At 42.9% G+C, this 144179-nt stretch overlaps 8 protein-coding genes across 11 annotated transcripts; 6 read left to right on the forward strand and 2 right to left on the reverse strand.

Moving 5' to 3' along the window:
* The first annotated feature begins 397 nt into the window (after nt 1-397).
* cep162 (centrosomal protein 162) lies at nt 398-26455 on the forward strand. 3 transcript variants are annotated; one of them, XM_056434135.1, is made up of 29 exons: nt 398-594; nt 2301-2402; nt 3874-3991; nt 7495-7635; nt 8492-8639; nt 9291-9430; nt 9524-9585; nt 9857-9887; nt 10386-10460; nt 10874-11086; nt 12046-12127; nt 13180-13453; nt 13615-13840; nt 14123-14268; nt 14997-15137; nt 16645-16761; nt 18436-18548; nt 19212-19311; nt 19500-19626; nt 20170-20333; nt 20474-20578; nt 20669-20911; nt 22047-22271; nt 22383-22683; nt 24026-24158; nt 24244-24385; nt 24475-24573; nt 25033-25167; nt 25877-26455. In XM_056434135.1, exons 2-29 carry the CDS (start codon nt 2343-2345, stop codon nt 26054-26056), a joined length of 4041 nt encoding a protein of 1346 aa, XP_056290110.1. In that variant the 5' UTR covers nt 398-594; nt 2301-2342; the 3' UTR covers nt 26057-26455. The 3 variants fall into 3 exon arrangements, with proteins under 3 accessions (XP_056290110.1, XP_056290108.1, XP_056290109.1); XM_056434133.1 differs by having other exon boundaries at nt 513-594; nt 14126-14268; XM_056434134.1 differs by having other exon boundaries at nt 513-594; nt 9327-9430.
* A 3068-nt stretch (nt 26456-29523) lies between these two features.
* On the forward strand, nt 29524-39301 carry laptm4b (lysosomal protein transmembrane 4 beta). The gene is made up of 7 exons (XM_056434140.1): nt 29524-29825; nt 30523-30634; nt 32927-33000; nt 33970-34092; nt 34209-34307; nt 36218-36313; nt 38141-39301. Exons 1-7 carry the CDS (start codon nt 29727-29729, stop codon nt 38219-38221), a joined length of 684 nt encoding a protein of 227 aa, XP_056290115.1. The 5' UTR covers nt 29524-29726; the 3' UTR covers nt 38222-39301.
* Nucleotides 39302-45813: 6512 nt separating this feature from the next.
* On the forward strand, nt 45814-52699 carry LOC130206682 (matrilin-2-like). The gene is made up of 9 exons (XM_056434754.1): nt 45814-46069; nt 46211-46783; nt 47624-47746; nt 47844-47966; nt 49267-49389; nt 50075-50197; nt 50984-51394; nt 51492-51568; nt 52643-52699. Exons 1-9 carry the CDS (start codon nt 45943-45945, stop codon nt 52697-52699), a joined length of 1737 nt encoding a protein of 578 aa, XP_056290729.1. The 5' UTR covers nt 45814-45942.
* A 2154-nt stretch (nt 52700-54853) lies between these two features.
* LOC130206258 (neurofilament heavy polypeptide-like) lies at nt 54854-62185 on the forward strand. The gene is made up of 4 exons (XM_056434139.1): nt 54854-55123; nt 57929-58909; nt 60338-60391; nt 60497-62185. Exons 1-3 carry the CDS (start codon nt 55036-55038, stop codon nt 60385-60387), a joined length of 1119 nt encoding a protein of 372 aa, XP_056290114.1. The 5' UTR covers nt 54854-55035; the 3' UTR covers nt 60388-60391; nt 60497-62185.
* Nucleotides 62186-62328: 143 nt separating this feature from the next.
* rida (reactive intermediate imine deaminase A homolog) lies at nt 62329-68326 on the reverse strand. Its single transcript, XM_056434141.1, has 6 exons — nt 68195-68326; nt 66804-66909; nt 66279-66333; nt 66123-66191; nt 63385-63440; nt 62329-63270 (listed from the first exon to the last, which is right to left on the reverse strand). The coding sequence occupies exons 1-6, from the start codon at nt 68257-68259 to the stop codon at nt 63211-63213; spliced, it is 411 nt and encodes a 136-aa protein (XP_056290116.1). The 5' UTR covers nt 68260-68326; the 3' UTR covers nt 62329-63210.
* Nucleotides 68327-68572: 246 nt separating this feature from the next.
* pop1 (POP1 homolog, ribonuclease P/MRP subunit) lies at nt 68573-78962 on the forward strand. 2 transcript variants are annotated; one of them, XM_056434136.1, is made up of 16 exons: nt 68573-68654; nt 68868-69004; nt 69540-69707; nt 70021-70196; nt 70280-70543; nt 70646-70733; nt 71231-71409; nt 71545-71810; nt 71916-72009; nt 72084-72192; nt 72323-72442; nt 74745-74866; nt 75015-75206; nt 76164-76318; nt 77136-77351; nt 77989-78962. In XM_056434136.1, exons 2-16 carry the CDS (start codon nt 68875-68877, stop codon nt 78659-78661), a joined length of 2952 nt encoding a protein of 983 aa, XP_056290111.1. In that variant the 5' UTR covers nt 68573-68654; nt 68868-68874; the 3' UTR covers nt 78662-78962. The 2 variants fall into 2 exon arrangements, with proteins under 2 accessions (XP_056290111.1, XP_056290112.1); XM_056434137.1 differs by having other exon boundaries at nt 69543-69707.
* A 406-nt stretch (nt 78963-79368) lies between these two features.
* Nucleotides 79369-117955, reverse strand: LOC130206257 (NIPA-like protein 2). The gene is made up of 11 exons (XM_056434138.1): nt 117762-117955; nt 100242-100310; nt 98541-98709; nt 87350-87409; nt 86715-86836; nt 83944-84040; nt 83560-83695; nt 83258-83346; nt 80474-80537; nt 80275-80369; nt 79369-79800 (listed from the first exon to the last, which is right to left on the reverse strand). The coding sequence occupies exons 1-11, from the start codon at nt 117924-117926 to the stop codon at nt 79691-79693; spliced, it is 1176 nt and encodes a 391-aa protein (XP_056290113.1). The 5' UTR covers nt 117927-117955; the 3' UTR covers nt 79369-79690.
* A 10351-nt stretch (nt 117956-128306) lies between these two features.
* On the forward strand, nt 128307-129746 carry LOC130206445 (potassium voltage-gated channel subfamily S member 2-like). The gene has a single exon (XM_056434425.1). It carries the CDS (start codon nt 128307-128309, stop codon nt 129735-129737), a length of 1431 nt encoding a protein of 476 aa, XP_056290400.1. The 3' UTR covers nt 129738-129746.
* Nucleotides 129747-144179: the final 14433 nt, after the last annotated feature.

Raw genomic sequence — 144179 nt, forward strand, 5'->3', positions numbered from 1 at the left:
AAGGAGACAGGATGCACTGTGAATCCTCTCATTTCAAAAGATAAATATGCATTTGTTTGTTAAGTTAAATAACTTAGCTCAAGTTGTTTATTAACTATCGCTCATATTATTAACTATCGTCTTCTTTTTAACTTTTGTCTTTCAGAGAGAGGAGAGGAAACGAAAGCAGACCAGGAGAGAGAAGAGGAAAGCAGACAAAGGCAAAAGGAGGCAAATGTTTAATTTTTGAGAATGGGCTATACAAAATGAACTGAATTGAACTGACCAATTAAATATGAGAGTTCATTTTACTTTTATTTTTTGTTTGTTTGTTTTTCGTTTGTTTTTTAAGAATAAGTTATTTACTTTCATTCAGAATACACTCCGATTAGAGAGTGGCGGTAATGCACCCGAAAGATATTTGCCACCCGCCATAAAAAGCAACAGAAGAAGAAGAAGCCGGCAGTCCATTGGGTATTATTTCCCGTGACGTCATTTTTCCTAGCCAATCAGGTTGGTTCTGTCACCCGGGAGCTGTTGCGGGAAGTAACAGACTCAAACGAGCAACAAGTGTCCTGTTGGGAGGAGAGAAAGCGGCCAAAGTATTTCTGTAATGTGAGTTCTGTCGGCGAAAGCCTGCTACATGCACGAATGGACGCGTATTCCGCATGCGGAGGCAAATGTTAGCGTGAGCTTACTTCTCTCGCCAGCTAAAGACACGAGCTAACACCAGGAGATAAACTGCTTGGTTAGCTACTGCTGGCTATATAACGTTAGGTTTGTTTTGAAAAACACCGGAAGTAAGGTAAACCTCTCTTCAAAATAAACTCCAGCCCCCACGTCACTGCGCATTGTGTGCTGCTTCTTTATTATTTTATTCTGACAGTTTGGACGGGAAGTGCTAACGTCACCGTGTGTACGTCCCGTTAGCTCTTACATGAATTTGAAGAAGCTGGTGTAACGGTTAAACCGGCGACCCTTTTAACTGCCGACTTTTCACGTATAGCTGTCCTCTTGAATGCCGCTTGGTTTAATTTTGTAATGAAGTGTCAACCCCTCTCGTATACTTAATAATATATACTATACAAATTAAACAATGTGATGTTCACGAGCGCAGCTACGTGTTTTCTTCCTATTTTCAACAGCTGTCTAACTACGAAAACAACGGGCGCGTTGGTTCAAAGTCGACAGTTGGCTCGGTCGCTTCTTAAACCGTAACACCTGTCACTCCTAGTAGATCTGGCAACGTTATAGTGCACTCGGGCTTTATAACAACTTTCTAAATGTATTCATCCCTCAAGTTCATCCCTGAATGAATAGAAGAAAACACTTTCTCTTATTAATGCATTTGAATGAGTTTTAACTGTTTTCACTAACACTTCTGGTGGATTTCTGTTTTCTAGATTATAAACCTAAATCTTTTTAGAAAGTTTCGGCGATATTTCGGGGATACATGTTGGTGCCTTTTATACAGTATTTCATCTTCACTTAGCATGAGTTGGGAGAAGAAGGTGTTCACCATTCACTTCACTTGACTACATCAGTCATCCCTCCCCCCAAAATATATATATAAAAATAATAATAATATTAATATATCTTCACTAAATAGGCCTCCTGATTATCTGTCTCATTGCTCACCAGTATGTTTTGTTGGTATTCACAAAGCAAAGAACACAACAATACACATGATAACATTCAGCCAGTTAGTGCTTCAAGCATGCCAAAACCTTTGTTTATACACTACCGTTCAAAAGTTTGGGATCACCCAGACAATTTCGTGTCTTCCATGAAAAATCACACTTTTATTTATCAAATGAATATAAAATATAGTCAAGACATTGACAAGGTTAGAAATAATGATTAATATTTGAAATATTAATTTTGTTCTACAAACTTCAAGCTCAAAGGATGGCCAGTTGTATAGCTTATATCACCAGCATAACTGTTTTCAGCTGTGCTAACATAATTGCACGGGTTTTCTAATCAGACATTAGTCTTCTAAGGCGATTAGCAAACACAATGTACCATTAGAACACTGGAGTGATAGTTGATGGAAATGAGCCTCTATACACCTATGGAGATATTTCATTAGAAACCAGACACTTCCACCTAGAATAGTCATTTACCACATTAACAATGTAGAGAGTGTATTTCTGATTAATTTAATGTTATCTTTATTGAAAAAACAGTGCTTTTCTTTGAAAAATAAAGTCATTTCTAAGTGATCCCAAACTTTTGAACGGTAGTGTATATATGTCATATATAAGCTTTATACACATGAGGGGTCATTTCTTTCCCTAAATGCTTTTTCTCTCTGTCAGTCGTCTGGGTTCCCATTGGCTGATGGGGTGGACAGTATCCCTATGTCTCACAGACTGACCAAGCAGGAGCTGGATGAACAGTTTGAGCTGTTCTTGAAGGAGGTAACGTAACACAATGTCCATGCTGCTATGGGACTATGCAAAGATTATCATCATACATTTAGGGTTGCCTGGATCACACTCGCAGAGACATGGATACGGCAACGCTGCTGGCTTCATCTACACGTGATGCCTTCCTTTCATTATATCTTTGAATGTTTGTTGAGCAGAATCTCCTCAACAATGTAAAATTGGCACTTCCGCAGATTGAATATCTTTAAATTTAATTAAATACATGTTTACAGTGATTTTAGAAGGCTGTACAAGATGACATTGCATCTGTCTCTGCATTTACTGCTGTGGTCTTTTTGTTAAAGTGTCCAAAATATGTTACATGAGTCCTAGGGCGTTTACGACTGCTGCAATTCAGATGTATCATGTTGTCTTTCGCCCGATAACTACGATGAATCCTGAGCGAACATTGTGATTGACAGGTCGCCACCACCGTATTGACCGGTCTGGCATTCGTCCGTGTTTTGGTCGTTGAACTTTAACCCTTTCACAGTGTGTTTTTACTTCATAACAGTTAATTACCTTTGCATTGAAAATGCGGAAGGTTATGTTTTGATCGCCGTGTATTTATTTATTTATTTATTTGTATGCGCGTTACTCGCATAACTCAAAAAGTATTAAACAGAATCGCATGAAATTAGGTGGGATGATTGGTTATTATCCGGGGACCATTTGATTAGATTTTGGGATTGATCGTGTCAAAGGTCAATGTCAAGGTCATGAAAAGGTCAACATCTTCTTTTTACCATTTTGGCATGCAACTAATGCCAAAATGTTCATAATTCAATGCCCAGTCGTGTGATATGCGAAGGTATGCGCTCTACCGAGTGCCCATTCTAGTTGTAAGATTGCTTAAACTTGTTTGTTTTTTAATAACTGCATTATGCTAAAACCACAGATGAGCGAGTAGTCTACGACAATACACAGAGTGAAATAGTCAGCTATTCTGTTAAAAACCTCCTAGGTCTAAATCCAGAAACACAAAGTGGCCCGACGAAAATGAGTGACCCTGAATTGTCACCAATAGCAACATGGCAGCGGCCTGAAGTGACTGATCTGTCCGATCCACTCCAACTCCAATTCTCTTCTAAATTAAAAGACTTACTGATTGTTAAGTGCTCTTCTTTAAAATTGCTATAATCCTGAGAGATGAATAAGTGTCTTTAATTTTGTATTTAAACCTTTATTTAACCAGGTGAGTCCCATTGAGATAACAAATCTCTTTTTCGAGGGTGACCTGGACAAGACAGGCAGCAACATAAGAAAAAAACACAGAACAAGACGAGTTAAAAGAAACTAAAAGTTAAGAGACAAGTGACATAACAGAGTTGATTTAAGAAACATTAACATTTTTGGGAACCTGCTTCCATTTCTTTCCTTTTATATTTAAAAGCATTACGTGGTATCAGTGTCTGGCTCATGGTGAAGCCATCTCTCTGACTTAAACCGGATTTCCTGTCAGTCCGTTTCAGATGACTCTGAGAAGCAGCACGGTGCTAAAAGCAGCCAGAGATCCGCCCAGAAAGCCGCAGCGCCCTGGTGGCAAGATGAGGAACACAGCGGTGGAGGAACCGGGAGAGGTAATAAACGGGGAGAGGATTCTCCATAAAAACAATAATAACGGCCATCACGTGGACGTGTTCGCCTGGCAGTTTTCCAGAAGGAGAATGTGTCGGTGGCTGCAATAAGCTCTGCAGTCCATGGAGGAAGCAAGAGAAGATTTGGGGGGGATGTTGTGGAATTCCCAAGATGGTCAAATCATCAATCAGCATTATGGATTTTCACCAAGCACAGCTGTTCTCAAATACCTGAATGGTTGTCGTCTTAACTCTACTGCCACACAGCTCCGTTCTTCCTTGGGCTGACTTACGTTATTGTTACCTTCGCATTGAAAATGCGGAAGGTTATGTTTTGATCGCCGTGTATTTATTTATGTATTTATTTATTTATTTGTATGCGTGTTACTCGCATAACAAAAAAAGTTTTAAACCGAATCGCATGAAATTTGGTGGGATGATTGGTTATTATCCGGGGACCATTTGATTAGATTTTGGGTTCGATCGGATCAAGGTCATGAAAAGGTCAACATCTTCTTGAATCGCATGACATTTGGTGGGATGATTGGTTATTATCCGGGGAGCATTTGATTAGATTTTGGGATCAATCAGGTCAAAGGTCAAGGTCATGAAAAGGTCAAAATCTTCTTTTTACCATAGCACGGTCAATTTGTATCCAATTGGCATGCAACTAATGCCAAAATGTTCATAATTCAATGCCCAATCTTGTGATATGCGAAGGTATGCGCTCTACCGAGTGCCCATTCTAGTTTTGTAATAGTTCAGTCTTCTTTATGAACTCAACGTCATTAACTAGCACCGTGGAGATGGTTTGGTTTTAGATGAGAAGAATGCTGGCTCAATGTGCACTAAGAGAATATTGCAGGAGGCATGACGGGGAACATAGCAGGAAGCATCAAAGGGAATATACAAGGGAACATAGCAGGAAGCATCAAAGGGAATATACAAGGGAACATAGCAGGAAGCATCAAAGGGAACATAGTAGGAAGAATGACAGGGAACATAGCAGGAAGCATGACAGGGAACAAAGCAGGAGCATGACATGATCATAGCAGGAATCATTTAAAGGGAATATACAAGGGAACATAGCAGGAAGTATGACAGGGAGCATAACAGGGAACATAGCAGGAAGCATCAAAGGGAATATACAAGGGAACATAGAAGGAAGCATGACGGGGAACATAGCAGGAAGTATGAAATGATCATAGCAGGAATCATTTAAAGGGAATATACAAGGGAACATAGCAGGAAGCATGACGGAACATATCAGGAAGTATGACAGGGAGCATAACAGGAAGCATTAAAGGGAATATACAAGGGAACATAGAAGGAAGCATCAATGGGAACATAGTAGGAAGAATGACAGGGAACATAGCAGGAAGAATGACAGGGAACATAGCAGGAAGCATCAAAGGGAATATACAAGGGAACATAGCAGGAAGCATGACAGGAAACAAAGCAGGAAGTATGACAGGGAGCATAACAGGGAACATTAGACACAGTATTGATTATTTCCTCTTAAACTATCTTTCTAAATAAGTAATATTGTTCTACCTTCCTGCACCTAAAAGAGGGCCAGTGTGTACATGCATGAAAACAAAGCCTGGTGTAGATTATGTAGTTTTATTCTGACAGCTATTCCAGATTTAATCCGACAGTCCACCAACATTATTTGCTCTTATGTTTCTTCCCGCTGTCTGAAGCCGCGGAGCCTCGTTATAAGCCGGTCCCCAAACCTCGCTGCAAAGCTTCTGATACGGCGGTTCAATTGGACACCCCCCACAGAGATACAGTCTCGACGGATTCCCAAACCGTGGGAAGACGCAGAACTCCGTCCGACGGCTCTGACGGTGTGAGCGGTGAACACCTCCAGTGTGTGTCGGCAGAGAGGAGCCCCGGTGAGACTCTCTCTGATGACACTCCACCAGCCAGCAGTGGTAGTCATTCCCAGGGGGACGGAGAAGATGGTAACTTCCACTCAAGCCCCCCAAACGCTCCGGTTGTCTAGCACTATAGTCCCTCAGCAGTAGAGTGATAGACAACACGAGCACCACGAGTTCTCCTCAGTCTTTCTCTTCATTCAGCTTTTAGTTTTTAGTTTATTTTGTTCATGTTTTATTGCCTGGACCTGAAGGCTTACTGTCTTGTATGTTTGCTTACTGCTACAGTCCATGTATATTTATTAATATATTTATATATATATATATGTGTGTATATATATATGTATGTGTATATATATATGAGTATGTGGTGTGTGTGGATATATATATATATATAATATATATTACATAGAAGGTAATTGGTTGTCATTGTGATGCACCGCCTAATAGAGTTGTTTTTGTAAAATAATTTTAATGAACTGGTAATTTCATTTAACTTCCTATGTAACTTTGTAAATTTATTATTTTTTATTATCATGAGGACTGAACAGGTAGTGGACAGTGGGTAGCAGTGTGAGGATATGAGTAGTAGTAGTAGTTGTAGTAATAGTAGTAAAGAAGTAAAGTGTATTTATATATTGCACTTATCACAGACAAAGTGTCACAAAGTTCAGTACGGTAGTCAATTAAAAACAATTTGTCAATAACCGGGGCCAAAACATTTGAACAGGTAAAAGAGTAAAGTACAATACACAGTAAAAGATGATGCAGTAAAAAACACAATAAAGCAAATAAGAAGAAAAAAGAAGGAGAAAAAAAGCAGGCCATATATTATTGAATTTAACCAAATGCCAGTGTAAACAGGTATATTTTGAGATGTTTAAATGTTACTATTGAGTACTACTAGTAGTAGTACACAGTCTGTGTGTGTCCTCCATCCATCTTAAAATACAAGTAAACACTTAAATCTTGAAATCCTTCACTTATTTAATTTATTAAGGAAGACCAAATAAATGCCTCAAGCATAGTCGAGATACAAGTCACTGCACCGACAGGTGAAGAGGAGGAGTGGTTGCAGAAAGGAGAGGAAGGACATTTATTCTGAGTCCCTACGCAGATTCATCCAGGTTCCATCAACCGGTCCTCACCTGCTGCTGATGCTCCTCCGTGTTGAATGACACAAGAGGAACTAGAACGGGCACTCGGTAGAGCGCATACCTTCGCATATCACAAGATTGGGCATTGAATTATGAACATTTTGGCATTAGTTGCATGCCAATTGGATACAAATTGACGTGAGCTATGGTAAAAAGACGATTTTTACCTTTTCATGACTTTGACCCGATCGATCCCAAAATCTAATCAAATGGTCCCCGGATAATAACCAATCATCCCACCACATTTCATGCGATTCGGTTTAATACTTTTTGAGTTATGCGAGTAACACGCATACAAATAAATAAATACACGGCGATGAAAACATAACCTTCCGCATTTTCAATGCAAAGGTAATGAGTGCTCTAGAAGTACCCCACGTATAATAAAGAGCTGATCTGCTTCCAGCTCATAGCCGTCATCTCTGAACAAGGTTCACTCGAGCTTTCTCCCCATGACACTTTCCTCCAGGACTGCTGGGCTCCGGGAAGACTTTCAGGAAGTCTTTGAGGAGGTCTGTTGCACTGGAGGACGAGGATCCAGGAGATGCTGGTTTGAAGGGAGACGAGCTGAAGGCAGCTGCATTCGACGGAGACGGCACGGAGCTCGAGGGTGAGTCACGCCCTACAGGGGGGAGCAGGGGAAGTTATGGTTAGGCCTCCCCGTCAGTGATGGCTGTGGATGACGTGAGCGATCTTTTGATGTCAAACGGCCATGGTCGTCACATACGACACTACACTCAGGAGTGGACAATTATTATTAAACGTATTGTATTTTATGTATATTATTTGTATTTAATTTTTTGCAATCTATTCATCATTACCCTTTCTTTTCTTTTTTTTCTTCTCTTGGAGTGAGCACCATTTGATGTTTGTTGTGTTCTTTGTGTGTTGTGTAAACTGTATACCTGAATATCACGTGTACCAGGACATACAACTGAAAAATTGACAAAGCAAGTGACTGTATGGAAATTCATATTGTTATGTTGTAGAAAACTACATTAAAAAAAGTGAGTTTAAAAAAAAAAAAGGGGGGAAAACCGTCACTGTGAGATTTCTCGTCAACATTTCGAGGGAATTTCCTCAAATTTGGCAAAAAACTTCTTCCCGGATGAGCTCATTAGAACTCAAAAATTCACTGTGACTCGACAAAACCCGGGTTTGGCAATAACTCATGAACTCATATGCTAATTATATAACTTTCACACAAATGTCTTAACTGGGTAAAATAATGAAGTGATGACATTTCGGACAGATGTGGTTTCAAGCTGCAACATGACTGGTTGGTGGAGACGTACAGTAATGACGTTACTAGTAGTTGTGTCATATATCATGGAGCACAACACTGGCTGTCTGTGGTTTGGGTTTTCTAGACAGATAAAACGGAGACATCTGCTGCCCCCCCCCCCCCCCATCCAATCACGCCTGTGCTCTCTGTTCGTGTGTGTGTGTGTGTGTGATGGTACCAGCTGCTAACACGACGGCCATCGGCTTGGATACGATCGAGGAAGAAGAGGAGAAAGCCAGGTTCTTTGCCCAACTAGAGGCAGGAGCGCTAACAACTATCGATTACTCCATTCTGAACAGAGAGCTGGACTCAACTACTTCTAACCTCAGGTATGTGAGCAGCCTTATTGTTATATCACACACACTAAGTAGCCTGAACAGATCAATCAAGGTGTCACTCCATGCTCCTTTTTTTTCTGGAGACAATAAGTCATATAATAGGAGAGCATTTTGTTTCCTTGACTATACTCTCTTGGTAAAGTTTGAATACTCTCCTTTTAAGGTGACATCTGTTTTCCACTCCGTGCTCTTATGGTGCTTACACACACACACACACACACACACACACACACACACACACACATGTTGATTGTACAGTTCTGGGTTTTCTTTTGGGAGACTGTTGACCTCTCATGCAAGAACATTCGGCTTTGTATCCAGGTGTGTGGAAATGTCCCGTTAACAAGTTCTCAACTTCCTCGTCCACGCTAGCAGCTAGAGCCACGTCAGCCAAATAAAAAAACACACCGTATTCATCCAGCAGTATGGAAAGCATCTACAGTTCTATTCCAGTCTGGGTGGTTTGGGTTCAATAGACAAATCTTGTTCTAGTAAGTTTTTATCTTGGAAATACGCTGGTCACAAGGGGTCACATGATTTCGCAAAATACCCTGTTACAAAGAAGATAGCTAAACTGCTGTTGTGAATCATGAGATAAGTTACTGAGGTTCATTGTTGATATATTACTTCTCTCTCATTGAGGCTTGGAGGTAATGAGGATGAATGTCGTCCCTCCAGGAGAGCTGAGGAAGCCGTGGAGCAGAGTGATGATGATGATGGTGATGATGATGATAATGAAGAAGGGAAGACCAGAGTCCCAGAGGCGGTCAGAGAGTCTCCAGGTAAGAGTAATCATCACTTGGCAACCGTGTTTTATTGATCCGTCTGGATCCATGTGTCTAAATCTGTTTTTTTTTCTCCCTCTGTCGTTACAGGATCTCCAAATTACAGTGAAGATTTTGAGGAAGAGGCAAACGGAAAAGAGCTTTCGAAGGAGGTTTGTAGTTCAAATCTAAAAGTAGAGCATCCTGGTATTAACGTGATAGTATGGGTTTTAGACCGCACCAATAATCTTCTCGGTTCTAGTATGACCCATGACACACAAATTAAATGACATAATCCATGAGCTGCCTTAACTGCTGTTTACATGCTTGATATCAGAGCTGCGAACCATTCGCCATGTATGTCTTTATACTGAAATATCACAAACTGACATCTTGCTACATGATCCACTTATTCATCCTCTGATCTTTTTCTCTTTTTTTTAGAAGTCTAAAATGTCTCTAATTCTTGCCAAAGGTAAGTGAAAAAGACTCATGGGTATGGGTGGGGGTTTGGCCGTACGCAACACTAATATCATGAAATAAAAAGATCACTACATATATCTATATATTTTATATATATATTTATACATATATATATATATGTTTTTTAAATATATATATACTGTATATTTATATTTAAATTATATTTATATATATTCAAATTATATTTATATGTATATATATATTATATTTATATATTTTTATATATATTTATATAATGTTATATATATGTATATATACATTTATATATATATTGTATATATATATTTATAAATATATATATTTTGTATATATACTGTACAAGTGTTGTGTGTTGTATATATTTTTATTTATATATATATATGTATATGTGTTGTGCTGCCCTAATGCTGCTATAGTGGACAAATGGACAAAGGTTGTTTCCAGGAATAACGATGGGCTTCGAGAGCCGATCTGCGCTGCAAATATAACAAACTCTTAACGTTTGTCTCAGTGTCTCTCCATGATTCCCTGGATGACACCGGGGGAGGAGAGAGAAGAAAGGACACAGCAGGGTCACTGGACAGAGGTAACACTAACACAGTAGGGATGAGAGGAGTCCAGTTGCACTAAACAAACAAGTACCAGACTAGATCATGCAGTTTAAACAAGATCACCTTTAAAGGCAGCGCGTGGCATACTATTGCCCCCTTTTTTTTTAAATGTATTGTTCTAATAGTTATCAAGATTGGTTCACAATGGATCATTTATGCGCATCTCGTCTTTTTTAGAAGATGCAGCACGCTCATTCTAGAAGATTCTAGATTTAGAGCAACCAGACACGAGGCGTCGTAATAACTAGTTTCCTTAATTTATTGATGCATAACCCATGTTGCATTTAGTTTCAGTTTTGTTTGCATAGTGGACGTTCCAAATTCAACCTCCATGATTCATTGTTGTTCCCCCACAAATTCATTTTAAGATATTATATGTCCATTTTAGGCCAGTCGTACGTGCAGAGTAGAGCCTCAGACATGGAGGCTCTGCATGAGGCCTACAGACAGATCCACGCCGTGGAAGATTCAGAAGACCATCATCTCCATCGTTCGTCTGTGGAAGGGAGGGGGCAGAGCAACAGACCGGTGTCTACATCCTCTTCTCCTCCTCATCATCATGCCACACAGTCTCTTCAGCCGGCTTCAACCAACGAGTCAGGTCAGATGCCACCGTTGTACTTCTGGTGTTTTTTAAAGACACTCACAACATAATAAGTACACTGCTACAGCATTTATATGTTACATTGTTCGTACGGTCATAGAAAACCTGGAAAAGTCATGGAATTTTAAAATGGTTATTTCTAGGCCTGGAAAAGTCACGCTCTCATACTCATAATTTTCTTTTTTTCGCACTGCGAGTGAACGCACCGTAACTGAAAAGTTGGGTGGCCATAGCAACAGTAGCTCAGGGATAATATCCACTATCATGTACACACCGAGATTTCACAAAAATATTTGGTCATGGAAATTTAGTTTAAAGTCCTGGAAATCCATCGTTCAACATGTGGATGAACCCTGATGTAAAATACTTTTAATTTTAATTATCATTCTCAGAGAAAAAATTAAATACTTTGCCAACTAATATTAATCAGCTTTCATTGTTTGATTTTTTCACCCCCCGTTTTAGTATTTCTTTCTCTTTATATACATGCTCTCTATTTTGCTCTTTAGCTCTTAAATGTAAAGTCTCTTTAAGACACGACAACAGAAGCGTTGTGCTGTGACAGCCATCATTTCTAGAGGCTCGAGTACATAGGTACATCTGGGTCCCTTCAGGTTCTCCTCGAAAGCCACGCCCCCAAAATGCTAACAATGATCGTAAACAACAAACACGGCTGCTGTTGAGTTTCACAGCTTCACAGAATACACGCAGACAGGCAGGTAGCCAGAAAACAATCATTCATGGATTTCTTTCAGGATGTAACGAATGAATCTCAACAAAAGTAGACAAAATATTTCTGGAGAAGATTGCCAACCCTGCCTTTAAGGTACTGGCACCCAGTGTGTTGTGTTGTACTGTCAGTGGTATTGAATCAAACATTCAGGCAGTCCTGTACTGAACTGTAAGCTCATTACACGATGAAGTATGTTGAATCATTATTTTGTTTTTGTATCTAGAGCTTCCAACGGTAGAAGAGTTGATGAGACCCATCCGACCTGAGAGGGACGATCTCAGAGGCTTCACCCTCCAGCCAGTGGGGTCAGGACACATCTTACCTGAATCTATCAAAAATATAGACTTCACAAAACTGTTGTGTAGATATTATGAACATGTAATAACAGAAGTGTTGATGGTAAAGCATGCCTATAAATATAACTAATCCAGTTCAGACAGGATGGTCAACTGAGCTAATATCCATTTCGGAAGCGCAGTGATATCGGTGCATCCATCGTACGGCGAGTGGCGGAGCAAACACGGTGTGACCTGTTGTGAAAATAATGATTTTAAAACGTGAGATGACAACAAATATGGAATGAAGCAGCATATGTATTCAGATAAATGCATTTTGTGGATTTTTGTCTTTTTTTTCAACAAATGTTGACTCTTGGACTCAACAACAATCTGAAGTTATGGGAAATGTTTGGGGAACAATAATGTGAAACACTGAACTCCAACTTAAAACAATCTGCTCTTCAAAAATCCTTCCATTAATGCTTGAGTTCGCACACATTCTCTGATAAATTTTCCTTTTTTACTAGATCTGAAGAAGTTTTATTAATCATTTGTACGGGATTATTTTTGATTGATAATTTACCAAAATACATAATAAGCCTAGATCAATGATAACAATAATACCTAATAATAAGGAGCATAGATAAGTAATAATAATACATAATAAGGAGCATAGATTAATAATAATAATAATACATAATGAGCATAGATGAATACTAATAATAATAGATAATAATGAGCCTAGATAAATAATATTAATACATAATAAGGAGCATAGATGAATAATAATAATACATCATAATAATAGCCCTACTTGTGAACAAAACAATCCACTTTTTTCTCTGTACCCAAGGCTAAGTCTGTATTTGTGAGTTACTCAACATGCAATTTCCAATAATATCCATCATCTACAATCTGAGGTCATTGTAGGATGACACCTGCTCAATCTGAGATTCAACACTGTACCATGGACATCAGGCACAGACCTGATTGGTGCTTTAATTGACTTCCAAACCTCTATTTAGTCACAACAACACAAACTTAGGTTTTTAGCATTGTTGTCTCTTCATGTTTTACAGTGCTGTAGAACTGGAGGACCAAGAAAAGACACCGCGCTTCTTGGAAAGGACGTTCTTAGCTGTGACGCCGACAGACTCGCGACTGCAGGGAGCAGACCAGGCCGACCCCGTCGCCGGGATACGGGCAGCCGGGGGGCTGACCGCCCCCCCGTCCGGCTCCCCGGACCCTCGCAACCTGACGTGGAGCATCAGACAGGAAGTAGAGAAGCTGATGGAGGATCAGAACAAACCCTCTTCCACGTCCTCTCAGGCTGGAAAAGCTAAGAAACCACAGGTGAGGAGACAAGGTACTGTAAGTGTGTGTAAAGTCACATGTGAAATTAAATATTAAATATAAAGAGGTGTGCATGGGAGTGACCGGTAGGAAATTGTCCTTGGGGTGTGGGGGGGATCAGTGGGTGGGATCAAATATAACGGGCCTGATGTTCTCCCCAGGCCTCGCATGGATCGGCTGCCTCTCTGTCCTCTACGACGTCTTCAGCGAGGAAACCCACCGGGGCCCCTGTGAGAGGCAGGAGAGTGGAGGGCAGGACATCCGGGGCCCCGGGGCCGAGTAGAGCTGCTGCGTCAGCCACGAGCCGGCCTTCTGTTTCACGTCCTCTGCAGCATCCACGGGAAAAAGCCAAAGTTACAAAGAGTCCAGAAAAAGAGGACAACACAGGTTAATAATGGCACTCACGCACAATATATCAAGTGATTAAACTACTCTCGATTATTTAAGATTATGCGGTTTGTCTCTCACTATAAAAGGAACATACATTTATTTTAATTTTTATTTTAAATCTCCGCAAAGATTTCGATCCTCTTCATGTTTGTTATCTTTTTTTTTATACCTTCATGTCTTCTTAATACAGGAGCCTGGGGTGGAATAGTGTTATCAGTGTGTCAAGTTGTGCATGTGTGTATATAAAGGTGCTGAATACCTTGAATGTTTCTTGGTTAGCAGAGCCGGGGCTGAAGGTGAGCAGCGAGCTGGTGGCGTCCGTTCAGTCCTTGGTGGCCGTCCTCCAACAGCAGATAGACACCAGCGGTCACCGGGACGATGCCGCAGACGCACCGGAAGTCACCGGAGATCGGCTTCCAGATAACGTAGGAAAAATATTAAAATATGCAGCTGACTTTTTGGTTTTCAAAACGACATGCTTAATAGAATGCTGACTCGGCACACAGCGTGCGTCCAGCTCAGTCGCAAGTTAAAGAGGCGTGCAAGAAAGCAGAGTAATTATTTTTGAAAATGTTTCAATTAAAATACAAAATGCACAGGAATGCACTGCTGTTTTTAGTTTTTTTGGGCTACAACTGCACATTTAGTTGTGCAACCCTGTGCTGAATAACGTCAAACTCTCCTTGACTCTGGTGTATGTAGCCGCTCACGTCAGGTTGTAGCGCTGAGTTCTTATTGATAATCTACAGGACCATGAATTCAGACGAGAAGAATTATAGCTACCGTCTAAGACATTCAGCGACACAAACGCATGAAAAAATGCTAAAAAGAAGAGAAGTCGGCACGCTTTCTAGTCGGGGATCTCTGTGTAAATGAAGGAGGAGCGTCGCTCCTGTATTGCAACACAGAGATGGAGTTAGTTCACGTTATTGTGCTATTTTAGTCGGACAAATGTGAGTAAGAATAGACTTTTAGTTGTTTGCATATCACTTTGGTACGAGATGTTTCGAAGAAGGACGAGTTGAGGTGTCACGTCTGTGTTAACCCGACCGGTGGTCTGGGCTCATGGAGGAAATAAGCGGCGCACGTAATGGGTCGATGACCACAGTTCACGATGCATGTGATGTCAGTGTGTTGACCTTTTGACCTGCAGAGGGAGGAGGGGGACCTCGGCTCTCTGGTGGAGGAGCTGAGAGGCCAGCTGGCTCACAAGGAGAGGGAGCTGCAGATGATGAAGGGAGGAGCAGAGGAGCTCAACTCCCTCCGACAGCAGAACTACCTTCTGCACAGCAAGGTGCGCAAACACACTCACAGCTCACGACCTTTCAACAAGAATATTTATACCACGCCTTCATTTTATTGTTAGCTGTAAGCTACTTTTATTTGTTTCAAGTTTTTATTTGTTCGAGAGGGACAATATGTGTGTGTGTGTGTGTGTGTGTGTGTATATACAGGACTGTCTCAGAAAATTAGAATATTGTGATAAAGTTCTTTATTTTCTGTAATGCAATTAAAAAAACAAAAATGTCATGCATTCTGGATTCACTACAAATCAACTGAAATATTGCAAGCCTTTTATTCTTTTAATATTGCTGATTATGGCTTACAGCTTAAGAAAACTCTAAAATCCTATCTCATAAAATTTTAATATTTCCTCAGACCAAGTAAAAAAAAGATTTATAACAGCTGAGTGTTTGTCAAGGCTCAGGAAACCCTTGCAGGTGTTTCGAGTTAATTAGACAATTCAAGTGATTTGTTTAATACCCTACTAGTATACTTTTTCATGATATTCTAATATTTAGAGATAGGATATTTGAGTTTTCTTAAGCTGTAAGCCATAATCAGCAATATTAAAAGAATAAAAGGCTTGCAATATTTCAGTTGATTTGTAATGAATCCAGAATGCATGACATTTTTGTTTTTTTAATTGCATTACAGAAAATAAAGAACTTCATCACAATATTCTAATTTTCTGAGACAGTCCTATACATGTATATATTTTTTTATATATATATATTTATATATATATATGTAAACATATATATGTTTATATATATATATACATGTATATATATTTTTTTATATATATACATATATATATTTTTTAATATATATATATGTATATATACATATATGTATATACAGGACTGTCTCAGAAAATTAGAATATTGTGATAAAGTTCTTTATTTTCTGTAATGCAATTAAAAAAATATTAAATATTAAAAGAATAAAAGGCTTGCAATATTTCAGTTGATTTGTAATGAATCCAGAATGCATGACATTTTTGTTTTTTTAATTGCATTACAGAAAATAAAGAACTTTATCTATAATTTTCTATATGTATCTATACATATATGTATATATACATATATTTATATATATATATGTAAACATATATATGTAAACATATATATATATATATATACATAAAAATAAATATGTAAAAACTAAAAATACATACATATATGTATATAAATAAATATGTGTATATATATATGTGTATATATATATATCTATATATATAAAAGAAACAAAAGAAATTTCACATGCATCATATTGCACACGGATATATTCCACGTAAAGGCATTAATTAATTTGCACATTTACGGTTTTATTCAATCATATAAAATTAATACATCACATATCCATGACAGTACTAGTACTGCTAACCCAGGTTAAACTATCTATGGGCACACGTTTGGGTGGACAACAGCCATCCCCCCTTTCAATGCATGAATCTGTAGCAACAACGACACGTCGATGAGGAGTAAATAAGCATCATTATTTTTGTGTCTCCTCAGCTGAGAAGCGCAGAAGAAGCCAGTCAGAAGAAGAGAGGGGCAGTTGGAGAGGGAAAGCTCCAGGAGATTGATAAAGAGATAAAAGAGCAGGAGACGCTCATCAAAGGTTACCAGCAGGTGTGTCCTCCTGATCTCTTCACTGTTCATTCCTCAGGGGTTCATCCGTGTGTGAGTGGGCTTCCCTTGGATCGTCACTTAATCAAATCTCTTTTTCTGACATACCCGTAGTTCCAAGCTTGTCAACTCTGTTGTGCTTAGAAATGTGCGTTTACAGTAAAGGATTCAAAATCCTGAACAAAAGAACCACCTGTTAGGGAGCCGGGGTGCAGACAAAACGTTTTAAACTGCTTTTAAAGCTATTAAACAAAGAGACATTCTCCCACCTCGTTTCTAAAATTCAATTCAGTTTATTTGTATAGCCCAATTTCACAAATTACAAATTTGTCTCGGAGTGCTTTACAATCTGTACACATAGACATCCCTGCCCCAAAACTTCACATCGGACCAGGAAAAACTCCCAAATAACCCTTCAGGGGGAAAAAAAGGGAAGAAACCTGGAGGAGAGCAACAGAGGAGGATCCCTCTCCAGGATGGACAGATGCAATAGATGTAATGTGTACAGAATGGTCCTAATTTGATAATAGAGTACCGGTACTTTCTTGCTGTGCGCGTCTGACCAATCAGCGACGGCCATCCCTGCAAACCACGCCCTCTGAAAGGTTGTTATGGTTGAAAAGAGGCGTCTACTTTCTGCTCACTACAGAGTTTAAACTCGGAAGTGTCCGTTATATAAGAATCAGAATCAGAATCAGAAACAGTTTTATTGCCAGGAATGTTTTCACAAACAAACGAGGAATTTTTTTTGGTGGAAGGTGCAACATTTTGGACATGACAAACAAACAACAATCAACACGACAGAAAGACAACAAATAATGTGAAGTGTTTGGGTGTGTGCTTCAAGTGGTGTGTTTTAGTTAAAGTGACGTGTGTGGAGGAGGGAAGAAGAAGGAGGAGGGAGGAGGAGTGAGGAGGAGGAAGAGGAAGGAGCGGGAAGAAGGAGGAGAGAGGAAGGTGGAAGAAGAGGTGGTAGTCCTGGGGGTGACAGTCAGTCAGTCCCGGGGTCCATTGATGAGCCCCCGTCGGAAAAAGCTATTGGTGTGGCGGGAGGTCGTGGTCATGATGGACCGCAGCCTCCTCCCCGAGGGGAGGGACTCGAACAGGGAGTGTCCAGGGTGGGAGGGGTCAGCGACAATCTTTTCGGCCCGCTTCAGTGACCTGGAAGTGAACAGGACCTGGAGGGAAGGCAGATTGCAGCCGATAACCCTCTCGGCCGAGCGGATGATGCTCTGCAGCCTGCGCTTGTCTTTGGCTGTGGCTGCAGGGTGCCAGACGGTGATGGAGGAGCAGATGATGGACTCAACGATGGCCGTGTAGAATTGTACCATCATTCTCCCTGGCAGGTTGAATTTCCTCAGCTGCCTCAGGAAGAACATCCTCTGGATCTGTAAATGAGGGAGGGGTTTCGGTCACAGTTTAAATAACTTTGTTGTGCTGCTGGAATACAGTCTGACCGAGATAACGTCACAGTTACCCCGGGGTAACAGTATTTAGATTGTGCCAGCTCGGTAGTCTTAATTCATTCATTCTTAACATGAAGCAGGCTGCCACCAAAAACATCCTCACTCACATGTCTCAATTGCATGGTGTTTTCTTTTTTGTCTTTTTTCCACCCCTTATAGTCTGAAGAGTTGTTCTTATTCATGTGCAGTGACGCTGAGGTTTCTGTTGCAGGAGAATGAGAAGCTGTATTTGCAGATGAAGAATCAGCAGCTGAAGAGCAAAGCCAACGAGGAGGCCATGTTTGGAGAAAACCAGAGGCTGCTGAGTGAGCTGACTTTCACAAGGTGTGTCCACCAGAGATAGTCGTGAATGTCTTCCAAGTATGACGGTCCCTTTTTATATATACACTACCGTTCAAAAGTTTGGGGTCACTTAGAAATGTCTTTATTTTTTAAAGAAAAGCACTGTTCTTTCAATAAAGATGACATTAATCAAAAATACACACGATACATTGTTAATGTGGTAAATGACTATTCTAGGTGGAAACGTCTGGTTTCTAATGAAATATCTCCATCGGTGTATAGAGGCCCATTTCCATCAACTATCACTCCAGTGTTCTAATGGTACATTGTGTTTGCTAATCGCCTTAGAAGACTAATGTCTGATTAGAAAACCCTTGTGCAATTATGTTAGCACAGCTGAAAACAGTTATGCTGGTGATATAAACTATACAACTGGCCTTCCTTTGAGCTTGAAGTTTGAAGAACAAAATTAATACTTCAAATATTAATCATTATTTCTAACCTTGTCAATGTCTTGACTATATTTTCTATTCAATTTTCAATTCATTTGATAAATAAAAGTGAGTTTTCATGGAAGACACGAAATTGTCTGGATGACCCCAAACTTTTGAACGGTAGTTTATGTATGTGGGGTTTTTTCTGAAAATGGAGCAACTGTTGCTTTATTGCTGTATTTTGTCTATGGCCTTTCCCCATCTTGACCAGGGAGCAGCTGCATACAACCTCTCGGACTGTGGGAAGTGTGTGCGCCATGGATCACACTCAACGCATTACAGACCTCTTAGCTCAACTAAATGTATTTCAGGTAAGTACCAACAGTCACTGAAGCCGTCCAGAAGGTCCCCCATTGTGTTCTCCAGCCCACGCTGGGAATTAACCGCATCTACACTCAGATATTCTAACCTGCCAACAGACAATCAAGGGTTCATTCATTCATCATATTAAGGGCAAATGCTCAGTATTCAGGAAACCAAGAGATGTGTTTCTGTGCAGAGGAATGAGGCCAAGTTGTCCGAGGACGCCCACAGACTGAGGCAAGAAAAGCAGGCTCTGGAGGTCGAACTGCAGCTGGTGAAGAAAGAGAGGGACCTCGCTAAAGCTCAGGCTGTGTCTGCCTCGGGTAAAACTGGATTCAAAATTCTAATCCCCCCAAAAAAGTTTCTTACAGACGTTTATACTCTGGGTTCGTACGGTCATGGAAAACCTGGAAAAGTCATGGCATTTAAAAATGGTCACTTCCAAAGTCATGGAAATTTGTTATATTTGTATTTGCATTTACGCTAAGTTTTAAATAACTAATATGCTATGACGCTCAAAATATTAGCCTCTTTCATACTCGCAGCGCAAATGTGTAAAAAAGTGAACGCACCTTAATTGGCAAGACATAAATGTTTATTCTTATAATCTAAACTATTGTTTCTCATTCGTTTGTGTCATTTAATGTTATATATGCTGTATGCTTTGGAATTCTCATTGTTGGTTTAAATACGACATGTTCTCACGTTTTCATGTGTGGACCGAGATTTAAAAAAAATGTTTGGTCATGGAAATTTGGTTTAAAGTCCTGGACGCCCATTGGTCAACATGTGAACCCTGTCTACTGAATATGCGTCTGCCATATTTGTTCTTTTTACTGACGACGTGTGCATCCCTCATGTGTCAGGGGACAAGACTTTTGAGATGCGCGTCTTGGAGGACAAGCACAGAGAAGACATGGCGGCCCTGAAGAAGAAGCTGCAGTGGTTTGCTGAGAACCAGGAGCTGCTGGACCGAGATGCTGGCAGACTGAAGGCCGCGACAGCGGAGACGCGCCAACTCCAAGAGCAGGTGAGGCTCGCTTAGAGGAGTGAATGATTAGATGCTAGATGTCTTGTGTGGTAGCCCCTGCCTTAATGATCTGGGAAGTGTTCCAGGCACAATGTAAAGCTGCTTCCTGTGTTGTAACTGGCAGCGTGTCTCCATGTCAGGTAGAGAGGCTGAAACTGGAAGTGGGCAAAAGAAGCAGTGAGCAGCAGAGGAAGACCAAAGAGAACACCGTGGGCACGAAGAGGATGCAGGACCTTGAGCGACAGGTCACTCACATATACACAAATACGCTTGTCTAATCACACTCGTCCCCCCCCCCCCCCTGAGTCCCTTCATGCTTTCCTCTTCTTCACCAGGTGAAGGAGCTGGAGCAGCTACTGAGACGCAGAGACCCAAACTCCCTGCCCGCTCTGATCTACGCCGCGGCCTCGGCCAGCCGTCAAGAGGGCGTGGCCTCCGAGACGCCCCGCCCCCCACCCGGCAGGGTCAACGCCCTGCTAGAGCGCCGGATCCAGCGTCTGGAGGCTGAGCTGGAGGGCCACGACGAGGAGGCCAAGCGGGGCCTGCGGGCCATGGAGCAACAGTTCCACAGGATCAAGGTACGGCTCATGTCAGTCTAGATGTAATAACAAATGAATGCAGGACATTGTCAGATAGGGATATATCATATTATTGTTGTTGTTAAAGCTGCACTTTTTACAGAGCAAACATGTGACCTAGGCTCAATGACGAAGTTGTGACAATGAGGTACAATTTCCTGATTACGCCTGTCGCCGCCAGGTGAAAGTATTCTGTATTTCAGGGTGCATTGTCTATCAACCGGGGGAGGCGGGGCTTAGTGATGATGCAGCAGCAGCTAGGAGAATGTCAGAAGCCTCAGGCTGACGATCCTGAACAGAAGGAAGCGGCATATTGTCAGAGTATCCTGTAAACTATTTTATGTGGTGGCAAAATCTTTTACTCAATTGTATATTTTCTTTCTATTTTTTGAAGTAATTGGCCTTTTATGAAAAATCATGTTCGTAGGGCTTTTGTCTCAGCGAGAAAAATACAGCGAGTATAAACCAAGCTTGAAGCGCCGTCGACAGTTTTAGTGTCCGTACTGTCGCTGCCAGCAGGGGGATACAGAGGTTCCACTTCAGCGAGACTCTTCTGCTGCTGCTGTCACATGAGGGATATCACAGAAAAGTACAGACAATACATGACGAAGACCCACGGGAAGAGACCTAAATCAATGCCAGCTGTGTTCTTGTTTGTTTGTTTGTTTGAGCTCATATAAAATTTAAAAAATGGGCTGATCGACACTATTCTGAACAGAATTTGCTATTTATGTGTCCACAAGTATTTCTTCATTTATTTATGTGTGACATTTACGTGTCCGTATATTCAAATGAGCTGGGCGGTCACATAAATGGACACATAAATAGAGAAATAAATAAATGAAGAAATACAGAAATGTAGAAATATATTTATTTAATGATGTCCTGTTGATTTATAACTTATATTTATTCATTCCTGTATTTATTTATTTATTTATACATTTATTTAAGTATTTATTTATTTATTTGTTTATACATTTATTTAAGCATTTATTTATTTATTCCTATATTTATTCATGCATTTATTAATTTATTTATTTAGACTTAAGTCATTTTGAGTCCTCCATAGAAACTGCAACAAAAGGTCATGCAAAAGCAAACTTCACAAATTGATTTCATGAAAAACATGTTTTAGCTCCGCTATGAGCAGCAGATCTCCGAGCTGGAGCAGCAGCTGGAGCAGCAGCTGGAGCAGCGGGAGGCAGCGGGGTCCGAGCCGCAGCCGGCTCCGGCTGGAACATCGGAGGAAGAGCTGCGGCGCGTGGAGGAACGCCATCGGGAGAGCGAGCGTTCTCTCCAGGACCAGATCGAGGGCCTCCAGCAGCAGCTCAAGCTCACGGCTGCAACGGGAGCTACCCAGGTCATCAACACGCAGAGACACAACTCACAGAGAATATGAGGATATTGGTCTCCGTGTGATGATTCGACCAATCCAAAGGGGCTGTGACTATAACCTCACTTCCCTTCACAGGCCCAACCCAGTCCCGGGCGACACCAGCGCCACGCCGAGGTGGCGTTCGGCGCCCGGATCGAGCGGCTGAACAATGACCTCGCCTCCAAGACGCGGAGCGTTCAGGAGCTTTGCCGAACCGTCGAGAGACTGCAGAAGGAGAGGAGGAGCATGACGCCCGGCCCCGACCCACGACCGGAAACCCGTCCGGCGGTGACGAAGAGGCAACCGGCCAAAACACTCGGCTCTGCTCCCCCGGGAGGAGAGGAGACGTTCCCAGCTGCCCACTGTGAGAAGAGCTACCAGCCCACCGTGTTCACAGGTATGAGTATCATCATTTATACCACGCTCCGAGTGAATGCTAGATTCTGATTGGTCCTCCTACTAAGTAGTTACACTTAAACTGCCACTTCACCATTCTGAATGAATAAATAAAAAAGGTATATTTTGCAACTGTAGTTCATCCTCTGAACACCACAGGGAGGCGACTTTAACCAGAAGAAGTAAGTTACACTGTCTCTGAACTTAAGAGTTGCTTATACTCGCCGCCGTGAGGCGTAATCAAGGACGTGATTTAACCCTCCTGTTACCTTAGGGTCAATTTGACCCCATTCAATGTTTAATGTCTGTATTCTTTTGGGTCAATTTGACCCCAGGCTGTTTTTCACTGTGTCAAACATATAAGAAATATCAACTTTTTTATATATTTAAAGGGCTATTTAGGTAGTCAACAAACAAACATAAAGTACCTCACACTTAAACTTGGAAAACAATATTAATTCTAATAATTTTCTGGAGGTTTTAATTGCTGGGGTCAAATTGACCCCGAGGGTAAAATATGTCAGTAAATATAAAGGTAACAGGAGGGTTAAACATTGAATGCGGTCAAATTGACCCAAAGGTAACAGGAGGGTTAAGTAAATATATTTTTTTCTTCTTTATAATGCATTTAATGCTTCTTTACAGCGCTTGTATAAGGACAATAAAGTAGCCCATGAATATGAGATTAGAGTTTACAGATAATTACAATCTCTCCTCCATTTTGTGGGCGTGGCTCTGGGTTAATCTCCTCATCTTTTTGATTCTTCGCGGCTCTTTTTTTGTTTGAATGTATGCCGAGAGGAGTTTAAAAGATTTACTGATACATAAAAGAGTTGGGTCACATCCACTGATCGACTCAGGGCTGTCTGTGAAAATATGGATATTGATTTGGGGACGATGAAGTGGATGCATTATGTTAAAAAGGGGCGTGTCCTACTTGGTGAAGTAGTGAACAAACTTTTCATTGCCTTCAGTACCTTAGAGAATAGTACGGATTCTTTCCGGTATTAGAAAAACCCCGGTACAGACGTAACACCTCAAAGACCTGATTTTGTATTCATAAATTATTGTTATAATGTAAAATAAGATAATGGATCACTCCCTTGTTCTACATTGTTTTCTTTTAGTTTTTTAGTTTCATTTAGTTTATTTTTTGTTGTTTATCCTATGTTTTACACTTATATAAATATGTATAACTAAAATCCAGACATGCAACATCAATTGTCTGAAAGACATCTGTAAATGTCTTATTGATGCCTACTTTATTTTTTTTCTTTTACAGAATGAAAAAGAAAAAAGAAAACACATGGGAATATACACGTGTGTCATTGTCTCTTTGACAGGAAGTCACATCTCGGAGGTCGTGCAGGAGAACGAGGCTCTGAAGCGGCGCGTGGAGCTTCTGCAGCTGCAGAACGAGCAGGAGCGGGAGGCGTTGACATCTGACGCTCTACGAGCCAAGGAGGAGCTGTGCAGGTGTGTCCCGGTGCCAAACACACACACACACACACCGGCTTAATGAGGATGCGCTCAAGAGGCTGAAGTGTCTTTGATCTGATAGGCTGGAGGGCCACTCTGCAGAGCAGCTGGCCTCCATGAGAGCGGAGCACCTCAGGGTGCTGGACCAGCTGCGTGCCGCCCACGCCCTGGAACACGCGTCCTCCAAGGTCGCTGAACTGGCCAATGAGCTCAACGCTCAGGAGGTACCGGCTCCCTCGCTCGTCGCCGCGTGTCAACAGGGAAGTCCTGACAGCGACACCGTTAACCTCTTAACCTTCCCATCGACCTGCAGATAACGGTGAGGCATTTGCGAGACCGGCTGAAAGAGGTGCAGGGAGCTAAAGAGGCCCTGGCGATATCCAGGACCCGAGAGGACGCGCTGCAGAAGCAGGTGATGGTAGCCCTAGGTCAGAGGTCAGAGGTCAGAGGTCGGCAATCTTTCATATGCCATCATCCATTTGGCCCAATTTTCCACCAAAAAAAACTAGTCTGGACCCCCAAAAGCTATTTTATTTCACTGCTTGTAAAGTTTTATATATAGTCATACTATATAGACAAAAACTATTCTTTGTTGTATTTATGAGATTATAGAACCAGAATAAAGACAATTGTTGAGATTGTACTGCTATTTTACCTGTTATAGCAATATTTTTTGAAGAAGAGAAAGAAAATGAAACGCTCTCAAGCACACACGTTATACACACCGTTGGCGGTAAAAGAAAATGAATACGTCTACGCTCTATTTGTCATCCATTGAAAGTTCACTGAGGACGGCGGCGCTCTGCAAATCTGTGGCACAAAACCTTGTTCTGAATTGGATTTTTATTCTGATTTGATTCCTTTATTCCAGCTGACCAGACTGCTGAGGGAGCTGAAGGAAGCTAAAGAAGCTCAGAGCCCAGAGGTGAAGCTCATGTGTGGCCTGGAGAGGAAGATCGTCAACATGGAGCTCAGACACCAGCACAGAGAGAAGGAGCTGCAGCAGGTACACACTTCATGAGACGAGTCACGTGGAGGAATTTTACATTTTAGGAGCTTAAGTATAGAGGAATAGAAAATGAAACGTGCAAGAAGTCTCTCACGTGCCACTCCAAACGGGGTTTATGGAAGCAATATCTCCCATAAAGCCCAGCTCTGTTGAGTGCACAGCTGAAAGTGGTCCTAAGGACCGATGAGTCGGTTATATTTGGGCTGATTAATGTCCTCCTTACCTGGTCCATGAGGGTTGGTCCTCTCCGTGCAGGTTTATTGTGGCTCTACATTATTTACATAATAATTGTAATTAATTGTCACCAGATAGTATAGAGAGGCTATTGGGAAAAAAGGGTTTACTTTTTATTTTTTTTATTCAGTGTTATATAATGCAACAAAATATTAACAAGACCAAACGAGGTGAATACTTTTGAAGTATTACACAACAGTATGATGTAAGTTAATAGAAGCTCCACCCACAGAAGGATTTTCACCCAATAGAGCAAAAAGAGACAACTTCAAACCATCTGAGCCAGACAATATATTCAATTCAATTTCAATTCAGTTTATTTTGTATAGCCCATTATCACAAAATACAAATTTGCCTCAGAGGGCTTTACAATCTGTACACATGCGGCATCCATGTCCCAGGACCTCACAACGGATCAGGAAAAACTCCCAAGATTATATACTGAACAGAGTCGTCATCCGTCCCCCTGCAGGTTATTGGCAGCTCGTGGCAGACGTCGGAGGCCAATCAGCAGTCGGAGGTGGAGAGCTGGAAGCGTCTGGCTCAGGACAAGAGCAAAGAGTTGGAGGCTTTCCGGCTGGAGCTGGACTCCATCCTGGACATCCTGAGACATCTCCAACGACAGGGACTGGTTCTCCCCCACTCCTCCTGACCCCCCCCCCCCTTCCCCCTGTTCTTCACAGCCCGCCCTCACCCAGAGGAGATGATGCACACGCGAGGTTTGACTCGCGTCTACTTTGTGAATGCGGAAGCTGATAATCGTGTATTGAAGCCAAAGATGGAGGAGATGTTCGAGTGAGTTCAGGTGAAGCTTCTTCTGACAGCCGCTGTAATATTACTCGATTACCTTTAATATACTCAGAGTTGGGTCTCAGAGGTAGAAGGAGTTAAAGCCACGAGTGTTTCGACTAAAGAACACACACACACACTACTGGTTTCTTTCTTCTTCTTTTTTTAATGTTTTGTAGCTGCAATCTATTTTTTATGTAAATTATTGTAACTTATTTAAGATGAAGTGAAAATTAAAAACAAAATGTCAAGTCTAAACTGGGATAGTGTCACCTTTTTGAATTAATTGAATCCACTTCATCCTCATCTTAATGCACAGGATTTACTTCACTTTCTAAGAGATGTGCTTCGATCTGTAGACACACAACTATAATCAAACATTGATATAATGTATCCACCCAATATGGCTTTAAAAGCAGTTCCATCCCTTAACACCTCATTTGCATGCAGTACTTTCTCACCTGTTCTACACTAGTTGAAGTTATTTTACAGCTGATGTTAATTTCATCAGCTGACCACGAGTGTCGGTCGTCCGGCCCTCTGGTTTGATGAGAGCATTCTGCACTGATGAAATAATAAGCAACATTTTATTTGAGGTTTGAGTTGTTTATGTTGGATTAAAATGTGCTTATGGAATAGTTATAGCCCACTAGTGCATGCACAAAAACACTTGTTTCATAATAATATATATATATATATATATATATATATATATATATATATATATATATAGCCTATTTCATACAGACCATATAGCTTAAAGTGATGAACATTTATGAATACAGAAAACCTTCTTTTTGCAGATAAAAATGAATAAAAGACGTCATCAGCGTCTCCAAAATGTTCCTCCACATGGGTCAGAGTTTCAACTAAATGTGATGCAATATTGGCGATAACACATTGTTCAATATCTAATTTAAAGTAACTAGTAATGGAATGTGTATCCAGTGTTGTGGCTGGATTTCTTGCTTCAACAATAGATTCTGACTCATGTTTGCGTGTATCCAAATTTGATGCCTGGTGAAGGAAAAATTCAGCCAACGACCTTCTCTCCTTCTCTCGTTCTCGCCTCTTTTCGGGAGACTTTTAATCTCTGATCACACGTAAAATACAAGCTTGCATGCGATTGCAATCACAGCAGGAGTCCTCTCCAACAACACATGTTGAAACCCCAAAACGACTCTCCCCCCTCCCCCAAGTAAGGTCCAACCCTTTTCAAACACAGATCTCGTCACAGGTACATATCACACCCCGTGACCTCGTATTAGGCCTCGTCGGTGAGGAGAGTTCACTCCTGCCCCCGGGGTGGGGGCTGACTGTCCGTCGGTCGCGCCTCTTCTCGTATGAAAATGCTGATAGCAAGTCTGAATGTTGATTTCTGTTCGGTGTGTAGCTAAAGTTGAGATGGTAATATTTCTTATCTGACCCATATTCCAGCTGCTACGTGCTGTTATTCTGAGCTTTGCAGGAACCTGGACATAACAGTTCCTTCAATAATTCAGATTAATATCAACAATAATCTCTTAACCTGATGCATATAAACTTGTATCTCTCTCCCATCTGACTGCTGGTGAGACGCCACAGGATACTCACCCTCTGGACCTCAGTAATCAAACACCAACTGGACACAAAGTTTAACAGAGTTCAATTCACGTAGATGTATTTGTAAATTGTGTCCGGTATTAAAGACAACAACCTCCTTCCACATCTGTCTTTCCCAACTGCCGAACAAACATATTGACATATTATTTATACCATCACACCCAATGCATGTGCCGCCTCCGTCCACTCCCTCATTACATATTTCTCGACACTCGGTTTAACCCCGAGACCAGTTCAAGACGGTTACTTTAAGGAATGTGGCGGTTCTTGCTGACGTCTCCCCCCTCGTCACTCTTTTATCGTTATTTTGTCTAAACATCCCGGCCCTTGCTCTAGTCTACCGTCTCCTTTCTACCGGTTAATACTGGAACAACACAAGGTCGCTGTGTCTATCTACATCTGGCATTCTTGTCACTAATCTTCAGGGAGAGAGATGTGTGTGCCCTCTAGTTCGTCTGTGCAGTTGTAATTCAAGTCTACTATAAAACTATGACCAAGTATTAACACACTTTACTCGACATGATGTGGCAGCACACAATTCAAAACGTTTTATCCACCACAATATATACATATATATTTATATAGATATATATAGATATATATATATATATGTGTGTGTATATACTGTATATACACTACCGTTCAAAAGTTTGGGGTCACTTAGAAATGTCTTTATTTTTCAAAGAAAAGCACTGTTTTTTCAATAAAGATAACATAAATCAAAAATACACACGATACATTGTTAATGTGGTAAATGACTATTCTAGGTGGAAACGTCTGGTTTCTAATGAAATATCTCCATAGGTGTATAGAGGCCCATTTCCATCAACTATCACTCCAGTGTTCTAATGGTACATTGTGTTTGCTAATCGCCTTAGAAGACTAATGTCTGATTAGAAAACCCTTGTGCACTTATGTTGGCACAGCTGAAAACAGTTATGCTGGTGATATAAGCTATACAACTGGCCTTCCTTTGAGCTTGAAGTTTGAAGAACAAAATTAATACTTCAAATATTTATCATTATTTCTAACCTTGTCAATGTCTTCACTATATTTTCTTTTCAATTTTCAATTTATTTGATAAATAAAAGTGAGTTTTCATGGAAGACACGAAATTGTCTGGATGACCCCAAACTTTTGAACGGTAGTGTATATGTGTGAATATATGTGCGTGTATACTATATATATATATATATATATATGTGTGTGTGTATATATACACACATAAATATATATATACATGTATATATATATATGTGTGTATATATATATGTGTGTATAATATATGTGCATGTATATTTTATTTATTATTTATTTAGAGAATAAGGGACAGTGCATATTGATAGACAGTACAATGTACATGTAAATATGCCAGATTATAGCCGGGAGGCTAGTTTCTCATGTCTCTTCTCTGGTGTTTGATGTAGTTTAAGAATACAAGCGTATGTGTATATATGTGTGTATATATATATATATATGTTTTATTTTGTAAACAAATATATATATATTTATATATATAAACTCTTAAATAATTAGAGAAATATGTGTATAAACAGGCAATAAACACACAAACAGCACATATATAAATATATATGTATATATTACACACACACACACACACATGAATTTACATAATAGAATGGAGAATGTGGCTATGCCTTTTCATTTTCACCATAACTGAATCACGTCAACAAAAACAATTATTTTTAATTAATTTTATTTTGAAACCGGAAGTCGCATGCTTCCCTGCCCGCAGCTCGATGCCGCTCCGTTCCGTTGAGCTCTCTCGCGGTGATAGGTGACCGCCAGTCGGATCCCCCTTCGCCCGTTAACAAGGACCGACGCTCGGCGGACGTTCCCTGGACAGCTGCGCGCGCTTTCTTTCTTCCCTCGTCGTCGTCGAAACGCTCGCGCGGTTGTGAGCGGATAAGATGATGATGATCTTCCCGTGGGACCGCTGGTTCTCCACCAGCTGCTGCCTGTGCTGCCATGTCCGCACAGGGACCATCATCCTGGGCGTCTGGTACATGGTGAGCGCCGCCTCTCGGCTGGTCCCTGGAGGCACCATCACATTACTGTGCGGGCTTTCCCCCCATTATCCAGCACGCGTCCACACTCACAGGGAAGGGTTACATTATTGTTATGCTTGTTTATTCTTTTTTTAACCAAATCTTGAATCTGTATAATTGTGCTTGACTTGAAGTGCCAGGTATATAAAAGAGGGATATGTGTATATGAAATTGCATTAGCCTCTTATTTTATACATGATTATACTCACGATTATTTATTTTTTGCCTTTTAGAAATAACTCATCGTCTTGTTATTTCTCAGAAATGATTTGACCCGATCTAAACATGAGCATGTAGCCGTCTCTCGGTGATGCCTGTGCAGGAGAGAGGGTTACCTAACCCAAACACCACATGTGGAAATATCCTCCCTATGAATAAATCAGCATTCCCTTCAGGTAGCGGCTTTTGTGTCTGGCCCATTGACCAGCCGGAATGTTCCATTACATTCACCTGATCAATGGGAGACGTATGAGTCATCTGCATAATGAGCTACGCCACCAGACCAACACAAAGGCTTCTTTCTGTATGAGGCTGGACTTAGAGCTGTTCCTGCAGGCCACCGGTCTTATTGTCAGTATTTGGGTTTTCCAGAGGCTCTTAAATATTTACGTCCATGTTGTCGCTTCTATTTTACCCATATGTCCTCTTTCTCCCTAAGCTCATCAATGCCGTGGTGTTACTCATCCTGCTCACGGCGCTCAGCGATCCAGAGCAGTACCACCTGACCAGTGCTGAGCTGGCTAATGACCTGGATGTCATGGATGACGCCAGTAAGTAACCCTGGGAGGGGGGCGGGTACTTTGTATGTTTCACAATACCACTATCGGCTGCGCAGTTGTTATTTTCTCTGCGTTCTAATAATATCTCAACAGTTTGTTTTTCATGGAGAAAAACAGCTTTGTTTGCTTTCTGTGAGAAAGCCTCTGCAGGGTGTGTGTACCCCTGTGGGCCTCTGATCGGGAACGACTGCAGTGTCCCGGTTCCGAGGGGTTTAGGGTTTCCTGTGGTGCTGAAGGAACCCAATCGGCCTGTCTGAGAACACAAGAACACTGTGATACGGCTCAGGTGTTTCAGGGTTGTTGAATAATCAATAAGCTTGTAGCTGTAGTTTTTATTTATTTTTTCTCTGAATTTTGACCCCTCCGCCGCTCCACACGGGATGGAAATATCCTGCTAATACCGCTGATTAGTAAATCGGATGATCAACACATTTTTGGAACGTTATATTGAGCCAACCTTCATGTTGGGACATTGGCTCAAACATTTTTTCTTTTATTTTATATATTTATTTTGATTTTACAAATTAACAAGACATGACTTTAAAGGATACAAGACAAAGGGAAAGGAGAAAAAAAAGGGTAAAAAAAACAAAAAACAGTCCAAAAAAATATTGGAAAATCCACAGCAAATAACGCATCACCAGTCTGACAAAAGTACATCTTTAAGGTTACATCATCAAATCAAGTCAGCATCAGTACCAGTGTTTTTAATCTGGCAATGCAAAGTCCAACCCGGAGGGGTCCACCATGTCTAAGAGCGGTTTCCATATTTTGACAAATCTCTTGACATTGTCATGGAGAGTGTGGGTCAACTTTTCCAGAGGGAGAACTTTCAAAATCCCCTTGTACCAATGATCTGTAGAATCAAATATATTTTTGAATACAGCATCAAAGCCAGACAGCAGCCAATCGGGTCCTGAAGAAGACTCGGCTCCTTCCGTGTCGTCATGGTCCTCTTGTCTCGTTGTTGATGTTGGACACCGAAGGGACAGCATGTTGGATTTCACTCTAATAAAAAAAATTTTTTCCAAATGAATAGTGTGTCGTTCTGCGTTAACAGAGGGAATTGATTTGTTGATTTGTGGGAATCTGAACTTTTCAATTCAGATTTGGACCACTTGCATATGTGGTCCCTCAGGACCCCCAAGTCCGTGGCCTTGGTGTTCACTGTGAGATAAAAGTCCTGGAACCAACACAACCATGGTCTAGAAATATTGTGCAGTATAACACAGTAATGTTGCCATAAATGGAATCAATGAAATATATATTTATATTTATATTTATATTGGTATATATATTTTATATAAATATATGTATATTGGTATATATATATATATATATATATATATATATATATATTGGTTCCTAGTTGCTACAGGTGTAAACAATGTTGTAAAAAAGGCTCTACGTGCTATGAATATTGAAGTATTGGAAAAAAAAATCTAATAGTAATAATCTCAGCTTTTTGACTGACTTTATTCTTAGACATTGCAGATAATTGATTTAACCCTTGTGTTGCCTTCGGGTCATTTTGACCCGATTAAATATTACACCCTCCCCCCGCCTTTGGGTCATTTTGACCCGATTCAATGTTTCACCCTCCTGTTACCTTTATATTTACTAACATATTTTACCCTTTGGGTTCAATTTGACGCCAGCAATTAAAACCTCCAGAAAATTATTAGAATTAATATTGTTTTCCAAGTTTAAGTGTGAGGCACTTTATGTTTGTTTGTTGACTACCGAAAGAACACCGACATTAAACATTGAATGGGGTCAAATTAACCCGAAGGCGGCAGGAGGGTGTAATATTGATTCGGGTCAAAATGACCCGAAGGCAACACAAGGGTTAAGAATTTTCCCGATGTCTGATTCCTTCTGCGCTTATGACACACGCTAAATTAGACTGGGATAAATAATAATAATGTGCCTCTGTGTCCACTTTGATGAGCAGATGTGACTCAGGGCTACACAGCAGTCATGGTCGGTTCATAACGGATCGACATGGCCTTCTATAACGGCTCACAGGCCGGAGGAATGTGCCCCCGGTAGCGCCACGTGTTCCGAGCTCGGTTTAGTTTTCTCGGCGCCGTCCTTTACGTAACCCGATGATTAGTTCTGTTATTTTGATGTTAGGTCAGGTCGACATGGAGCGCAGCTTGGAATCTGTGTCGGGCTGGACACATTATATTTTTTTGAAAATCCAAACTGCGTTTCTGAGGCAGAGTGACCTCACACTGACCTGTAACCCCTCCTCTCTCTCTCTCTCTCTCTCTGCCCCAGACATGTGCATCGCCTCGGCCATCTCTCTGCTGATGATTCTGATATGCGGCATGGCAACATACGGCGCATACAAGGTAAACTAACGATAACCTTGAGGTTACGCTGCTGATCGGAACCAACACGGAGTGTCGGATCAGAGGATCCTCAAGTGTTCATTTACAGAACATTAACGGTTTTCAAACCGTCTAAAAAAAGATATTTACATTACATCACACGTCATTTATCAGACGCTTTTATACAAAATGACTTACAATAAGTTCATCAACCATGAGTACAAACTCAGAACAACAAGAATAAAGGAATTAACATTTCCTCAAGAAAGACAAACTACAAACATAGCATAAGTTAAACTATAGGTAATACCATAAGTAATACTATAAGTAAAACTGAGTAATACCAAAAGTAATACAATGAGTAATACGATAATTAATACTATAAGTAATACTATAAGTAATACCATGAGTAATACCATAAGTAACACAATGAGTAATACCATAAGTAATACAATGAGTAATACTATAAGTAATACTATAAGTAATACAATGAGTAATACCATAAGTAACACAATGAGTAATACCATAAGTAATACCATAAGTAATACAATGAGTAATACCATAAGTAATACCATACGTAATACTATAAGTAATACAATGAGTAATACTATAAGTAATACCATAAGTAATACTATAAGTAATACTATGAGTAATACTATAAGTAATACACTCAGTAATACTATAAATGCCATTCAAGTGCAACTGAAGTGTGAATCTGTTTTTAAGGTATAGTTGGATATCGTGGATATGAATGTTGCCCGGCTGCTACATGCTACTCGGATTAGTTCTATTTCCAAAGACTTCAAAGCTAGATGTAGCATCTATTTTTGAAGTCTTTGAGCATAGAACTAATCCAAATAGCATCCCCTACCCTTTGATTTATTCTCCGTATGGGACCCGGTCCAAGCTCTGATTTACAGCCCACAGTGTTGGTGAAAACATCCCGATAACTATACCTGCAAAACAAAAAGACGTATATCTCTGTTTCAGCTGCGCGCCGCCTGGATCGTCCCGTTTTTCTGCTACCAAATATTTGACTTTGCTCTCAACACCCTGGTTGCCGTGAGCATCGTGGTTTACCCAAACACAGTGCAGGACTACCTGCAGCAGCTGGTGAGGAACCTCGAGTGTTTCCCTCTGAAAAACAGAGGAGGTCAGAAGCCTCGCCTCCCTCTGGTGCTCCTTTGAACCGCTAATGAACCGTCTGTTGTTTTCTGTCTGCCGTGCAGCCGGATAACTTCCCCTACAAAGAGGAGATCGCAGCTCTCAGTAACGTGTGCTTGGTCCTCATCATGCTCCTCTTCATCGGCTCTATTCTCGGCTTCAAGGTAACGGCGTCAGACTTGCATTAGCAGCACGTGTTAGAAGTTTATTAGAACAGAAAAGATTGTGTGTTTTATTTAGTCAATGATTGCAATACAATATTATTATTATAATATATAATATACAAAACAGAAAGACTGAAAAGGTATAGGTAGAAGCAAAAATGCTTATATATTCCTATCCTCAATTATTTTCAAATAAATCAGATAATTAATATAAAATAAAGAAAAATAATAAAGAAGAAAAATATATATATATTTATGTACACATACATCTTCCATATACATATCTCTCAATCGCACTTATAACCCTAAAAAATGTTTTTATAAGTAATTATTTTGAAAACTAGAGTCAAGTAGTAGAGAGAATGCAGTTTTAACACATGAAGCATAGACTTCTATACAACCAGAGGAGCCGCCCCCTGGTGGACACGAGTGATAATGCAGCTTTAATGCAGTTCTGCATCGTCTTCACTCTGCAGATCCGGAGTTTGCCGTCTGGTCCAGTCACAGAGCTGTTAGCATGGCTATGTACTATCAGGCTTGTTGTGTAGCTACAGACGATCCAGTAGAGCCGTCAGATGAGTTGTTGTGGTTACGATGCAGCTCTGCTTAGCGCCAAAAACATTTGTATTAACCAATGCCAAGTCTGGGATTATAAAACAAAAGGCTTATGTTAATAGCAGGTGGTTTTAGAATGTCATAGATTGAGTCATTTTGAGAATGGATACGTTAAACGTTCCCCATTAGCGACCCCCAGACTCTGTTCTGATCGATGGACTCATTTGCTTTGGGCGTCGTCATCGGACCGATTGCTCGGTGGAATGGGAGCTTGACGGAGTGGTCTCCGTTGTTGCAAATGGATGTCCTCCGATTCCCACGGAGGCGGTTCAAACCTGGCATTCGGAGCATTGAAGCGGCTTCTTTATTGGATTGCTGTGTCGACGTTAGAGAGCCCGGTCTGGCTTCGGCCGACGCCAGCGGATGGATTCAGCAGATGGCGATGTGTTCGGCCAGGGAGTCGCAGTAGCAAGGTCCCCGCCGAGAGCCAGATGATTCCTGGATGCCAGAGAACAACAGGAACTTGTTTTGACTCGTCTGAAGTGATATACTGAGACTGTTCTTGTTTCTCTGTTACTGAGAGTCTCTTTTTTACAGCTTATCTGTGTGCAGAATATATAGGACACAGGACTGTTACACTTCCACCACAGCTTCTCTGGGAATAAGATGACCTCATTATTTTACATAAGACCGCGAAGAGGCCGGTTTACTGAAACTACAATACTACTACACAGGGTTCGTACGGTCATGGAAAACCTGGAAAAGTCATGGAATTTTAAAATGGTCATTTCCAGGTCTGGAAAAGTCCTGGAAAAAACGTAAATGATCAAAGTTTTGGAAAAGTCATGGAAATTTACGCTCTTAATAAGCAACATTTTCTACATTTTTCATGTTAATACCGAGATTTCATTTTGTTCATGCAAATTTGGTTTAAAGTCTTGGAAAAGTCATGGAAATCCATTGGTCAAAATGTGTAAGAACCCTGACTACAATACTTCTCGACCATGGTTCTCATGTTGGTTCCAGGACTTTTATCTTACAGTAAACACCAAGGCTATGGACTTCGGGTCCTGAGGGACCACATATGCAAGTGGTCCAAATCTGAATTGAAAAGTTCAGATTCCCCCAAAACTGTACTGTGAGCTAAAAGCATGTAAACATGCTCACAGTTGAAACCACTGGCATTGATTTTGTATCTATTGTATTGGACACCTTTTGTTTTTTAAACGCATGATTTTTTTACCGGAGTTATCACAGTTTTTGTTAAGTATTTTAGATTTTTTGCCAGCTAGGTGTTCACGTGATGCAGTTCAAGCTTCTTATCCGCGGTTGTGTTCTCTTCCTGTGGACGTCAGGCCTACCTGCTGGCTTGTGTGTGGAACTGCTACAGATACGTGAGCGGCCGGGGGGCTTCCGAGATCCTGCTCTACGTCACAACCAACGACACCACGGTAAGCCCCCTCTACCTCCACCCAAATAACAGGAAACGAATACAAATGTTCTATCAACCGTTCCTCTGTCAGACCACCCGTGTGAATGCTCCCGAATGAGATGGTGCGTACGACGGACAGGTGGTGCTACAGACATTCCTCGCGTGCACCGTACAGCTGAACAAATACTTAGGTCAACTGTCAAATAAACAGATGTCTTTAATGTCTTTAAAAGTCAGCCACGCAGTGAGGAAATGTAGAAAAACAATCCATCCGCTGTGTGCATGTGTGCAATATGCAAACAAATTCATAGTCGATGACCCTGTCGGTCTATACTGTCATCCAGAGATCCACCATGAAACGATATCTGATCTCGATATGTTTCCCTTGATCCAAACAACGATTTCTGACAGCTGTAAAGTCATCACGTCGGCGAGTGTCGGGCTGTTATAGAAGGTAGTTTTTCTTGGACTCGCGTCGGATCGGGCCCCAAGCCGGCAAAGCCATTTTAATGGTGGCGGAGACACAGTGGTAGTAGACTAAGTCAGCCCTGTCTGGGTGTCCAGTTGCTCGGCCGCTGCCCACACACCTATTATCCTTACTTTCACTCTGACAAAGAGGAGAAGGAGGTAAAGTAGACCGTAGAAACACTCATGACCTGTTTTGACCGTCGGGAGAAGCGTTTCCCAGCATGAGCGCTTCAGGACCTTTTAGGGTTCAGAGTCCCAAGAGAAAATACAGCAGCTTCTTTATTATCCTAACATCTAACTCGCCTCTGCAGGTATATGGTTTTTCAATTAGACCCTGATATATTCAATTGGAGCAGCCCATAGACCACAGGCATTATGGATCAGCAATACAGCCGTCAGGTCCAAGGTCCACGAATGGGATCCGTGTGAACCGGATTCATGAACAGTCTCTCTCACCCAGTCAGGTGCTTTATTTTTGCAATAAAGGAGCAATAATTGTTCAGGAAGGGCCTCACAGAACCACTTTAGTTCTTTCTGAGGTTGTTCACATTTCTAACCAATGAAGCGACGACTAGCTAGCTAACGTAAGCTAACGCGTTGACTGTGAGAATGGTGGCAGATGTATCATTGTTAATGTAAGCTAACGCTAAACTCCACGAGTTAAATGACTGGAAGCTCTGCCTCCAGCTGACTTTTTGATGGATAAGCTCTCTACGTAAATACACATGATGTGGTGCTAAAGCTTCGTATCTATGATTAGGTCAAGAGTCGTTTGCTTAAATTATACTATAGCCACTGTAGTTCAAGGGGGCATTGATTCATGTCGGAGGGTCGAGTCCCTTGGGGAGGCGTTCAAAGGGTATTGATTACCTCATGCCTGTCATACTTTAAAGGTGTGTATTGTTCGCCAAAGGAAAGACTGACGAGTCTGTCTGGACTGAAATTTTTGTACATGAAGTGGAGTGAACCACTGAGAGAGAGCTGACATTCCTGTCAGCCTTGGTGTCAACAGCAAAACCAGAAGGTTGAGTCACCCCTGAGGTGAGCCTCCACGCTTCCTACCTGAGAAAGAGAGGAGCAGGAAGTGATGGTATTTCTGCTACTCACGATTTTAATTCTTCATCGTTTGTTTTTAGTTTTTTTCCTTATTGACTTACAGCCCGTATCTAAATCTCTGGTTTTGTTCATAACAGTCCAAAACATCGCCACCGTCACAGACGACCAGCAAATATTCACATTTGAGTTACAACACATTCAATGAATATGACAAATTATGAATAATGAGTCGTATGCATGGACCACGATCCAGATAACCACAAGCCATGTGAACAGAAGCCTAAATCTGTTTCTCCTCCTCTTCTCCGCCCTTCGTCCTCAGGTGCTGCTGCCTCTGTACGACGACAGCGTCAGCGTCCCTCCCAAGCAGGCTCCTCCCCCATACAGCCCCGCCAAAGCATGAAAGCATTCCCGGACTGGACCCTGCTGTTAATATAGCCCCACCCCCACCCGGCTCCGCCCCCCTCAGCAAGATTTCTGCACCACACTGCCTCTCCATTGTACAATATATACATCCATGGATATATATATATATATATATATATATTGTAGCTACACAGACATTCCAGTACACCCATGCATGCACCGGCGCATATCAAACCATCGTATGCACACACCTCTACCACCGCGTGACCGCTCGTCCCTTCCTGTTGTTTCATCGGTTTCTGTGATGTGCATTTCAAAAAGTTTTAGATACTCTATATTTGGATTACTTCTAGTCTCGCTTCGCGTGTACCGTAAATAGTGTTTTGTGTCCTACCTTTGATAGTCACATCTAAGCGATACACAAATGATCTTATTGCCCGGAGTGATGAGTGAACAGTCGCCGTGTGTGTGTTCCCGTCTGTCTCGTGGTCGGCGTTGGATTGCCTTTTTACTCGTAACTTTCTGTCTGATGGGAATGACCCTTTTCATGCGGTTTGATCCTCCCCATGTGTGAAGTGTCACCGTGACTGGAAGTTGTCCCAAAGAAAACGCTTCTGCCTGTATTCTGACATGATCACAAAGCAACCTAGTGTATATTGAACATATCATCTTTTTTTTATTTCGTTTCATTCCACGACAAACAAAAGAATTCGTTGTGACCGTCGTAACTTTGAAATGTGGCCGTGTGTTTCTACTGATGGACGAGAAGAGAAGAAAAAAACCCGCATATTCCGGTTATTTATCTATTTTTAATGCACAGAAGTAGCGCTGATCTGGAATCAGCGTGCTCTTTGAAGTCGCTAATGAGTCGCTCAAGGGAACCCGGTGCTGCAGATCGGGGTCCCTCTGGGTCCAGGAGCTCAGTAAATATGTGGACCCTGTGTGTGTTTTCTCAATCAAAACCAACGGGAGCTTCTGGTCTGCTCCACCAGATGCAGGTATTGGCCGGCTGCTTCCTGGCAACAACAAAGTCAGTGCAAGGTAAACGAGTCAAACCTGTGGGCTGCTGCTGTATGAAAAGATGTATTTGTGTATTAAAAGTCTAATTTCACCGAGATATGGTTTTGATGAGTCATTGTTGATGCATTTGGCTCATCTCAGTGACATATTTGGAAAGCTGAATGAATTAAATGTTCATCTTCCCGGCCGAGAACAGCGGCTTCCTCAGACCATAGCAGGTTTCACTGAAGCTGAGATAAGGGTCAGGAGAATATTGCTTCCTTTGGGAATCTGAGTGAATTGGAACTAATACTGATACACCTTGATGGCTCTCACATATCTGCACTAATATTGTTTTGCACGTTATTGTTTTGAAAAGAAAGTTTGTGTAAAACTGACAAATATTTGAACTTGTTTTGTTTAGTTTTTCACAGGTTGCACTCATCTTGAAAATATATTCAACGCCAATATATATATATATATATATCATGAACTCATGTTTACATGTCTCCTTAATAGGTGAATCATTCCGACTGGACCTGTGACGAAAGGAGGGAGACTTTGTGTTCGACTGCATCCCAAGGTGTCGCTTCTGTGGGACTGACCCAGGATCCAAACTCACATTCACACCGGGTTCTATGGGCTACCAGGGAAGCACGTTTATTGCCCTGCTAAAGTATTTTGTCTGTACAGAGAGCAGACCATGGTCCAGGTGTCTGCCTCTGATGAGACGGAAAGAAACGGGTCGTTTATAAGAGGAAATAAGATAAATGGGTTGTGTTTTGTCATGTATATCGCTTTTCTCTTTTTAATCATGACATCCTATTTGTCATATGCATTATTATATTAGTTGTACTGTTTCTATTGTTTGTATAACCTTGCACTATGGGCTCTGTTCAAAATTGATTGACTCTGTTGTGGAGAATAACTATATTTAATGGACTAATGCTTTCATGTCTCCTTAATAGGTGAATCATTGTCGTGAACAGTAATTAAATATGTAATTGCAATTCAAATGTTCATGACAGGTAAACTGTAATGTATTAGGCTAATAAATAAGTCAAGTACTTATATCATCTGTTTGCCACTCGGATAAAGTGACAATCACAAAACATCAAAGTAGGAAAGACTTTTCTTGAACAATATCTCTTCATTGATGTGGGGCTTTGGCCCAACTGAGTGGAAGAAATCACATTTGGAAAGTTGGGATAACATTTTTATTATGAACAATTTTAAACAATCAAACATATTTACAAGACATCCTCCAAAAGAGGCAGGGCGTGCATCTCGTCAGTGATGTCTGAGAAACGCAAGGAAGCAGATCGTTAAAGGAATTCATTGTGTATGGGATGAGCAGCAAGTGTAATATGAATGAAATTATTGTTAGAAAACCAGGTCGGATCATATTTACCATCTTGAGATGATGCCGATTGCTTCGGCTCCTCCAGACGGCGAATGCGGTCATTTATAATGCCGATTTCCTTTTGGAGGAACCGATTGCGCTTCTCGACCTGCCTCTTTTGGCGGGTCAGGGTGGCAATGTGAGCAGCCGCCTCGCTGCATGTCTCCAGGCAGGACATGTATATGTCCTGCCTGGAGACAGCCTCATCCATGATGGCATACTGTAGGTGAAAAAAACACAGAATATGAGGAACCATGTGAGAGAATGAATCTTCAATTATCAGGTGATATGAGGACACACGCAGTACTTACACTCAATAACTGGAATCCCTTTACAATGGCCTTGCCTTTCGGGTCATTTGGCGACTGAGACTTTGACGGCGATGGGAAGGCCATTGCTATGATAAACAGGAAACACGTTTATGAGGAATACAATTATGTATACATGTATGTTGACATTTGCACGACTTTCCTTGCACTGAAATGATCAAAGGATTCAACAGACCATCTGGTGTTTTAACATGCCCTTGTCCAACACTGAATCCATAACAGTCACTACTGTTTTACTCGCTGCATTAGTGTTTTCACACGGCCGTTTTACTGGTGCAGGTTACGTGTTCCACGTGGTCGCGATGTTGCTGTTACATAACATTTTGTCAATACCATGAGTATTGGAGACATTAGCACTAAAATGGGCGCCCTGTCACCACTGACTGACACGTGAAGTTGCGACTCGTGAGCAACTCTGCGAGCGCTGCAGCACCGTAGTTCACACACGCTAATATGTCACGACTAGGCAAGTCTTACTGACTAGACGCGTTCACTGTAAGTGCACAATCCAGTTCACACACGCGGCTCTTCGTGAACAGCGCTACAGGTATTAGCCTCCGCTGTTATTAACTAACCGTCACACAATGGCCGCTCCATCAGCGAGAGCGAGCCCTGCTGATGGAGCGGCCATTGTGTGACGGTTAGCTCTAATAAGAATTTATATGACCGTTCTTACTGCTGAACGCATTTGCTGTGTAACGTGACACAGAACAAGAAAACACATGAATCAAACACACATACATACATAATATTGATGCATGACTTACTTTTCGAAAAGATGCCGTGGAAGTGTGTTCAGTTCGGAACGTGATCTTGGCCCTCACGTTCCAAACTGCGCGAGACTTGCGCATGGCACGTCATGTCACTCATTACAATACACGTCTTTTAAGAACAGTTACTATGAATATACATAATGAGCAAGTGTACAGATAAAAGCTACACGTTGTTAGGAGCTTCTGAAATTAACTTAAATACAATTTTTATAAAATATGTGGAGTAAAGTATATTTCGCCGGAGGAAAACATGCGTCACAGTGCGCGTCACAGCAACATCACTGTCGCTTTAGGACGGGTGAACCCGCCTCTCCTCTGTTCCTACCAATCACATTCAAGCATTTCTCACCTATGGCACACTTCCGTTTCACCTTAACTGCGTGTCGGGCTATCGCCATTTTCTCTCCGGACAAATCTCGCTGATCGTAAGTTGCTTTTCAAAGAGCAAAAAGGATTGTGAGATGAAGCCTAGTGACTTTTTTCTTTGCTCCGTCCCGATGCGCGCAGACCGACGTCGGAGCTCTGCGGCGACCGCGATCGACCAATCGATCACGATCGACGTATTGAGCACCCCTGCATTCAAACATTAAAAAGCCGAGAGTTTTTTTCAGCGTGAGAAATACGATGTGTGGCGGGAGTGCGAGTTAAGACCGAAATGCGTGAGTCTCACGCTCAATGCGTGAGACTTGAGAGCCCTGTATGTCACTTTAGGAAAATGGCATGGGCTTAAGCAGGCAGAGGACAGTGAACGTGTGTGTGTGTGTAACTAGGAAGAGGGGACTGAATATGCTTGTGTAACTTGGACAGTGATGTACAGGACAGGGGGCATTTTATTCAGAAATAAGTTTCTCAACAGTTCCATCTTATCACCTATCCTTCTCTCCTAACTCTTCAAACTATCTCTCTCTCTAAATTCTCCAAACTCTCAACCAACAACCCACATTTTGAATTGAGCCTGAGGGGTTTATATTGCTGTCAAACCTCCCGGCAATATCTGAAACCACTTCCCGAGCAGTCACGTGGTACAGCCCCCAACAACACTTCTCTGCTCGCGCGACAGAGCGATGCGCGCGCCGGCATCGAAGCTCTGCGGTGATGCCCGCACACATCCGCGCACACGGGTGAGCACACTCACTAGCACCCCCCACCCCGTCAACAACTCTTCTCGGCTTGCGCGCGCCAGAGCTCCGATGCCGGCGCGCGCCTCGCTCAGCCGTGATGCGCGCACACGGGTGAGCACACCTCAGTGTTAAATTAAGCTTAGGTGAAGAGCCTTTTTTCCATTATTCTTAACGGAATGTGTCTGTTTTTCCGAACTTGAGGAGGAGGAGGAGGAGGAGGAGGAGTCTGGACAGAGGGCTGTGATGTTCCACTTGTGACTGATTCCTCCTGCTGAAGCTCCTCTCTTCACTCACTGAGGACATTTATTGACCGACTTGATAACAGGGTAAGTAGTTTTTTAAATTTGTTTTCCTGGTAGCAGGAGTCTGTCGAGTGGCTGCTTGCATACTTAGAGAATAATTTTTTTAAAGATTATTACAAAATATTATTTAAACAACGATACACTACAGCAATAGACGGCAAAGGGAAGTTTACAAAGCAGCAAAAGACAGAAGCGGTGCGTCCTCCATATTAAAACAAAAATGTAAAAAGAAAAAAGTAGCATGTCAGCAACCGTCTCACAATGTTTCTGTTGATACAGTTCCAATCCAGAACTGTATCAAGTCTATTTTTTTTTATAAAAGAAGAAAACAATAGAATAAAAGGAGAGTAAGAGGAATCTCCTGCTGTGGGACCTGGATTCTGTATTTACTGAAAGGTTGGACTTCATTGTAGTTTCCATCAGCTGCATCGTGACAAGCCATCAAAGGGAGGGGGGGGGGGGTGATGTGCAAAACAGAGATCAGGTCCCATGAAACCCCTTTAGGTACTCATTGTTTTCATGTTTCATGGCTCTGACGACATCCCACCTTTTCAGCCTGTACAAATAAATGCCATTAAAAAGAAAACGTGACGCGTCGTTGCATGTGTCCAATACTCATGTGTTTAAATGATAACCAGTTTGGAAAATGATGAAATTAATAATCTGGCCGCACATTATGGGTTGTGCAAAAAACATTTAAGCTTGGTATACTGTGGTCTATGGATATTTCATTATTATTATTCTCATTATGACAAATAGTAATAATAATAAACTTTATTATTAAAAATATATATACATCTATAAAATCAAATATTTAAATATATATATATTTATATACCCAAAAATATATATATATACAGTATACAGAGAAAATAGGCTAAGTTAAAAACAATTTTAAAAAACATTTAAAATCAATGAAATAAAGCTATATTTCCAGATAAAATGTTCATATAAGCGACTTAGAGGAACCTTATCTCCTCTGACAGGCTGTTCTGGAGCCTCGGGGCTCTGGATACAAACAATAGAAAGTACATTGGTTACACTCGTGGATAATTGATGAAGAAAGCTCCCGTTAGACCTGTGGCACAGAGATGTCAAACAGATGTGAGGTCAGAGGTCAACCGCTCTGTGGGATTGCAACATGGATATGTGATCTCCCGCAGGTCTCAGGTCAGCTGCTCCCATCATACTGCCTGGGCGGCAGACAGACAGACAGACCACGAGTCAGTGTCATCACCCTGAACGGAGCGGAGGGAGACGTTCACAACTCCATTCGGAAATTCCAACTTCCGCGTCGTCCTCTACGACCAATGCAACCGCCATGAATGGGGACTTGTGTGTTATTTCCACACTGATCACAGACAGGTACCAGACGGCTCTCCTGGGGATTGGATGGGGAAACCGTCTGTGGTTCTGTTCAGCCTCTTAAATCACTTTAAACACCCGCAAGCTCATTCGAGCAGACGTGTGCTGACTTCATTCGGCGGCAGATGGGACAACCTGACTCGTGTAGAGTCCACGAGATCCCCGAAAGCATTTGAATGTGTTGCATCTCCATTCCCACGTTAACCCTATTTATATCCTGATCAAGCTTCCTAGATGGACAAGTGCAAGTCAGATGTTTGTGAGCCGTAATGTTCCCACTATCCATGCTGTTTTGAGGAATTTTATATATAAATTTAAATGTCGATTGAGTGTCTCAGAGAATGTAGTTATAAAAGCTGTGGTGGAATAATGTTCCGATGCCTTGTGAGAAATCAAAAGTATTTTAAGCACGGTGGTCTTATCACACTTTATTATATAGTAACAAGTTCACAAATGATCAGAATGTGAGCCAGGTACAAAAGCCTTGGCTGACCCGGCACTGAGTGATACCAGGTATTTGTCTTGTTTCTGGAAGCAATGGAACAAATGTTTTTATGTGTTTTTAACCACAAGTGACTTTTTAGCTGCAATGGTTGGACCTGTGTCCTTGTATTGTATATATTGTTGTTGTATTTGTGTTTGTTGTTTTATGGACCCATGAGTCTGGAATAAAGAAATATATAGATGGATCAAATAAAATCACAAAAAAACAGACTGAATAAATTAACAATAAAGGTTTAAAATATAATATATAAAGCATAAATAACAGTATTAAATAACAATTATAATATATATATATATTTATATAATACAGTAAATGTTATTTTATACTGTATATATATTATATATAGACATATATATTATATATATATATATATATCAATAACTTAAATTTAGCATGAAACAATTTCTAATGCCCATTTCATTGTTATGGGTGTACTCCTTCATGGCTGTTTGTCGGTTGGTTAGAGGCAGATTTCAACAAAATCTTTATTTTTTCTGTCTCATTCTTCCCACAACCAAAGTTATTAAAGTGCTTTCATGAAGTTAATTTTATATAAATAAGAATATATAAGCATTTTTGCTTCTACCTACACATTTTCAGTCTTTCTGTTATGTATATTAAATAGAATAATATTGTATTGTTTTACAATGATTGACTGAATTGCCCAACATTTTAACGCCATCGATTACGAGTCGGAAAATGAAGTTAAATGCATCGTTTTACAAAACCTTACAGTGTTCTCTAAATGCAATGACCATCAGCCACATTTATGCTGAAGCAGATTTGGATGCAGATTTCCAAAAGAAAAAAATAACAAATGTTCCTGTTTTTGTGGATTTCCCTCTCACCCTTATTGCCTCTCTCTCTCTCTGTCTTTCCTGTTCTATGCAGGCCTGTTCTCTGCTTGCACTGCATTGTGGGAGTGTTTGCTCTGCTCTCTCTCTCTCTCTCTCTCTCTCAGAATGAGATCCCTGGCCCTCGGCCTCTTCTGCCTGTCGTGCTGTAACGCGGTCCGATTGGACAGACGGCGTCCCGGACCCATCGCGGCCAGAGGTCCCAATGACACCGCTATCCAAACCCAACCATTAGGTAAGTCATCAGTGGGAGACCCACATGTGGGTTTTTGCCAACTGCATTTTCAATCAAAGTTTGGATATTCCCCTTAACTTGAGCTGTGAGTTTGGAGCGTGTGGTTCCCTGATCACAACCCCTCCATGTCCTTGATCACAGAGAACTCCTGCAAAGCAATGCCGCTGGATTTCGTCTTTGTCATCGACAGCTCCCGAAGCATCCGCCCCGACGACTACGAGAAGGTCAAGGCCTTCGTCGTCAACTTGCTTCAGTTCCTCAAGGTGGGCCCGGACGCCACTCGTGTCGGCCTGCTGCAGTACGGCAGCGTGGTCCGGCCCGAGTTCTCCCTCGACGCCTACACCACCGCGGCCCAGGTGGAGCAGGCGGTGAGGGGCATGGAGCACCTCGCCACGGGGACGATGACCGGCCTGGCCATCCAGTACGCCACGGAGACGGCCTTCACCGAGGAGGAGGGCGCGCGGCCGGCGGAGCTGCTCATCCCGCGCATCGCCATGGTCGTGACCGACGGGCGGCCTCAGGACGCGGTGGAGGAGGTCGCGGCTCAGGCGAGGCGGGCCGGCATCCAGATCTTTGCCGTCGGAGTGGGCCGGGTGGACATGGACACGCTGAAGGCCATCGGGAGCGAGCCGCACTCTGAGCACGTGCACCTGGTGGCCAACTTCAGCCAGATGGAAACCCTCATCTCCGTGTTCCAGTCCAAACTGTGCGGAGGTGACGAAATCCCCATCTACACAGAAACATGAAGGGGCCATCTGGAACCGAAAATGGTTCTTCAGAGTGATGCCATAGATAGAAGAACCATTTTTGGTGCCACAAAGAACCTTTCAGATTTCTCTAAAGAACCATTTAATTAAATAGTTCTTCAAAGAACCTATAAGTGTATCTCAAAGAACCTTCAAAACATTTTTCTTTAAGGCACTATTTCTGGTTTTAAATCAGGGTTCTGTAAAGAACCATTTCCTTAAAGAGTTCTTCAAAGAACCTATAATGGTATCTCAAAGAACCCTCAAAACATTGTTCTTTAAGGCACCATTATTGGTTCCACGAAGAACCTTTCGAACCAAGGTTCTGTAAAGAACCATTTTCTTAAAGAGTTCTTCAAAGAACGTATAATGGTGTCTCAAAGAACCTTCAAAAAATGGTTCTTTAAGGCACCATTTTTGGTTCTACAAATAACCTTTCAAAACAGGGTTCTTTAAAGAACCATTTCCTTAATTAGTTAATAAAATAACCTATAAAGGTGTCTCAAAGAACCTTAAAAAATGGTTCTTTAAGGTACCATTTTTGGTTCCACAAATAACCTTTCAAACCAGGGTTCTGTAAAGAACCATTTTCTTAAAGAGTTCTTCAAAGAACCTATAATGGTATCTCAAAGAACCTATAATGGTATCTCAAAGAACCTTCAAAATGGTTCTTCAGTAGGTGACGGTTCTTCGTAGAACCACAAATCCTTTTAAAGAACCATTTGAGAACCATTATTTTCCCGTGTGTCCTCATCTCATCCTCACTCCCGTGTTCGCCCCCTGTAATCTGAGTGAGTGTCGACTGCAGGGTCCGAGATGTGTGAGGTGGTGGACCACCAGTGCCAGCACGACTGTGTGAGCAGCCCCGCCTCGTACAGGTGCAAGTGCAGGAAGGGCTTCACCCTCAACCCCGACGGCAAGACATGCACAGGTGGAGGAACTTTACTCTCATCTAATCTGCTCTTTAAAAAAAGAGAAAGGAAATGTCCGTCAGCGCTTTGTTTTTTCCCCTCTCTGTCCCCGTGTAGCCGAGGACAGATGTGCGGTGGCGGACCACGGCTGTGGACACATCTGTGCCAACCTACCAGGTGGCTACGAGTGCCGCTGCCGCCCTGGATATCAACTCAACGTAGACCTGAAGACATGCAACAGTAATTATTACTTTACATTACATATAATTTAGCAGACGCTTTTATCCGAAGTGACTTACAATAAGTGCATTCGACCATGAGTACAAACTCAGAACAACAAGAATCAAGGAAGTAACGTTTCTTCAAGAAAGCAAAACTACAAACAAACCATAATATGATATGATATGATATTCCTTTATTTGTCCCTCAGTCCAGAAATTTAAAAAATCACAGCAGCGGTGCACATCAGAGCATCAATGAAAATAAATATAAAACACAAAACTAAATACTAATACTAATACTAATACTAAATATACAGGGGGAAAATAAAGTAAAGTGCCATTATAGGTGCCATTCAAAAGCCACTGAAGTAATGATGCACGTCCTTCTTCTCCGGGCGACTTCTCTTCCTGCATCACTTACTAGTGGCCTTAACCTCTTAAGGTCACTACCTAGTGACCTTAAGGCCTCCACCTCTACACACTGGAGTGTGGTTATTTTAGCTTGAATCAGTTCAAATGTAAATGTCTAATTTTGAGAATGCACACATAACAAGATCTGAGGGTTCTTTCACACAGTCCATCAGTCATGTGACTTAAATCACCATAATATATACAAATCAACATCAGCATGATCCAGATTTTCAGATTCAATCATATCATTTAATCTCCATCTCAAAACATACCTGTTTACACTGACATTTGGTTAAATTAAATATTCTATGGCCTGCTTTTCATATTTGTTTTATTCTGTTTTTTATTGCACCATCTTTTACAGTGTATTTTTACTTTGTTCTTTTACCTGTCGAAATGTTTTGGCCCCTGTTATTGCCAAATTGTTTTAATTGACTCCTGCACTGCACTTTGTGACACTTTGTCTGTGATAAGTGCGATATTTAAAATAAACCGTACTTACTTACTAAAAGGACCGCCTTCAGGAGGGCGTGATCGCGTGAAGAAAATATATATAAATATAAAATATTGGTGTAAAGTCTTTTATTTTGGTGGACCTTCGATCCAAAAGCAAGGAAGTGTGCTTTAGTGATCATCAGAGCAGAGCAGCTGAAATGTGGAGGTGTTTCCAGGGCGTCGTTGTATCCACGAGTCCAGACAAGAACGTTGGTTTGATCTTTCCCTTCGACACTTTTACCAGCCTGAAGGTTCATCCTCCTCAGAATCGACCCCTGTGACCTTGGGAATCCTGTCCTCAGTGTGTACTGGCTCTACTTCAGGCTACGTTCGGCTTTCCTGTCTATATACAGTCATGGATCGCCTCTCTGTTGTTGTTGTTGTTGTTCCGGGATGTTTTTTTTGTCCCCCAGAGGTGGATCCCTGTGCTGATGGCGCCCACGGCTGTGACCAGGAGTTCACCCGGACAGAGGACGCCTGTGTGTGTAAATGCAGGACAGGCTACACACTCAGAGCTGACGGGAAAACCTGCGAGAGTAAGCGCGTTTCCTATCATTGCTGTTATTTATTTCTTTCTTTTTTTAATGTGTTTTTTTATTGACAGTTACATAACACAGTAGACATGCACTTTAACTGAGATTTCCATTGTTTTTCATCTTTTTGTTGACTTATACAAACAGATAACAAACCCACCCACCGGTACACAAACCTAGAGGAATATGAAAATAAATACATACAAAAATAGATACAAAGAGGTCACCTCATTTCACCGAGCCAGACGTCTACACGTACATAAACACACACACATCTGGTACATCTGTGTGTAGACACACCTGCATCACTCTACAGAGTAAAACACACAGTCATGACATCATACAAGTATATATCCAGGAATTAAATGACAATAGGATTGGCCAGTAGGCAGAAACCAGAGTGCCCAAATTGTCAGATTAATACATGCAAAAAAATATTCTATTGCTGTTACTTCAACAAAATCAGAGTATTTATTTTCCCAATGATGTATTGCTGCAAACATCATTGACTGTTGTGCATGTCCTCCGTCCATCAGGACTGCAAGCGCGTACGAACAGTAAAGCACGAGACGACTCCTGAGCCAGGTGTGGGGCCTTTTCCTGTGGCCGGCTCTGGGGATGAAGGCTCGGACGGGTCAGCAGCAGCACGATTATATTTTTCTCCGTAAACCCGTCTGTTTCCCCGCAGAGACGGACCACTGCGCGGACGGGAGACACGGCTGCGAACAGACGTTCATGAGCGGCGACGATGCGTGCGTGTGCGGATGCAGAGACGGATTCGACCTCCAACCCGATGGGAAAACATGTCAAAGTGAGTCCTGGGAAAGAATAAGAATTCCTAAAAGGAGCTAAAAAGGGTCCGTCTGGAAACAAACAGGGGTCACTTAAAAATGGGAAATAATTATCAATAGATCAAATAAAATCACTAAAAAAACATACTGAATAAATTAACAATAAAGGTTTAAAATATACAATATAAAGCATAAATAACAGTATTAATTAACATTTATAATATATATTATATATATATAATATACTTATATTATACAGTATATGTTACTTTATACTCTATATATATATATGATACAATATGTTATTTAATACTGTATATATATATTATATACAGTATATATATTTATATTATACAGTATGTTATATAATCCTGTGTATATCTATATTTATATTATATATATATATATATATTATACAATATATGTTATTTAATACTGTATATATATATTTATATTATACAGTATGTTATATAATACTGTGTATATATATATATTATATTATACAATATATGTTATTTAATACTGTATATATATATATTATATATATTTATATTATACAGTATGTTATATAATACTGTGTATATATATATATACTGTATATATATATATATAAACAATAAGTAAGACAATATCTAAAATAAATGACGGTATGGCTGAAAAGATGACATGGTTAGGGTCAGGTTTATATTGGGGTTAGGATTATGTTGGGGTTAGGGTTAGGATTAGGATTTAGTTAACATGAGAACAGGGAGCTCATGCTTTTATTTACACATAAAACATGAGCTCCGTGTCCTTGTTCCCGACAGAGCCGGAGTGTGGCGACGGGGTCATGGATCTGGTCTTCGTCATCGACGGCTCTAAGAGTGTGGGCCCCGCCAACTTCGAGCTGGTCAAGCAGTTCGTGAGCGGCATCGTGGCCTCGCTGGACGTTTCCCTGACGGGCGCTCACGTGGGCCTTCTGCAGTACTCCACCAAGGTGCGCACCGAGTTCACCCTGGGCCAGTTCAGCGTGGCGCACAGCGTCCAGCAGGCCGTGGCCCGGATGCAGTACATGGGGAGAGGCTCCATGACGGGCTCCGCCTTGCGCCACATGTTCGAGCGCAGCTTCTCGGCCAAAGAGGGAGCCCGGCCGGGCGTGGCCCGTGTCGGGGTCGTGTTCACCGACGGGAGGTCGCAGGACGACGTGTCCGAGTGGGCCGATAAAGCGAAGGACTCCGGTACTACCCCCTCTACCCCCCTCACGATGCTCCACGCAGTGTCATAACCACGAATCCTTTTCTTTTCTTGTCGTTTATTCTCTTTTCTCTCTTTCAGGGGTCACGTTGTACGCCCTGGGTGTTGGCAAGGCCATCGAACAGGAGCTGAGAGAAACATGGAGCCACCGAACAGAGGTAAAGTGCTCAAGGCTGTCCTGTTGCTTCCCTTTAAATGGTGCTTCACTGCCACCTGCTGCTGCTGCTGCTGAAGTGAGCAACTCGAGACAATTTGAGGCAGCAGCACAGGGGCGTTTCTAGGATTCAAAGAATGGGGGGCTAAGCCAAAATCCTGTGGCACACCAACACCCAAAACAATAACAAAAAGTCAGTTCAGTCAGCATTTTTGTTTTTTAATATTTCTCCATCGCCGTTCTCCACCACAGCGTCTCCAGTGCATCGTTTAATTCTACTATCTTAAAGTAATTACTGCGCTACCTACCGCCACCTACTGGCACGAGAGAGTATTTAATTACGTGGACAGCCACTGTATTGCAGCCTCCGACCCTCAACAATTGGCAAATTATTTGCGACAACTAAATATATTTTTTGGAACGATTAAGTGAAATTGGACGTTTTCTCACACCGCAGTGGTTTAAATCCACTGTGTTAGGGTATGTTATCGCATCCAGCATGTCTCAATTTTCGTTTGGGTCCCCGGTTGTCCATTGTTTCCGATAATTCATAGATTGGTGGTGATTTTGCTCTTTAGTTGTGCTTGCACACAAGAGACAGAATTTCAGGGTCTTAGTGATATTTTATGATAAAGATGAACTAGTTCAGTGTCAAATATACCATTCAATGGAAAAAAAATATGATAATATATATAATTGCAAAGAATAGAGAGATTTCTATAGGTATTTATTGTATTTTGAATTTGCTCGTTCACAGCTGAAGCCCCCCTAGAATAGGCCTTACGACGCCCCTGAACCCTGCATTATCGATACCGCATAACTCATCAGTCATTTTTGTTTATTCGCTCTGCAATCATGTGCACTCCCCCACAAGCACGACATTGTGTACATGCAGGGACAGGAAGGGAAAGATTAGAAGAGATATGGGGAGCCCAAAAAAAGGGAAGGGTAAGAAAAGAACAACTGATCCAAGAGAGAGGACAGGGAGATCTTCTCACGTCTATATTATTTCCCCGCAGACAAACCATCCGGAGAAAACATGTGCCGGTGTGACAGCGTCATGATGTTTCAAACGCAGGTCACAGAGAAGCTGAAGATGCTGGCGCAGAGTAATATCCTTTTCCAGAATACCTGAGGACTCCACTGTTACACTGAGTTTGGTCATCTCGGGTCGATGTGTCTCTGCTATATCCCTCCAGTGCTAATGAATAGTAACATTGAATCATGTGTTTATGTAACTCTAACGCTTCATTCTGGTCACATGACATCTATTATTCTGTCCATCCTGCAGAGGGATCCTCCTCTGTTGCTCTCCTGAAGGTTTCTTCCCTTTTTTCCCCTGTGAATTTTTCTATTTCTTTTTCTATTTTCTTTTTCTTTTTCCTTTCTTTTTCTATTTCTATTATAAAAAATAAAAATAAAATTATTTTACAATTTATTTTTCCTTTCTTTTTCTATTTCTATTCTTTTTAAATTTTTTCACATTTATTTTTCCTTTATTTTTTCTTTCTATTTCTATTATGTTTCTATTTATTTTTCTATTCATAATTTGTGATATTTGGGCTATATGTTTACACATAAAACCGTCATTGTCAGAAAATTACTTAATTTTTTTAAAAACTTGATGAAAATGTAATTTATCTTTAAAAATATAGCCGACCTTCAGTGGAAAGCAATTCTAACGCTTGGCGGGGTTGTGTTTTCATCTGTTCCTGCAACTTTTCCTTAACTTTGCCTACTTGAAGCCATGACGAAGAAGCTGGACACACTGGAGAATCAAGTCGTACCCAAATGACTCGTCTCCCCTGACCGGCGGCGCGGCATCCACAGGGCGCCTTCCATCTGAAGCTATTTATACACGTCTCTCTACACAACAACATTTATTTTTTGTCTATAGTGTTCTTTGTCATGTAATGCAAAATTAAATGAATAACTGTGTACAGTAAACTGACAAATACACATATTACACTTTACATGTCTTGTGTATTTTAATTTTTACATTTTTTTCAGACCGTATGATCACTGTGTCACAATAATAAATGAAAGCTATTCAGTCAGCAATATAAATGCAAACCAGTATATCAGCATACCATCATGGACTCAGGCACTAAAAATAGGACCACGGAAAGGGTAGGACCATGTACTACCCATGAGTGTGAAAAAACTAACTACATACAACGTCATTTACATGAAAGTTGCTCAGTGGGGTCTGAGGTAAATAGGTCTGACTGAAAATAGCCCGATCTACCGCAGTGGGGCCCATAAAGCATGAGCGCTATAGCGCTTTAAACCCTCCTCCCAGGCGCTGGTTCTCGGACCCAATCTCATGTTCTGAGGAAGGAAAATAACTTTGAGGATCTACTGATTTAAATAAGGGATATTCATGTATTCATGGTGACAAGTTGATGAACACAGAAATATAAATGTCTGCTAAGTTACACACATCTTTTTCCCCAACGTAATGGGTAAAAGTCTCTATAGGCCCCATGGCATCATGTGACGGACCGGAAATTGTAATTCCACCATTACGTAAAGTTTGCTAAAACTCCTGATGCTCTTTCTGTGGGCTTGTTAAACTTGTAATAATACGAATATTATTATTAATAACATTATTATTATTATTATTATTGTAATTTTATTTTTTTATATTATGTTATCGATTCCTATATTTAGAGTAGCTACCAATGAAACACACTCTTTAAAAAAATTTAAACAAATGCCAATATTTGAAAAAACAAAGTTTATGTCTTGACTCAAATTATATAGAATTATATTGCTATATGAATTACACTAAATTGAAAAAAACTGAACATTAGCGCTCAGCAGGCTGTAACCAATCAGACGCGGAGGATGGGCGGGTCTTCCCTCGAGTCGCCGCTGCACATGCGCAGAACGCATCGGGGCACTGTCAAAAAACCAGCCGGTCGCTACCAATGAAATACACTCTTTAAAAAAAATGTAAACAAATGCCAATATTTGAAATAAACACAGTTGATGTCTTGACTAAAATTATATAAAATGATATTGCTATATAAATTACACTAAATTGAAAAAAACAACGTTAGCGCTTCCTCGCCGCTGCACATGCGCAGAACGCATCGGGGCACTGTCAAAAAACCAGCCGGTAGAGCCCTTTCCCCCGGAGCGGACACGCCCACAAAGAGGGAGGACACGCACTTCACACACACGCGTTCGCCCACCACCCCCCTCCGCGTATGAATAGTGTGCCTGTGAGAGCGTGAGACAGTCGGGCAACATTCATGCATAGCTGCTTTCTGTGTGAGGGGGGGTGCACTCGGGGAGATAATGGTACCCGGCTACTCTTAGGGTCCCATGCGCGTGCACAGCCAGACGCTCTGTGCCTGTGCTAACGGAGAGAGAGGCGGGACGCTGCTTGAGCTTCACACAAGAAGCTCCAAGTTTAGTTAACTTTTTTTAAATTAGTCTTCGTCTCCACTCGTGTTTCCAGCCATGGGCTGCTCGAACTCCAGCGCCCAGACCGTCGACCAGGAGAAGAAACCCGGGACGAAGCCGGAGGAGCACAATGGCGACACGCTGGGTGAGTTAGGTCAAGTGTGTGTTTCTGTCATTTCCATATTAAGGACTACAACCGGGGAGCTTCTACCTCAACGCGTGTGTGCGCGTGGCTCCGCGTGTGTCTCTATGTGTGTGTGTGTGTTTGCTGGCTGCTCTGGAACACTATGTGCTTTCTCGCTTCACCCCCCTCCCATAGAGCTACAGAAACCCCCATCCCGTGGGGACGTCGATGTATTAACTTAGTTGGCCACATCTAGCTTAACGGGTCGAAAATGTGTTAACAAACAATAAAGTTTTGTTTAAATTCTCAACCTACTCAACGTTAATTGAGCATTTTGCATGTAGGTCAACCTGCACGGGTATATGGGACTGCCAGGGTTGCCAGGTCTGTGTGACAAAACCAGCCCAAAAACCAGCCCAATATCAGAACTCAAAATATGCCCGTGCCAAACCATATACACTGCTTTTAAAGTCCATGTCCATGTGTGTACGTGCTGATCTGGAGTCAGTTTGGTAGGATTTGGGTATAAATAAATTATTTCATTTAAAATATGGATTTTTATTTAAAGATATTCATGTAATTTTCATGCAAAATAGGTCTACCCGAACCAGCGGACAAAAAATTCAACCCGCGACAACACTTCAAAAGTAGCCCAATTCCGCGGGAAAACCGCGGACCTGGTAACACTGGGGACTGCATGTGACTCCCAAAGCCTGCTGGGAGTTTTTATTTATTAAATTTTTTTTTATGAGGTCCTACAGCCTGAGGCAGGAGTTGCAACCCAACCTGTTTTATGCCGCGTACTGTAGTCCGATTAGTAACGACGTTTCACACACACAAAGCAAAGTTTGCATGCACAGGTGAGCATGAAAAGGAGAGGAATGTACACACACACACACACACACACTAATGCATGCATAAACACAAAGTGGATGCCTGGTTGCCACGGAGGAAGAGGAAGGGCTGGGAGATGCCCGAATTCCTCTGCATGGGCATTTATTAGCACATGCAGCCCCACTCCTAGGTTCTGCTCACACACCCCACACAGACCGTGATTGTTAATTCACGGGTTCATCCCACTGGTACATGGCTCCGTCATGCCTGGCACGGGCTGCATGTACAGTATGTTCTCACTCCATCTCCACCGCATACGTGCAGTCAAGAAAGCGTGTCTTTGTTTTGAAGGAGGCATTGTCTCGTTCCAGCCGGCCGGCTTCCGTCACCTGGAGGAGCTTTCAGGCTCTTGCATCACCCCCAACAAGAGAAGCAGTTATTGTCCCCAGACAAGCTCCTCTACATGTGGGTGGATGGGTTTTAAACCATACAGCATACACACTGTGTCTAACACAACAGCTGTCTGCCCTCCAAAGCCACCACTGCCTCCCCCCTCTGTCTGTCCCCCTCCCTCCTGCCAGCCTTCCTCTGTGCACTGTTTTGATTTGGATCTCCGTCATCTCTGGCGGCTAAATCATGTTGACACGTGACTCATCCATCCATTATAAGACTATTAGGCAGTAGTCTACAGATTCAAAGTGTTTTATTAGATTTTAAATCAGACAATCATATTCGAGTTTTTTCTTATTTCGTGGTTATTTATTATTAAAAAATGTTTTTAACGACTTAATATTTGTAATAATAATACATTTCTATAGCGCTTTTCAAAAATATTTAAAGACGCTTTACATCACATAGTTAAAATATCCTAAAAGCTATGCAATAAAAATAACTAAAATGACAGCAAAAACAAACGATAAAAGCAAATAAGAACGTAGAGAGCACACAATCACACATTAAAAGCAGTTTTGAACAATTACAACTTATTTCTTTTTTGTACCTAGTATACTTGTTTAGTTTTAGGCAATACAGATGGGACACGCACAACAAAGAAAAACAAAACGATATTAAATTATGGGGTGATTTTTGTGTGTGTTTGCCCCTCCTTTAGATATCGGGATTACAATTATATTTCTTACTGGCAGTTTTGCCCTTGTGTGTTTTTCCGACGCCGGTTGAGGAGGCTCTCTGCTCAAAGAACGGCCCACAGATGGGAGAACATTATCATGTTCAAAGTCAAAAACACAGAGGGGCTGGAAACGCCATAATATTAGAAACATGTCACTTCACACTTGTTTTTATGTGCGACGCTCCCTCTCTCTCTCTCCCGGTTCGTTGGAGTTGCCAGGCCGTCGCATTCCCTTCCAGCCATCACTCTCGGCTCCTTTTACCGCCTCTGACAGACGAATAACATCGGGAGGCTGCAGCCTCCAAACTGTCCTCCGCTCTCTCTGTCACTCTCTCTCTCTCGGCCCATTCTGGTTTGTCCCGTTTGTGAACAAGTGCAGCCGGTTGTTTCCGTGAAGTAGTTAACACTGCGATACACCTGGTATTTGATTCAGGTATCCAGTCCCGCAATTGTTCCTCAACTACTGGCTCCTCCCCCTGAGGGCAGCTGTTGAGGTAGGGTGTCACTTCAAAGGCAGTAAAGCCATCATCATGTGCATTTCATTTTCTCCGAGGGAGACTTTGGGGCTTCAATAAAATCACATTTCCATCTGCGGAAATGAAAGGATGTTTTTTTTTCTAGAACACAGACTGTGTACCTTATTGCCTTTTTTTATTCCTAATTTCCCTGCCATCCTTGTTGGGTTAAGCAGTTTTCAAAAATTAGCATTTGGGAACCATAAATTAACACATTGTATTTGCCCTTTTTTTAAAAAATGTGACAGATTACCAGGGTAGCACAAAGGCCTGGTGACTGCCACATGCATTGTCACTTGTAAATCCTAATCCAGCTTCCCTCGGGCTTTTTCTTCCCTGTGTTGACAGCGGTCCAAAACGGCGTCATCAAATCGGAAGATGCCCAAACCATCGAGGACCAGATGCAGCTGCCTGTGCAGACGGCCCTGCCGGACGACCTCCAGCGGGGAGCCGATGATGAGTCGGAGGCCGTGTTGGTAGCCCTGGAGGCCCAGGAGGATCTGGGCTCCGGGGAGGACCTCCTGGCCGCTCCAGAGCCGGCTCCGGAGACGGCCACTCCGGATGAAGTCGCTACTGAAGCCGTGGTGGAGGAAGCTGTCCCTGTAGAAGCGGTCGTGGCCACAGAGGAGGCCCCTGTTGTCCAGGCAGAGGCCCCCGCTGCTGTTCTGGAGGAGGTGACCCCCGGGCCGACGGAGGCCTCCCCTGAAGTTGCCGCCCCCGACGCTGAACCTGTTGCACCCGAGCCGGCGGAGGCTCCAGCGATCGCGGAAGAGGCAGCGGCCGTTGAAGCGGTCGCCCCCGTGGAGGCGGAGGCTCCGACTGACAATGCTGCACTAGCAGCGATGGGCTCGACGGCCCCGTGTGAATCCTCAGAACCAGCCGAAGCTTCGGCACCAGCACCAAGTGAGGCTAAAGCAGAAGGTGAAGCTGCGGCCCCGGCAGAAAGTGTTGTAGTCAGTGAAGCTGCAGCCCTAGTAGAAGCTGAAGCTGCAGCCCCAGTAAAAGCTGAAGCTGCAACCCCAGTAGAAAGTGTTGTAGTAAGTGAAGCTGCAACCCCAGTAGAAGCTGCAGCCCCAATAGATGCTGCAGCCCCAGTAGAAGCTGAAGCTACACCCCCAATAGAAGCTGCAGCCCCAGTAGAAAGTGTTGTAGTAAGTGAAGCTGCAGCTCCAGTAGAATCCTCCGCAGAAGCAGTGCAGCTTCTGATAGATGCAAACATCGCCGCAGCAACGATTCCAGAGATGCCTCCATTGTCTCCCGTCGCCTCAGCAGAGACCGCCCCACCCGCAGAGGCGCCCTCCTCACCGGCCCCGGGGCCCTCACCCGGAGGTATGACCCCCTTGACCAACACCACTGCATTGCTCTAGTTTGACTCCGTTTTCTCTCCCGTCTTTTTTTAAAGTTGATCTTTTTACCACAATGAGTAGATTCCATGTAGCTCGTGATTTTCAATCAGATTTTCATGTTGTATCTGACATGTTTCTGATGTGATGATATGATATTCCTTTTTGGGGGGGATTATATTATAATATATATGTAATATTATTACAATGGAAGGTGGCTGCGCAGAATGGTTTCTTTAATTAAAAAAAAGCCGTCATGTGAACAAGCCATGCTTTAACTTGCTTGTTGATGAAGCTCCACCAAAAACTGACTGATGGGTTTCTGTGTGAAAGTCAAGTATTGCTCCTGGTTGATTTATGCGGACGTGCGTTGGGCACTGAGCATGTGCAGACAAGCACAGAGGGAGGGAGAGACTTCAGATGGGATTCAGTTTTCATCCGGGTAAACAATGTCGTGGTCTCCGGCAGTCACACCGGCTCATCCATCTCCAGTGAGTGTTTTACAACATCAAGCAGGTATCCAGACTCTCAGGGAGCCCTGTGATTGGTTGGAGCTGGCAGGAGGAACAGGATAGCGTTGGGCCGAACAGTTGACGCACTGTGAGAAATAGAGATCGGCCACACACACACACGCGCTCATACGCTCACACACACACACACACACACACACACTCTCCCCCGAAGTGAAGGCTGGCCTTTTTTGCATGTTGTCCGCACAACGGATCCAGTCACGCAACTCTCGCTCATCGTGAAGCGACTCCTGCTTCCCATTAAAAAAAGCTTTATTTCGCAAGGCGAGCCCCGCTGCATTCCAACGTGAAGAGTTAAAACATTTACGAGGGTCAGTAGTCGTGTGTGTGGGTATTGCGGATACTCATTACATCATCACACTGGTGCCACTTCATTAGTGCTGATGCGCGTTTCCCTCGGCGCTGAAGCAGTGATTCTCTGGTCACATGACCCGTGACATACAGTTCCACTGTGTTGGGAAAGTAAAGAAACATTTTTTTTTTTAAATCAGTGTCACTTTTTTTTTAGCACCTCCTTCATCCCCTCCTCAACTCTCTCAAGAGGACACTTTGTACTTTTTAGGGCAGAGACGCCTCTACAGGAAGCGCGTGTAGAATACTGGTCTGCTGTTAAAAGACACATTGCATGATGCTTCCGAGCCTCTCCCTCTCTGCCGTGTGCATGCCAAGCCACTTACAGTATAGTGTGGGTACGCAGAAGCCGGGTAACTCACTGGTAAACCAGTTCAGCAGAACCAGATGGCTAAAAAAAGAGATTCTAGCTCTTCCACTACTTTTGTAGTGGAATAAGTGTTTTTAATTTGGTGATGGGGAGGTCACATGACCATCTGAAATCATTGACTTCTCTCTCTTTCGTGTGTGTGTGTGTGTGTGTGTGTTTTCAGCTGAGGCCACTCAAGTTACGGAGAGCGAGAATGCCAACCAGGCGGATTAAGTTGGTAAGAGCACCACCGCGATCCTACACCTGAACCCCGAATACAAAGTTGTTTTTTTAATATGATTTGATGATTGTTCGCTGACTCTATCAAACTGTCTTCTTTCAGAGAGAGGGGTCGCACCGTTGTACAGGGGGAGCGAGCAAGAAAGAAAGAACAAAAAGCAGACGGACACATTTTTTCAGCACCGTCACCAGCGCTCAGCAAACTGACCCCCAGATGATTAATATGCGCCGTGCCTTTAATAACAATGTCACAGTTTTCTACATTTGTAAATACAAACTTTTCTTTTCTTCTATGGAGACCTTAAGTGCCTGGACACACACACACACACACACACACACACCGTGCAATGGAAGTGAATCCAGGTCTGCTTCAGGAACACAAGCCAAACAACTGTGAATAAAATGATGCAAGTAGTTTGAGGAGGTGACCAGCACACAGGCCGGGTTTACACTGCCAGCTGCAGCTTTTATTCAGCTGCATAAAACAGATTTTTTAAAAGCTCCCACATTGTCACAGATTAAGTTTATCGGTGTGAAGAAGGCTAATTTCTGCCATAAATCCACTGTCTTCTGGTGTTATTAAATTGCAGCCTCCATTTAATCAAGAGTGACGGAGTAACAGAGTGTAATACTGATGAGCACGACGGTCAACGCCCATGTTTCCTTACATATTTCTGTTTATAACTCGAAAGGGAAAATCCTGATTACCAAATGTGTTATTTTTTGCATAAGGAAGAAAAACAAAATGCATCCAGATGATAGGATACAGAAGTGTGGTAACGACAGGAGACCCAGGGGGCGAGGTTGAGAATGCAGAGGACGGACGCTGACGTGGTCCTGCGGTTCCATGAAGCCGTTCGGCGCCGTCGGTTCTGTAGCCGGCAGCCGTTAATAAAATCGAGAGGCCTCCCCGGGCCCGGCGGCGATGATGTCACACACACACACACACACGTGGTTCTGGCTCGAGTGTGTTTACGTAGATCTCACTTTTGTACTCGCAGTTATCAAAATACGCCATTTATCTCAAGATTACAAGGTCAGTATTGAGTTATCTTGAGATTATATGGTCATTGAGTTATTTTGAGATTACAAGGTCATTATTGAGTTATTTTGAGATTACATGGTCATTGAGTTATCTCGAGATTACGAGGTCATTATTGAGTTATTTTGAGATTACATGGTCATTATTGAGTTATCTTGAGATTACAAGGTCATTATTGATTTATTTTGAGATTACAAGGTCATTATTGATTTATCTTGAGATTACAAGGTCATTATTGATTTATCTTGAGAGAACAAAGCTCATTCAACAAAAGGCAGATTTCTGAAGAAATAATTATGGGGACTCAAATGTGTGATTAATTAGATCGGGCCTGGCGTCTGTAGTTAATGCTTAATCGTATTTATTAGCAGCCAGGCTATGCTTCTCTTTGATGTTGACTGATCTCAACACTCAGGAATAAGTCAAGTTTTGTTTTCTCTTTAACTGGAAGCATATCTCGCTTCAAGATAAAGAAAAAGAATGAACTAGTGATCTCGATTTTAAAATAAAAAAAAGGGGGCTGCAAGCACGGCCTCTCTGCTCCTAGTGGATGTGATTTTTTAAATGATTATTAGTTATACATGCTGTGTCATTGAAGTGTAACAATGATTTCAACTGGAGGGTGTGATGGACATTGAGGGAACAAAATGATATCTTTTTTTTATACTCCTTTTCTTTATCTGTAATATATTCCTCTTCATCTATGATTCTGCTAACCTAGTGTACAGAATAAAAGTGTACTCACTAAGACATGTGCTTTTGAACCTTTCATTAAAAAAACATGCACCCGTCACTATCCAAGTGATACAAACAGCTCCATAGATAAAAGACCATTTATTAATCTTCCTCAGGGACCATTTGCTCCATCTTAAAAAGGGACCCGTGTTGACACATTTGAGATTTGATATATGATATGATATTCCTTTATTCGTCCCAGTGGGGAAATTTCAAAATATATTATAAATATATATATATAATAATAAATTTATTATATATATATATACAGGACTGTCTCAGAAAATTAGAATATTGTGATAAAGTTCTTTATTTTCTGTAATGTAATTTAAAAAACAAAAATGTCATGCATTCTGGATTCATTACAAATCAACTGAAATATTGCAAGCCTTTTATTCTTTTAATATTGCTGATTATGGCTTACAGCTTAAGAAAACTCTAAAATCCTATCTCATAAAATTTTAATATTTCCTCAGACCAAGTAAAAAAAAGATTTATAACAGCTGAGTGTTTGTCAAGGCTCAGGAAACCCTTGCAGGTGTTTCGAGTTAATTAGACAATTCAAGTGATTTGTTTAATACCCTACTAGTATACTTTTTCATGATATTCTAATATTTAGAGATAGGATATTTGAGTTTTCTTAAGCTGTAAACCATAATCAGCAATAAATCAGAATAAAAGGCTTGCAATATTTCAGTTGATTTGTAATGAATCCAGAATGCATGACATTTTTGTTTTTTTAATTGCATTACAGAAAATAAAGAACTTCATCACAATATTCTAATTTTCTGAGACAGTCCTGTATATTATTACATATATATTTATTATTTATAAATATAAATATATCAATATATTTGATCAATTATATGCTCAGAAATAGTTTTGTTCACATCAATGAAACGAAAGAAGTTTTTTGATGATTGAGTAATAATTAATCATCCAGCCTCAACGAGAGAGGATCCACTTTACACGACTTCACAAGGCACTCGTTTAGATAAAATAAGAGTTCTTGCTTTGTTTTTTAATAGATGCACTTGTTGTTAGGAAGCGTCGGTCAGAGGGCCCAATACGGCGACTGCTTCGATCTGAACCAGGCCAGCCTAGGAAAAAGAAGAAGGAAAAAAAAAGACGGAGAGAGAGAACATACGATGCCGGTTTCAGTACCGATGAATCCACTGTGGAATGGATGGAAAAAGTGTTGGTCACATACTCACTCTGGGGAGAGCAGCCACCTGGTAAGCAGCTCTGGCCGGGTAGTTGATGCTGAAGACTGGAGAGCGGCATGATTAATGGCATCACTCACTCACTCACACACACACACACAGACACACCCACACAGACACACACTCACAGACAGACAGACCTTGTATGAAATAAAAAAGCCTTTGTTTGGATTGCAGGTAACACACAGGTAAACCAATAAATGTTCCTGCTGAGACACGTCACTGAACCTACATCCATCATGAGCTCGTGTTGATCATGGAACGTTTGGTGTCCGGTATTGTGTCCAATATTGACTCTGTGGGAAAGGAGTTACCTTTTCTCTTTCCATAGTGGCCCTTTTACTGCTGCACATTCAGACGTTATGCAAAACTATAATATATAGATATAAAATAATATTTTTTTCTATATATATATTTTATAATATAATTTTTTCATAATACTTTAATAATGTTTGTTTTACAAAAATATCTTTAAATATAATTTTGTTATATTATATTTCATAATATGAATGTTATTTATTGTATATATATATTTTATATATAAAATAATATATATAAAATAAATTATATTATTTATATAATAATATACAATATAACAAAATATAATATATGTATAAAATAATATGTATAATATACACTACCGTTCAAAAGTTTGGGATCACTTAGAAATGTCCTTATTTTTCAAAGAAAAGCATTGTTTTTTTCAATGAAGATAACATGAAATCAATCAGAAATACACTCTATACATTGTTAATGTGGTAAATGACTATTCTAGGTGGAAGTGTCTGGTTTCTAATGAAATATCTCCATAGGTGTATAGAGGCCCATTTCCATCAACTATCACTCCAGTGTTCTAATGGTACATTGTGTTTGCTAATCGCCTTAGAAGACTAATGGATGATTAGAAAACCCTTGAAAACCCTTGTGCAATTATGTTAGCACAGCTGAAAACTGTTTTGCTGATGAGAGAAGCTATAAAACTGGCCTTCCTTTGAGCTAGTTGAATATCTGGAGCATCACATTTGTGGGTTCGATAAGACTCTCAAAATGGCCAGAAAAAAAGAAGTTTCATGTGAAACTCGCCAGTCTATTCTTGTTCTTAGAAATGAAGGCTATTCCATGCGAGAAATTGCAAAGAAACTGAAAATGTCCTACAGCGGTGTGTACTACTCCCTTCAGAGAACAGCACAAACGGGCTCTAACCAGAGCAGAAAGAGAAGTGGGAGGCCCCGGTGCACAACTCAGCAAGAAGACAAGTACATTAGAGTCTCTAGTTTGAGAAATAGACGCCTCACAGGTCCTCAACTGGCAGCTTCTTTAAATGGTACCCAAACGCCAGTGTCAACGTCGACAGTGAAGAGGCGACTCCGGGATGCTGGCCTTCTAGGCAGAGTGGCAAAGAAAACGCCATATCTGAGACTGGCCAATAAAAAGAAAAGATTGGTATGGGCAAAAGAACACAGGCATTAGACAGAGGAAGATTGTAAAAAGGTGTTCTGGACAGATGAATCCAAGTTTGAGGTGTTTGGATCACACAGAAGAACATTTGTGAGACGCAGAACAGGTGAAAAGATGCTGGAAGAGTGCCTGACACCATCTGTCAAGCATGGTGGAGGTCATGTGATGGTCTGGGGCTGCTTTGGTGCTGGTAAAGTGGGAGATTTGTACCAGGTAAAAGGGATTTTAAATAAGGAAGGCTATCACTCCATTTTGCAACGCCATGCCATACCCTGTGGGCAGCGCTTGATTGGAGCCAATTTCCTCCTCCAACAGGACAATGACCCAAAGCACACCTCCACATTGTGCAAGAACTATTGAGGGAAGAAGCAGGCAGCTGGTATGCTGTCTGTAATGGAGTGGCCAGCACAGTCACCAGATCTCAACCCCATTGAGCTGTTCTGGGAGCAGCTTGATCGTATGGTCCGCAAGAAGTGCCCATCAAGCCAATCCAACCTGTGGCAGGTGCTTCAGGAAGCGTGGGGTGACATTTCAACAGATTACCTCAACAAATTAACAGCTAGAATGCCAAAGGTCTGCAATGCTGTAATTGCTGCAAAAGGAGCATTCTTTGACGAAAGCAAAGTTTTAAGAAAAAAATTAATACTTCAAATACAAATCATTATTTCTAACCTTGTCAATGTCTTGACTATATTTTCTATACATTTTGCAACTCATTTGATAAATAAAAGTGTGAGTTTTCATGGAAAACACGAAATTGTCTGGGTGATCCCACACTTTTGAACGGTAGTGTATATATTTTTAAATCATATTTAGCAGCCAATCAGGTTTCACTCTGAGCTCAGTGAGCAAACATCAGCGGTGCCTCTCACGTTCCATACCTCTGAATGTGCTCCTTCGGCATATTTACAATACTGGGAGGCTAATTCAAGGACAACAATCATCTCAAGGATGTGCCCGGACAAATATAATGGTGTTCAAAGCCAATGAATGAAGAATTAAAAGAAGCATGTGACTATTGACCATTTGAACTCTGGGTAAGAATGAAGCCAGTATGCTCAAAAGGCAGTGACGAGGAAGCCTTCAAGTGAAAGTCACTGATTAGGTAACAAGTAAGTGTGTCTGGTTGATGACTGTTCCCTGGGTTGTGCTGCCACCCAGTGGGGAAGTCTATACTGCAAGTAAGAAGTGTTGGGTTTTGTTCATGGCTCAGCAGCAATGACAGATTGCTAATAAAAACTCATATTGATACGTGAATGAATGATACTTACACTGCTTGTAAATGTCGTTGACGCTGGTGAAGTCATTCATGTCAGTTAAGAGGACTGTGGTTTTGACAACTGCAGGAGATAAAAGACAAAGTGGATGTGAAGACCTGCGATAGATTAGTTCTCCCCCGTGGGAACTTCACTTTATTTCTGCATCACCGTTCTCATAGCCGCACCCGGCAGCTTTCAGGATTTCACCCATATTCACAAGAGCCTGTGGGGAAAAAGAAATTCCAGATGTCAGTGCTATAATATTTAAATATAATATTTCATAATATAAATAATGTTATTCATACATATATAATTATATATCTAAAAAATAATATATATATATATATAACATCAATAACATTATTTATATTATAAAATATAATAAACAAAATTATATATATTAAATTAATACATATCAATTATTTGACATAATGTTATTTATTTTATATATATACTATATATATCTATATTATAATTGTTTTTTTATCTGGATTTGGTCATTTGTGAGACAAGCCAACAGAACAGGAGATGGAAATGATACGAGAGCGAACCACTGAATACAGGATAAATGTACTCCTCAATATTAGCCTCTCGATGAATAGAATATAAGAAACCTTAGAGTCATTTTACGACCAGAATGAAGTGGAGAACTGTTAAACCACATCCATGGGAGGGTGTTTTGTGGTGGGTCACCTGTCTGGTTTGAGCCTGAACACCCCCGTCCACCAACTGTCCACTGGCAGGATTCATCCCCAGCTGCCCCGAGATGTACACGGTCCGATCCACCTGCACCGCTTGGCTAAGGGACACACAGAAACGGGGACAAAGAGTCACGGAGATGGGATTGAAGGCCGGGTAGCCTCTTCCAGAAAGACTGCAGAATCCTCTTGTCCCTTTTTATCACGACAGATGGAGAACAAACAGACAAGAAATGCGGAGACACTCTTCATTTCCAAAGTTACTTATAATGCGTAAATTCTATGAGAAAAAAATTATATATATATTATATAAAAAGAATACATACTGTATATTTTGTTCATATATATTTATATAAATTATATATATTGTATTGTATAATATTAATATTTAATAGATTTGGAATATTTGTATATTTCTTTTCAATATTATTATTTTTAAATAGTTAAATTTTTTACTATTATGTTTTGTAGTATACATTATATTTACTTTGTATATATTATTTTATATATATATAAAATATGTATATTTCTATTAGAAAATACTATATATATATAAAACAATATATATATTATTGATATAATTGTATATATAAATAATGTATATATATTATTCTATATAATATATATAACATAATATATATACAATATTATATATATTTATCTCTATTATATATAATATTACAATTTTATTTTAATATTTGTAGAACTGAAATAATGCTATTTATTATTAAAATAAATACGTTTTATTATAAAATATAATACATATAACAAATAATATATATATCATTTTATATATAATATATTTTTATAATATATATATATATATATAAAGAAAACATTTTTATATATAAAATATATAAATAATAATATATAAAATAAATAACATTATTTATATTACAACATATTTAAAAAAGAAAATAAATATTTAAAAAAATATTTATGAAAGAATATATTTTATATATATTTTATAATATAAATATATCTTATACATCAATGCCATCATCTTATCGCACAAGTCAAGGTGAACAATTTGACCTAACATTGTAATACTGGCATGTTACACTTTAGAAGGAGCTCTGCAATACAGTTTGCTGTTTTCAAAGTTTAAAGTGCAACCCCAAAAATAAACTTGCACTTTGCTCCCAAACATTGAGTGACTGCTGCTCTACCTGCAACCTCTAACTTCCTGGACGCCACCGTGCACTTAAACACAACCATGTGTTGATATTGAGGGGAAATCCCAATGGCCGTGACTCTCTTCACATCATATCCCCAGCATAATGCTGAATAGTAATAACAACGCACATAATGCAGGTCAGTTTAACCTGCAGTTAGCCCGCTGTGCGCGTCAGCTGTGACTCGGTGCGCCTCCACGTCTCTGCTCACCTGTACGGGCCGATAGCGGCGGGAGCTTTAGCTGTGCTGATGATCCTCCTGATTAATGCAGCCATGTTATTATGAATGCGTGAACCAGACGGCGTGAATGAAACTAGTGCTGTCACAGAGCTACGAGGAGAGCACCGGGTGACGTCAGAGCGGCGTTACCGTAAAGTGCGTTTAAAAGGCGCAAATGTGTTTTTTATTTTCTACTTTTTTGTTCTGGGCAGACTATCGGAATGTGTAATGGTCAGATACATATGTAACGTCGCTCTTGAAAAAAATAAAGACCGTATGTCGATATAAGTTGCCGTTGGTTTGCATTATAACTTTAAGTTGCGCCATGTACACTACAAATCCCATGAACACCACGTTTCCGGAAGTAGACATTACGTCAACCAGCGTGAGGAAAACTCACATGGTAGCTGACTGGAAGTAGACAGGACCTCTAAAACTGGGGAGTACAGAGGTGAGCATATGTTGTGTAACCACTCTGAATCTTGTTTGGATCCGTTTTGTATTTGTTGTTGTTTATTAGCTGAACAAACAACAACGGCACGTGGAGTAAGGTTAGCCTAGCCAGCTGGCTAACGTTAGCAATAGCAGATGCTGTCAAGTCATGCTGGGGTTTTTAAGTGTCGGCTCCTCGCTGAGCTCGTGTGTCTGCTGTTATGTTCCGTAGAAAAAAAATGTCTGCAGCTAAAGTGAAGATGCGTGAGAAGAAGATGAGGAACCAGCCCGCCAGCGTCCAGTACTCCGCTTCTCCCCGTCACGAGGAGAGCAGCGCGCAGAAAAACGGGGGGGCCGCTCCGTTCACCGGTACGTGAACGCATCTCTTGTATACAGGTCACCGCACATGTCGACTCTAGCTGCCTTCAACCCGTCCAATGCCCACTTATCTGGGGCCAGAGTTGATTCAATTCAGTTTATTTTATATAGCCCAATATCACAAATTACTAATTTGCCTCAGAGGGCTTTACGATATGTGCACATACGACAGCCCTGACCTTTGACCTCACCTCGGATCAGGAAAAAAGGGAAGAAACCTTTCAACAACAGAGGAGGAGCCCTCTCCCCGGATGGACAGAAGCAGTAGATGTCATGTGTACAGTTGATCTATCTCACGAGGGGACCTCTGGGTGAAGATGAGCTGTGGGCTCCTATGCTAAGATTGTAAAAGCACAGTAACAAATATAATGGTGGTTGACGCCGGGCTCTTCTTTAAGTCAGAACCACATGAAGAGGCTAAGAGACGGACCAAAACGCTGACTGTTTATTTTTTTGTTGAGTGTCTTTAACAAAGCTGTTCAGAAAGCATTAGGCACATTAATAAATGATGGTCTTCCCACAGGAGGAGGAGGAGGAGGAGGAGGAGGAGATGCTGGTGGTGGTAGGAGTGGTCCATTTGGTGTCCATCCTAATACAGAAAGGTCAAAGAGCCCTCAACCACGGGGCGGATGGGTCCGAGGACACCACAAAGATGGTGGAGGCTATGCCAAGGAGATGCCCAACCAAATCACTGGTAAACACCTTGACCCACTCTTACATATTCATATTACACTGCAAATGGTGGGTCACGATTGCATAATGTCTCCACCACCCTATGACGATAAAGATCCATCTTTGACCATTTCTCATACTGCAGACCATAGAAAATGATCTGACATTACTCTTAACTTCCATTGCTTATGTGGTCTAGTTTTTTCTTGTTGTCCTTGAAGTAAACACACACACACACACACACACTAACTAAGCACACTGCAAATGCAATGTCACTCAGACTGCTGACATCTTAAATTCACGGCCTCCACCCGTCTCCCTCTGCTCCTCGTCAGCTGGAGCGTTTGCCACGGCCAGGGCGTCGGAGGTGAGGACGATGCTGAAAGCCGCCACCAAGACGACGGGCAGCAGCCATGTCTTTGGAGCGCTGCCCAAACACATGAGGAGGCGGGCCATGAGCCACAACACCAAGCGGCTCCCGTGCCGGCTGAGAGACGTGGCCAACAGAATGGCGAGGCTCTGAATATAATCATTAAACCGTCTTCCCCCTTCTTCGGAGCGCGGTGACATTATTTATTTCCTTCCCTCGTCCAGCGAGCGAAGAGCCTCCAGGCCGACCCCTCGAAGAAGAAGAAGCAAGTGTCGAAGTGCAGGAGCCGCAAGGCCCGCCGGCGGCACGGCGATCTACTGCTGGAGTTCAACCGCCGCCAGAGGAAGAACAAATGGCTGGAGACGCACATTTGGCACGCCAAGCGCTTCCACATGGAGAAGAAGTGGGGCTACTGCCTCGGGGTCAGACCCACGTACAAGTGCTACCGGGCGAGCTACAGGGCCATGAGCAGCCACTGCCTGATGCAGGTAACCATCAGGTGTCTTTGCTGTCACAACATGAGGATGGCATGAATGGGATTTCACAGCCAGATCCACAAATATGACCTTTTTTGGTTGTTTTTTACTCAGGACCTGTCTTACTACTGCTGCATAGAGCTTCAGGGAGAGGAAGACACGCTATTGGCTTCTCTGTCCCAGCTGACCAGCAAGGAGGCCGGTGAGAACACGCCCAACGCCATCATGTTGTCTTTATTTAATGCTTCACGTTATGATGAATATGGACTAGTGCTGCAACAACGAATCGATAAAAATCTATTGTTAGAATAGTTGGCAACGAATCTCATTATCGATTCGCTATGCCGTTCATTAAGTTGCGGAGATGTTTGCGGATACTATTTTTTTTCTTTAAGTTGAGTGCTGAGTTCTCCATTGTGAAAGGCGGAAATGATAACCGTTTCCACGGAGCAAAGCAACAGAGATAAGCCCCGCCCCCTCAGGTGGGAATGAACCACAAATAGTAAAGCGTTGCGAGTTCTTTTTTTTTTGCAAAAAAGGTTGGAAATCAATGTTTTTTTTATTTATTTATCCCATTCATCATCTAATAGACAGATTAATCGATCATTAAAATAATTGTTAGTTGCAGCTGTAATGTGGACCTGTTTTCCAGTTTGGATGGAACACTTTGCGTAAACAGTGTGTGTGTGTGTGTTTCAGGTCCCACGTTTGCTGCAGCCCTGAGTCTGTCGGGGCAGAGACAGGGCAGCGTGGACGTGTACAGAGCGGGTCAGTACCCGCTGCAGCCCCTGGGCCCCGTCACCTTCCTCTGGAGACCCCGTGCACAGGGCTCGACCCACAGGCAGCTGTGGATTTGGGTTCATCCCACCATCAAACAGGTGCGCTGGGCACATTTATGAATTTAAGATAATTAGGAAGTAATATTTAGACAAATCTAGTTGGTGAAAGGTTTAATTTGAGTTTCAGTGACAGGATAACACAGCCGTTGACTCGTAACTGTCTGCTCCTTGCAGGACCTTCTTCCCGAGTTACAAGCGGTCTGCCAGTGTGATGAGGCGGTTCTTCCTCCAGCGGTGACACCTGCTGAGGTTGTTCCCGCCCTGGAACCAGAACCGGAGCCGGAAAAGACCCCCGAGTCTAAGCCGACAACTGGAACCAAGAGAAAGCGAACTTTTAAAGATGCCAGGGAACCTTCTGCTAAGATGATCCTGGGAGATGGAACCAGATCTCCCACCACCCCAGTTACTTGGAAGTCCAGCTCAAACGGGATAGTTATAAGGTTAGAGTAGTTAGTAAGCAATTTAATTGAGTAACATTTGGCTTCAATGCATTACTTTCACTCCAAATGGTGATGGGGTATTATCTTCTTTGACGTCTGTTGCAGTGATCTCACCATGGAGATTGTACGCTACCGTCTGATTGGACCGCAGTCCCATTCGGTTCTGGCGGCAACTCTGGAAGCGGCGACAGCCTGTGACGTAAGACTTGTGAAATGCATTCATGCATTTCTCGCCGAAGGACTGTGTTTTTACGAGAGGCTTTTATTTTGAAGGGAAAGGATGCATCCCATCCCTCTTTCCTCTGGTGGCCGGAGCACTGCAAAAACGAGAGCCAGATGAATCTGCATCGACAACAAGCCGATGTCTTCCACCTGCTGAAAGGTCTACTGATGATCTTTTTGTCATTATGAATCGTATGCTGTCCTTCCCGTTGGATAATACTTTAATAATGTTGCCGTGGAGTGAGGCACGTGTCTGCATGTTCAGATCACCCTGACTGCCATTCATCCAGGCATCTATTCGTCTGGAGAGCTCCCCTCGGGCGCAGTGCTGGGTCTAACTGTTGATGACCCCAGGCTGACCTTACCAACAAAGAGGGTCAAAGCTTCACCCTGTGTGAAGCAGGCACAAGGTAACATCTGACCTACTAGACACACAGCGGGGCATTGTGGGTATTTAGTTTACAGATGCACAGGGTTCTCAATTCAGTTTATTTTGCAGAGCCCAATATCACAAATTACAGAGGGCTTTACAATCTGTGCACGTACGACATCCCTGACCTTTGACCTCACATCGGATCAGGAAAAACTTCCAAGAAATAGAAGAAAAAAAGTGAAGAAACCTTCAGGAGAGCAACAGAGGAGGATCCCTCTCCAGGATGGACGGAAGAATAGACGTCATGTGACCAGAATGAACAGCGTTACAGAGTTACATAAACACATTCAATGAATATGACATAATGAATGAATATTTAGTTGTAGGCAATGTCCACGATCCAGAGTGGAGTGAACCATGCAGTGAATTTCACTTTATCTTTTTAATTATTATTTATAATAATTTCTGCCAGGAGGTAGCACTTTTGCGGTAGCGGGCAAAAAAGCTAACTGAAATCTGAAAAAACTAAACCAGGTTGTAGCAGGTCACCTATGGGAGGTTTTACAGTGAAGTTGCAAAGCACAGAGCGTATATATATATGCGCGCAAGTATAATAAAAAATGTGATGCTTCAAAATATTAGAAAAAATAATTTTCATAAAAATATTATATATTTTTTACAATATATAGTTATACAAACATTGTTACAAAATATATATAATATATATATATTTTTATTAAAAGGATTTCACAATTGCTATATGTATGCGTGACTATTTTATCTCATATAGTCTTCACATAGCAATGTTCCCTTTTGATATAGACCAGCAGAAACCTGACCACTGATTAACACATATCTATAGTTATTATTATTTTTTATTTAAACCAATTACGGGTCGTATTTGTTTAATCAATATTATAGCAGCGACCGTTGCACGCACGCACACACACACCTGGTGGTGATCGGTGCACCTTTTCTCGCCGAGCGTGGGATCGGTTCCGTCTGTGGTCTCGAGGTCGGGTCAGTGAGTACACATCTGGTTCTGTGCTCCGGGGGGCCTCTGCCTGGCCATGCAGATGTTCCAGGTTCGAATCCTGGCAGGACCCTGTGCTCCAAACACGCCCTCAGTGACCGACGACGGCCGATTCCCTTCGCTCGCTTCTGATGGAACACGGAGTCCACCTCGTTATCTCAGCTTGCACATGCCTAGACTAAGAGGCCGAAATAAATCCAGTCAAACGTGAATAAATACTCCAGTTGTCTCGTATAATGCGTTATGACTGCTTCCACAAATCCTTGTTTACATTGCTAGTGCTTTGCTCACGTGATATTAGGGGCTCGGGGCCTCGTATGTCACACATTGGACTACAAACATCCACCAAATCTTCGACTCATAAATTTAAAATCAACAATCGACATTTCTTGCTTTGCGTTTCCCAGCAGCTGGATCGGCATTAGCAGACATAACATCCAATATAATGGAATCCAGGATTATTCTTCAAATCTGTGACTTAGTATCGCAAAATAATGACGTCACTAGTTTAACAAGAGTTTCACGTTTTAATTTCTCTTTCTTTTTTAACTGAGCTGCTCACCTGAAGACATGCACTGTGGTTAATAATGTTAACGTGTGAATGAATGGCTTTGTAGCCTCGTTTGAAATGTTCAGTTTCAGACTGTCTAATATATTTGAAACTGTTTACTACAAATTTCTCCTTGGGGATTAATAAAGTATATATCTATCTATCTAACTCAGTTTATTTTATAAAGCCCAATATTACAAATTTGCCTCAGGGCTTTACAATCTGTACACATACGACATCCCTGACCTTTGACCTCACATCGGATCAGGAACAACTCTCAAAAGAATAGGTTTTCATTTTGATATTTTATCACTTTTAATGATTTTCAGGTTATATCGGGGTATATAAATTGAAATTTAGTATGAATTTTCAGATACTTTTCTCATTCCCCAAAGTATTCTCTATTTAAACCCCATACAATTCTGACTACCATGACACTGATATTGTGTTATGCCTTTATTTTGGCTCCATGATCTCTAATTTCAGGAATCTCCAATATTTACATTGTACATTTCGTGCATCGTATTTAGGGTTTAAAATATTTGCTGCACCAAACGACTCATTGGGACTCGGGGCTCACCACAGCTGCATCATTATGATTAGGTCACCTTCAAAAGATTTTTTTTAAAATCTCAATGGGATTCCATTTGATAAAATGAAGGATTCATAAACGTCGGGGTGTAGAGCTCCCCCTCTGACACGAGAGACGCCGGTCATACAGGAGCGTGCCATGTGTGTGCTGTGTGTTCGTTTCAGACGGGGAGGAGGAGAAGAGGAGGGAGCTGATGCTGCGAGGACCACCGGCACACTGCGGTCAGAGCTCCCTGTGGGAAAGCTCCGTCCGGGACAACGTCACGGACAACAAGATCTCCAACAAGGTAGTTGCATGTCGTACAGGGTAGATCAGTAATGGTTATTCTAAGATGTCAAGTTGGTAAAATAGTAAATCGTCTCTATTCCTCGAAGCGAAGGTGAGCTTGGATGTGTCTCTCACCTCCTAGCATTGTTCTCCGCGTTGCCCTACAGCTGCTGAACCACATGAGGAGCGAGCTGCTGGTGCCGGGCTCCAGGCTGAGCCGCACTCCCCCGCAGGGCCGAGTCCCCGTCCTGCTGGTCCACCAGCCGGGCAAGCAGGTGGGGCATGACATGACCTCCTGGGGTGCTGGATGGGACCTGCTGCTGCCCAAAGGATGGGGCATGGCCTTCTGGGTCCCACTGGTAGGTCGTGTAGATGTAGGCGGTGCAGTGAATTCCACTTTATTATCTTTGGAATTATTACCTATATTCATTCTGCCAGGAGGTAGCATTTTTGGAGCAGTTGTATTTGGCCGACAGTTGTTAAACCTAGTCTACGGTCACAACTAAAGAAGTGTGAGAGGAGGAGACGGTCAGAGCGGTGGACATTTTGATGTGTACCGTTGCAGCGGGATAACCTCTGAAAAAACTACACCAGATTGTGGCAGGTCACTTAGGTGAGGTTTTTACAGCAAAGCACAGAGTATGAGAGGATTAGTAGAAACGCCATGCTTCAAAATGTTATTAAAAAAATTATGGCTTTGAAATCTTTTGAATACAAATATATACTTTTTTTTAAATGAGATTTAAATTATAAAATATAATGATACACGCAATAATTATCTATATATTATATTTTAGAATATAAATATATATTTCTAAATATTTGGATACATTTTTATTTTTAAATAGTGAATCTTGTGAATACAAATATTATTTAAATAAAAATATTTATATTATAAAATATAAAATATATATTTTAAAAATATATAATTTTATATATATATATATAAAAAAGTTCTAAATAATTTTATTATAAAGATGTCACTTAAAAATGTCTCTGTGTCTGATTTCAACCGTGCTGCCAATTATGACTATCGCATGACGTGAAGACATGAATGTAACCTGTCGGAGGCGGAGACTGTAGTTAAAACTAAACATGCAGGTTTTCTGTTATGTCACTGAAGGCAGGCAGGATGTACACGGTGTATGTCACCGTGAAAGATGCATTATTTATTTGGGTTGCCTCCTTCATGTTTTGGGGCGGTTCCATTTTTGTTTTGATTTTCCCACTGGGAAATGTCAAATGTACTTTGAAACTGTCGAATCCCACGAAATCCGGCGTTCACTCGTCTCTGCTTTCGCCTCTCCGTCTGCCAGGTGTACCGAGGCGTTCGCGTCGGAGGCCTGAGCATGAGTCTGAAACACTCTCAGAACAAAGGAGCCGCCCACTTCCCCCACGATTACCCCGACTGCCCGGCGGGCGCTCGCTTTCAGGAGGAGCAGGAGGCCCAGCTGCTGGGCAAATTCAAAAGGTAGGAAAACCCCAAATATGACGTGTGTGATGATGACCCCAGGATACAGAAGGTCCATTTCACTGATGGAATCGTTTCAATATATTTAAATCGACCTTTGGCACACTTCACATGAGCCTTTTTTTCAGACTGCGGGGGGGAAATGTTTCCAGCTATGAGACGGTTTGAGATGCTTTTGTCGTGTTCTGATGCTTTCTGACTGGACGATCATCTTTTAGGAGAGGATCATGTTCATGAGCCCCAGTAAGTGGGGAGAATGTCACTGGATTAGAGGTTTTGACGGAGGGAACGTCCTCCACAGCGCTGACCCCGGCTTAATTCCCAGCATGCAGCTCTTTTTTTTCCGACCACGCACACACGAGATGTTTCTCTTCCTCCGTCTGCCCAAGTTGCACTCATGATTTGGCAAAGCTCGCCCACAAACAGGGTTCGTACGGTCATGGAAAACCTGGAAAAGTCATGGAATTTTAAAATGGTCATTTCCAGGCCTGGAAAAGTCATGGAAAAAACTTAAATCATAAACGTTTTGGAAAAGTCCTGGAAATTTGTTATAATCACACGATCATTTACGCCGAGTTTGAAATAATTAATGTGTTTTTTTAAAGAAAGACGCTCAAAATATAAGCCGGCGTACGCTCTCGATACGCACAATTTTCAAAAATGTTCATGTTTAAACCGAGATTTCAGTTTGGTCATGGAAATTTGGTTTAAAGTCATGAAAAAGTCCTGTAAAAGTCATGGGAAGCCATTTATCGAAATGTGTAAGAACCCTGCACAAACGGCATGACAAGGGGTTTGACCTTCCTCCCTCCCTCAGGTATCCACCCGCCAAAAGGAACAATTACATCAAACACGGCTGTCTGGCCCCGTTCTATTGCCCGTGGCAACAGCTGGCCGAGGAGTGGGAGCTCATCGCGAGGGAAGAAGGCCGACTGACGGAGTCTGCCGACGCGGCGATGGAGGTGGCAGCGGTGGTGGCGCCGCGTGAAGACGTCGCTGTAACGAAGCCTCCGGGCCGGGTCACCGTGCTGAGGTAAATGTTTCCCGTATACTGATCTTTTTTTCATCCTTTTTCTCGTCTTATTGTGAAAATAACCTCCTGTCCAGTATTGACTCCAAACAGTTTATACACCAAACTCCCTTTTGAAAAAAAAAATTATACATCCTGCACATCTAAATCACACTTCTACTAATATTCCTGCACTTGACTTTTAAAGGTCCCTTGAGGAGAAATGTGCGCCGGTTCTTTTCGCGGAGGGTGTGGTTGGCCTCCAATCATCACGACTTTCCTCTTTCCTCTTTATGAAGCTTTGGACGGGCTTGATTGATGCCCGCCGCGTCTTCCTTTCATCAGCCAAAGAACATCCAGCCTTAAATTGCTGCAATACATCACACAGATTCGTGGAGGGGGGGGGGGGGGAGGGAAAGAGTTTCATCTATCTTCATAAAACCATCTCGCCAGCTTTTGAGTAACGACTGACTTTATGAGAACAAACTGTGATGGATGTCCACGGGCTTCCTTTTTTTGTTCTCGGCATTATGAATTAAAAAATGTGCTTCAACGTGATTGAATGTCCCTCAGGGTGCTTCAAGGGGGCCTCTGCTACTTCATTTTTTTTGTGTGCATATGAATCTCTTTATTAATGGCTGTTGTGTTTCATGCTTCCCAGGAACAGGAAGTCGCTGCGGCTGCTCTCTGGTTGGTGCACGCCCACGTCCTCCAAAGGTCAAAGGGCGCCGCGCGGCCGCGCCGTGCCTCCTCTCGACGGGGCGGCCTCGGCGCGGTTTCTCTCGGCGCACGCCATGAGTCTGGCGTGGGTGCGCCTGTCGCTGCTGACCAAGGGCAAGCCGGAGCTCCACGCCATGGTGTGCGTGCCGACTGCGGCGGACCTGATGCTGCTGGACACGGAGCCCGTGGGCAGCGGCCCCCAAGAGCCGCCGCACAAAGACCACTTCAAAGGTCCGTTTAGATGCCGGAAGAAGGACGCCAAGGCGGCGGCGGCGGCTGCTGCCTCGTCTTCGCGTTCCGATAAGACGGCGGGCAAAGAGTCGGACCCTCCCGCCGCACCCGCAGGACTCAAATCCTCCCCGGACCTCGCCTCGGGGGTGTGGCCGGACCCGCTGCCCAGCATCGCCTCCCACTGCTCCCGGGTGACCCTGGGCTGGGTCACCCAGGGCGACTTCTCGCTGTCCGCGGGCCGCGGCGAGGCGCTGGGGTTGGTCAGCGTGGCGGGTCTCCTCGACGCCCTCGCCGGCCAGCCGGCGCGGCGCAGAGGAACGTTGCTGCTGCGCAACCCCACGTCGCTGCACTACCGCTTCGCCAAAGTCAACCTGGAGGTGTGATTTTGAAACGTGGCAGAACTTCCAGGAGAACCTGGATGTTGACATCACAAGTTGCATAAGAGGCGCGTATATTTTTTTTACTCTCCAAGAGATATCCTCATAGTTTCAGTTTGGAAAAGGTTCACTGAAATACAATCGGGTTCCCAAAACTAATCACGCCAAAGCTAATTTTACACTCATGGAGGGAGTCATCATGTTTGTGGCGGTCTCGTCTTCTTTTTCTTTTCTTTTTTTCAAATGAGTGAGTTTGGGATCAGTTTCTGTATCAAATGCAAATGTATTAAAAAATAGTTTGACTGGTCATCTTTGGTCACATTTCTGTGTAGAACTCTAAGCCGTTGTGAGTAAACACACTGAGCTGATGCTTTACTCTTTTTATAGCTATACTGGCTGGAACACATCCCATAATGTGTAGGTGGCTGATGAGTGCCGTTGCTTGGCAACACTTAAGGTTTGGTCGTAGTTTGAGGTTTATCTGAGGGGAAAGGGGGCTGGCTTTTTAGGAGCGCTTCATTCCAACTTACTTGAATCTCTTTTTTAAAGAGCTTCATGCTGAAGGTCAAGCGACATCTATGAAGGTGAAGAACCTTCACTGAGCTGCGGCTGTCATTTCATGTTGAGATCATTGCCTCCACAGGTGTGTGTGTGTGTGTGAGCCTCCCCCACCACTAGAGGGCAGTAGTGCACTTCGACTGTTGAAACATCAGATCTTTTAATTATTTATTGACAACTGATCCACACACTGAGCAATTTAATCAACTTAATACACGTTATACTGGAAGACATTTGTCACAGTGCCCTCATGACCTTTTTCCTTTCCTGAAATAATCTTTCCTCATAACACTGCTGGGCATTCATCTCACTCCTATTTAAAGGGATACTTCATTAAATAAAATCTTAAGACCAATATGGCCACCAATTGTGAATTGATGCCTCCCATTAAATTTCTATAAACGAGATATTATTGAAGAACGCACACGTACAAATCCTCCCCAATAAAGTTGCAGTCCCGAACAGACGGGAGCCGCTTCACGAGTCGTCGTCCTCGGGGGTCCGCCTGTTGCACATGAGTTTGGAGGCCAGCGAGCCGTACGTCTGGGCGTTGGCCCCGGGCTCCACTCTGTCTGTGTCGCTCCGCCCTGTGGACGCAGCCGAGCTCATTAGAATCAGAAACTTCTTTTAAATCACTTCTTAAAACCCGTTTTTATAGAACAGCTTTTAAGCGATGTCGTCCTTTTTTATTTATTATGAGACAAAAGACCTAGAGGACGACGAAACAGTGGGCATAACATCATAAAGTCAGAGTATTGTGAGAAAAGTAAAAAATAAACAAAGAAAAAATAAATACTAATATAAGAAAAATGCACGTGATGTCGTCCTTTTATGCAGTTCTTTGATTAATTTAGTTAGTCTGTTCTTTATATTTTACCATTCCATTTATGTTGTCTTTATTCTCTATAGAGCACTTTGTAAACTCTGTTTTTAAAGGTGCTATATGAATAAAGTTGTTATTAGACGGCGCCGGGATTCAGACCAGCCACCGCCGCCCAATCAATACAAATAAGAGTCGGCATTGTGAATCGAGCCAATTAAAATAACTAAAATAAACTTACTAGAAATCCTATCCATTGCAATGAAATCGGGATCTTGCTTTATTTTTGGCTTGTTTCGGGCGATCAGGAAGACTCCGAGGAAAGACAGGAGGCAGCTGGAAAATATATATTTTTTATGGGGGTTGGGTGGCAACTGTAAATACCGAGATTTTAATGAGCTGTAAATACTGGTGTGTGTGTGTGATTTTGGGATACTTACCCAAAAAGAAACATGAAAATGTTTAGCAGGGCCAAGTCTTCAAACTCCTGGTAAAACACGATCCCTGCAAAATGGAGAGAGAGAGCATGACATGACGTGTTATTTGAGTTTTTATCCAAAGCCGTAGACTCAGCTACAGGGAGCAACTCAGGGTAAAGTGTCTTGCTCAAGGACACATCGACTAGGGTGGGGATTGAACCGCCAACCTGTAGACTCAGTGTAGATCATCTAGAGCACAGGTGTCAAACACGAGGCCCGTGGGCCATAACCGGCCCGCCACGTCATTGTATGTGGCTTGAAAGACAGATGATCACCTTTTCTTAAAGAAATTTAAGAAAAATATGCTGTGCTTTTATTTTGAAGGTTTCAAATTAAATGGATTTATATTAGAATATTCGAGAAATCTTCTTACGTACCATATTTCTACACTCGAATGAACAATAACCGAATGCAAAGATGGTTATTGAACAATATGTTGGGGAGTGGTTTACACAGTGTTTCAGTTACAGCCCTTTGAGGGCGGCCATGATGCTGATGTGGCCCTCGGTGAACACGAGTTTGACACCCCTGATCTACAGGGTTTTGATTATTAACTGAATGAGTATTGTAGTGGCCATTTGTCGTACGAAATCAAACAAAAACGGGCACTCGGTAGAGCGCATACCTTCGCCGCAGCCACATTTCTGCATTAGTTGCATGCCAAATTGACCGCGCTATGGTAAAAAGAAGACTTTGACCTTTTCATGACCTTGACCTTTGACCCGATCAATTCCAAAATCTAATCAAATGATCCCCGGATAATAACCAATCATCCCACCACATTTCATGCAATTCAGTTTAATACTTTTTGAGTTATGCGAGTAACACGCATACAAATAAATAAATACACGGCGATCAAAACATAACCTTCCGCATTTTCAATGCGAAAGTAACTATAAATCAAACCGCCACTGATGCACCGTGGGTTTCGGTGTTGACGCATGCAGAAAAAGGTAATGTCCATTTCCGCCTGTTATTATTTTTGATAATTTATTTCTTAAACCAACAAAAAAGAACAAACAAAATGTTGACCCTTCCTCTCTGTGCTGTGGTAAAAAAAACATTGGCCACCCTGGTGCATGCTGGTCCTGTGCCTACCCACCTCTACATATAACCACAGGTGTTACCCAATCAGTGAACCTAAAACTAAATATATTAAACTAAACTACAACTATCATGAGAAACAACTAACATATCAAAATATAACCAAAATAAGCAATAAATAATCAATATTACTTTACAATAAAACCTAAATACAAATGTCAAATTAAATAGCTCCAACAAGTATGTTGGGTCATCGAATTTGTTTAACCCTCTCCAATAACATGTAACACTTCTCCTGCGAGGGAAGCAGTCATGTTCTTCAATGTGGAACCAGACTAATCTTCAAGGATGAGGCTCCGCCCCCAGACAGAAAACATCAGCTGTTTTTTGTTATTGCTGGTCCTGTGTGCCTCGTGTCTCGTGGCTCTCCCTCCTCCGTATGATCGTAGTAAATAATCTGTTCCTCCGAAAACCCAAGTTTTACTCCGAGTTACTCAACGACCAAATAAGGGAATGGTTTTCGTAACGACGGGTCCATTTAAATCATAGTAACGAGTTTTATGGGCGTGTATTTCCCACGAGATGACACGGCTTGTCTTGGTGTTTTCAGATTGAACAAAGAAAACTATTACTGATTTATTATTATTATTATTATTATTATTACCTCCGCATTGAAAATGCGGAAGGTTATGTTTTGATCGCCGTGTATTTATTTATTTATTTGTATGCGTGTTACTCGCATAACTCAAAAAGTATTAAACCGAATCACATGACATTTGGTGGGATGATTGGTTATTATCGGTGGACCATTTGATTAGATTTTGGGATCAATCGGGTCAAAGGTCAAGGTCAAGGTCATGAAAAGGTCAACATCTTATTTGTACCATAGCGCGGTCAATTTTTATCCAATTGGCATGCAACTAATGCCAAAATGTTCATAATTCAATGCCCAATCTTGTGATATGCGAAGGTATGCGCTCTACCGAGTGCCCATTCTAGTTATTATTATTATAATGGCGACCTGGCTATAAATACTGAGGTGGCTTATCTGAACTGCGAAGTGGTTCACACATACGGGAGTGAACCACCGCAGCAGCTGTTTTGACATGTCGCTGCAGGGGAAATACAGGTGTAATAATAACAATAATTAATCTGAATTAATAGCCCTTGACAGTGTTTGTTCACACTAACCATCCAGACGAGTTAGCGAGCTCTGACGCTCGGATTCAAACTGTACTCGGCCTCAGAATGTCTCGCTGTTGCATCTCTGGTTTTATTAAATTCATATTTTCGACCGTTTCAGAGCAACAGGTGTTTCAGTTGGACAAGTCGCCGTGTTATCTGGTGACTTTCAGCTAAATCTAACTTTAAAAACTCAATCTGACACTATATATGCCATAGAGTATGTACAGTTTATGGCATGCATCAATTAGCTCATCTCAAGTGTGTGTGTGTGTGTGTGTGTGTCAGCAATGACAGGTTGCCGTGGTGATGGTGACGAAGTGATCCTCGGTGGGACAGGGGCGCGGCCTGTAAGCTCGTCCAAAAAATATCTATCTCGTATCACTTAATTCTTTCCACGTGAGTCGTTGGGACTCTCCCAGGAACACGTTGAATTATGCAATTTTTTGGGGGACATAATAAATACATATTTAGTATATATTTGCCCCAGGGCGAGAGAAAGCTCTAACGGTGACATACCTGCAACGATGGCACTGGCGGTGAAAAACACAAAGTTGATGGGAACCACCTCGGTGGCATCGAACATTTTCATTGCCTGATTGAGAAATCTGTGGAGAGAGAGAGAGAGAGAGGGAGAGAGAGAGGTTTTGAGAGCTGCAGTGAATCTAGAACGACCTTGGTGATGGAACACAATGTGCGGCGGCCTGTTCATCCACCGTGATGCTGCAGGTGCAGCGTCATTGTTTCACCTCGGATTTAAAAGAGGGAAAGAGTCCAAAGAGAAAGAGAGAGAGAGAGAGGAAAACAAAAGCTTGACTAACTTGATCTGGAAGCCACAGGAGGCGATCATGATCACGACCATGACGTAGAAGATGGGGTAGATGAGCTGCAGCTGGCCTTTTATCGACTCGGCGATCATCCCCGACACGGCTTTCACGGAGATGACGGTCAGAGAGGCTGCGGGGCCACAGACCGCGTCAGTGCTCAGCCTTCAAGGACTCAGCTTATCATGCCGAGTAACAGTGAATTATTCATTCGCCCCCCCCGCCGCGCTCCGGTCAGCTCTGAACTGGAGCGGCGGGCGGGAGCGCGAGTCCCGGTTTATCGGTAGCCAGGCAACAACGAAGCAAACCTCCGACCGCCTAAAAAGGGCTAAATCCATAACCTCTGGCCTTTAGTCAGACGAGCCTCCCGCTGGTTCATACCGAGCAGCGCCACCAGCAGCAGCACGATGACGACGTGCGTCACTTTCCTCCACTTGTACACGTAGAGCAGGATGCAGAAGACGACGACCTCTAAGGACTGATGAGAGAGGGGGGGGGTACACAAATTATTAATACCATTTCCTGAAAAATGAAAAATCTGAATTGTACTTTATTAACTGCTCCGTGCACACAGAAGCGCTGCGTGGTGTGGGCAGCGAGCGGCGAGCTTTAATTGAAACAAATGGCAGAACAATGAAATGAGTTGCCGGGTCTTTAATGAGGAGGGAGGGGGGGATTGAAGAATTGAGGGGAGAGGGGGAGGGAAAGAATGCAAGCTGACTTTTTAAAAACCGTATCTGTGTACATGTGTTAATAATAGGTTGATGTAGAGATACGTAAAGAGTCATGTACCGGGACATGGAAAACCTGGAAACGTCATGGAATAAAAAAACAAAAAGGTTATTTACAGGCCTGGAAAATACCTTGGAAAAAAAAGTTTTGGAAGAGTTATGGAAATTTGTTACATTCACATGATTATTTACGCTGAGTTTGAAGTATTTAATGCATTTAGAAAAGAAAAACGCTCAAAATAGACGCAAAATATGAACAGTCATACCCGAAAAAAGTTCGGTGGCCATAGCAACAGTGGCTCAGGGAAGTGTAGTTTTAACCACGCTTGGCTACATATGGAAATTTGGTTTAAAGTGTAAATCCATTGGTCCAAGTGTATGAACCCTGATGAGATCCTTTGACAACAGTTTGACCTCTGGTCAATAAGGAGAGGTCAGCTCTGGACACGCCTCGCTCCTCTGAGCTGGAGGTTGCTCCTCCCACCAGGCCGATGCGTATTCACGACACACGGTCAGATAAATAGAAAAACCGCGTCCATCCGTCCCGACGGCCAGATGCAGAGAAGCTCCAAAAACATCTGTCTGTCCATCTGCCTTTTTTTTCCCCCTCCATCACATCCGTTTAGAACATTTTCTCTTTTTGTTTTGCATCCAATGGCTTTGTTTTGTGTTTACACGAGTTCAGCATCGAGTGGAAAGTATGAATACGGTAGAGAGAGAGAGAGAGAGGGGAGGGAGAGAGGGAGGGAGAGAAATAGGGGGAGGGAGAGAAAGAGAGAGAGGGGAGAGAGAGAGAGGGAGAGAAATAGGGGGAGAGAAAGAGAGAGGGAGAGAAAGAGAGGGAGGGAGAGAAATAGGGGGAGGGAGAGAAAGAGAGAGAGCGAGGGAGAGGTGAGAGAGGGAGGGAGAGGAGAGAGATAAATAGGGGGAGGGAGAGAAAGAGAGAGAGAGGGAGGGAGAGAGAGAGGGAGAGAAATAGGGGAGGAGAGAGAGAGAGGAGAGAGACAGAGAGGGAGAGAGGGAGGAGAGAAGAGAGAGAGAGCGAGAGAGAGGAGGGAGAGAGAGAGGGAGGAGAGAAATAGGGGAGGGAGAGGAGAGAGGAGAGGAGAGAGAGGAGGAGAGAAATAGGGGAGGAGAGAGAGAGGGATAGAGAGAGAGAGGGAGAGAGGAGGAGAGAAAGAGAGGAGGGAGAGAAATAGGGGAGGAGAGAAAGAGAGGGAGGGAGAGAGAGGGAGAGGGAGAGAGATAAATGGGAGGAGAGAAGAGAGAGAGAGAGGGAGGAGAGAAAGAGAGAGAGAGGGGGGGAGAGAGAGGGAGAGGGGAGAGAGAGGGAGGGAGAGAAATAGGGGGAGGGAGAGAAAGAGAGAGAGAGAGGGAGAGGGGAGAGAGAGAGGGAGGGAGAGAAATAGGGGGAGGGAGAGAAAGAGAGAGAGAGAGGGGAGAGAGAGAGGAGAGAGAGAGGGAGAGAGAGAGGGAGGGAGGGAGAGAAATAGGGGGAGGGAGAGAAAGAGAGAGAGAGCGAGGGAGAGGTGAGAGAGGGAGGGAGAGAGGGAGAGAGATAAATAGGGGGAGGGAGAGAAAGAGAGAGAGAGAGGTAGAGAGAGGGAGGGAGAGAAAGAGAGGGAGGGAGAGAAATAGGGGGAGGGAGAGAAAGAGAGAGAGGGAGAGAGACAGAGAGGGGAGATAGAGGGAGGGAGAGAAAGAGAGAGGGAGGGAGAGAGGGAGGGAGAGAAAGAGAGAGGGAGGGATAGAGAGGGAGAGAGATGGAGAGAGAGGGAGAGACGCTGCTCTGAATGACGACGGCGCTGCATTCACTCTTCGCTCTACAGGCCAGCTTTTTAGGATTCACGAGAGAAAAATAGTGCGTGAAAATGAAATGAACAGTGTCCATAATGAATATCAGAGACGAAACGGGCGACATCGGCTCTCTGCTGCCGTCAGGCGAGCCCCGGCATCGACGGCGGAGGCAGCAGGATATGACCTTCTGCTTCAGAAATCTTCCTTTTAAAAGAAAGGACAAGAAAAAGGAAAGAAAAGCATCCGAGCAGGTTTTTTGGAGGGGAAAAAACGCTTATTTTTGTGTGTGTCGGCGCCGTCTCTATGGTAATGGCTGCCATCCCACTCTGCCATCCCACTTTGAAGGAGGAGAGCGTGTTGTGCTGGTGTGCGTACGGACCGCGAGGTGGGGGCAGCTTTTGAATAAAATAAATAAAAAGCAGAATCCCTGGACGAGCTCCACGAACTCCGCGAAGCTCCACGAGCTTATCTAACAGCAGCGTGTGTGTGTGTGTGTGTGTGTGTGTGTGCTCCTCGTGTGAAGACGCCTCGGCAGCGTGCTGCCAACAAACAAACAAACAAACAAGCAAGCGGTATGCTAATGAACACGTGTGTGTTATGTATTACTGGCGCCCTTTTACATACAATGTAAACCAGGAAGTACCAGCTGATGAAGTAGTACTGGATCAGGAGGGCGGTGACCTCTGTGGTGGTGTGGGGGGCAAACATCACCAGGACATACGTCCCTGTTATCGCCAGGGTGCCGCCTGTGGAGGAAAGAGGGGGGCGGAGTCAAATGGTTTCAGTCTTATTGGTCATTCCCTTGTTACATATTTGGTCAGTTTATGTAATCTTTTGCAAGCGGCTCAGCATTTCCCCCATTTTTATAAAGAATATAAATCAACTTTTTTCCAATTTATGGGGGGGGAGGAGTCAAATGGTTTCAGTCTCAGAACTACTGTGATGGCAAATCATGGACTATTATCTAAATTTGGATACATGCATATATTTGGTTGTTCATAATGAAGCTGCAAAAACTATTATTATTGTCGTGCAAAGATCAAATCAAACTTGTTTCCAATTCAAGTGGCTGATAATGTCACTTTTCCTCGTGATGATGCCCCATTGTGACGACGCAGCGCTCCACAAATTGTTATGACAAAACCACTTCTCAGAAAACAATATAGCACAAATGTTTCTATCTGCGTCTCACACCGAGATATGTCACTTTGATATGTGTGAACTCTTGAATATGTCACTTCCCTGGAGTGTTTACTTACCGATGATGTCAGAGACGCGCACCGTCTCCTTGAGGAAAATCACAGATATGAAAGCGCTGGCTGGGAAGAGAAAACAATATATATATATGTATATATACACACAAATATAAATATATATATAAATATATATACACACAAATATAAATATATATACATATATATATAAATATAAATATATATAAAAATACATATATATATACATATATATACATAAATATAAATATACATATAGAGATATACAAAATATACATATATATAAATATATATATACATATAGATACATATATTTATATAAATATATAAATACATATATATATAGACAAATATATAACATATATACAGGTCTGTCTCAGAAAATTAGAATATTGTGATGAAGTTCTTTATTTTCTGTAATGCAATTAAAAAAACAAAAATGTCATGCATTCTGGATTCATTACAAATCAACTGAAATATTGCAAGCCTTTTATTCTGATTTATTGCTGATTATGGCTTACAGCTTAAGAAAACTCAAATATCCTATCTCTAAATATTAGAATATCATGAAAAAGTATACTAGTAGGGTATTAAACAAATCACTTGAATTGTCTAATTAACTCGAAACACCTGCAAGGGTTTCCTGAGCCTTGACAAACACTCAGCTGTTATAAATCTTTTTTTTACTTGGTCTGAGGAAATATTAAAATTTTATGAGATAGGATTTTAGAGTTTTCTTAAGCTGTAAGCCATAATCAGCAATATTAAAAGAATAAAAGGCTTGCAATATTTCAGTTGATTTGTAATGAATCCAGAATGCATGACATATTTGTTTTTTTAATTGCATTACAGAAAATAAAGAACTTTATCACAATATTCTAATTTTCTGAGACAGTCCTGTATATATATGTTCCTGTTAGTTTTACCACATCAATAAAACACAGTTTCAATTCAGTCTGCTAGAATATAATCTGGACCCAGACACAGTTCCATCTCACTCTGAAAGCAATATGTTACCCAGTCTAGACACAATCACTTGGATTGTAGATACACATCTTCATCACTACCACAGTCGATGCTCGTCCCCTGACGATAATAAAAACAAAAACAGCCTCATATTCTGAATTGATTTGTATCTTTATACCACAAGTCCACGCGGGAGGACTGATGGCTCGAGACAGGGAGAACATGAGATGGACAGACTGGCAGCGGACAGACTGACGGGGAGTTAGAGAGAGAGAGGGGGAGAGAGGGAGAGAGAGAGGGGAGAAAGAGAGAGGGGACAGAGAGAGGGAGGGAGAGGAAGAGAGAGGGGAGAGAGAGAGGGAGAGAGAAGGAGGGAGAGAGAGGGGGAGAGAGAGGAAGAGAGAGGGGAGAGAAGGAGGGAGAAGGAGAGGGAGGAAGAGAGGGGAGAGAGGGAGAGGAAGAGAGAGTGGAGAGAGAGGGGAAGAAGATAGAGGGGAGGGAGAGGGAGGGAGAGAGAAGGAGGGAGAGAGAGGAAGAGAGAGGGGAGAGAGGGAGAGGAAGAGAGAGCAGAGAGAGAGAGGGAGAGATAGAGGAAAAGAGAGAGGGGAGGGAGAAGGAGGGAGAGAGAGAGGAAGAGAGAGGGGAGAGAGAAACAGAGGGAGAGAGAGAAAGAAAGAGGCAGGGAGGGAGAGATAGGCAGAGAGAGAAAGAGGGGGGAGGGAGAGAGTGAGGGGCAGAAAGATGAAGAGATGCAGAGAGATGAAGTGAGATAAAGAGAGGTGGAGAGAGAGGAAGACAGAGGCAGAGAGAGACAGAGAGATGAAGACAGAGGGAGAGAGAGAGAGAGACAGAGAGATGAAGAGAGGGAGAGAGAGAGAGAGAGAGACAGAGAGATGAAGAGAGAGGGAGAGAGAGAGAGGCAGAGAGTGATGCCAGCGTGGAGGTCAGTTTAAATAACGGAGCTGCTCAGCACTCGGCTCTTTGACACCCTTGTCGTTATTGTGTTCGCCGCTCCGGCCTCTTCGCCCGCGGCAGGTGGGAGATGTCCGACTCAACTGCAGCTCGCGGCTGCAGGTGACGGCACAAACTCTTTCTGGATGGAGTGAGAGAGCCGGCAGCTTGTTTACCGGCGTACAGAGAGATTCTCTCCAGAGCAAAACCAGCTCAAGATGTCGGGGAAGACACGAAGAGATCGCTCTGGTGTCGTGGCACGACGGACACGGCCCCAACATACGCGTGACACAGAGATAGTGGAGCGTGATTGCAGTTTAATGCTTTGTATTTATATTTATATCGTCAAAGCTTAACACGAAGCCACAAAAAGAAAGGTTCACGTTAAATGAAGCAACACGTCTCCTCCAGTGAGCTCAGTGTCTGTGAAAGAGCACCCAGAGGGGAAGTTTGTAAAGACTCTCGTTGGTATTGCGATGAAACCGTCGCCGTAGTTAAATGCTACACACTGCGTTTACATTTCGGGCTCTTTCTTTGCCTCAGGGGCCGGCTGGATCCAACAAGTAACCATAGCAACTCGGTTCTGAAGTGAGATTCACACGCCTTGATAAAATGAGAAATGTGGTCACCTCTGAGGGACACAGTTCTGTCACTGCTGTGTGTGTGTGTGTGTGTGTGTGTGCTCAGATGTGTAGTAATGGGACCCTCCCTGTGGGAGAACACACCATGCATGTCCATCTGACATGAACAGATGAAGTCATCTTCCCCAGAGAGGCTCATATATATAACAAGTGTTGCCATGGTGCACGTAATGTATTATTTTTTCTCTCTCACAATGTCTCAAAACAAACGGTGGCTTTTGAAAGCTCTCTCGTCCTGTGAAGACACGAGTATCGAAGCCGGCTTTCTGAAATTCAGAATTCATGATGTACATGTGTACAGGTGTTTTAAAAAAAGTGAGATCTGATCAAATCTGAACCCTGAATGATACTTTTATGAAATAACCAGGCAATCTGCCCACAGCGTACGTATAATATCTATGAACATTAATCCGCTGTAATTCGTGGATGAAACAAGAAATCTATTTGAACGTCATCCTCGTAATTTATTTGTCACGGAACTTTTAACCAAAGCCAGAATCTATTCTTAAACCCCAAGTTCTTTAGTTACTGAAACCTCCATTGTTTTGTTGCCTCAACCGAAATAAGTATGACACAATATTTTCAGCATGTTCTCAGGGGAAATTTGACACAAAAACCTAGAAAAAAACCAGGAGGAACTTTTTTGTAAGATCATACGAACCATAGAACCATTTACTGTTTTTAATGTGTGATTGTGTGCTCTCTTGTTTTTATCTATTGTTTTTATTGTAATTCAAATTTTTTTTGTATAGCTTCTAGGATGTTTTAATTATGTGATGTAAAGTATCTTTGAGTACTTTGAAAAGCGTGATATAAATTTAAGGCATTATTATTATTATTTTTATCATTATGATATTATTCTTATTATATTCTTCTTATTATTATTATTATAAGAATAGTATTAAATATAGATTTGCATTGGTTTAAATGAGCATTTCCCAATTGAAGCCAGAGACCTGTTTAAATTTCAGTGCAGAGTGTGAATCTGTGTGCCCCCCCCCCCCCCCCTCTTGTGATGACTGGTTCTCTGACGGAGAGCTGACGTTCCTCGCAGCATGACGCTGTCCTCCTGGATGCAGAGCGCCGGGCTCTGAGGATGGAGACATTCCTATAAACCTTAGTGGTAATGACTTTATGAACTTCTTTAATGAAAAGATTTTAACTATTAGGGACAAGATTAATAATCTCTTGCCCATAACCAGTGCCAATCTGTCCTCAAGTGGAATGGCCTTGGAAACCGCTGTATGCCCTGGTGTATATTTGGAGGGATTTTCTCCTATCAACCGTGACCAATTATTTTCAACGGTTTCTACTTCGAACACGTCTACCTGTCTCTTGGACCCCATCCCGCCGAGGCTGCTTAAAGACGTTTTGCCTTTAATTGGCGGCTCTCTATTAGATATTATCAATGTGTCTCTGCTAACAGGCCACGTACCACACTCCTTCAAGGTGGCTGTTATTAAACCTCTCCTGAAGAAGCCCACTCTGGATCCAGAGGTATTGGCTAACTACAGACCGATCTCTAACCTCCCTTTCCTCTCCAAGATCCTTGAGAAAGTGGTCGCAAATCAGTTGTGCGACTTTCTACATCATAATAGTTTATTTGAGAAATTTCAATCAGGATTTAGAAAACACCACAGCACCGAGACGGCACTGGTGAAAATTACAAATGACCTCTTAATGGCAGCAGATAAAGGACTCCTCTCTGTCCTGGTCTTGTTAGACCTTAGTGCTGCATTCGACACCATTGACCATGACATCCTGTTACAGAGACTGGAGCAGTCGATTGGCATTTCAGGCACGGCACTAATTTGGTTTAAATCCTATTTATCAGATCGATCTCAGTTTGTATTTGTAAACGATGACGCTCGATAACCACCAACGTTAATCACGGAGTTCCACAAGGTTCTGTGCTTGGACCAATTTTATTTACCTTATACATGCTTCCTTTGGGCAATATTATCAGGAAACACTCCATAAACTTTCATTGTTATGCAGATGACACTCAACTATATTTATCGATAAAACCAGAGGAGAGCAACCAACTCTGTAAAATTCAAGCATGTCTTAAAGACATAAAAACATGGATGACCTGCAACTTTTTGATGTTAAACTCAGACAAAACCGAAGTAATTTTAATCGGCCCTGAGCACCTCAGAGATCAATTATCTGGTGATGTGGATTCTGTAGACGGCATTGCCCTGGCATCCAACACCACTGTAAAGAATCTTGGCGTTATCTTTGATCGGACTTGTCCTTTAACTCCCACGTAAAGCAAATCTCAAGGACTGCATTCTTTCATCTACGTAATATTTCAAAATCAGGCACATCTTGTCTCAAAAGATGCAGAAAAATTGGTTCACGCGTTTACTTGAGACTGGATTACTGCAACTCCTTATTAGCAGGCTGCTCTAATAAATCTCTTAGGTCCCTCCAGTTGATCCAGAATGCTGCAGCTCGTGTTCTCACTAAAACTAAGAAAAGAGATCACATCACTCCTGCACTAGCTGCTCTGCACTGGCTCCCAGTAAAATCAAGAATCACTTTTAAAATTCTTCTCTTAACCTACAAAGCCTTGATTGGTGATGCTCCATCATATCTTAAGGAGCTTGTCGTACCATATTGCCCCACTAGAGAGCTACGCTCACTAAATGCGGGACTACTTGTAGTTCCTAGAGTCTTAAAAGTAGAATTGGAGCCAGAGCCTTTAGTTGTCAAGCTCCTCTTTATGCAACCAGCTTCCAATTTCAGTCCGGGAGGCAGACACAGTCACCTCGTTTAAGAGTAGACTTAAGACCTTCCTCTTTGACAGAGCTTATAGTTAGGGCTGAATCAGGTTTGCCCTGGTCCAGCCCTTGATATGCTGCTATAGGCTTATAGCTGCCGGGGCGTTTTAGGATGCACTGAGTACCTATCTCCTCTTTTCTCTCCTTAAGGATGAATTTTCATCTCTCAATCACACGTTACTAACTCTGCTTTCTCCCGGAAGTCCTTTTGACTTTACGTCTCATGGGGTCATCGGACCCTATGAGACGGCATAGATCCTATCTGCCTGATGGATCGTCTGGGTCGTGGAATTCCTGCTCATGACTACGCCACTGTCCTGTTGAGACTCCGCCCCTCCTCCTCCCCACCGCCATCTGCCTGATGGATCGTGGAGGTCTCCATCGTGGAATATGCCTACTATGAACTATTCATACACTCTGTCATATTCATTGAATGTATTTTAACTCTAAATCTGTCCTTCTGTACACATTACATCTATTGCATCTGTCCATCCTAGGAGAGGATCCTCCTCTGTTGCTCTCCTCCAGGTTTCTTCCTTTTTTCCCCTGAAGGGTTATTTGGGAGTTTTTCCTGGTCCGATGTGAGGTTTTGGGGCAGGGATGTCTATGTACAGATTATGTAAACTCGAGAAGATTTGTATTTTGTTGTGAAGAATAAATAGAATAAAATGAATTGAATTAAATTGTCTATGTATGTCTACAGATTGTAAACGAGACAAATTTTTAATTTGTGAAATTGGGACTACAATAATAAAATGAATTGAATTGTGGTAATTGCCCGGCGTGGTGTGTCGGCTGCACTGGCAGTGTGACATGCGATGTCTCTGCCCGTTGTCTCGTTTCATTCAAATCTCCCTCCCCCTCTCGACCGAATATTTTTTCTCTCGCTTCTATCGACCCGACCACTTGCCTCCCTCTTGTGTACTCACCCAAGGCCTCCCCCCCCCCCCCCCCGCCTCCCGCCTCTTTGCACAGCTCTTGGAAAATAGGCACAACAGCGCTGCAGGAGGGCTGTGTTTGTGTGCGTGTGTGTGCGTGTGTGTGCGTGTGTGTGCGTGTTTGTGTGTGTGCGTGTTTGTATGTGTGTGTACGTGTGTGTACAGGTGCATACGTTTTTGTATGTGTGTGCGTCTATGTGCGTGCATGTATATGTGTGCGTGTGTATTTGTGTGTGTGTGCATGTGTGTATGTGTGCAAGCGTGTTTGTATATATGTGCACGTGTCTTAGTATGTGTGTGCGTGTGTGTGTGTGCGTGCATGTTTGTATGTGTGTGTACGTGTGTGTACAGGTGCATGCGTTTTTGTATGTGTGTGTGTGTGTGTGTGTGTGTGCGTGTGTGTATGTGTGCAAGCGTGTTTGTATATATGTGCACGTGTCTTAGTATGTGTGTGCGTATGTGTGTTTGTGCGTGTGTGTGTGTGTATGTTTGTATGTGTGTGTATGTGTGTGTACAGTACATTTTGTGTGTATATGTATATGTATGTAACAGTATGTATGTCTATGTGCGTGCGTGTGTATGTGTGTGTGCGTGTGTGTATATATATGCACGTTATAATAATACGTGTCTTAGTATATGTGTGCGTATGTGTGTTTGTGTGTGTTGTGTGTGTGTGTATGTGTACGTGTGTGTACAGGTGCATGCGTTTTTGTATGTGTGTGTGCGTCTATGTGCGTGCGTGTGTATGTGTGTGTATTTGTGTGTGTGTGCATGTGTATTTGTGTGTGTGTGTGTGTGTGCATGTGTGTATGTGTGCAAGCGTGTTTGTATGTGTGTGTACGTGTGTCTCCAGGTGCATGCGTTTTTGTATGTGCATCTATGTGTGTGCGTGCGTATGTATGCGTGTGTATTTGTGTGTGTGTGTGTGCATGTGTATTTGTGTGTGTGTGTGTGCATGTTAGTGTTGTTACGAGATGTGCCGACGCTTCGAAGCGTGTGTCGAGTAATGGAGGGGGCGTTTCCTCGAAGCGCGTATCGAGGCTTGCTTCATTTAGGGGAGGAGCCAAAAAATGATGACGTCCAGGAAGCCCGGCTGTACCACGTGACTGCTTCGGGAAGTGGTTCAGATATTGCCGGGAGGTTTGACAGCAATATAAACCCCTCAGGCTCCATTCAACATGTGGGTTGTTGGTTGAGAGTTTGGAGAGTTTAGAGAGAGAGATAGTTTGGAGAGTTAGGAGAGAAGGATAGGTGATAAGATGGAACTGTTGAGAAACTGTTATTTCTGAATAAAAATGAATAAAATGTCCCTTGTCCTGTACAACACTGTCCAAGTTACACAAGCATATTCAGTCCCCTCTTCCTAGTTACACACACACACACACACACACACACACACACACACACACACACACACACACACATGTTCACTGTCCTCTGCCTGCTTAAACTCATGCCATTTTCCTAAAGTGACATAATAACATTATTACACAACCTGCCATATCATATGATACTTCCATTTTGGGAACATTTACACACACAGAATACATTAAAAAAATATTGTATTCTGCACATGTGATAATTTATGTACAGAAATGATTTGGTCATACATTTTTTGTAATTCATAGTCATTCCCAACAGCCACAACAGACACAACAATTCAATGCATCACATTATGTGGTTCAGATTCAGCTGCCTGTGATTATGCACTTGGCCAGTAGGTGGTTTCGTGAGCACATGAAGCTTCGAGAAATGAACCCTTTCTCGAACCAATTGGCTGAAGTGGTTCGATGCCTCATGAGGCGTCATCTCACTATCACTAGTGCATGTGTATATGTGTGCACGTGTCTTAGTATGTTTGTGTGTATGTGTGTCTATGAATGTGTGTGTGCATCCACACACCACTACCGTTACATGTGTGCGTCTTCTCATTCGCCAGCAACATGCGAGTCGGCGTGAGGCGGGAAGGAATCACGGCGGCAGACATGTAACAGTTTAGCTCCACGCCTTCCTTTTTGTAATAGTTGTTTTCATCCTGTCACACTAACTATCATGTCATTCCAGATCCTGCTTCCCATCTCGTCAATCCAACTCCCCTCACCTGCCTCTGATCACTCCCTCGTTAGTCCCTCATTCCCTTCACCTGGTCCTCACGCCCTTCTCACCTGCAGCCCATCCCCTCATTAGTCCCTCACTATTTAGCTCCCTCACTTCCACTTGTCCTCTACCAGATTGTCTTGTGTTTTCGTGCCAAGTTCTCCAGCGTTATTAGAGTATATTCCTGACCTGCCTGTTCTGACCTCTGATTCTCTGCCCCGCCCCTTTTTGGACTTGTTTGCTTCTTCGACTGATCTCCCGGTTTTGACCCAGCCTGTTTCCAACCAAAGAGAGTCATCTTTGTTACTCCTGTCTGAGTCATGCGACCAGCGACCAGCGACCTGCACGTTGCAGCGCCCCCCTCGGCGCCACTCGTTAGCACCGAGGGGGGCGTCGCCCTCTCCTCTTCACCTCCCCCGGCATGCAATCCTTCGAGAAGCTCCTCCGGGACGCACTCCGGCTGCACGCCATCCGCGCGACCCTGGTGTCGAGCAACGAGCGGTGTTCATAGCTGGATGATGACGGCGAAAAGGGGAAATGAGCATAGTCATCACTAATAGCTGTCGCTTTGAGGCCGGCACTGAGAGGTCACAGAGGGGTCACCGCACGACGCCGCGCGCACACAACGGCAGCGGCCCTCTTAACCCGCCTGTTACCTTAGGGTCAATTTGACCCCATTCAATGTTTGACCCTCCTGTTACCTTTATATTTACTGACATATTACCCTCGGGGTCAATTTGACCCCAGCAATTAAAACCTCCAGAAAATTATTAGAATTAATATTGTTTTCCAAGTTTAAGTGTGAGGTACTTTATGTTTGTTTGTTGACTACCTAAATAGCCCTTTAAATATATAAAAAAGTTGATATTTCTTATTTGTTTGACACAGTGAAAAACAGCCTGGGGTCAAATTGACCCGAAAGAACACCGACATTAAACATTGAATGGGGTCAAATTGACCCGAAAGGTATCAGGAGGGTTAAACAAGATGGGTGATTTTCGTTCAGCGCTTTTATTCATTGTCATCCATCCACTCGGTGGGACTGGAACACGGGGGGGTGGGGGGTGTGTTGGGGTAATCGCTGTCATTTATCTCCATGACTGAACGCCCACCTCCTCCGGCGCGTGTGAGCGATGGCGCGACGCAAGAAGCAGGCCCGCCCGCTCGCGACGAGTTTTGATTGGCTAATGGGTCGGGCTTAGTTCACACTGTGAGATGTACAAAAGTGTGTTTGTTGGATTTATAATGTCAGAAGTAAAAATTAAAAAATTGTACAAATGTATACAGTCACCTTTAACTGGGACAAATGAACGGGCACCCGCAGGCTGACCTGCTGCGTACGTCTTTGTCGAGCAGCTGGAAGTTTCTATTTGGAAAGCAAAGTTTCTGTGCCTCAATACAGAATCTTTTTCATGTCCTGTTTTCTGGTTGTTTTGACAAGGCGCTGTATAGATTTGTTTCGTCCATAATTATACACCGCTGATATATATAACTCCACCAAAAAAGAGAGAGGCGTCGTTGCAGTCTCAAGACGCAATGCTCTCATGAGACAGGATTCTGCTCGAGGAAGGCTTTCGTTTGCCGATAACATGTCCCAATATTGACTTTGGTCAAGGTTGTGTGATTCATAATATGAGCTGTGAGATGATTGACAGGACAGGAAAGCAAAACAAATACATATATATCTTTATTGCTATATACTGTACACTACTGTTCAAAAGTTTGGAGTCACTTAGAAATGTTTTTATTTTTCAAAGAAAAGCACTGTTTTTTCAATAAAGATAACATTAATCAAAAATACACACAATACATTGTTAATGTGGTAAATGACTATTCTAGGTGGAAGTGTCTGGTTTCTAATGAAATATCTCCATAGGTGTATAGAGGCCCATTTCCATCAACTATCACTCCAGTGTTCTAATGGTACATTGTGTTTGCTAATCGCCTTAGAAGACTAATATCTGATTAGAAAACCCTTGTGCAATTATGTTAGCACAGCTGAAAACAGTTATGCTGGTGATATACGCTATACAACTGGCCTTCCTTTGAGCTTGAAGTTTGAAGAACAAAATTAATACTTCAAATATTAATCATTATTTCTAACCTTGTCAATGTCTTGACTATATTTTCTATTAAATTTTCAATTCATTTGATAAATAAAAGTGAGTTTTCATGGAAGACACAAAATTGTCTGGATGACCCCAAACTTTTGAACGGTAGTGTATATATATTGTTATATTGCTTTTTGCTAAAAAGATTGACATTTGAAGGCCCTCTAAAATTATTCTCATAAAACAGGGAAGTTCAATCTGGTATTTTGGTGTTTAGCGTCTTGCCCAACGGCATGGACTAATGGTGGGGCTTGAACATCCGAGTCTCTGATTGAAGGACGACTCTGCTCGACCGCTGAGCCCCAGTCGCCTCTGATTCAATTGTTACGTATTATTTATTAGATTCGATTCTCCAAAGTTTTCCACTACATAGTAACTGGATCCATACAGGCGAGTTAGTGGTATGGAAAGAATTCACAAAAGATAAATGATCATGGATCATTTTTTCCATCTGTAATTGGGTTTTAGAGTCAAACTTAAAGCTGGAAAGGGCACCAATGCCTCTTCTTTTATTATTTTTTGGAGTAAAAACCCCACCTGAAATGTATAGTATCTGCTCTGTACAATATCTCCCTTTCTGTATGAATAAAACATTTGAATTTGCTCCCCCCCCCAGATAAGACTTTCCGCATGGCAACGTTTCCCGTTGTTCCCAGAGGAAGCGACCTTTCCTCCCGCCTGGCATGCATGCTTGGTTAATGTATGAGTGGGAAAAAGGTCGCACTCACCGATGACAGCGACGCAGCCCAGCGGGGCGATGAGCGACGCCGGGGCGAAGCCGTAGGCGGTGAAGTTCCCCAGCTCCCCGACGCCCATGAGAGCCACGCCGCACCACCACACCACAGACGTGTAGTAGGGCTTGGAGCCTCGCTGAGACTGACGGATGTGGGCATATTTCTGACGGGAAGAGAGGGAACGGGAGGCGTTCAGCACGACTGATAACTGGAGATCTGCTTATGACATCAGAAATCAGCGAGGCGGGAAGCTCGACACCGGAATGTAAACCTCGTGATCATTAATGATTCTATCTTCACAAGCCTGAGTGGTTAATAAACAATGGTTTTCAGCCTTTTCAAGCACTTTACACATCTGTCACGAGGTTTTGCATGTGCTCAACAGAGAGAGCAAGAGATGCTGCTATTATGTGTATCGCGCAATAGGAACTAGTTCATCTGTACATTACTTGCTATTTCATCTGTTTATCTATTACTTTTAGCTAATAGTTAGCAAAAAGTAAAAGATAAAAAGAGGAAAAAGATAGCTAAAAGCAATATATATATATATTTTACTTTTAGCTAACTATTTCCTATGTTTATTAATTTTAGCTAACTATTTCATCTGTTTATCTATTGCTTTTAGCTAATTTGTAGCTAACTATTTAGTCTGTTTATCTATTACTTTTAGCTAATAGTTAGCTAAAAGTAATATATATAAATATATATATATATACTGTATATATATTCATTTTGGCTAACTATTTCCTCTGTTTATTACTTCTAGTTAACTATTCCATCTGTTCATATATTATTTTAGCTAACTTGTAGCTAACTATTTAGTCTGCTTATCTATTACTTTTAGTTAATAGTTAGCTAAAAGATATATATATATATTACTTTTAGCTAACTATTTCCTCTGTTTATTACTTCTAGGTAACTATTTCCTCTGTTTATTACTTCTAGGTAACTATTTCCTCTGTTTATCTATTACTTTTGCCTCAGAGTTAGATATGTATTTCAACTTTTAGAAAGCTACTTTTGTAATACCGATATTCTTGAATTGCTTTACATCTTGAACTGTTCTAAAAACCGTTGGATGTTGGTTAGCTTTCATGTTTCATTCTCAAGAACTTGGTATGACGTCAGTGTTGTATCTGCATATTTTTCTCTGTAAACGAATAAAATTGAATTAATGCGTCTTATTTCACCCATTGTGGTAAAAGCTATCTAATTCCGTCTTTCATTAGTCACTCACCGGGGAGCTTTATGCTGCAAGAAGAGTTGAGTGTATTAGCAAGTCTGACTTAAAGACAGATTCAAGTATGGTATATATTTATGCAACAATATCTTGATGCTTCAACATTTAATTCTAATAATTCTAATTCAAAAGGCTTCATAGCCTAAAGACAAAAGCCATTCCTGCTGTTTGCTGTGCAGTAGCTGCTGTGAACATGAACATCACACAGGCGTTCACTGCTAAAGAGAGAGCTGACTGTCAGGAGAAAGGAAGTCTAGCACTGAGTGACTAGAAAAATGTGTCTGAAGGTGCGTTCACACCAAAAGCGAAACTATTTTTTCGCGCGACCGGATCCCATGAAAAGTCAACGTACAGACGCGTGTGGCTGCGATAGACGCGATATTTCTCCGGGCGGCGCGTTTGGGGCGACGCGATGTGGCCGACGCGTTTTCAGCGGCGCAATTTTCGCTTCCTACCTGTATGTTGAGTGAAATGCTGATGACAATATTCCCGCATATGGAGATTATGATTCCAAGGAGATAGGTCTGTGGGGGACAAACAGGAAACAGGCAGAAGATTATGGGACGCTCTTCTTGTCAAACAGTAAACACTGCATAATACTTTGTGCAAGTCTTCCCTCCAGCTGTCACATCTGTTATTTCCATGACAATCGCAGAGACCGTTGCTCCATTGCTGCTCTGTTTAATGACGTCTGTGTGTGTGTGTGTGTGTGTGTGTGTGTGTGTGTGTGTTCTTGTGAAACAGAGGCTTCTAAAGGATTGCATGAAATCAAACTTTCAATTCCCACGCACTCAAATGCAGTGAAAAGCAACACACACAAACACCCCACCACTCCCTCATCCTCTGATCTCTCCAACGATATACGACACTTTCCAAAAGGTACACACATGCAGGTTGCTACACACCTTCGGACACACAAACATGAAGCAACAGAAGCAACGTTTTTGAGAAGAGAACTCCGGCAATGTGGCGTGCATTGTTGGTGGGAGTTGAAAATGTGGGCAAGATTGAAATATAATAGTATAATATCAGTATTTCCTTTGGGCATGATGTAAATTCAACCGTTCAGTTATATTTTAGCTTTTTACTGTTTAATTATTGATTGTAGACCCATATTTGACTGATGCTTGTATTTATTGCACTAACCCCATTTGCTGCTGTAGCACCTGTACATGCCCCCACCGTGAAATAAAGTATAATGCCATCATTAACTTTACAAAGGTTTACACGATAATTACATCATTTCAATTTTGGAGAAAGCGTATATGTGTGTATTTCTCACTAGGTGGGTGTTTTAGACGAGTTTCAGGTTGAGTACCGACGAGGGTGGCTGACTTCCGCTCTCACTACCCTGATGATGACCTCCCCCAGGGGTAATAGAAATGTGTTAATTGCTTTCGGCCTTTTCACCAGGCCCAACAATAACAGAGGGTTATTTGTGGTTAATTATTAATTTCAGCCTAATGTTCCAGTTCATTTAATACATTATCCATTAAGCTGAATAAATGACACAAGCTATTCTGCCTGAGGTTGATTAGCTGCTCAGTCCATGGATGGATTAAGATGTCAGCAGTAGCTTAATGTTCACGTATGAATGGTGTGATCATTATTCTGTGTGTGGTTTGGATGTTTACTCTGCTGAGCTATCCCTATTCGTACCTGGGCTGGTGGTATGTTCCAGGGAGGTGAGGCTGATCAGGTAGAAAAAAGGCCATTCACTGGAGCAAAAAAGGAAGGAATCGTCTTCTTTATGGTGTTATTTTTCTTCAGTTTCATTCAGTTCAGTTGGAGTTTCACTGGGTTTAAATGTCGCCCCTTGATTCAGTGAATAAAAAAATAAAAAAATACTACTTTTTTTGCCAGGTACATGTGGTCAGGCATCATGAAAAGTAAAAAAACAAACAAATAATGCTGAAATTAATATTAATATGTCTCTACATATCTGTGCTATAAATGTAATTTCTGTATGATTCCAATACTTAACCCTTGTGTTGCCTTCGGGTCAATTTGACCCGATTCAATGTTTCACCCTCCTGTCGCCTTCGGGTCAATATGACCCGATTCAATGTTTAACCCTCCTGTTACCTTTATATTTACTAACATATTTTACCCTTGAGGTCAATATGACCCCAGCTATTAAAATCTCCAGAAAATTATTAGAATTAATATTGTTTTCCAAGTTTAAGTGTGAGGTACTTTATGTTTGTTTGTTGACTCCCGAAAGAACACGACATTAAACATTGAATCGGGTCAAATTGACCCGAAGGCGACAGGAGGGTTAAATATTGAATCGGGTCAAAATGACCCGAAGGCAACACAAGGGTTAAGAGGGTTTTTCTAATAAATCACGGCGACAGTGACGAGCTGTGCCTTCTCATTGCGCAATCCCTTACGAACTAGGTAGAGCGCACGCCTTTTGCCTTCTCATTGTGTGTCACCATCGTAATATAGACACTTTTTCATAGAATAGGTAGTGTGTTCCACGTAATTGTAGAACATCTCGCTGATTGACGTAAAACCACAGTGAAAAAGCCGAGGGGAGGCAAACAGTACCTCTGCCTCAATGACGGGGGCCAGAAAGAGAGACTAATGGACTTCATTTAAAAGTAAAGGTAGGACCATGCATACACTGCAGGAGGCAATAAAACCTATTACTATTTCTATTGAATAATTAGGAATTGTGAAATTGTGATGGAAAATTAAAAGCACATGGAGGGTGCAGAGGACATGTGCTTTTTCTCTGAGCCACTATGACTTGGTGGAATCAAATATGTCCTGGACCTATGTGTGTGTGAAGAATGCTGATATAAAATGATGAATGATGATTTAAGTTTCTCTATCGGGTTCATATATCTATAAATGTGACTTAAAGAGTCAATACTTCACCAGCCACGAACCTCAACGCACGTCACTGCTCGTCAACCTGGTTCTTCAACATTCTTTATTTTTTGTTTTATAAGATTTCTAGTGCCAAAAACACTTCATCTGCCCTTTATATTGGGTGCACAACCCCCCCACCCCCTCCAAAAAAAAGGAAAATGTCTTGTATCATGAGATTCTTGGGCAATATGGCCATGTTTTTGTATCCAACTCTCAGCAGGAAGGCATAATTGTTTTTTAAGTGATGGCCAGAGAAACAGGATACATTTCCTTAAAGTGTTCAAGAACACGCCGGGCTATTTCTTCCCCCATATGCTCGTAAAATGATTGCCAAGAGGACATTTTATTTTAGGCCATAAAAATACCGGTAGCTGTAGGCGGGCCGGGTTTACAAAGAAAGGAGTGGGGGGTGGAATGTGGAATGATGAAAACCGAGAGAAAGAAACTCAATCACTTTAGAAGAAGTAACAGAAGCAAAAGCATATGCAAGTATTTATCTCTTAATAGAGCATTATGAGAGGGAAGGAGGGTAGAGAGAGGATACACAGTGATGGGAATTAAAACAAAAGATTCGTAGGCGGAGGATCTGCAAAATAAGAGGGAGGGGGAACAGTATTGTGAGAAAGAAATGGGATGGAGGACAGCAATATTAGATAGGTGTGTCTAAAAAACCACTGTTGTAATGTTCGATTGAATTAATACAACTAGCCCGCGGCTAACCCGCCGTAGACACTAAGATGACGCAAAAGCACTTTATTCAAATGCAAAAACAAGCTTTGACGTATGTAGGAAATTTGCTCAAAGTTGTGTTAGACATATTAATACAATTTATACCAAAACCGAATTAAACTCGCCAAGCTGTCTGACCACGCAGCAGAGGCAGAGTTACGGCAATGTACTCAAAAGTGTGTGAATAGTAGTTTCGTTAGCCGTGAGCTGATAGATGATAGCTGTTAGCTGACAGATGATACCTGATAGCTGATCGCTGATTGATGATAGATGATAGCTGATAGCTGTTAGATGATAGTTGTTAGCTGATAGCTTTTAGCTGATAGCTGTTAGCTGATAGATGATAGCTGTTAGCTGATAGCTTTTAGCTGATAGATGATAGCTGTTGGCTGTTAGCTGATAGATGATAGCTGTTAGCTGATAGTTGTTAGCTGATAGCTGTTAGTTGTTAGCTGATAACTGATAGCTGTTAGCTGATTAGCCAAATGCACCGTCCAAAACACCTAAAGCGAGCAAGCTTTAAAGTTGTTTCTGTGCACGGAGAAGCCAGGTAATCATTTATCACAAATACTGGCTTCAGCAGGCATAAAACAGGCAATACAAGTTGTTTTGAGAAAGTGTGAGTCACCGCAACCACGAGGGGTCCTTGAGCACGCAGCCATAACGGGCTGAAAGTATGAAGCGGTTTGCTGCAGCCAGATGCTAAATTAGCCGTGGACAGAGGCAGAGTCGGAGGATCACTCACGCACAACACACACACACACACACACACACTGAGAGAGAGTTAATGCTGAGGTTCACATTCTGCGAGATAAGACAGGCAGAGGGTCATTGTCAATAACATCCATCTGATACAATGTGATAACACTGTGGAGGAGTGTAAATTAATTTGTCTGGTCTCAAAACACAACAGCTCATCACAATCACACGATCCAGAGCTCGTCTGGCTCTCTGTCAGAGCGCATTATTCGGCATCCTCGGTGGAAGTATGAAACATCTCTTCGCACCACTGGGGGGAAGGAGCTGTCATTATAGCTTCCTCCTCAGAGTCATTAAGCGAAGAGCAAAGCTCATTCTGTGCCAGCCTCAGACTGCAGGGGAGCATCCAAAAGTAATGCCAGACCAATCGATCATGAAAAGTAATAAGCTCCATCACACGGGCAAAATATGACTTTGGAACGGTGTGGCTGAGGTACAGGTCCGCGACTGGTAGTTCTTTACTAGAATTACAAACTGTACAATAATATTGTGTGGCACACTTGAATGGCGCTTTGAGTGTACAAACAATATGCTATTTATATATATATGTTATATGAGACACATCGAGATCAGCCAAAGTTGTTCAGCTCTGCAACTTAAATCCATATTTGCACTTCCTCAAGACTCCCAAAGGTCTCCGCGCTGCTGCCCTTAACTGCCTACATTTGATATTTACACTACCGTTCAAAAGTTTGGGGTCATCCAGACAATTTCGTGTCTTCCATGAAAACTCACTTTTATTTAGCAAATGAATTGAAAATTGAATAGAAAATATAGTCAAGACATTGACAAGGTTAGAAATAATGATTAATATTTGAAGTATTAATTTTGTTCTTCAAACTTCAAGCTCAAAGGAAGGCCAGTTGTATAGCTTATATCACCAGCATAACTGTTTTCAGCTGTGCTAACATAATTGCACAAGGGTTTTCTAATCAGACATTAGTCTTCTAAGGCGATTAGCAAACACAATGTACCATTAGAACACTGGAGTGATAGTTGATGGAAATGGGCCTCTATACACCTCTGGAGATATTTCATTAGAAACCAGACGTTTCCACCTAGAATAGTCATTTACCACATTATCCATGTATAGTGTGTATTTTTGATTAATGTTATCTTTATTGAAAAAACAGTGCTTTTCTTTGAAAAATATAGACATTCCTAAGTGACCCCAAACTTTTGAACGGTAGTGTATGTACCATCAACTTTATGATAATATTAATTGATTCAACCTTTTCGTTGTTTTTAGGCGTGTTATCATGCTCACATTTCTTAATTAGCACTGAACACTGAGGCTGAAAGGTTTTGAAGACATGTCATAAACGTATAAGTCCCAAAAAAGTATTGGACAGATGAAAACGTTGACCTGATGGTGGCACGAGAGAAAAAACTAAATTATTACAATGAATCCCATGGTGGACATGACACCGCGCGTGTCACTTTCACATAAATGGTATACGTAATACACCCACGTCTACTGCCACGGGATGTCTAGTCTGAGGAAACGAGAGACAAAAGTCCCTCACTCACTTCTCAGCACACAACACTTTCCCCACAGCCCAATTTCAATTAGTTTGGACTTATGCGATCATCGCCCAGCAGATGCCTTTAAAGTCAGACCCACCTGTGTTGTACAATCTTTATTGCATGACAACTCACCAGCCTGATAAAGATGTTAAGCCCCGGTGGATTTCTGGGTAATTTAGAATTTTAAAACCACCATATGAGCTCCTCCATCTCAGTCTGCCTCCATCTCGTCCACTGAAAACAGGATTTTGACTACTGTGGGTTTTGGTGTGTGTGTGTGTGTGTGTGTGTGTGATGATACTTGCGGTGCATCAGAGGCAGACAGGCTCAATGATGAGATTCCTGGGGGACAAAAAAAAAAAAAAAAAAGTGTGCGCTCGTGGGTGTTCAATGAAAGCACATTGCACAAAGTCCCATATTGATGCAGGCAGACAGAGCGTGTGGTGGGCTGAGTGTACTGTATGAGAGATTGCTACTGTGCCCTGTGGTAACTCATGAGCCCACATCCACCAGGCCAGCTGTGCTCCGTACGTCAAACCAAGATCAATAACCCTCGTCGTGCCTCTACAGGACGTGGAGTGTGAAGTGCCCCGCTGCTTTGCCGTTACTGAGCCCATGAGGAGGCTGCTGGTTAATACAGAGTGGGACCAGGGGGCCAACGAGGTGATGTCTGTGGGAGCAACAGTGTGTTAAGAGCACACTACTGGATGTACAGACTTCACAGAGGAGATGGTGTGTGAGGACCAAGCAGCAAACCCCGGTTCTATGTGGGTTCAAACTTGCATTCTCTCTACTGACCACTAGGGGGTGACATGTCCACTTGCAAAAATGAAGTCAGGTTGTATAGAAGTCTATGGGGAAACTGACTCTACTCTCATGTGCATGTCTAAATCTCTATTTTCAAGTCTTCTTAAATACAGCATGATGGTCATTTCGTAAATTATGGTCTATTTAGAGTCAAATAGACCATAAAGTAGGGTATCCATTTCACTGGCTTCACTAAAATTAGATTAAGCTTTGCCATCAAGTAAAATGCATCTTATTACAGTAAAATTACTCCTTTTTGTTGTTGTTTCTGCCTCAGAATTGGTGGGAGAGAGAGAGCCTGGCGATCGACCCACAGAAGGAGAGCATGAGGAAGATAAACAGAGCGAGGGAGGGAGAGTTTTCCTGCCACGGGAAGAGCAAACAAAAGCTGTTGAGACAGGCGAGGCCGCCACACTGGGAGTGCCATTGGTCTGTGCACACATTAGCCACTTGACTTTACTAAAGTAGTGCACTATTTACTCAACGACTATAGCGGGATATATCATGTGAAAAATCACTTTTGCACTGCTTATGCACACACGATTGGGTATCTGGAGAGCCAGCCACCCCCACAAACTGTGTAATAAGACAACCCATGTCAGTTTGATTTTTTGGCTGCCTGGATCAGAGAACATAATGATTTAAAAATCCGTTCACACTTCGCTCATAGAATGCACCAGATGTGCGGCATATATTTCTCACGAGCCAATCAGAGGAGATGGAGGGCCTTGGGGGAGGGCTTAAAGAGACAAGTGGGTGAATGCGGGTGTGTTAACACAGACTGTTTGAGAAAGATGATGAGCTTTTGTTCATCAATTAACTGAAAACTAAATACTAAATGATGGACAAAGTGTGGATAAGCACTAGCACACCATCACTATTCTCCTGTATCAGGAATGTTTTCTACTGTATTAGGAATGTTCTCCTGTATCTGGAATGTTCTCTACTGTATTGGAATGTTCTCCTGTATCAGGAATGTTCTTCTGCATCTGTAATGTTCTCTACTGTATTAGGAATGTTCTCCTGTATCATGAATGTTCTCCTGTATCTGGAATTTTCTCCTGTATCTGGAATGTTCTCTACTGTATCATGAATGTTCTCCTGTATCTAGAATGTTCTCTCCTGTATTGGAATGTTCTCTACTGTATTGGAATGTTCTCTACTGTATCATGAATGTTCTCCTGTATCTGGAATGTTCTCTCCTGTATTGGAATGTTCTCTACTGTATTGGAATGTTCTCCTGTATCATGAATGTTCTCTACTGTATTGGAATGTTCTCTACTGTATCATGAATGTTCTCCTGTATCTGGAATGGTCTCTCCTGTATTGGAATGTTCTCCTGTATCATGAATGTTCTCCTGTATCTGGAATGTTTTCTCCTGTATTGGAATGTTCTCCTGTATCATGAATGTTCTCCTGTATCTGGAATGTTTTCTCCTGTATTGGAATGTTCTCCTGTATCATGAATGTTCTCCTGTATCTGGAATGTTTTCTCCTGTATTGGAATGTTCTCCTGTATCATGAATGTTCTCCTGTATCTGGAATGTTTTCTCCTGTATTGGAATGTTCTCTCCTGTATTGGAATGTTCTCCTGTATCATGAATGTTCTCCTGTATCTGGAATGTTCTCGACTGTATCATGAATGTTCTCCTGTATCTGGAATGTTCTCTCCTATATCTGGAATGTTCACTACTGTATTAGGAATATTACCCTGTATTAGGAATGTTCTCCTGTATCATGAATGTTCTCCTGTATCTGGAATGTTCACTACTGTATTGGAATGTTCTCCTGTATCTGGAATGTTCTCTACTGTATCTGGAATGTTCTCTACTGTATTGGAATGTTCTCCTGTATCTGGAATGTTCTCTACTGTATTGGAATGTTCTCCTGTATCTGGAATGTTCTCCTGTATCATGAATGTTCTCCTGTATCTGGAATGTTCACAACTGTATTAGGAATATTACCCTGTATTAGGAATGTTCTCCTGTATCATGAATGGTCTCCTGTATCATGAATGTTCTCCTGTATCAGGAATATTCTCCTATATCTGGAACGTTCTCATGATGGTTTTGAATATATATTAAATTGGGACCTTTGATATCAAGGGTTCTAGTTTTGGGTGGAGATCTTTAGAGCTGCAAAACAAATAATAAAAGTCTCCCCGTTCGCCCGCTTCAGAGGAACCTTCCTGTTGTGGAGCTTTTCATCGGAGACACTGTCAGCTATACACCTCATGAGTTTGTTCTGTGGATCTGGAGCTATAGTCAACACTCTGAAAGGACTGGGGGCCTTGGTGCACGATGTGCACTTTGACCTTTGATGCTCTTGAGGGTATTTTACTTAATCATCTATTTGAACAGGCATCCGGTGGTTTCATGGTTTTCCTTTACCAGCCCAAGGTGTGTGTTTTACGGATGTATTCTATAATTGCAGGGTTGTTTCAGGCCAGCCACGTGAGACCGCTAATCATACTCTCGCTTTCTTTCCGCTTTGTCAAAATGTAATTAATTTGTTACAAAGTGGGATTCAGTCGCACAAAATGTCACCAGAGAACAATTGACACTAAAGAACTGACAGCCGGCGCGGCGCACAATACCTCCGGTTGAGATGCTGCTGCAGAGTCTCGACGAGAACCAGCAAAACCACTGTGAGACTCGAGAGATGCTGGATTCTTAAGCCCGACATTTGTGCCGATAGTGAGGAAACCAGACAACCGATCAAAGGAAGCTCCCAGTGTTGTTTCAGTCAGCGCTTAAAAGTCATAATGACACAAACTCAGACAGGTGTTGAGTGGGTTTGAGAGCAAACACTTTTTTCTGTACCTCTGTACCTTTTTTCAGTGTGTTTGGTAAATTCTATTACATAAACAACGCCTCTCCTGCCTGAATTTAAACTAAAGATGAGGCAACCGAATGATCCTTGAAGCTGATGGAGGGACTGACGGCACTGATCCTCCTCCTCCTCCTCCTCCTCCTCCTCCTCCTCCTCTATCGGACCCAAAGACAGAGAGACAGACAGCTAGATAGACAGCATGGCCCTTTATGTCCACTGACAATGGGGATCTCTCCCCTCCCGGGGGATGGGCTGATCTCTGGATGAGGCTGGCCTGTCAGATTCTGCTCAGAGGTGATGGGCACAGAAGAAGCAGAGAGAGAGAGAGACTTTGATGTAGATGGGCGAGGGAGGGCCAAGAGAGAAGGATGGAGAAGACAGACTATTTATGTTTACAACCTTGCTTTATTTAAATGTTAGATTCAATAAAAAGAAATGTGAACATTCTTAGCCCGAAGGCTAATTAAGCACTAAGGACATGTTCACAAAAATCTGTCACTGCGTGCAAACATCTTTACCTCAAACTATTTCTGTGATTAAGGTCAAATGTGAACCTTCCACTAAGGAAAACTTGTTGTGCACCGACAGATACAAAAGGTCTTCCAGGATGGACATCTTCAAAACACAACCAGAGGAAGGACAGTTATAATGAGCCCTGGGGGCAAGACCTGCAGCTCAGCTAGAGATGGCAGTAGCATTTTTCAGGTCATTTATATCTTGTGTAATTGGGCTTCCTGATTGTTTTCCTATCATACCAGAGGTCACAAGATATGAATACTTGAGAAGTTGTCAGGCTTCCTATGTTTTCACCTCATCAGTGTCAGCCAGGAGCTCGCCCTGATTGGTCCCACCTGTGTCTTGTTACCAAAGTGACAGACAGTGCTTAAATTCCCCTGTCCTCCCAGTGTTCCTTAAATTCCCTGTCTCCCAGTGTGTCCGGTCTTTTCGTCTAACCTTTTGCCGCGATCAGCTCAGCTGGTTGCTTGATCGTGGAGATTGGCTGTGTTCTGCAGTGCAGATGATGTCAGGTTATGCCACTTGATCAAATTCGGGTTACTCTTGTGCTCTTGAAAGTTCATCCTTTGATCCCTCACTCGTGGCGCTTTCATTTGTTCACTGCAGAACCGAACCGAAAATAAAGTACAGATCTTATAAATACTTTATCTCTGTCTCCCGGTCGTGCCAATTGGGTCACTGCTTCCTAAGTGTCTGAGATCGTAACAGAGCAGACTGGCAGCCACATTATGGACCCAACCGGCCCAAATTATAGAAACTGCGCCCAAGAGCGCTCTGTCGTGGCCGGTACAGGCGTGACGATTACGATTTTTCATCACGAAAAACTGGACCAAAGTCAGCCGGGAAATACAAGAGCTGAGAGGCCAGCCAGGCCGCAGTTTCAGGAAAAATTATCTACACAGATGCAACAACTGGTTTGCCCAAATGAATAATTTTCACTCATCAACAGACTACTCCTCCGGTGGGTTGGCGTCATCCCACAGCTGAAATTTGCCTGTCAATACTCAATGACTTGACCCAGAATCGGGCATTTCCTCCCATTCTGGCTGGCTCTTCGGAGAATTTTCCGGAGACTCTTCAGTGCAGAGCCTTTCTGGTACAGTGAGTGTGATCTTTAAACACACATTTTTCAACACAACAAGCAGCTTTTTATCTGAGCATGGTAAAGTGGCGTTTATTGTGTCTCTCATTTAACGGAAGAGCTGCAGGAGAGCTACTAGCTGCAGCCTGGGCTGCTGCAGAGATGGTCTAGGGCTTACCAGAATGGTCTATACTATGTTACTCATTGGCCCGTTGGCCGATTTCATAGAGACTATGAGGCGCATTTTTGACCACTCATGTACCTTTCACAGGCCAGCAGAAGACTGTTTCAATCGTCAACGCCTGCTACAGGCCAGCGAAGACTGTTTCCAAATACGTCAGCTCAACGTCAGGCCAGCAGAAGACTGTTTCCGTCGTCAACTCAGCCGTCGGTGGTTGATTATGCCATCGAGTTTCGTACAGCAGCAGCCCGACGGACAGCGGATGGAATGGATTCCGGCTCTGTGACGCCTTCATGACAGGACTTTCGGAACCGATAAAGGACCAGCTGGCTCCACTGGAACACCCGGACACCTCCCTCATCGCTGTAGCCATCCGGATCGATAACCGTCTTCGAAAGAGAGAGGGCGTCGACGCAACCGAGATGTTATTCCCAGCTTCCAGAATTCGCCTCGGAGGGTCGCGCCGCCAGCGGAGGATTTCCAGCTCATGTTACCGGACCATCTGAGGACTACACTTCCGAATGACTCCGGTGAACCCATGCAGCTTGGAAGAACCAGGCTTTCTCTGGAGGAGAGGCAGCGCCGACAGCGGGAGGGTTGCTGTTTCTACTGCGGCCAGCCGGGTCATCAACTCGCTTCATGCCCGGGAGAAGATCGTGCTCACCAGTCAAAAGGAGGGCGCTGGTGAGCAAGTTTCCGCAGACTTCCCTCCTCGACCTGTTACTCAGGTAGACATTTGTATTAACAATCAGACCATTGACCAGGGTGTGTTAATAGACTCAGGGGCTGACGAAAGCCTTATAGACTGGGGCCTAGTCAAACAGCTAAAAATAAAACTGTCCGCTATCTCATCCTGTTAGTGCCAGTGCGTTAGGCGGCCGCTTGTTGTTCACAGTTACCCATTGCACTGAGCCCATACAGATTACTATAAATAAGGACCATACCGAGAGCATGCAATTTCATATTTTTGAGTCGACTCAGCACCCGATTATTTTGGGGTTTCCTTGGTTGAAGATCCACAATCCTCACATAGACTGGCCTTCAGGAAAGTTAAGGAATGGAGAGGATTGTAAGGGCAGGTGTAAACTTTCGCAACCTGTTAATGCACCAACAGACTCTAGTAGGATCATTATAGATCACCCTGACTATCCTGATCTACACAAGGTACCTTCCTGTTACCATGATTTAAAAGAAGCGTTTAACAAGTCTAAAGCCTTGTCGCTACCTCCTCACCGAGATTTTGACTGTCCCATTGATCTCTTACAGCGAGCCCCCATTCCCAAGGGGAGACTTTACTCGATTTCGAGACCTGAGAGAACAGCAATGGATGAATACATCTCCTCTTCACTCAAATCAGGGATTATCCGTCCTTCATCGTCTCCAGCCGGAGCGGGATTCTTTTTTGTGGGAAAGAAAGACGGGTCTCTGAGACCTTGCATAGACTACAGTCCACTAAATGACATTATGGTGAAGAACCGCTATCCTCTGCCACTCATGTCATCTGCTTTTGAACTGCTTCAAACGGCCAAGATATTCACCAAGTTGGATTTAAGAAATGCATATCACTTGGTTAGAATAAAACAAGGGATGAGTGGAAGACTGGATTCAACACTCAGAATGGTCACTATGAGTACTTGGTAATGCCTTCTGAACTGTGTAATGCATCGGCTGTTTTTCAAGCTTTTGTGAATGAGGTTTTGCGAGAATTCTTGAATATTTCAGTGTTTGTGTATCTGGATGACATACTGATTTTCTCCCCAGACGCTAAATCTCATGTTAACCATGTCCACAAGTTTTGCAGAAACTACTGGATAATCAGCTATATGTCAAGGCAGAGAAGTGCGAGTTCCACACAGAAGAGGTGTCTTTCTTAGGATACATAGTCTCACCTAATCATATCCAAATGGATCCTGCGAAAGTCAGTGCAGTATCCCAGTGGCCCACACCAGACTCCAGGGAAAAGGTTCAGCAGTTCCTAGGATTTGCTAACTTCTATAGGAAGTTTATTAGGAATTTCAGTTCTGTTGCTGCTCCTCTGCATGTTCTGACTTCTCCTAAGGTTCCTTCAAGTGGACCCCCCAGGCGGATCTTGCTTTCAAACTTCTCAGAGATAGATTCACATCAGCTCCCATACTCACCATTCCAGATCCCCAGCGCCAGTTTATGGTCGAGGTGGATGCTTCCAATGAGGGAATTGGAGGAGTACTGTCTCAACGTTCTGCACAAGACAACAAGATGCATCCATGTGCTTACCTGTCGCGGAAGTTGACAACGGCAGAGCGGAATTATGACGTGGGAAACAAGGAATTGTTAGCTGTAAAAGCTGCCCTCGAGGAATGGAGACACTGGCTGGAGGGTGCAGAGCAAACGTTTTTAGTCTGGACAGATCACAAGAATCTAGAATATATAAGAAAGGCTAAGCGTCTCAACTCCCGTCAGGCCAGGTGGACACTTTTCTTTAGTAGATTCAACTTCACACTCTCTTTTCGTCCCGGGTCTCACAATCAAAAACCCGATGCTTTGTCTCGTCTTTACGATCCCGAACCACTTGCGGTAGAGCCCAAGACCATCCTTCCACTTAACCGGGTGATCGGAGCCTTTTCCTGGCAAGTGGAGTCAGACGTTAAAGAGGCAAATGTCATGAATCCAGCGCCTAGCGAGTGTCCCAACAATCTGCTGTTTGTTCCTGAGGCTCTTCACCCAAGGTCATCCACTGGGCTCACTCATCTGTGCTTTCGTGCCATCCGGGAGTAGCAAGAACAATGTTCAGGATTCAACAACGTTTCTGGTGGCCATCCATGAAGAAAAATGTGGCCGAGTATGTAGCGGCTTGTCCGTGTGTGCGTGTAATAAGACCTCATCTCAAGTTAAGATGGGCTTGCTCCAGCCGCTGCCGATTCCCCATCGTCCTTGGTCACACATTTCGATGGATTTTGTGACAGGATTTCCTCATCCAGAGGCAAGACTACGGTTCTAACAGTGGTTGATCGATTTTCAAAAATGGCTCACTTCATCCCATTGACCAAGCTTCCCTCTGCCAAAGTCACCGCAGAGGTCATGATGAATCACGTATTCAGGATCCATGGATTCCCTAATGACATTGTTTCCGACAGGGCCCACAATTCATTTCCGCCTTCTGGAAAGAGTTTTGTCGACTCATAGGTGCCACCGTCAGCCTGTCATCAGGATATCACCCTCAGTCAAATGGACAGTCGGAGCGTCTGAACCAAGAACTAGAGACTACGCTACGTTGTCTCGTCTCCCGGAACCAGACCACCTGGAGTGACCACCTCACATGGGTCGAGGTTGCCCACAATACCCTTCCTACGGCGGCCACAGGTCTCTCTCCATTCCATTGTGTCAATGGTTTCCAGCCTCCACTTTTCCCTAACAACGAGGAAGAGGTGATGGTTCCATCGGCACATGCCATGATCAGACGTTGTCGCAGAGTTTGGGCTGGTGCTCGCCAGTCTCTTCTCCGAGCTTCAGCCCGGATGAAGGCTGTTGCGGACGTGCATCGCGGGGTCGCTCCTCCTACAGTCCAGGCCAAAAGGTTTGGCTCTCTACCAAAGACTTACCACTCCATGTCGCCTCAAAGAAACTGGCTCCGAGATTTGTGGGTCCGTTTCCAGTGTCCAGAGTCATCAACCCGGCCGGCACGCTTGCAACTCCCAGGACCTTGAGAGTGCACCCAACGTTTCACGTTAGTAGAATCAAGCCGGTGTGTGAGAGCACACTTGTTCCCGCCCCCTCCACCGCCCCAGTTCTTTGAAGGGGGTGACGTTTACAAGGTCCGTAAGCTACTGGAGGTCCGTAATAGAGGGAGGGGCAAGCAATTCCTGGTAGACTGGAAGGGTTACGGTCCTGAGGCTAGAAGCTGGATAGCTGCTTCATTTATCGTAGACAAGACTCTTATCCACGACTTTTACAATCAGCCTGGGCCATCAGGAGTTGGCCCTAGAGGGGGGGGTACTGTTGTGCACCGACAGATATGCTAGAGAGGTTCAGGTCATTTATGTTCGCTTTCTCTCATTCCAGGCTTCCTGATTGTTTTCACCTGTCATCACACCTGTCTCCTATGCTCATCAGTGTCAGCCCCGCCCCTGATTGGTCCCACCTGTGTCTTGTTACCATGTGCTTAAATTCCCCTGTCTCCCAGTGTTCCTTGTCAGTTCGTCTTGTCTTTTGCCATGATCAGGTCGGGTTATGTTGTGCTCTTGAAAAGTTTTTGATCCCTCACTACGTGAGCGCTTTCATTTTGTTCACTGCAGAACCGAAAAATAAAGTACTTACAAATACTTTATCTCTGTCTCCCGGGTCGTGCAATTGGGTCCTACTTCCTAAGTGTCTGAGATCGTAACAAAACTCGCAATATGTAGTACATCCAAAAATACAAAAAGGTCTTGGGGATGATGGAGCATCTTCAAAAGAACCTGACAAGAGGAAGGACAATGGGGTCTTTCAATGAGCCCTGGGGGGCAAGACAAGCTCAGCTCAGCCAATGATATGGCAAAATAGCATTTTCATATATCTTGTGTATACAAGATATATATCAGGGGGTCACCAAAGATATAGAATACCCCCGAAGGACTGTCAATATCCAAGGCTAAACAAATGGAGCCAGGAGCTCTGAAAAAGCACCTGCTCTGGACCAAAGTGACAGACAGACTGCCGTGTCCGTTACGAGACAAAGATGAGCTCGGCTGAAGTTCATCGATAGTGGAGAAGTTCGCTCTTTAAAGCACATTCTGTACAAATTGAACAGATGTAAGACTTTTTCTCTGGGACTGGGTGTTGAACGTTCATCCTTTCAGCTCCACCCTCTCGTGTCACTTTTGATTGCACGGAGAAACAATAAGTTACACAAGATCATTATTATTATAAAACCTTTATTCAACCAGGTGAAATCGCTCCATCCATTCTCTTTCGCTTAATCCGGGGTCGGGTCGCGGGGGGCAGCAGACCCAGCCGGCTGACCCAGACTTCCCTCTGACACGCAACATTTTCCCGATCATTCTGGGGGATCCCGAGGCGTTCCCAGGCCAGCTGGGAGATATAGTCCCTCCAGCCAGTCCTGGGTCTTCCCTGGGGTCTCCTCCCAGTTGGACGTGCCTGGAAAACCTCTGAAGAGAGGCGTCCAGGAGGCATCCGAATTAGATGCCCGAACCATGCGAAGGAGTAGCGGCTCGACTCCGAGCTCCCTCCTGATGTCCGAGCTCCTTACCCCCATCTCTAAAGCTGAGTCCTTATACGGAGGGAACTCATTTGGGCCTCTTGTATCCGCGAAACCCACTGAGATTAAACATCTCTTTTTCGAGGGTGACCTGGACAAGACGGGTAACAACACATGAAACACATAGTTACAAACAAAAAAAACTCTGAACAAGACGAGTTAAAAAGAAACAAGTGACATAACAATTCAATTCAATTCAGTTCATTTGTATAGCCCAATTTCACAAATTACAAATTTGTCTCGGAGTGCTTTACAATCTGTACACATAGACATCCCTGCCCCAAAACCTCACATCGGACCAGGAAAAACTCCCAAATAACCCTTCAGGGGGGAAAAAAGGGAAGAAACCTTCAGGAGAGCAACAGAGGAGGATCCCTCTCCAGGATGGACAGATGCAATAGATGTAATGTGTACAGAGATAGATGAGAGAGAAAGTTGGCAACTAAGATGGTCATGTCCAAAAACCAAGATGGCGGCTGACCAGAATGCCAAGATAGAGGCTTTAAAAACAGCAGTCCACAAACCACCGGGCGACCACGTCTATGATCTGCACCAACGACTGAAGCAGAAACGACACCTATATTAAAAACCACAGCGTTTGAGAGACGTTGCAACCATTAAGCATCCGCCACCGGAGCCAGTTATCTCCGTGAGCCGACCAATGGGACGAGCTCCCAGAACGTCGGTGCACTCTTATGTTGCAACGTCAACATGTTCAGTCCAACCCGTGAGAAGGTGTTCGGCCCCCCGGGGAGGCGGTCAAAGTGTGAGACAGACAGACATATTGTCTCCTGTCGTCGGGGTTGTTCTCTCTGGGATGGTGGGTCGCCAGCTGGCTCGGGACGCTGACAGTAGATCTATTCTCTCCCGGCCCACCATGGGCCATTACTCATGACTCACGCCTCTCACTCCTCCTCCTGTTACTCTCCGTCTCTCGCTGCCTTTCCAATGGTAATGTCACACACACAGAGGAAACCCACTGACGGGGGAAGATGAGGAGAATGTGTGTATGTGTGTGTGTGTGTGTGTGTGTGTGTGTGTGTGTGTGTACAGCAGTAGGAGGGCAGAAGACTGACACACATGGGCAAACACACACACACAGGGCAACTCAGCTTTAAAAGTCTTAGAGTTAAACGTCCAAAAGAACATTACACAAAAAGCTTTGGTGGCGCACGTTATTCAATGTTGACTTTGAGATTGTTGTGAAGACTATAACTTTCTCTTGCTCTTGGACAGTAGTGGGGGGGGGGGGGGGGGTAGTCTGACACTATACTAGGAAGCATTGTTCTCACAATACATTCGAGTTGCTATCCATATATTTGAAATAACCAAGTATAGCACCTGCTGTTCCACGTCACAGACACCGTGTCCGCTGCACCTGACCCGAACTCTTTTTTCCCCTTTAAAAAAAAAAAGTGGAACAAACTCACCTGGAGTGGATTCTCCAGGATCTCCGCCCTGTGAGGCTGAGGTGAGGTCGTGTTCAGATCCGCGTGCTCTGAACTGGAGTTCGCCATGCTTCCCGTGTCATTTAATAAAGACCTGAGAGCTTTAATAGATGTCCTCGCATCGCCGTCCGCTGTTTCTCGGCTCATCCCATCTCCGCGCAGACCATGTCCGTTTCAGTGGAAGCTCCGAGGCGGGGGGGGGGGGCGGGGTTTGTGCTGACATCATGTGACTTCATGAGTCGTTGGGGAAAATGTAGGCTACACATTTTCTTTTTTGTAAATTTCTTTTTGGGAAAGGTAGATTTAAACTAAGTTTATAAAACATCAAAAGTCCGCCTGATGGAGGGGGGGGTGCAAACTCTCTTCAACCAAGTGCATCACCGCTTTCTTTCTAGGCCCTATACTTTCTTTATATTCATCGGCAACGTCTCTGATGTACGACATTACGAAGTACCTTTGAACGCAGCAGGTGATCACAAACAGGTGTAGTTAACCTGCTGCTCGTGCGAAGAGCGCTCGAGCTCAGGTAAGCACACATGCATGTGTTTGCCTGATGACAGTCGGTTTTTAAACACGTCGCCACCTGCTGGACGCTTTCAGAACCACAGAGAGGAGCGAGAGCGACGTGGTGGCCACTTGTTGAGAGGCTTGTGCCTCACCTAAAGACAACAGGTGTTTCATTGTGTTTCGATATGTGATAATTTATTGCCATCCGCGCGCCTCATCGCGGCTCTTTGTAGCAGCTTTAAGGGAGACAGAAAATGGGTCATCACAACAAGAGATGATGCAAACAAGGCCGGTCAAAGGATGCATCTGCTTATGGGATCTAACTCATCACGCTCCATGTGTGTGTGTGTGTGTGTGTGTGTGTGTGTGTGTGTGTGTGTGTGTGTGTGTGTGTGTGTGTGTGTGTGTGTGTGTGTGTGTGTGTGTGTGTGTGTGTGTGTGTGTGTGTGTGTGTGTGTGTGTGTGTGTGTGTGTGTGTGTGAGTGAGAATAGATGGACGCTTGTTTGTTCTGAGGTGCTCGACATAATCAACGCGTTTTGATCATGGGCTGCTGCTTCTTTCAAATATGTGGACACACACACACACACACAATACGTTTCTTTTTCCAAAGATATTAGCATAAGAAAAATCATTTAAAATGATATTCAGCCTTTAAAACAGATCAAGTAACAACATATATCGATTGGTGCATCATCAATGTAATAATTTAATTTTCAGGTATACATGTAGATGTATTTATGATTGAACCTTTATCCAAGTTAACCCATTGATTTAAAATCTATTTTTGCAAAGGGGTCAGCATGGAAGTGTATATAAAAACACAGATAACAGACCTAAAAAACAAACAGCAAACAGTAAATTAAATGAAAAAGAAAACAGACATTTCACATAAGAGAGATGACAGATTTAAAACAAAAACACATGAATCATAGACTTCTATACAACCAGAGGAGTCACCCCCTGGTGGCCATCAGAGAGATTGCAAGTTCAAGGCACTTCCTGGAGGCCTTATTGTTATGGAGCTGCCTCTGTGTTTCGGTCACCCTGTTTTAAGAGCCAATTAGGGCTCATTGTGTCCAGCACATAAAAACTCCCAGTGAGATGAACATGGGCGTACTAATTGGTTAATAAGTTATGTTTAGCTTTCAGAGCGGTAAATCGGGAGAATCCATGTCTCCAGGTCCCATTTACATTCATCCTGGTCCCTCAGTCAGCCATCTTTCTCCGCCACAATAACCAAGGCCCATTTAATGCGGTTACAAGGCGTGAAGGGGAAGACTAATGAAAGCACATTTTCTTTCAGTCGTCAGAATAACATGACTAAACAGATCCCCCCCCCCTTTTTTTTTTTCCTTCACCATTTCTATTAATCTTTTCTAGAGACCGCTGGCTGAAGCTTCAGATGAACACACTATTGTTTTCCAGTCACGGATGAGGTCACGGAACATGTTTTTCTAACCTTGACCCCGAGTGTTGGAGGACGGAGCGAGGTAAAGAAAAAAAAGAAGAGATGGAAAATGTGGAGAGGGAGACGCATGAAGCCGGTAAGGGGTGGGAGAGAAAGAAAGAAAGCAAAGGAGGGAGAGAGGAAGATAACGGCAGCCGAGCAAAAGATAGGGAGCAGCAGATGTAGTAGACATACACAAAAAACTCCTACACCCTCTCACTTTGCACCTCAGGCTCAGAAGGAGAGAGAGAGAGAGAGAAAGAGAGAGAAAGACACACACCTTTTATTGTGTCCTAAGAAACACACCTGTACTTTCTTTCAATGTAGTTATTTATATCACATTATTATTATTATTCATATGAATTGGATATTGCATATTGAATTGAATTGGAGAGAGAGAGAGAGAGAAAGAGAGAGAGAGAGAGAAAAAGAGAGAGACTTGTCCCTTGCCTACTTTCTCTGTCTCTTTCTCCGTTTTTTCCTCTCCTTCCTCCCTTCTTCTAACTCTCTCAGTGAAAGGCTGAAGATAAGTCATCTTGCCTCTCTGGCGGGGATGAATACGCTGATTGATTGTCTCGTTTTGATCGTGTGGGTTCTATTATTGAATAGGAGACGTGGAAATGAAGGCTTGAAACTGTTATGATTTTAAAACTCTGTCATCGGGCCCCTTTACAGCTCAGGGCGGTTCCTCAGCACGGCCGCTATCCACTGTCTAAAAACTTCCTCTCGAAATCAGTCAAAAGAAATATTCAGTTTAAGTTGTTTATGACCCGAGTAATGAGTCGCTCATTTCAAAAATCGACATTGTTTTGCTCAAAATTAATTACATACCCAGGGAAAAACTAATCGTTTTGTTCCTATGATTGAAGGGCTGAGCTTGTAATGTGTGCCGTAGATCATTTTGAATACTGGAGGATGTTCTATGTCCTTCATGTGCTGCATAGTTGTCGGGGCTGAAACACTATATGAAGCTATGATTACATTTACACTGAGAAGGTTTCCATCAAAGCAGAAGGAAATGTGAATGAAAGCCATGCCGAGAGCGTGCTCAGTCCAAATGAGGGTGATTTCAAATACATGATGTCTTTTACTGTTACAAATAAAGCTTCTGAATACCAATCAGATGTGCAAAAGCATGCCCCAACCTGAAAGTTAGCAGTTGATTGAACTGGTTAGTTGGTTAAAATTCTACATTTATTTATTCGGGGTGGGAAACGACTCTCCAATAGATGTTGAACATTATTTTGTTCAACTCTTTTGAGACCGTTATCCGATTGGCTTAATCCTGATGGAAACCTAGAGAGAATAATTTAGCATACTGGTGACGAAACACAAATTCAATTCAATTAATTTTATTTTATATAGCCAAATATCACAATTTCCAAATTATGAAGGGCCATGACAAGAGGCCGGCTCACCAGGCAGGAGGCATCAGACCCAGCCAGGTCCGATGGACCCGATGAGACGGGAAGTCACAAAGACTCCGTGGAGGAAGCAGAGTTAGTAATGTGTGATGGAGAGATGAAAATTCATCCATAAGGAGAAAGAGAGAAGAGGAGACAGGTGCTCAGTGTATCCTAAAGCCTATAGCAGCATCTCTAGGGGCTGGACCAGGTGAACCTGATTCAGCCCTCACTATAAGACTATCAAAGAGGAAAGTCTTCAGTCTACTCTTACATCAGGTAACTGTGTTGTCCCTTTGAAAGAAGCTAAACTATTTGGTGCCGTGTTGAGTTTCCTTCTCTCAATGTGAAGTCTAACTGAGAGGGAAACTAATAAATGGCATCTTAGTCAATCTTTACCTTCGCATTGAAAATGCGGAAGGTAATGTTTTGATCGCCGTGTATTTATTTATTTATTTGTATGCGTGTTACTCGCATAACTAAAAAAGTATTAAACTGAATCGCATGAAATTTGGTGGGATGATTGGTTATTATCCGGGGACCATTTGATTAGATTTTGGGATCGATCGGGTCAAAGGTCAAGGTCAAGGTCATGAAAAGGTCAACAGAGGGGGGGCTATGTCAGACTGCTGTTCATTGATTATAGTTCAGCTTTCAACACCATAGTCCCCTCCAGACTGGCCGGCAAGCTGATTGAGCTGGGACTGAACACCCCCCTGTGTGCTTGGATCCTGGACTTCCTGACCGCCAGGCCACAGGTGGTCAGGGTGGGCAGACACACCTCCAAATCCCTCACCCTGAACACAGGATCCCCCCAGGGTTGCGTCCTCAGCCCCCTACTGTACTCCCTGTACACACATGACTGTGTGGCCAGGTTCAGCTCCAACACCATCATCAAGTTTGCGGATGACACAGTGATGGTGGGCCTGATCTCCGACAACGACGAGAAGGCCTACCTGGAGGAAGTTGCTGACCTGTCACTCTGGTGCCAGGACAACAGCCTCATCATGAATGTCACCAAAACTAAGGAGCTGATTGTGGACTTTAGGAGGGTACAACAACAGAGGACGTACTCACCACTGGGGATTAACGGGACTACTGTGGAGAGGGTGAGCGGGTATAAATACCTGGGAGTCCACATCACCGAGGATCTGACATGGTCAACAAACACAGACACTCTGGTGAGAAAGGCAAGGCAGCGCCTCTACCACCTCAGGCAGCTGAGGAAATTTAAAGTTTCCCAGAGGATCCTTCAGTCCTTCTACTCTGGAGCTGTAGAGTGCGTCCTGACAGGGAGCATCACAGCCTGGTTTGGCAACTGCTCCGCTCAGGACAGGAAGGCTCTGCAGAGAGTAGTGCGTTCGGCTGAGCGCACTATTGGAACTACACTCCCCACCCTGCAGGACTTGTACACCAGGAGGTGCAGAACCAGAGCCGGCAGGATCATGAAGGATCCTCACCACCCCAACAACAGACTGTTTCAGCTGCTGCGGTCAGGCAGGCGCCTCCGTAGTCACGCTGCAAGAACAGAGAGACTGAGACGGAGTTTCTTTCCTCAGGCCATCAGGATTGTGAACTCCGACCTCACCAGGACCCCCACATAGACCCACACAACTGCCCCTCTTAGGCACACACACACACACACACACACACTTACTGTAAATATTGTGTTGTTTTTTATTTGTAAATAGTGTGTACTTGTTGCCCTTGCACATTCCTGCTGAGCATTGCCACTTTCATTTCACTGCACACCCTGTGTGTGTATGTGACAAATAAAACATCTTGAATCTTGAATCTTGAATCTTGAATCTTCTTTTTACCATAGCGCAGTCAATTTTTATCCAATTGGCATGCAACTAATGCCAAAATGTTCATAATTCAATGCCCAATCGTGTGGTATGTGAAGGTATGCGCTCTACCGAGTGCCCGTTCTAGTTAATAACTGTATTACTGAAGGTGTCCAGACGTGTGCCAACATTTACACAGAAAATGGGCTTCCCAACGTTAACAAGTGAACTTCTCTACCTCCAACTGTGATGAAAGCTCACGTGTCCAAGAAGGCGTATGGAGAGCCATGGACCACTCCACTCACCACCCATCCATCGTGCTCCATTTTGGACAAGAAAGGGCAAAAAGGGTATTTGATTGGTCGTCTACATTCCCCCCTTGTGCATTACTTTCTATAAAACTCTCAACATAAAACACGTATGGTCTAGCTGAAGCACTACTTTGGAGACGATCCACTTGAGAAGGTTATGGTTTTTTCGATTGTCACAGCCCACATCATCAGTATATTCATTTCAAATATATCCAAGAGGGGTTGACCTCCCATTGAAGAGGGTCAAAAGGTCATGACCTCCGTACTGCACCTTGTGCTCAGATAGACTTCAAAGTACTTCCATGCACATGTATCAGGAATGTAACGATGTGAGGCCTTTAAGACGCACGGATCTAGCTGAGCCACGCTTTCCCACTGTGGGAAACTGCGTGACTCATTAAACTTAAATCATGTTTGAACGGACGTATTCTCCCAATGGGCAACATCTGAAGCCGAAAAGAAACTGGCTTTTTCGTTCGAAGTAGCCATCTTCTCTCTGATGATATGGGTCATATAGGAGGCATCAGTGTTCAGTTGAGACTGTTTCACAAAGAGGTTCCCCAGGAATTATTTAAGTATGAAGAAGAGCTTTCACTTCAGATGCACTATTTATACAGAAATGTCTTACTTTTGCTTATATAAAAGGATTTAAGTACTTCTTCCGTCGTACGTTTGCAATATTTAAATATAGCCATCGCGCCATGATAAAATCTGACAGCACGATTTCTTCCAAAAGCAAGGCCTGCGATATCAATGAGAGCTTTTCAAGACCAATCTATGAGTAATAGTCCCTCCTCCACAAAGGCAGGGTATTAAACTCAACGGTGTGGGAGAAGAAGGAATCAAAAGCAAACCCACTTCAATGGAAAGCAGAGAGTGAATAATCTGCAGATGATGGCCCAAATAATACAGAACGAACAGCCTCGGTAATCCTGAACAAAGTCATTGTTACAAATATCAAGCTTCTGTACCCACGCTAATGAAATCTGAGGGTGTGTGTGTGAGATACCTCTCAGGGCTGATGGGGTTTGCAGAGCGTTGCACAGAAGATGAACATTTCCCATCAGGTACGGGGTAAACGCCGGATGTCGCCTCGTGTAATCCTCAAAGCCGTGACATCTGAACGCCGTCCAACTGTGCCATCGTAAAAGGTTGTATGGGATTAAAAGGCTTTCCGACACAGTGAGAGGAAAAACGGTGAGAAATAAATCAGTATAACAAAGAAGGCAAACATCGAGGGAGGATGATACACACTCGATAAAACCACCGCCGGACGAGTTTAATGATGGAATAAATGGGATTATAAATCATCGCAACAACATTCCCACACATCCTCCGATGGATCCCGAAAATAAAACCAAGTATTGTGATCAGCAGAGGTTGTGTGTGCTTTCAAGGCTTTTGCAAAGGTTCCCAAATCCTGAAAATCTGCAGGGTGAGGAGGGCGTAGGGGAAATGTTTAGACATAATCTATAAAAAAATATTGGGCACAGCTGAAGAGCATAAAGGTTTTATTTTTCATGAAATGCCCGAAAAGCACATGAGGAGACACGTCGTGTGAATAGGACTGTAAAGACCCAATCTCATGGGCTCATACGTCCTCGTGTTAAGCTCCAATTGTTGGGGACAAAAAAAAACTAAATGCGATGAAATATTAATTATGATGGCTGCCTTGGGAGAAACAATCTGAGAGTAAAAGATCCTATTTTGGAGTAAACCGTTCCACATGCGGCCAAAGGTCATGTTATCAAAAATAAGTGCTGCAATTTAATACAGCGAGTCGGGGGATTGCTTCCAATGGTCCTAAATGGGTTTTGGATTGCGACTAAAGCCTGGCGATCTTAAACCCGGGCGGCCGGCGAATGACATCGGAAAGAGGAGACGGTCACGGTGGCACGGCCAGAGGGAGCAATGACCGATATTAAAAGCCGACACTTTAGATCTCCCCCTTCAACGGAATGAAGTGATGGCGACGTCCTTCATCTCGGCTACTTAGAGCCGTCGGGACCGAAACTGGGTCGCCTGTGTCTTTTGAAAATGTTCAAAAAGGGCCTCTAACGTTGTTGTCGTTAAGCCTTTATGGGGCACTCAATGAAATACTTTGAAATTCAAAACGTCAACACTACAGTGCTATTGTAGGACATAACAATATAACAATATATACATATATATACATATATACATGTATATATATACATATATATGTATATATACATATAAACATGTATATATACTGTATACATATATATACATATATATATATATTGTTTTTTGGTAGAAAATCAACATCAAAGAAGTTACCATATTTGGTTCCTTGCCCGTGTGTGGTAAAATAAAAAAGTTACCTTATTTGGTTCCTTGACCCTTTTTGGTCAAATATAAGAAGTTACCATATTTGGTTCCTCGCCCGTTTGTGGTCAAATAAAAGTTACCATATTTGATTCCTTGCCCGTTTGTAGTCAAATAAAGGAAGTTACCATATTTGGTTTCTTGCCCGTTTGTGCTCAAATAAAAGACGCTTCCATTTGGTTCCTTGACCGTTTGTGGTCAAATAAAAGAAGTTACCATATTTGGTTCCTTGCCCGATAAAGGGTTAACAGCTTAGACTTGCCATCAACTCGTACTGGATGTAATCAGCCATTTGCCATCACACTTCGGAGCGCCTGCTGACAAAGAGCTAACCGAACGGTACACACACTAACAAGCAAGCAGGAGAATTAGCGGGAGGCGGCTTTTGTCTGCAGCCGCCGTCACCTCCATTAGACACACAAACCTTCAGCATCCTCATGAAATCAAGCTCGTCCTGTTCTGTGTTCTGCCAGACAGCAGAGGGCTGTTAACCATGTCACCACTGCATCAATAGAAGGGAGATTCAGGTGATGGTGCTAGTTAGTGATGCCCCCCCACTCCTCCTCCTGCCTCCCCCAGATTAAACAGCACTATGGTTCTGTGAGGATTAGAAAGCATTTTTTATCATTTGAATGTTCTTATTCTATTGATCCACACTGCAGGACAGTGAATGTGTGATCAATAACCATGGACTTGACAATCAATAAACCTTATAATGAAGGCCTCAAATTAACAATTTATAGCAAAATATTACAAAATAACTGTGTTTGTCACTTTAGTGTCGTCCCTATATTGTATCGAACACACCGCTATAAATCATCTGGGACATTCACACAGGACACTTATGCTGTTTCTATGGTTACCTATTGGATGAATCATATTAGTAATATTAAAGGGTACTTTTGGGGTTCATCTGCTCCAAAACCAAGGTAACAAAATGACACATTGTTGCATTTTTAGTTCTGGTCTGGTTCCATCAGGTCACACAAAGAAACCAAGAACAGTGAACACAAAGTCACGCAGACGGACAGGGAACTGGTTTTTTTTTGGGACAGCTTTAAGCGATTTTCATCCTCCATCATCAGGACCCGTGGGGGAAATAACCCTGGACCAAGTCGTCTGGTAGCGGAGCTCGGGCCGGCAGTCTTAAAAGAAATCCAGCATTGCAAACAAGAGAAAGTCACTGAATTGGAGCTATTTATTTTTGTGTTTTCTTTCTTTTTCCTTGTGATAGTTTTTAGTCTCGTTTAATTTGTTGTTGTTGTTGTTGATTAGATCTATTTTGTCTTTTGATTGTTCATTTTTTTGCTAATTGGTACTGCTGGCACTTGTGGGTATATGTAAGAGTAGACATGGTACAGGACCAGCATGCACCTGGGTATGCCTATGCCTTTTCTTTTTTTTACCAGCGCAGGAGAGGCAGCGTGAGGCGTTCCTTTGTTCTTTTGTTTGCTTGTTTTGTTTAGTTCAATAAATGCTCACAATAAGAGAATCCTGAATGGACAAAGCTTTCTTTTGTCTGCGTAAACCACAAACCCACAAAAGTGCATCAGTGGCAATTTGATTTATGTTTGTTTTTGATTTATTGGACAAATTGCCCCTTTCAAGGAATCAACCTACACGGTCGAATTAAAGACACACATGAGTTGCATCATGGGAATATAGGATCCCACAGAGACTAAGGATTTAAAGTCCTCCGCAGATGTTAAACATTCGTTTTCCATTTTGTTTCTTTTGAGTCAACTTAATGGAAGTGAAATCATAAATCGATTGAATATTATACTGTGATATTTACCTTGTGATCTTATATCCTGTGGCATTACAATAATGTTTGGCAAATCTTCCATCCCGGTTATGTCGTAAATATGAACCTTATATGGAAGACAGGTGTGTGGCGTAAACAGGAAACGCATCACTGCATCATCATTGCCGTCGTTTATTGTGTTTAGTTGGTGACTCTCTCTCCTCTCTTCCATCCCTCCCTCCCTCCCATCAGCACCAGGATGCTGAGTTCACTCCTGCAGAGGGAGAGCTACGTGTTGCTGCGCAGCAACAGATAGACAGAAGGGAGAGAGAGGGAGAGAGAGAGAGGGAGAGAGAGAGAGAGGAATTCCCTCGCACAACAAAAAGCGGCCGCAGGGCGTGTCTGTTCCTATGGCTCCCCAGAATCAAACTGCTGTACGTGTAGCCGATACCTGTAGTCGGAGGAGGCGCTTGGTCGGCGGGTGCAGGATGTAAGGACTCCCGGCGAAAACCGTCCGGGTGTAATTTGAAGAGGAGGTGCCCGCGTCAATGCATCATCTCCTATTTGACATCCTCCACTGCTCAAGCTGAGTAGAGGCAAACCCGACAAGGAGACTCCAGGGGGACCAGTGGGGGTCTCTGCGGGTTATTACACGGGCCACAACTTGGCCGCGATCAGCAATATGTTGAAAGCAGTCTTCTCGTGGGGGGGCCATTGAGCTGGCTGCGCTTTAAAGTAAGTTCCTTGTTCCAATGGGGTTGTAAAGCATGCTCTCAATGTCATTTTTTAGAAAATTAGGCGAAAACACGTGTTACAAATAGGTGTAGCGTTTCTTTTATTTAAAAGAAAAAGTAGAAAAAAAGTCACAGGATAATAACATCTCTCTTTGTCTCTCTGATTGCGCGTCCTCTCTTTGTGCCTTTTTGGTTGTGTCCTTTCAGTCTGCGCGCGTCTGTGCCCCCCTCCCCCTCTCCAGACATGACAGGTCAGGCCCTGGGGACACCGGGTGGCCGGGACCACAACGCCGCCATCCGCATCAACGTGGGCGGCTTTAAGAGGCGCCTCCAGTCCGTCACCCTCTCCCGCTTCCCCGAGACGAGGCTCGCGCGCTTGCTCCACTGCCAGTCCAAAGAGTCCATCCTGGAGCTGTGCGACGACTACGACGACACGGAGAAGGAGTTCTACTTCGACCGGAACCCGGCGCTCTTCCCTTACGTGTTGAATTTCTACAACACGGGCCGGCTGCACGTCATGGCCGAGTTGTGCATCTTCTCCTTCAGCCAGGAGATCGAGTACTGGGGCATCAACGAGTTCTTCATCGACTCGTGCTGCAGCAGCGCGTACCACTGCCGGAAGATGGACCAGGACCGGGAGGACTGGGACGACCGGAGCGACGAAGGGAGCACCACGTCCTCTTTCGACGAGCTGTTGGAGTTTTACAGCGACGCTACCAAGTTTGACAAGCAGCCGCTCGGGAGCGCGCGTCGACGCGTGTGGCTGATGCTGGACAACCCCGGCTACTCCGTGACCAGCCGTATCATCAGCATCCTCTCCATCCTCGTGGTGCTCGGCTCCATAGTCACCATGTGCATGAACAGCATGAGCGAGTTCAGCCTGCTGGACAGCGAGGGGCTCCCCGCGGAGGACCCCCGGTTCGAGACCGTGGAGCACTTTGGCATCGGCTGGTTCACTTTTGAGCTGGTCGCCAGGTTCGCGGTGGCGCCGGACCTGCTGCACTTCTTTGAGCACCCGTTGAACGTGATCGACCTGGTGTCCATACTTCCGTTCTACCTGACGCTGCTCATCAACCTGGTGGTGGAGAGCAGCCCAGCGCTGGCCAACCTGGGACGCGTCGCGCAAGTCCTGCGGCTGATGAGGATTTTCCGCATCCTGAAGCTGGCGCGTCACTCCACGGGGCTGCGCTCGCTGGGGGCCACCCTCCGGAACAGTTACAAGGAGGTGGGCCTGCTGCTCCTCTACATGGCCGTCGGGGTGTCGTTTTTCTCCGTCATGGCTTACACGGTGGAGAAGGAGGACAGCGACGATTTCTCCACCATCCCGGCGTGCTGGTGGTGGGCCACCGTCAGCATGACCACCGTCGGGTACGGGGACGTGGTGCCGGTGTCCATAGCGGGAAAGCTGACCGCCTCCGCGTGCATCCTGGCCGGGATCTTAGTAGTCGTGCTCCCGATCACGCTCATTTTCAACAAATTCTCTCTCTTCTACAAGAGGCAGAAACAGCTGGAGGTCGCGATGAGGAGCTGCGACTTCGATGAGGGAATCAAGGAGGTGCCCTCGGTCAACCTGAGGAACTATTACGCACACAAAGTCAAATCTCTCATGGCGAGCTTGTCAAACATGAGCAGGAGTTCACCCAGTGACCACAGCCTGAACGAATCAATACACTGAAACCAGGGTTTCGTTGAGGACATGGAGGGCGGGGCTAACGCCTGTCAGTCAGCGTGGCCCTTCACGAGGAGCTGTCCAGCGTGCTGAAAGCTCTGGCTCCAAAAAGCCCACATCCTTCCACTGATGTCTGACCGTTTGCCTCTCTGTAGCTCAGTGCAATAACGTGTTATCCTATGTGTCACAATGTACAGGGCAGCTTAGGAGGATAATATATATATATATATATATATAATATTCATATTACATGTATAATATTATATATACATTAATAATACATAATATATATATTATTAATATATATATTTAAATATATATTTTATGTATTATTAATGTATATATAATATTATACATTTAAGATTAATATTATATATACAGTATGTTATATATTATATAATATATATAATATAATAAATATATGTATATATATATTTGTTTGATATTTCACTATAATGGTCAAAATGTGAGTGTAAGATGAAAAAAGACAGAATGCTGAAGTTTCCAGTCCTAGACGGTGTCACACTGTGGTCTTTATCCTCCAACTGTACATGTTGTGATGTCCGAAAGTAACTCCAGCCGTATCTCTCTCTCTCTCTCTCTTTAGGCAGAGTCGTTGATGTGTAATTGTTATGTTGCAACAGGGTTACTTCAGATGTGTGGTGAAAAGCAAACTGTATTAAAACAAAAAAATGCACAACATGTTTAGCTTCTATTGAAGATAAGGCGTGAGAGCCCAGAGGGGGATTTATGCTTCGTGACTGACAGGATATCTGGAACAGTCTGACGGGCATAGCAGCAACCATTCAAAGCTGACATGTTGGATAAATGTACTTAGATTTGTTTTTGGAAGGGGGGGGGGCATGTTTGACATATCAGCATGACAAAACACTTCCCGTCTGACAGGTATTTCACAACTAATTGATGGATAGATACACTTTATTGTACCCGTGGGCAAATGTGTCTTGGTCTTTATACCCGTCGACAAACAGAAAATAAAGAGTGCATAAAAAATACTCACTTGAGGCCTCTGCTTCTTTTAAAAAGTCTAACTGATACAAGCACAACAGGAGATCCAAAGCGATTCAGACTATGGGATGGAACGGATTCTCTTCCACTGTTTCAGTAAAAGGTTTAAAGAAAGACTGAAGACTACGATGATCTACTGACTCAAATTTCCAAAGTAAATGTGATCGTTTCGATTTGATTGTTACAGAAAGGCAGTTATTCCTCATCAGCCTCTGGAGAGGTAGACTTCACACACAGTCAGCATACATATATTAGTTTAAAGTGTAAATCCTTTTGTAACTCACATCAACTTCATTGACATCAAAAATGATCTTTTTCTTCTTCTTTTTTTTCACATTTGAAATGCATGACGATTGAGGGACTTACTTCCATTCTGAGTGGCATCATAACTTTAACAGAAACGTTACATCGGCGGAATAAATATATAAGTTTATATTTACATTGAGTGTAAAAACAAACTGGTTTGACTATTACTGACGTGAACCAATGCATGTTTAGAATAAAATTGACCTTCAAATTGAACAATATTAACCCTATGACCTCACTGTAGGCCCATTTAAAGTGTCTGTGCAAAATATGGGGTCTGTAGGACAATTTTTCAGGATATTATGGCCATTTCTAAACTTGTCAAAAAATACCCAATTATAATGAGAATTAAGGCCCAATTTGACCCTTTGTACCTGTTTTTCGGGCCCTTAACTTGCAGCGATTGGTCCTAAACTTGAGGGTATGCAGAACTGTGAGGGTGAACATCCAGTTGTCTACATTTATGTATTAAAACACGATCTGGCTGAAGAGTGTTGAAAGCAGAGCTTAACCCTTGTGTTGCCTTCGGGTCATTTTGACCCGATTCAATATTTAACCCTCCTGTCGCCTTCGGGTCAATTTGACCCGATTCAATGTTTAATGTCGGTGTTCTTTCGGGAGTCAACAAACAAACATAAAGTACCTCACACTTAAACTTGGAAAACAATATTAATTCTAATAATTTTCTGGAGATTTTAATAGCTGGGGTCATATTGACCTCAAGGGTAAAATATGTTAGTAAATATAAAGGTAACAGGAGGGTTAAACATTGAATCGGGTCATATTGACCCGAAGGCGACAGGAGGGTGAAACATTGAATCGGGTCAAATTGACCCGAAGGCAACACAAGGGTTAAGTAAAAAGCAGACCTGCATGGATGTACCACCAGAAGAGAAGTTTCTGCAGACCATTTTGAGTAGAAGATATAGATGTAAGGTTTGGCTATACCACTGTCTATTGAGAACACAGCAAACAGATACAGGCCTTTTCTCGCCCTCAATTAATTTGTCTCCAGCATGTAAACTTAGAATAGTGGAGGCAACCTGCACACGTCTCCATGTTTCTACCGATTCTCAAGGCGTCGGCTTAAAAATAACTTTTCTGTATCAATTGTTTTGCACCCTGCTTCTGGTCAGCGTCACAACAGAGCAGCCGAGCACCGACTCGGCGGCATCGATTCCAGTTTAAAGGATAAAAGATAAATTTGGTACAAGTAGACAACAGCTCTTGAAAATCTAATATTTTCTTATCTAATATTTCTGTGTAGTTAGCCGCATTGATTTCAGTTCTCCTGATCAAAAGGAGCATTTTATTTTGAAGCCTGTTTTTGAGTGATCTCTATATAACAGGTCGTTATTATTGGGAGCAGAATCTTCTCATCATAAGATGGTAAATCTGCACTGCGGCGCCTTTATTGCCGCCCGTGTTATCATTATTTTTTACAGATAATTTATACTTTGAAGCACATCCCAGTGGCTTCAGCGAGAAATCAATCTGCTCCAGCGGTCCAGGGATCATTTGAAATTCACAGTCTCCAGATTTATATGTGGAGACAGGCAGAAGTATCAGAACATATTGCCACTCACATCTCATTAGTTTGAGCACACAGAACCACAGACAGCAGCCACCTGTGGTTCAGGAACTCCTGAGAGACTCCCAGAGTCAAAAACACAATTATTTTCATGTCTCCTTCCTTATTTTGCAAAAATGTTATACCAGGAAAATTCATCATTACATAACAATCTCCAATGGTAAACATATACATATAACAGTAGAATACAGAGGCTTTAATAATTCAAGGTATCATGGGAGAAAAAACGAGTGGAAGCACTTCGGCAACAAGGTCGCGCTCACTTTGAAAATACTAATGAGAATTTTATATTTTATTGCAGCTTGTTTTCAAGGTTTTTCCTGGTGCACTTAATTGGAATTATATTTACCCACAGAGGCCGATAATAGCAGCCTCTTTTTTTTTTACTCCTGCACCTTTAACCCTTGTGTTGCCTTCGGGTCAATTCGACCCGATTCAATGTTTCACCCTCCTGTCGCCTTCGGGTCAATATGACCCGATTCAATGTTTAACCCTCCTGTTACCTTTATATTTACTAACATATTTTACCCTTGAGGTCAATATGACCCCAGCTATTAAAATCTCCAGAAAATTATTAGAATTAATAGAGTTTTCCAAGTTTAAGTGTGAGGTACTTTATGTTTGTTTGTTGACTCCCGAAAGAACACCGACATTAAACATTGAATCGGATCAAATTGACCCGAAGGCGACAGGAGGGTTAAATATTGAATCGGGTCAAAATGACCCGAAGGCAACACAAGGGTTAAAGCTCCACCCCACAGGCACAAATACCAAATACCACGCAGCGCCAAACCAGCATGGGGGAAATTAGTAAATTACTTCAGTGACAGTGGATGAATACAATGTATACAAATCAACAGAGGCACACCAAAAAAATATACATATCAATATATATATATTCTATAACTTGAATGAGAAAGTAATTATAGGATTCGGAAGAAATATATATATATATATATATATGTAAAATATACACATATGTATATATATATATATATCCATGTAAAATACACATCTATATGTATATGTATATGTAAAATACACATCGATATATATATATTTTTTCTATAACTGGAATAAGAAAGTAATTATAGGATTCGGAAGACACCTATATGGTGTTGGAGCAAAAAGGAACAGTAACACGTGTAGACGCGGTCAATGTCGTCCAAGTCAGTGCTTTGTGTAAGTGAGTGTGTGTGTGTGTGTGTGCGTGCGTGCGTGTGTGTGTGTGACTGTGTGGGTCAATGTGAGGTGGAAGATGGAGATGTTTGGCCTCACGACTCTCTGGCTGATGAGACAGATGTGAGCGGGGCCGCCTGGCACACGGCCGACTACAGATGGCAGCTCAGGTCGATATGAGGTAGGTCATGGTCAAAATAAATAAAGAGAAAAAAGAAGACGTCTACCGTCCTTCACACCAGGAACCAGCAACGCTTAAATCCAGTCCAACAAATTTTGTTTTCTAAAACACCTAAAAGTGTGACTCCTCACGCAGACGATTCAATAGATGACGTCCCGCTCCATCATTAATGTCTGACAGTAAATGGTGCGTGTGCGTGTCACACACAGCGTGTGTCACGGGGAACTGAAGCTGGCAGCGCACATGGCGGCCTCTCCACTTCGCTCCGTATCGGTGGTATCTGTTACTAAGCAGGCGTTCCGCGTGGTTGCACATTACCATCTGCTACTATCCCTTTGCTTTAAAAACAGCGTGGGAAGATTGGATCTTTTCATTGTGCTTCTTTCTACCCCCCCTCCACCCTCCACCCTCCACCCTCCACACACACACAACACTTTCTGCCCCCCCCCCACCCCCACTCCTGATCTGTGGATATCTCCAAAAATAACCGCTCATTACATGGATCACGGCGTAGCTAATTATCACCGAAGGATCCGATGCAGAATGCAGGTAATGGCGAACAAGGATGGCTGATCACACGCTGTTTCCATGGCCCCGTTGGAAAAAATATAAATAAAAACTTTGTTGCGAGGCAATCAGGGCATACTCGTGTTACATTATTCCGCAGACTTACTTTATTCGGAGTATATACACTTGAGTTTAAATCTCTACATTTCATTCAGATGGAGCAGACTTTTGTTCCGACTCGCCAGAATCAAGATTACTCGGGCTGTTAAGATGATCGATGATTGAACAAAAGCCATCTTGGATTTACATTTCTAAGAGCGAGACCGATATGTGAAGCCGCGCAAACGGCACAATGGGAAAGGGACTTTACTTGTATATCTCTTTTCTACTCAAAAGAGCTTTAACACTATTTAGTCATCATTTACAGCGATTCATACACTGATGACATGACTACCATGCAAGGTGCTACCTGTCTAACACACCCACACACACACACACACACACACACACACCACAGGATTTGGGGCTGATGGAAATTTGAGTGAGAGCAAAATATTTTTGCCATTTCTCTCTCTCTCTCTAAAAGGTGTCTTATTGTACATTTTACCTGTCGGGGTTGTTCTACGGCCTTCATTCAAGTTGTGTGCGTGTGCATGTGTGTGTGTGTGTGTGTGTGTGTGACATCATCGTTAAACTTGCAACCGGTTTTGATTTTCAGCATGCTGTTGCGTTTGAATCGATGTATTTTTTTTATTGTTCTTCTTCGCGTTGCTTTTGTATTTGTTGTATATCAATATATAACAATATATATATATCAATATATTTGTCTAATATCACTGCCTTGTGAATATATATTTTGTTTCCTCTGTATATTTAGTATTTTAGTATTAGTATTTTAGTATTAGTATTTAAATATTAGTATTTTCGTATTAGTATTTAGTATTGTTTCTGTGTTTTATCTTTTATTTTTATCTTTTATTAATGCTCTAATGTATACCCGCTGCTGTGATCCTGAAATGTCCCCACTGTGGGACTAATAAAGTAAATTATCTAATCTAATCTAATCTAATCTAATATGGTTCCCTTCTGTCTCTGTTTGTAATACAAGAGTTTTTAAGAACGGGATTATGTTTTGATTTGATGCCTCGGCTTTCTGACTGGTTGCGTGACACTTTTGATCAACTGAAAACAAGATGTCGCTACATGACTAAGCAAATTACATTTTGAGATTAACCCCATCGTGGTATTTCAGGTATTTCATGTGGATGTTTCACGAGTAAAGTGAAATAGAAAATGGTTGGAGATCGCCAACATCATTATACGTTGTCTCCTGGGGACCACGGATGTCCGTGCAAATTGTCATGAGTTGTTGAATTTCTTTTCAATCTGGAAAAAAAATAAGTTGTGGACTGCCACACTCCTTTATCCACACGTCTATTGTGGAGCCATTACTTTGTCCATTATGTGCAACTCTGTGAGCGCTCCTTGCTTCTTTTTTTAAAAGCCAGATTTATTTAAAATGCACTAGCATGACAATGACAATCAAATAACTCCTGAAGGACAAAACGGGACCACTAACTTTCCTTCTTTTGAATGCAGCCCTCGGTCTGCCACCATGACGTGACTCATCCAGTCACTGACAGATGTTTTGGAATCTAAAAATTACAATAGTGGTCCCACAGAATGTTAATAGATAGTAAAAAAATCCTCCGATCCAACATTTATCCTACCTTTTACCAATTAATTTGATTAAAAAAATCAACTTCCAGATTTATATTGAAACTCCTCCATCTCTAAGTCCGGTTTTCAAAAGACTAAAAGGCTGGAAATGTATTTTATGTTCTCAGCAGCCGAGAAGGATAATGGTGTGCTTTGGCAGTTGTGTGTGGCTGCACAGTAAGTGCAAACCACTTTAATGATAGGGGCCTGTATGTTGCATGACTTTAAGTGGAAGCAAGAGGAGCGGAGCTGAAGCTATACGTGCACGTCGGATGCCTCCTACTTCACATTTAGGAAGACTCTGTTAACTCTTACTGCACCTGTCGGGCGAGACGCTTTCACTGAGTGTGAGACCGGAGGAAGAACCGCCATCCTGCAATGTTTGATAGAGTTTCTGGAACAATGACCAGTATTATGCTGCGTTCACACCAACAGGGTTCAGATTGTTCATAACAATAATATCATAGATATATATATATATATATATATATATATATACACTACCGTTCAAAAGTTTGGGATCACCCAGACAATTTGGTGTCTTCCATGAAAAATCACACTTTTATTTATCAAATGAATATAAAATATAGTCAAGACATTGACAAGGTTAGAAATAATGATTAATATTTGAAATATTAATTTTGTTCTACAAACTTCAAGCTCAAAGGAAGGCCAGTTGTATAGCTTATATCACCAGCATAACTGTTTTCAGCTGTGCTAACATAATTGCACGGGTTTTCTAATCAGACATTAGTCTTCTAAGGCGATTAGCAAACACAATGTACCATTAGAACACTGGAGTGATAGTTGATGGAAATGGGCCTCTATACACCTATGGAGATATTTCATTAGAAACCAGACGTTTCCACCTAGAATAGTCATTTACCACATTAACAATGTAGAGAGTGTATTTCTGATTAATTTAATGTTATCTTTATTGAAAAAACAGTGCTTTTCTTTGAAAAATAAAGTCATTTCTAAGTGATCCCAAACTTTTGAACGGTAGTGTATATATATATGTGTGTATACATAACATCACCTGTAGTCTCACGCAGCTCGGTGACTTTCAGCGACTACGTCTGAATAACTTCCGCTTCCAGAGAGCCACACACACACACACACACTCTCAGAGAGACCCACACACAGACACACACACAGACATACAGACAGACAAACAGACACACTCACAGACACACACACAAACACACAGACCTACAGACACACACACACAGACATATGGACACAGACAGACAGACACACAGACACACTCACAGACACACACAAACACACAGACACACACACACAGACACAGACACACGGACACACACAGACACACAAACACACAGACACACAAACACACAGACACACAGACACACAGACACACACACAAACACACAGACACACGGACACACACAGACAGACACAAACACACAGACACACAGACACACAGACAGACAGACACACAAACACACAGACATACGGACACACACACACAGACACACGGACACACACAGACACACAGACACACAGACACACAGACACAAAGATACAGACACACAGACATACAGACATACAGACCACCACACACACACGCACACACACACACACACACAGACACACAGACAGACACACACACACACTGAGATGTTTCTCCTCATCAGTCCCATGTACTCATCTGCACCTGGAGCGTGACTCACTGCATTTCTGTGGCATTGCAGCAAAACCATGCAGCGGTGGGAACATGACGAGGTGATGGTCACCTCCCGAGGACAAAGAACGAGACGGCATCTCTACACGCACGGCGATACGTAGAAATAGAGACCCTATAATCACGGCGAGGACAGAGAAGGTATCGGGAAAGCACACGGTCACAAAACCTGGTGTCAATTAAAATAAAGTCCAGAACAGGGGTTGAGGAGGATCATGAAAGCCAACTCGCACAGCTCAGAATAAATGAAGCGGGGTTCTGTCGGACACCGCTGCTCCCACAGGTGATCAGAGACTCAGATCGGATCCGTTGTTACGCTTGGATGGATGGTAGTCGGTGGTCGAGTCAAGAACGCAGGCACCATCAGGTATCAACACACTTCAAAGTGGGAGGAGAAATGTGTTGGGGAGATACACACAGATCACCTAACGGTTGGTCTGTGTGTGTTTGTGTAGTTCATGTGTGTGTGTGTGTGTTTGTGTCATTACTTCCCTCCGGAATCAATTTCCTCGAGGATGTGCCAAGGACAGCGGTGCAGACAGTTTGATTTGTAAAGGTTGGCCCAAAAGTGTCTGAGTGCCTCGCTGGCAGACCACCTGGTCCCAATGAAATGACGTCAATAGCGCCTTGAAACAGACGGATAGTTCAAGGTGTGTACTTTGTAGAAAGAAGAAGAAAAATAATGATGTCAAAAGTTTCCTCAGCAATAATACACAAAATAACAGATATAGCTGCGTAGGTGCTGTATTTTTAGATTTAAAAAGAGCGTTCGATACAGTTAACCATGATGTGCTACTAAGCAAACTGTTAGGCTTCAACTTCTCTGATCAAGCCATCAAATGGTTTGGATCTTATTTATCCCATAGAGAACAATGTACTGTGGTTGATGGTGTCAGCTCCTCTTACTTGGGCTGTCCAGTAGGGGTCCCCCAAGGATCCATACTGGCGCCCATTTTATTCTCTCTTTATATTAATGACTTACCTGTGGATGTTCAGCTGTATGCTGATGACACGGTCATTTTTACGGTGGCCAAAAATAGTGAGGAGGCAGCACGAGTGCTCTCTACTGCTCTGAGTCATATTCAAGGCTGGCTCACCAGGTCCTGTCTCTCATTGAACACGAAAAAAACAGTGTGTATGTTCTTTTCTAAGCAATCCTCAACTGTTGCACATTCTAATGTGTTTTTGGGAACTGAGAAACTGAATGTTGTTAATAAGTTCAAATACTTAGGCATTATGCTTGATTCCACACTCTCCTTTAGGAGCCATGTTAAAATGATGTCGAAAACCATAAACTTCCATATACATAATTTTAAACAAATAAGAAACTCTCTATCGACTAATGCCGCTTTGCTGTTTTTACATTCTATGATACTCTCACATGTGAGTTACTGCTTAACCAGTTGGTCTATGACAAGCTCAATAGTTATTAAACCGGTCGAACTACTCTATAAAAAAGCATTGAAAATACTGGATAAAAAACCATTTAAGTATCATCATTGCTATATTTTAACCAAATACAAAATGTTAAGTTTTAACAATTTTAGAAAATTCACTTGCCTGTTTGATTTTCAAAATACTAAATGGCCTAGCCACCCCCCCTTAAAACCTTTATCAAACATCGATCTATTAACTCCACTCTGTCCACCAGAGCTGTCACAAACAGGGACTGTGAGGTCCCATTTAGAAAAACCCTGTTTGGGCAAAATGTGCTGTCCTTCAAAGGATGCATGATGTGGAACAGCCTACCTCCTTCTATAAGGGAAAGCCCCAGCTTGGTCACCTTCAAAGGATGCATGGTGTGGAACAGCCTACCTCCTTCTATAAGGGAAAGCCCCAGCCTGGTCACCTTCAAAGGCCACCTGAAGGCATGGCTCAGACTTCATCAGCCCTGTGACCATTAGAGTTAATCCGCACGGTATCCAAATGTCTTGCATGCACCTTTTTATTAATCTTTTTTTCTTCTTTTGTATTACTGTACTGTCATGTGTGAAGTGATGTGTGCTTTCCATTTCACTCTGCTTGCATTCTTAAATTACATCAACCTGCCAAGGGACTACAGATGGAAACTAGCCTCCCGGCTATAATCTGGCATATTTACATGTACATTGTACTGTCTATCAATATGCACTGTCCCTTATTCTCTAAATAAATAAATAATATTACTATGACTATCAAACTGCCTTCAACCACATGTGAGGGAACAAGGTGGTTTCCCTCTGTGAAGAAAACGATGACATTCAAAATTATTAATGTGTTTCAGGGCCACAAGCTGGATGAAATATAGACGTTGATTGCACCAAAAGAAAAGACAACAATACAGATGGTGAATTAAAAGAAATGTTCCGTTGTTGGTGGACTGTGTCATCAGGAGACGACACACCCAACATGTGCTTCCCTGAAAGTAGCAGCGGCTGTGATAACATAGTGTGCGACATGACAAGTCTCTGCTTCATGTGTTTAAGCTGCATTCTCTCTACTGGCCACCAGGGGGCGACTCCTCTGGTTTTATAGAAGTTTATGCTTCATGTGTTTAAGCTGCATTTTCTCTACTGACCACCAGGGGGCGACTCCTCTGGTTGTATAGAAGTCTATGCTTCATGTGTTGAAGCTAAACTCTCTCTACTGACCACCAGGGGGCGACTCCTCTGGTTGTATAGAAGTTTATGCTTCATGTGTTTAAGCTGCATTTTCTCTACTGACCACCAGGGGGCGACTCCTCTGGTTGTATAGAAGTCTATGCTTCATGTGTTGAAGCTAAATTCTCTCTACTGACCACCAGGGGGCGACTCCTCTGGTTGTATAGAAGTTTATGCTTCATGTGTTTAAGCTGCATTTTCTCTACTGACCACCAGGGGTAACTCCTTTGGTTGTATAGAAGTCTATGCCTCATGTGTTAAAGCTGCAATCTCTCTACTGACCACCAGGGGGTGACTTCTTTGGTTGTATAGAAGTCTATGCTTCATGTGTTAAAGCTGAAATCTCTCTACTGACCACCAGGGGGCGACTCCTTTGGTTGTATAGAAGTCTATGCTTCATGTGTTAAAGCTGCAATCTCTCTACTGACCACCAGAGTGTGACTCCGCTGGTTGTATAGAAGTCTATGCTTCATGTGTTAAAGCTGCATTCTCTCTACGATTGAAGTCGGGCTTCTTCTCTAGGTCGCTATAGCAACCTTTAGTGTTTTAACCCGTTTATGCTTTAGTTAAAGTTGGCAACGTGATAAATGACATTGGGATTAAAGAACAGTTTCTATAGGAGCATAAATGTGTATACTTGTAGAACTGCAGCCTATCGTGCTCCCCCCCCCCCCCCCCCCCTCTGCTCCATTGTCGTTCACAGATCATCAACTTGATAAATACTAAGGGCTGCATTCATCCCCCTACAGCATTTGGGAATGGTGGTAATTGCCTAATTTGTTGAAGCTACAGTGCCGTACCTCGTCTGCTGTGGTTAATTGCCTTTTGAAAATCCACCTGGTGTGAGAATTATAACGTGCAGCCGCTCCGGGGGGACGATTATGGAAACAAACTGCAGCTTCCGCCTAGCGCCGGAGGATGGCCTTATGTTGTTGCTTCTCTCCCTTTGAGCTACAGGTGAGCCCGCTGTGGAGGCAGTGTGTGTGTGTGTTTGTGAATGTAAAGGTGATAAATGTTCTGGGTGTTTCTCTCTCTGCTGGTTTGAATGACCGACAGCCCTCTTTAACATTTCTGCAGTTTAACGCAAAAAGCACTAAAAGAAAATGTCAGCTTGCTAATCCTTCCACAGTCATTAACATTTATTCATAAAAGTCCCACTTAGTACAATGATGCTTCAACGAACTTAATAAAATCATGGAAAGGATTTCCACACAATTAAAATGCTTCCTTTCAGCATCAAGAATTTATGTTGATCCAACTTACTTGAGTAGGATCAATTTAATTGACTAAACGCATTTACTAGAGTTGTGTTAAACTTAACTTAATAGGGTTGGTTGAACTAATTCTACATTAGTAAAAAAAAATACAGCATTCAATTAAGTTGGACCAACCCAAATTAATTAATTTAATGTCATGGCCAATTAAATTATATTGGACTCATATATCTGCTTATAGCTCAAAGAAAGACGTTTAATCGTGTTGAAATACTTTCCATCATTTAGATACACGGTGTCAGGCCGAGATTCCGATCAGGACTCAAATGCTGAGGCGTCAGTGAGCAGTTTACTAATCACAACAAAACTCTCCTAAGAGGTGGGTAATAACTTTCCAAAAAGGTTCGGTGGCTATGAATGTGGCCTTGGTGAATGACCATGAGATGAAACACTTTGGCACAGGACAGAGGGAAGACGCAGACTATAAGCACATGAGGGTAATGGGGAACAGGTGGAAACAATCAGGGATCAGGGGAGACAATCAGACCGGTGACACATGAGGAAGGGCAAGTGACCTGAAACGAGAGGAGAGTTAGCCTTCAAAATAAAACAGGAAGTTACGAGACAAAAACCCCAAGACAAGACAAGCTTCACCACGGTGTGACAGTACCCCCCCCCTAAGGGCCGACTCCTGACGGCCCAGGCAGTTCAGGATGGTCCTTCACAAAGTCTTCGATGAGGGACCGATCCAGTATAAACCGGGATGGGACCCATTGACGCTCCTCCGGGCCATACCCCTGCCAGTCCACCAGGTACTGCTTGCCCCGACCACGGTTGCGCACAGCTAATAACCTCTTGACCTTGTAGACAGGACCCCCGTCTATTACTTCAGGAGGAGGAGGGGGCGGGACCATGGAGCTCTCCCTGACTGGCTTGACCTGACTGACATGGAATGTCGGGTGGACCCGGAGAGCCCGGGGCAGACGAAGGCGAACCGCTGCAGGCCCGATAATCTTGGTGATGGGGAATGGCCCCACGAAGCGCGGTGCCAGTTTCTTCGAGAGGCCTTTGAGGGAGAGGTTCTTGGCTGAGAGCCACACTCTCTGGCCCGGCTGGTACGCAGGGGCGGGTCGTCTTCTCCGGTCGGCGGCCCTTTTGACCCGGTCTCCTTGGCGGATGAGGAGCTGCCGGGCGGCCGCCCAGATACGTCGGCAACGGCGGACCATGGCGTGGGCGGAGGGCACAGACACTTCCGGTTCCTGGTCCGCGAAGACAGGAGGCTCGTAACCATACACACATTTGAAGGGTGAGAAACCTGTGGCCGAGGTGGGCAGGGTATTATGGGCATACTCGACCCAGACCAGGTGCCGGCTCCAGGTTGAGGGGTTCTGGGACACCAGACAGCGGAGACCGGTCTCCAGCTGCTGGTTGAGGCGTTCGGCCTGGCCGTTGGCCTCCGGGTGATAGCCTGACGTGAGACTCGCCGTGGCTCCGATAAGCCGACAAAACTCCTTCCAGAAGCATGACACGAACTGGGGCCCCCGGTCGGAAACGATGTCCCTAGGGAAACCGTGGACTCTGAAGACATGGTTAATCATAATCTCAGCTGTCTCTTTGGCTGACGGCAGTTTGGGTAAGGCTATGAATCTCGTCATTTTGGAAAACCTGTCCACCACGGTAAGAACCGTGGTGTTACCTTCGGAGACCGGGAGGCCCGTGACAAAGTCCATGGAGATGTTAGCCCATGGTCTGGAGGGGATGGGGAGCGGTTGTAGAAGTCCCATACGCGGCCCAGAGGATGTCCTATTCCTGGCGCAGACCGAACAAGCCCCAACGTACTCCTGGACCTCCCGTTCCATGGACCGCCACCAGAACCTCCGAGAGATGGCAAACATGGTCCGCCGAACCCCCGGATGACAGGAAAGCAGCGAGGTGTGAGCCCAGTGGATCACCTGTGGGCGCAGCTCAGCCGGAACAAACAACCGATTCTCAGGGCACCCCCTAGGTGGCGGACTCTCCCCGTTTGCCTGCTTGACCTGCTTCTCTATTTTCCAAGTCACCGCTCCAACCACACAGGTTCGTGGAAGGATTGGCTCTGGTTCCTTGGCAACAGGCTCGGGGTCGTAGAGACGTGACAAGGCATCGGGCTTGACGTTCTGGGACCCCGGCCTGTACGAGAGGGCGAAAGAGAAGCGGTTAAAAAAGAGCCCCCACCTTGCCTGGCGAGAATTCAGTCTCTTGGCTTTACGTATATATTCCAGGTTCCTATGGTCGGTCCAGACGATAAACGGGTGTTCAGCTCCCTCACCTGGGACACGAGCTGACCCAGCTGAGCCGCCATCGCCACCTGAAACTCCTCCTGACGGGAGACGCGG

This window comes from Pseudoliparis swirei, chromosome 16, assembly GCF_029220125.1.
Source record: "Pseudoliparis swirei isolate HS2019 ecotype Mariana Trench chromosome 16, NWPU_hadal_v1, whole genome shotgun sequence".
NCBI classification, from domain to species: Eukaryota; Metazoa; Chordata; class Actinopteri; order Perciformes; family Liparidae; genus Pseudoliparis; species Pseudoliparis swirei.

Bases quoted from the DNA above. Each gene is read 5' to 3' on its own strand.
- LOC130206258 (XM_056434139.1), top strand. From the start codon at position 55,036: ATGGGCTGCTCGAACTCCAGCGCCCAGACCGTCGACCAGGAGAAGAAA. The intron at 55,124-57,928 runs GTGAGTTAGGTC...CTGTGTTGACAG, and splicing joins GCACAATGGCGACACGCTGG to CGGTCCAAAACGGCGTCATC. The intron at 58,910-60,337 runs GTATGACCCCCT...GTGTGTTTTCAG, and splicing joins CCCGGGGCCCTCACCCGGAG to CTGAGGCCACTCAAGTTACG.
- LOC130206257 (XM_056434138.1), bottom strand. From the start codon at position 117,926: ATGAGCCGAGAAACAGCGGACGGCGATGCGAGGACATCTATTAAAGCT. The intron at 100,311-117,761 runs GTGAGTTTGTTC...TGTCCCCCACAG, and splicing joins TCCTGGAGAATCCACTCCAG to ACCTATCTCCTTGGAATCAT. The intron at 87,410-98,540 runs GTGAGTGCGACC...TTCTCTTCCCAG, and splicing joins GGGCTGCGTCGCTGTCATCG to CCAGCGCTTTCATATCTGTG.
- cep162 (XM_056434135.1), top strand. From the start codon at position 2,343: ATGTCTCACAGACTGACCAAGCAGGAGCTGGATGAACAGTTTGAGCTG. The intron at 20,579-20,668 runs GTCACTCACATA...CTTCTTCACCAG, and splicing joins TGCAGGACCTTGAGCGACAG to GTGAAGGAGCTGGAGCAGCT. The intron at 25,168-25,876 runs GTACACACTTCA...GTCCCCCTGCAG, and splicing joins GAGAGAAGGAGCTGCAGCAG to GTTATTGGCAGCTCGTGGCA.
- LOC130206682 (XM_056434754.1), top strand. From the start codon at position 45,943: ATGAGATCCCTGGCCCTCGGCCTCTTCTGCCTGTCGTGCTGTAACGCG. The intron at 46,784-47,623 runs GTGACGAAATCC...TGTCGACTGCAG, and splicing joins CCAGTCCAAACTGTGCGGAG to GGTCCGAGATGTGTGAGGTG. The intron at 51,395-51,491 runs GTACTACCCCCT...TCTCTCTTTCAG, and splicing joins CGATAAAGCGAAGGACTCCG to GGGTCACGTTGTACGCCCTG.
- rida (XM_056434141.1), bottom strand. From the start codon at position 68,259: ATGGCTGCATTAATCAGGAGGATCATCAGCACAGCTAAAGCTCCCGCC. The intron at 66,334-66,803 runs GTGACCCACCAC...TTTTCCCCACAG, and splicing joins TTCAGGCTCAAACCAGACAG to GCTCTTGTGAATATGGGTGA. The intron at 63,441-66,122 runs GTAAGTATCATT...GCCGCTCTCCAG, and splicing joins CAACGACATTTACAAGCAGT to TCTTCAGCATCAACTACCCG.
- laptm4b (XM_056434140.1), top strand. From the start codon at position 29,727: ATGATGATGATCTTCCCGTGGGACCGCTGGTTCTCCACCAGCTGCTGC. The intron at 34,093-34,208 runs GTGAGGAACCTC...TCTGCCGTGCAG, and splicing joins AGGACTACCTGCAGCAGCTG to CCGGATAACTTCCCCTACAA. The intron at 36,314-38,140 runs GTAAGCCCCCTC...CTTCGTCCTCAG, and splicing joins TCACAACCAACGACACCACG to GTGCTGCTGCCTCTGTACGA.
- LOC130206445 (XM_056434425.1), top strand. From the start codon at position 128,307: ATGACAGGTCAGGCCCTGGGGACACCGGGTGGCCGGGACCACAACGCC.
- pop1 (XM_056434136.1), top strand. From the start codon at position 68,875: ATGTCTGCAGCTAAAGTGAAGATGCGTGAGAAGAAGATGAGGAACCAG. The intron at 70,197-70,279 runs GCGAGGCTCTGA...TCCCTCGTCCAG, and splicing joins GAGACGTGGCCAACAGAATG to CGAGCGAAGAGCCTCCAGGC. The intron at 76,319-77,135 runs GTAGGAAAACCC...TCCCTCCCTCAG, and splicing joins CTGCTGGGCAAATTCAAAAG to GTATCCACCCGCCAAAAGGA.